This window comes from Alnus glutinosa, chromosome 10 (genome assembly GCF_958979055.1).
Source record: "Alnus glutinosa chromosome 10, dhAlnGlut1.1, whole genome shotgun sequence".
Classification (NCBI taxonomy): Eukaryota; Viridiplantae; Streptophyta; class Magnoliopsida; order Fagales; family Betulaceae; genus Alnus; species Alnus glutinosa.
Genome location: NC_084895.1, coordinates 9,626,239 through 9,757,648, shown reverse-complemented (window position 1 = coordinate 9,757,648; position 131,410 = coordinate 9,626,239). Strand labels below are relative to the sequence as shown.

The 131,410-nt window shown below is 36.1% G+C and overlaps 5 protein-coding genes and 2 long non-coding RNA genes across 7 annotated transcripts; 6 read left to right on the top strand and 1 right to left on the bottom strand.

Moving 5' to 3' along the window:
• Positions 1–11,051: 11,051 nt before the first annotated feature.
• LOC133879821 (uncharacterized) lies at positions 11,052–27,954 on the top strand. Its single transcript, XM_062318596.1, has 8 exons — positions 11,052–11,151; positions 16,383–16,957; positions 20,415–20,912; positions 21,010–21,162; positions 22,780–22,878; positions 24,426–24,473; positions 24,603–25,030; positions 27,153–27,954. The coding sequence occupies exons 2-8, from the start codon at positions 16,390–16,392 to the stop codon at positions 27,762–27,764; spliced, it is 2,406 nt and encodes an 801-aa protein (XP_062174580.1). The 5' UTR covers positions 11,052–11,151; positions 16,383–16,389; the 3' UTR covers positions 27,765–27,954.
• A 13,423-nt stretch (positions 27,955–41,377) lies between these two features.
• On the top strand, positions 41,378–43,910 carry LOC133880259 (uncharacterized). The gene is made up of 5 exons (XM_062319175.1): positions 41,378–41,664; positions 42,008–42,269; positions 42,674–42,886; positions 43,174–43,450; positions 43,540–43,910. Exons 1-5 carry the CDS (start codon positions 41,445–41,447, stop codon positions 43,831–43,833), a joined length of 1,266 nt encoding a protein of 421 aa, XP_062175159.1. The 5' UTR covers positions 41,378–41,444; the 3' UTR covers positions 43,834–43,910.
• An 8,894-nt stretch (positions 43,911–52,804) lies between these two features.
• Positions 52,805–66,731, top strand: LOC133879822 (uncharacterized). The gene is made up of 4 exons (XR_009902156.1): positions 52,805–52,894; positions 54,949–55,009; positions 60,471–60,551; positions 64,308–66,731. It is a non-coding gene; the product is annotated as an uncharacterized LOC133879822 (long non-coding RNA).
• An 8,702-nt stretch (positions 66,732–75,433) lies between these two features.
• Positions 75,434–79,030, top strand: LOC133880360 (uncharacterized). The gene is made up of 2 exons (XM_062319316.1): positions 75,434–75,704; positions 78,412–79,030. The coding sequence occupies exons 1-2, from the start codon at positions 75,447–75,449 to the stop codon at positions 79,015–79,017; spliced, it is 864 nt and encodes a 287-aa protein (XP_062175300.1). The 5' UTR covers positions 75,434–75,446; the 3' UTR covers positions 79,018–79,030.
• Positions 79,031–80,482: 1,452 nt separating this feature from the next.
• On the bottom strand, positions 80,483–92,541 carry LOC133880453 (uncharacterized). Its single transcript, XM_062319400.1, has 9 exons — positions 92,413–92,541; positions 92,196–92,248; positions 82,553–83,330; positions 82,145–82,389; positions 81,809–82,042; positions 81,606–81,698; positions 81,384–81,485; positions 80,839–81,292; positions 80,483–80,733 (listed from the first exon to the last, which is right to left on the bottom strand). The coding sequence occupies exons 3-8, from the start codon at positions 83,322–83,324 to the stop codon at positions 81,158–81,160; spliced, it is 1,581 nt and encodes a 526-aa protein (XP_062175384.1). The 5' UTR covers positions 83,325–83,330; positions 92,196–92,248; positions 92,413–92,541; the 3' UTR covers positions 80,483–80,733; positions 80,839–81,157.
• Positions 92,542–97,051: 4,510 nt separating this feature from the next.
• Positions 97,052–98,357, top strand: LOC133880159 (uncharacterized). Its single transcript, XR_009902201.1, has 3 exons — positions 97,052–97,265; positions 97,399–97,717; positions 97,959–98,357. It is a non-coding gene; the product is annotated as an uncharacterized LOC133880159 (long non-coding RNA).
• Positions 98,358–107,838: 9,481 nt separating this feature from the next.
• Positions 107,839–108,466, top strand: LOC133879003 (ankyrin repeat-containing protein NPR4-like). Its single transcript, XM_062317558.1, has one exon. The coding sequence runs from the start codon at positions 107,839–107,841 to the stop codon at positions 108,454–108,456; it is 618 nt and encodes a 205-aa protein (XP_062173542.1). The 3' UTR covers positions 108,457–108,466.
• The last annotated feature ends 22,944 nt before the right edge of the window (positions 108,467–131,410 follow it).

Genomic DNA, 131,410 nt, shown 5'->3' with positions numbered 1-131,410 from the left:
GAATATAAATGAAACGTAACAACGACTTCTTCAGCTTCATTACCGTGGTGTGTAGTATCCTTCCTTTGATGAATTAGAAGATCAATTCATCAAATGTCTTTTATTATAAAAAATATGATGGGACTTTCCCCTTCTTCAGCTTTGGTTGTGCTCATGCCCTTGTGGGACTTTCTTAAAAAAGAAGAGGCAAGCTAACGTGGACTTTCTTGGTCATTGTTTTATACGAGCTTCCCTTGAATGTTGGGCCCTTTCTGTAATGGGCTGATATGTGCGTTTTGGGCTCTACCTGATTCAATTAGTCAATAATGTCGATTCACTGCTGACTCATATTTTTTATGTTAAATATAAAAAAGCCAAAAAACAAAATCAGTTTTTGTGGCCGATTATCAGATATTAACCGCCTACTCTTACTCGTAAAAGGGAAATGTTAGGTATACGCCCAACTCCCCACACCCACTTACATACATCCTAACATGGCATTACCACATCAGATTTTTTTTATTTTATTTTTTTGAAAAATACAATTTAACCTCCAAAACTATCAATCATTCATCAGATAGCCCCCCAAACTATTAAGGCTTGGACTTTGACCTCCAAACTAACAAAACTTTGAAGAGTGTCATTTTTGGAGAAATAACCCCATAATAACCCTGCTACGTGTCATTTTTCAATTTAAAAAATTTAAAAAATTTAAAAAAGAAATTATAAAAAATAAATAACTAAAATTTATTTCTTATTTTTATTATTATTTAAAAAAAAAAAAAAAAAAAAAAGATGGGTGTTTGGAGTGGCGTTATTTCTCAACCGCGGCCTGATTTTCTCGACACCTTTCCGGTCACCGTCTGTTTGCAACGCCATGATGAACGATTCTATAGTCCGACTCGACAAGTTTCGGTTCATAATTATCAACTCGCTGATCTCGGCCGGGCTCAAGCTATCCCTGCTCTGGAAAATATCCTCTACTGGAGAGAAAACTTGTGATCCTTGAGCCCCCAGGTAGCTATTGGCCAACATTTTGAATGCTAAAAAATCACAAAGAGGAAAATGAATATGAACATCGACGAACAAGCTCACGGCCATTGATTTCTTCGTCAGAAACCGATCGAGTTCTTCCACAATGATGATAGACTTGTTCATCGTTTGTAACAAAACAAAATTCAAATTGGAATCGTTCATAACCTTCGAAAGGTCAATATTATAAACATCGAAGGATAGGAAATTAGTCATGTCCACGTTCAGAAAGACGGGGATGACTTCGCGGAGCTGCAGGCGTGCATCGTGCCCAATGACGATGTTCGAAAGAAGCCGTATGTCCTCCGGTCGATTGCAATATTTTTTTTAAAAACAAAAAAATTAATTTTTCAACTTTTTTTAATTTTTTTTTTTCGATTAGCGACATTCCCTCCCTGGCCAAACTCCTCGCCGCCTAGTCTTGGGTCGCCAATAACATTCTATCATTTCAACCTGGGACCAAAGTCAACCGCATCCCCGTCGGTAGAAAAATCATAACCTAAGTTGGGTAAAGCAACCAGAACCAAGTTGGGTAAAGTACAATCCAATAGAAAAATCCTCTGAAACATCTCCACGGACTACGAACCAGATAATTGCTCTAGAAATCTCTTGAATGCAGACTTGGTTAGTGGGTTTTGCATATTAAACTCGTGTGGTGCCAGATGAATACAGTTTTGTCCATACAAGATGAATGCCGTTCATGATGTTGAAGAAACCAAGGGTGTTTCTGTGCTCTTTAAAGCCAATCTCACAACGGTTTTAGCAACACACCCTAATGGATCACTATTGAAGCACAACTTTCAGATATGGAGCAGGACTCCACGTCACCTCCTCAAGCCAACCTATCTCCAGAAAAATCTCCAAGAAACAGAGTAGCAACTCTGCAGAAGATAGAAAACCTGCGTATCAAACAGTCCTGACTTCAAGGGATTTTCACAGCTTGATTGACATCCTTATTTCAAGGGAAACTCAACAGGAAACATGGGCTTCAGTTTTTCATTGCTCAAGGACTCTCACGTTGTACAGTAGCTAAGTAGGTAGTTTACTTTTAGTAAGTTCTAGATAATGCAATAGCTGTTGTTGTAGTCTTTGGGTTGTCTTCTAACCCCTGTAAATCCTTTATATAAATGATGATCTAAGCACAATGCTAAGTAAGGCAATTAACAATCAAACACTATCCTTTCTTTATCAAAAAATCATTATGGTATCAGAGCTCTCTTCGACTAACGTCGCCATGTCTGACTTCTCCACACAATCCTCTGTTTCACCCTCAACTCTACCAACCATTGCTCCCATGCCCAACTTTTCTTATGTCAAACTTGGACGTGACAACTATCTTACTTGGAAACAACAGCTCCTTCCCTATTTACAGGGACATGCTGTTTATGGCTACATTGATGGTTCCGTCCCACCACCTCCAAAGCTTGTTTCCTCTGCCTCTACTAGCAATGATGGCCTTTCCCCATTGGCTCCTAATCCAGATCACAAACGTTGGTTCCAACAGGACCAGCTTTTACTAAGCACCATTTTGTCATCCTTGACTGAAAATGTGCTTGCCCAGATGATTGGGTACTCTACCTCCAGAGAAGTCTGGATGGCTCTTGAGAGAATGTACACCTCTCAATCTCGAGCCCGAACTCTTCAAATGCGGACTCATCTTGCAACCTTGCGCAAAGGTAATGCATCTATTTCAGAATATTTTCAACGTGTCAAGAGCTTATGTGACACACTTGCAGCTGCCGGACAACCTTTGTCCGATTCAAAATGCGTTTCTCCATGGATTTCTGAATGAAGAGGTATTTATGGCTCAACCACCAGGCTTCTGTCATCCTCAACTGCCTCACCATGTGTGTCATCTCCGTAAGGCTCTTTACGGTCTTAAGCAAGCTCCTCGTGCATGGTTCTCAAGACTTAGCAATCGTCTTTTAGCTCTCGGCTTTACAGGCTCCAAGGCTGATTCCTCTCTTTTTATCTTCCGCCAAGGTTCAGTTGTCATCTATTTTTTAATCTATGTTGATGATATCCTTGTCACGGGTTCTAATCTAGCTGCTGTAAATTCTGTGATTCAACAACTGAATATCGACTTTGCTGTCAAAGACTTGGGACACTTGAGTTTTTTTCTTGGGGTGGAAGCCTTACATGTCTCAGATGGCCTCTTTCTCACTCAAAGAAAATACACTGCTGAACTACTCCATCGAAGCAAAATGTCCCTTGCCAAACCGTGCACCACTCCCATGGCATCCAATTGCTCCCTTTCAGCTCACACAGGGGCACCTTTTGAAGATCCTACTCTCTACCGAAGTGTTGTTGGGAGTTTACAATATTTTATCTTTCACTCGTCCGGATATTGCTTTTTCGGTAAGCCGTGTATGTCAATTCATGCACAACCCACTTATCTCTCATTGGCAAGCCGTTAAACGTATTCTTCGGTACTTGAAGCACACCATCTCCTATGGTCTCTTTCTTACACGGCAATCCTCCATGGCTCTCTCCGCCTACTCTGATTCCGATTGGGCTGGGGATCGTGATGATCGTCGTTCTACAAGTGCTTATTGCATTTTTCTTGGCACCAATCTTATTTCATGGAGTTCGCGAAAGCAATTGACTGTTGCTCGAAGTAGCACTGAGGCAGAGTACAAGTCTTTGGCAAACGCAGCAGCTGAACTACATTGGATTAAACAACTTCTCGGTGAACTTGGCTTTCCTCCATCTCATCCTCCCACTCTTTGGTGTGATAATATTGGTGCCACTTATTTATCTTCCAATCCTGTGTTCCATGCTCGCACCAAGCATATTGAGATTGATTTTCATTTCGTTCGTGATCGTGTTACTTCCAAAGAGCTGATAGTTCGTTTTATTTCAAGCAAAGATCAAAAGGCAGATGTCCTCACTAAACCTTTGTCTTCATTTTTCCATTCTCAGAAACAATCTCTCCGTTCGTGAACTCCCGTTGCGATTGCGGGGGAGTATTGAAGCACAACTTTCAGATATGGAGCAGGACTCCACGTCACCTCCTCAAGCCAACCTATCTCCAGAAAAATCTCCAAGAAACAGAGTAGCAACTCTGCAGAAGATAGAAAACCTGCGTATCAAACAGTCCTGACTTCAAGGGATTTTCACAGCTTGATTGACATCCTTATTTCAAGGGAAACTCAACAGGAAACATGGGCTTCAGTTTTTCATTGCTCAAGGACTCTCACGTTGTACAGTAGCTAAGTAGGTAGTTTACTTTTAGTAAGTTCTAGATAATGCAATAGCTGTTGTTGTAGTCTTTGGGTTGTCTTCTAACCCCTGTAAATCCTTTATATAAATGATGATCTAAACACAATGCTAAGTAAGGCAATTAACAATCAAACACTATCCTTTCTTTATCAAAAAATCATTAATCACACACTAAGATTCCCATTTTCTAACACAACCCAATGCCTTAGCCGCAATAGCACACAAATACTTGCCACGAACAGCCCTGGAAGCTGAGGCCCAATCTCTGCCTTTGTTCCTGGCAAGGGCTCTCTGAGCGGCGTCCACCGCAATCTCCACATACTCTGCAGTAGCCATCGGTATATCCCCTAAAAAACCACATGCCCACAAACCCACATAAGCTAAACAAACTTGCAGAAATCTAAACAAAGCTGAGAAAGAGAGAGAGAGAGAGAGGGACTGATGATCTCTTGGGTGGAGGGGTTGATGATGGGGAAGCGGGAGGCGCCGCCCGTGGTGACGAATACACCGGTGCCAACCATGAGGAGCTTGATGTGTTCGAGTGGAGCTGCGACGGTCTTGGCAGCGGCGCCAAGATCGCGGCGTCCTTGGGCATGCAAGCAGCTATAGCCAGCGGGTGCTTCACTAGCTGAGCCAAAGTTGGCTTACCTCGCCGCGGTTTACCCAGCGATGAAGAAGCTGGGGTACAAGGACATGGACAATGGAAACGGATCTCTCCATTTCAGCGGTTCAGAGCTTGACAATATACACAAGGAGTGCGGCGTGGAGACCTGAATATCAGTAATATTTGCTAATTATATTCCAAGGCTGACTTCATGAAGGCCTTCATGGCCGGCAAAAGATGCCCAATCAGACTCTTGTCCGAAGTGGCGAGGATTTCGTTACCGACGGCGATGCGGTTGAACTTGGTCCCGGGGTGAAATGACAGAATGTTATTGGCGACCCAGGACTGGGCGACAGGGAGTTTGGCCAGGGAGGGAACGTCACCGTTTCCGACGGTGACAGTGACAAAGATGCCGGCGAAAATGACAATAAAAAAAAAAAAAAAAGAGAAGAAAAATCTGACATGGTAGTGCCACGTCAGAGTGTATGTAAGTGGGTACGTAGAGTTGGGTACAAGCCCAAATCAGTCCCTGTGGACAATTAGCAGTTATTAAGAGTAGCCGGTTAGCGGTTATTAACCGTCTATCCCTATCCCTAAAACCATTAACCGTTTCGCCTTAGGTGGTTAGCAGTTATAAGTGTTTAGCAATTACAAAACAATTATAACCATCCTATTTTTACAGACCTAATGCTGCTGAGTGGCAGAAAATGTCAGGGCTCTTCTAGATCTTTCAGCCCAATTAGTGTTAACTTCAATTCTGCTGCTCTGTTCTCCTCATATCATACGCTCAAATAGGGCAGCGATCAGCTGAACTCAGTAGCAATCGTTCAACATGTACCAGCTATGTTCATCGCCAATGCCATGGTGGGACTCCTTTAAATTGGAGTAATGTTATGAATTTTTTATTTTATTTTCTTAAAATTGATGTAGTTTTTAAATTACAATTATATCAAAATTTAATAATAGAACATCTAAAAGTTAATAATAATTTTAAAAGTTATATCTACTTCTAGAAGATAAAAAGAAGACAAAAAAAAAAAAAAAAAAAAGTTCCTACCATTCATTGTGGCCTAACTAGGTTTTTTCTCGGGATGCATGGGATGTGGGTTCACTTCGTTGGGCCTAACAAAGTAGTCCTGACTCCTCAGCAAACCTAGAAACAAATTTTTAAAAGCATCATATTAATTTTATATTTTTCCTTTTTCTTTTTCCCCTTAAATTGCATTGGAATATTGCAATTTCCTTCACTTATTTCATGCGTCGAAATTAAAACCCACTTTTATTTGCATGATTTATTTTGTGGAGAAGATGGCGAGATCTCGTGTCTCGCTTGCAAATTCACAGAGAGAGAGAGAGAGAGAGAGAGAGAGGGGGGTTAATTAATTCATTGACTTCCTCGATTGGTTACTCTACAATAATCATCCGTGATGCCAAACTTGATCTCACCAAATAAATGATAAATCAGATCAAAAGGAAAGAATTATGAAGAATTGGCTATCAAGACACTGTAAATTAAGGCAAAATAAAGAAGATATGCACCTATTTGGTAGACCGCTTTGCCAAAATATTAATTAAGGAAAAAAAAATAAAGAATTGGCTGTCAAAATTGCGAAAGTATGGAAGAATATTTGGTAGATGCATGTACCTGATCGATGCGGTTAAAATACACTTGTGGAAAGCTTGCAATAATTTTCTGCCAAGAAAAGAAAATATCTTCAAGAGATCGAGGTATATATAGTTTGGGATAAATATATTTTAGATCCCCAAATTACTACCTTTTTTTCGGATGGTCTCCCAAACTACCAATACTTAGATTCTGGCCCCCCAAACTACAATTTTCTGATTTTTTGGTCATATCCGTCCATTTATACCGTCAATTCTAAACAGAAATCCGAAAATACCTCTTCTATACTTTGAAATTCTCACAGTTAAGGGAGGGGTATTTTCTGGTTTTTTGCTAATTTATGTTAGAATTGACGGCATAAATAGACGGATGGGGTCAAAAAATCAAAAAGTGGTAGTTTGGGGGGCCATCCAGAGAAATGGTGGTAGTTTAGAGGGTTAAAATATATTTAACCCATATAGTTTCTAATCCTTTATGTCATATATACTTGGATCGAGTTGTTCGTCAACCAGAGATGTATGGTGTGTATTATGTACTAATTAATTAATGACACAGAAAAGCCATTTTGACTAGTAAGAATTCATGTGCATCCTGGATATATGGATGACTTACAAAGTAGACTAGAGTGAGTTAGAACTAATGGCGTTGATGACAATTAAGGAAAATATGGCCGGTTCAAGATGGAGCAGATTTTATTAATCCTTCTCACTTAATGCAAGAGGGCAAGAGGAGCAGGTTCGGGCAGATCGAGGTTCATTGTTAAAAGTATGGGAAGCTCCGATCCACCTTATTACGTTGACAAGAGATTGAGTATTAGCATTATAGTTAGATACTGTAATGGCTAATACAAGCAGCCATGAGTTCTCTTCTAAGCCGGGCCTCTCATTACGGATCTTGTAGTGGCAGTGGCAGTGGTGTTCCGTCGAGAATTGAAGTGGGTCGAAAACCCTCTTTCATTTACATTATTTATTTTTCATGCTGTCTCGCTAGGCAAATAAGTCAACTAAGCCACTTTCAACAAATGCATTCTCTATTGTAAACACCCTGTTTTTGCGGCTCAATATCAGGCTTATAATTTAGATCCTTTCAGCAAATCAATCAATAAATAAATAGATAAAAAAAATAAAATGATGATATATAAAGAATCAGAGAGAAAGCACGTTTAATCTATTTTATTTCTAAGCGATCTTAATCTATTGAATAATTATCAGCAAGCTGCTCTTAGTAATGACAAATTTTAATTTAATTTAATTTTTTCATCAAATGCACCTATCGATCAAGCAACGCCTATTCGTCATCCTCCATACTGTCTATAGTAGTTGCTCCTCCCCTCCAACAGAGGCAGATATAGTTTCCTCCTGTACAAATTGGGATGGATCTTTTATTCTCATTCCCGTTGCCCCACACTTGTAGCCCAAGTGTGATGCAAGGGAATGGGGCCGGGGTTGCTCGAATGGATCTACTGGAATGGAGGCCCAGTTCAAAGCCCTGCGTAAGGCCTAGAACATATATAGTTTACTTGGAGCACACGCTCAAAACAATCATATATAAAAAGCAACGTATAACATAAATTATCGAAAGACAACTAATTAATGGGCGACAGAATTAATAACAAATTGCCTTACGAAGGCAAACAACATAAATGGTACGGTACTTAACTTATAAAAGGGCAGTAGGAGATTAGATCAGGTATGCTCTCATGCACTAATCTCCATCTATTTTCTTATTATTACCTTTATTCTCTTACTGACTTAAGCATTGAAGGTGGTATCGCCGCCCTCCTCCCCCCTTGTCGGTGCACCACTCTGACCTTTAGTTGTATTGCAGGGATCCCGAATCAAGGACTAGGCGTGGGTACATGATCATTGTTAATTTCGACATTAAGACATAATCTTCAATATGCATCCTCTAATACCTGAAATATATGTCGTTGGACTTTTTGATTCCAATATTTCCTTCTACTCTTGCCATCGCTCCCACTTGAACCAAAATCTTTTATACCAATTGTTAGGGAAATATATCCTATTTCCAAGACATGTGGAATGTGAAAAAAAAAAAAAATACAAACAGGCCTGGCATTCACAAAAGAACACAAGATTTACATAGTTCACTACTAAGGGTTGTATATAGAGTTGCAGTATAATTCGCTATGATGGAGAAAAGTAATACGTCAGACTTTTACAATACATAAACATTGATTAAACTATTTAACTCTCAAACTCATAAAACTTTTGAAAAACCTCTATTGAAAACTATAAAGACATCTATGTTTTTCCACTATTTTTCTATACAACCAATATCTACAAACATGTCCTTAAATTGAAAATCGGAGTTATTAGGCGACAGTGTCCGGACTGTCCATTCTTTTTGGGTTACTGGTGTACGTATCGCTATAGTTCTAATACGTTGCATGGGACTAACAAGCGTACGTATTTTTTTTCTTAGAAAAAAAAAAAGCGTCAGTTTTGGAAGATAGTACTTTGTCCAACAACCCTATAACTTTAATTATTTGTTTAATCAAATTTTTATGGTTTTATAAATGTAAACCTTTGCTTGAGGTTAATTTTGTTTTGAAATAATATATGTATGTATGTATGTATGTATGTAATGAAATTGCACCTTAATTTGTTTGTTTTAATGTATTTCTTTTTTAATATATTTTTTAGAGTGTGATGCAATAAGAAATTTGACAAACAAGTATTTTTATATATATGTAGATCAAATTTGTATTAGGATATGATATATAGGAACTAACGAATACTATAATATTGCATTTACTTCAGAAAATTTTGGATTTCTAGATGGTTTCAAACCGTCTAGAAATTGCAAAAAACCGCCTGGAACAAAGTCAGACGGTTTTAGACCGTCCAGGACAATCTGTTACTAATCCAAGTTGTGGACGGCTTGGGCCAAACCGTCCAGAATCATTAATTATTAATTTATTTTTTATATTAATATTCATTTATTAATATCATTTATTTATTTATTAATATTAATATATTAAACCCTAGCGCAGTCCTCCGAAGAATCGAATCTCTAGCCTTCCTCGCCAGCGATCGGCCCCACCTTCGTCACCGACTGCGAAAGGTCCTCTCTCCTCGCCCGGTTGATCATCGTCATTGGCAACAGGAACTTCGTGTTCTCCAGCTTTTTTTGGCGGTCCCCTGGCGACGGAAGCGGCGAGTACTGTGTGAACCTGTCAACGGCGACGATCACCTTAGAGTTTTCGGCAGGCTTCCCCTGTGAGTTCTCCAACGACTCGAAGGGCGAGGTCTCCGGCAGGTTGCCGAGCTCGGATCGCATCGGCGAGTGCGGTGACTCCATGTGAGTTGACGACGCACGAGTCTGAGTTCCTCGATGATTTCGAGTTCCTCAACAATTCTGAGCTCCTCGACAACGCGATTCAAGCTGGTGATATGAGGTCTTCTTGGTTGCTTTGTTGTGTCGGTGTTGGTAGCTAGCTAGCTGGTGGTCTTCTTTTTGATGGGGTGTAGGGAGGGAGGAGATGGAGGGAGGAGGGAAAGGTAGAAAGTTTTGGGGGCAAAATTTTCTTTTTTGAAATTGAATTGAAGCTATATTCGTATAAATGCAAGAATTGAACTTAATTACAATATGTGCAGACGGTTTGTTCCCAAATTGTCCGTAAATTTGCATTAATAGATGGTTTTTTGAAAACTATCTTTAATTCTTATAGACAGTTTGGACCAAACCGTCTGAAAATTTACATTTTCCGACAGCTCGGTTAAAACTATCTGAAATTTAATGGACGGTTTGATTAAACCATCCATAAAATTCCAGACAGTTTGAACAAAACCGTCTGGAAATATAAATTTTTGAACGGTTTTGTCCAAACCGTCCACAAATATATTTTTTACAGACGGTTCTAAAAAAACTGTCTCTAACCGTTTTTTTTATAGACAGTTTTAGAAACTGTCTAGAAAAAAACCGTCAATAATTCTGCTTCTTTTTTTTTTTTTTTTTGTAGTGATTTAACAAATACTATACTAAGTAATTAAGTGGTTGAACCTGAATGCATGGTTGTGTTTTAGATATAGAATTGAAGCACGTGAACTATCAGTTGCATGACTGATTTGTTTAGGAACAATTTGAAAAAAAAAATCCAATAAATTTGCTAAAGGATAAATCCAATTAAACGAGGCTGATCGAACGTAGAATTAAGAAATGACCTTATTTGCTTCGATATCAAAGTCTTCGCGACAATTCCGCTCAAAGTCTTCTCTAAAATAAACGTTTTAGTAGTTGTGGCCAGTAGGTGGCATCTAGTGTTGCTTCCACCAAGGCAGGGCGTTCGAAGAATATATAAAGAATTAGAGAGAAAGCACATTTAATGTATTTTAGTCTATTGAATAACTGCATGTGAGCAAGTTGCTCTTTAAGTAATGACAAAGTAAATTAAATTTGCTACAAAACAAGACTCTCAAGTATCAACTGCTACAACGTGGATTGGTGCATGCCAGCTTGGTCACAACCAAGTCGTCTTAAAGTAGAATTTTTTTTTTGTTGTTGTTGTCTGTGGCATGTGTTGCGTCCACCAAGGCACTGGAGCCGTAGATATAGATCTCACCGGCCATTTCTTTAAATATTGAAGTCTGTCTACTCAAAACCAGTATTGCAAAGTGGGACTGACTTACGAGCTTCGGTTTGGGAAGACAGTCCGTCGTCTAAACCTGTAAGTAACTGCTTTATTTTTGCATCAATTTTCCCCTTTGCATTTTGTATTAAGAGAAATGCTATGTTTTCATGAAAGAGTTCTATAGTTGCATGCCCTGGATGCTGGATCCAATAATATATGTAGTTGTTGTGAGGTTTTCTCATGAAGGATGTGATTGTCTTGTTATATGGTTTGTTAAAATGATCATGTTTTAGTCCAACTGTCTGACTGCTTTAAGAGTGGGAATGTTAAGGTTAAACTTCAATTCCATTTAAATATTACTCAGCCAACAATTACTGGATCCTATGAAAAGATTGTAGTAGTATATACTAAGAAATATTTAAATTAATTAAAACTATTCAAGTATATTATTACAAGTACGATTAAACCATGCATATAATGATATTAGATGTGTTTAGTGTCATTCTCTTACACATCTCTTTTACAAATCAGTCACTAACTCTATTGAACCCACATGTGGTCCCACAAATTCAATAGCAGATTTGCATATTTCTTGTATGGAGATGAACAAAAGAATGAAACTAAATATTTCTCTATCGAGATACTTTGAACACTACCTATTTAATATTGGCGATTATATCTACCCTAGCTTAAATTATATATTAGGCATTTGGACCATTAGTCCTGCTAACTAGCCTAATGCCTCACCGTTTTATGACTGCTGCGATCACCACTTTTGTTCTTATCGAGTTTATTCTTGTATTGCATATGAATTTCAAGAGAATATGATATAATCATATAGGCATAAAAACATTAAAACATAAAAGTAATAAACCACTATGACACTACTCAATAAGTACATCCATATTTACAATTCACATTTATAAAAACTTGGTAAAATATCACAGTAAGTAAGTAAATCCACCCTTACATTTATTAAAACTAGTATCATATCTAAGTAAGTAAACCTATACTTACAATCCTCAGAAAAGATCCTACACATATTTTCTGCAAACAAATAATATTCATGCAATAATACTTAAATTAGTAAATTAAAAATCCTTAAATAATATAACCAAACATCAAAATAGAATATTGTTTAGAGATCCCCATCTCTTTTTAAACATTTACCATTATTTTTTATTTACTTTATTTATTTATTACTAACTCATCTATTTGTCTCTACTCCATTTGTCCATAGTCCGTTCCAGTCCATTAGCTAGCTCATTTTTAGCTTATTAATTTATTTTATCCACTACCTTTAGCCATTCTGAGAGGATAACCTTAAAATTTGAGTTTCTCATTTAGTGATCAGGCTAAGACTAATACCACCAAATATAAACTTTCAGGATAAAATATACCTTATAGATATAAAAGTAAGTACGATCAATATATATACCTTATCTCAGCAACACGATGAACATCAAAACTACTCTCCAAAACTACAACCATAAAAATCTTTCCTATAGCCGTGAATCATTCAGAAAATTCATCAATAATAACACCCACAAGAACCAAACTCCATCCAGCTACTACCCTCATTTGGACATCCCCAGAAAAATCCACCACAAGAACAACCCAGATCAATCTCAACAATCATCTCCAAGCAAGATCAACCGCAACCCAAACAAAACCTAACACAAATCAACCAAAAATCAAGACCCAAAAGTTAAAGAGGAAAATAATCGACCTTGATGGAACCAATTTTTGCTTCAACCGGTTAGCACCCATACCACCGCTCTCTCTCTCTCTCTCTCTCTCTCTCTCTCTCTCTCTCTCTCTCTCTCTCTCTCTCTCTCTCTCTCTCTCTCTCTCTCTCTCTCTCTCTCTCTCTCTCTCTCTGCTTTGTATCTAGAATGAAGTACCGAAGAGAACAAAAAAAAAGAAAAAAAGAAAAAGAAAAAGAGGAATAGAAGAAAAAGGGAAGGCGTGAAAGAATAGAGAAAGGAGAAGAAATGGAAACAGGGGAGAGAGAGAGAGCGGAGAAGTGATACATGCACAACAAAAGTGTGCACAATCTCACATACATGAGTCACACCTATGTGTCTTGTTGTGCACAAGTTAATATATTTAACCTAAAACTTATTAGTAAGTCTACCAAATGCTCACACTAATAAAAACACGCACGGCCACTACTTTCTTTCTTTTTCTTCTTTCTCACTTTCAACCGAAATATTTTTATTAAGGGTTAAATATAAAAAGGGCATATGAACTAATAACTGATTTTAGAATAGCCTTCTAAATTTTTAAGTGTGCTAGAGTGACCAATCAAACTACATTATGTTCTCAAAAGGCCACTTTTTCTCATAATACCCTTATCCTCTAAAAAATAAAATTACAAGGGGTGGATTAATACCAACAAAAAAAAAAAAAAATCGGATAAATGCAAAATCAGTCCCTATAATTAAGCCTAAATCACAAATCACTTCGTGCAGTATATAAAAATTACAGAGGTCATCAAGGTAAGCCAAAATAACAATTTAGTCACTAGAGTCAAAACACTTGACAGATTCCGTTAATGGTCATGTTGGCACCAAAAAAATGATGACATGTGTCACTCTTAATACAAAAAAATAAAGAAAAAAAAAATTAGTTCATGTGGTTTACATGATTTACAATTAACTACTTTTTGTATCAAAATAAATTTAGAGATCCCTATGGTAGGCCCAAAATACAAATCATTTCCGGAATTGTTTGCCAACAAGACATCGTTCACAAAGTTCATCCGGTTGATTAATGAAGGCAACTCATTCACCATCTTCTTGTATGCCAACAATTTTAATCTACCAAAATTTACATGTCCAAACCTCAAATTCCAAAGCCAAGACAAATCTTTCAAACAAGTCTTGAGATATTTAGCTAAATCTGTTTGAATATTTAATAGAAACATTCTATTGCTTGTCATTGGTAACTTTGGCTATCAAATTCTTCTAGTCATCTCTTAGTAAAAGACTACGATTTTTCATATGAATTCATAGTCTTTCTTCTAGAGTTGTCCCAAGCTCAATATTTTACTTTCATAATTGGAACAAAATAAACATTTGTAAGAAATTGATGTTCTTCGTTTTTCAAGCTAATTAAGATTGTACCTTTCTCTTTTATAAGAGCTTTAGACAAGTCTCTAAAAGTAACATTCCCGCTCACCAATTCATTAAGCTCCACAAATTTGTTTTTGTTTCTACACATATGGTTGTTTGCTACGTTGTCAAGATGCCACGAATTATTTTACCGTTCGCCAGACTTGCTTGGAGGTGGTTGCATTTGCTACCTTCTCGAACATAACTTCATTCAAACATTGATAAATAAGGGTTAGAGCTTGTTGATTCTTCTTTCGAAGTTTTTGTAAAGCCTCTCTTTGATTAGGACTCAAAGTAACTTTTTCACTAGGCTCATCATAGCCTTTTTTTACAATCTCCGAAGTATCTCGTGATCCAAGCAATGCCTCCATACGAATGCACCAATTATCAAAATTGTCTTTGAAAATGTGAGGAAATTGAAATGGAAAGTTTGAATTAGTCATTTCTATAAGATCAATAAACTGTGTTCTGATACCAATTTGTTGAAAATTGAAAAAGAAAAAATACAACACCCACTAAGAAAGAGAATGGAAAAGGAAGAGAAACACTAAATTGATAAAAGATTTTGTATTCTCTTATTCAACTTGATTAAAAGTAACTTGCTTACATGGGTATTTATAGGATACAATTGATCCTTCTATCTTTTTTTTCTTGCCTCATTCTACCTTTTTTACATTAACTTTATTCATTTACATCCCATGTAACTCCTATATAAAATAACTCTTGAAAACTCAAAAAACACAACCTCTTCAAGTCACTTAATAACATACGAGAATAATAAAAGACTCAAATAAATGTTATTAAAATTAAATTTATTATTCAACAGATGAATGAAAAAGAAAAAAAAAGTGTAACGCATGGCTTAAATTGCTTTTGAGGAAAAAAACAAAAACAAAAAGTGATGCCAAAATTACCGCTTCAAGTTGGAGGTATAAAAGCATCTTAACATACGCTTTAAATGGTTTTTTCTTTATGAGGTTGTCATGATCTTTAACATATGCATGAAGATAATAATTTAAATGTTTTATCGAATAAGTATTACTTCCTAATTAAGTATGCCTTCAAATTTAATAAATTTTGACACATGTAGTGCATGATTTTAGGAAAATCATTACTAAATTCCTACATCAATAATATTGTTGCCTTCTGCAACACATATATTTCAAAATTATTAATAAAATGAAATAGGAAGACCTAGAGGTGGGTCCGCCTATGCTTAGGGAATTTTCAACATGCATGCATGGCACCACAACACCATGCCACCATAGATTATTTACTGCAACGGGTGTCACTTGGGAAAAAATAAAAATTAAAAAGACTGCAAGGTGCTCGAGGTAACTCAAATTTTTGCAAACCTTAGTTCTTGTTATAGACTAAGAATGTATTTTAGGGTAAGATTTTAAACCAAATCGTAGAAAGTAACCTCTAAACAAATTCTATGAACATTTTTCCAAAATAAGGGAAATCAATATTAGAATTTTCAAAATTATAATTCTTATCTATAAGTATTAATGTTATTTACTACAATTTTATGCACAACTATTTCACAATGATGATGTGGCAGTCTAAACCAACCTTAAGATTTATTTTTTAAAAATAATGTTAGGACTAATTAAGAGTTGGTTAAAACTGTCACGTTAACATTATATGATCAAAATATAATATGTAGCATTATTTTGTACGTATATCCTGAAGTACGTCATTCAAAGATATATAACATAAATTTTTTGCACTATGGAAGAATGATTAAGTTACTTATAGAAAATAATAAGCGTTTTTGGACCTAATAATATTGTTATGGAATCATAACTCCATTGCATCAAACAATTTGAAATGAGAAGAAATAGGACAATGCTACTACTACTCACAAGCAGGACTTCTAATTCTAGTTCGCGTTCTTGTGAATCTTGTGCTCTTCATTTGATTTAGTTACCGAATAGAAAAGCTCTTTATTTATTTGTAAACCCCTTTATTTTGGTCTATACAAATATCTTGAGTAACCGTATATTTCAGTTGTTGGTTTTTCCCAACAAATATTTTATTAATTAGGAAAAAAAATAAGAATTACCAAATGATTAAACGTTTCTTACCAAATGATTAAACGTCAGTTTATGGTATGCAAGAAGAATGGAAAAGTCCATCAAGGAATTCATATTATTACTTTTACTGTCTTTAATTTATGCTCCTAACCATATTTGGATATACTCACAGATTAAACATGGAGATAAAGGGTGGCTTGACTGTAGCTACCCTTCAAGTTCTTGACAAACATAATTATGTGGCTTGGACTGTTCGGGTAAAAACCTATTTGATGGCATACGATCTTTGGGACTTAATTGAAGGAACCACCGGACCTCCAAGCCATGATGAGGCTGCTTTTAAGGCTTGGAGTATGAAGAATTCCACAGCCTTAAATGTAATCCAAATTTCATGCGGACCGGACACATTTTCTAAGATTATTCATATTAGTTCTGCAAAAATCGCTTGGGATACATTGGCAAAAAAGTTTCTTTGTATCCTTGAGGAAGATAATTATTTGGATTGGAGTGTTCAAATAAAAACCTATTTGAAGGCCCATGATCTTTGGGAGATAATTGAAGCAACCACCGAACCTCCCAGGCAAGAAGATGATGAAGTTGCCTTTAAGGCTTGGAGTAAGAAGAATTCCACAGCCTTACATGTAATCAAAATTTCATGCGGAACAAAAACAGATTTTGAGATTATTCTGATTACTTCGGCGAAAACCGCTTGGGATACATTGGCAGAGAAGTATGTCGTGCCTACAGGTGCTGACTCTAATCCCCCCCCCCCCCCCTCTCTCTCTCTCTCTCTCTCTCTCTCTCAAATGCTCAAAATAGCAGACATATTTTCTTGTGATTTCAATTCAATCATCAAATTTTCAATTATGATAATTAAAATTTAAAATTTTACCTTAGTTTCAAAATGTTCATTTGTCAACTTATTTTTGAATTAATTGGCATAGTTCCATGTCAGATAAATAAATTGATGAAAACTTAGTTGAATAAAAAATAAAATAAAATAGTGGTGGTTATGAGCTAACTAGTCCTCTCCTCACATAAATTTAAATAGAATAATTATCTTATTAAAGAAGGTCCTGTCACCTAATGATAGTTCCTTTTATCTTTCAAAGTTTTGGTTCACAATGACTATTACTTATTCTTTTCTACTTCTGTTATTTAATCTAGTTTTTTATTATTATTATTATTTATTTATTTATTTATTTTAATCTTTTCCAAACGGGGGAGAGGGAAAATGAGTTATTTATTCTAGTTCAGTTGGTCGATTTTATTATTTTTGGAAAATCAATAGTTCAATCAAGTCTTATTGGTTTTATTGCAGGGTATAGTAAACTATATAACCAAAATTAGTCTTGTTAGAATAGTTTCTGGTAGGGACGTAAGATGTGAACTGCACGTTTTTTAATGCTCTTCACGCTTTCACGATAATTGCAAAACAACTAAAACTAAGAGACTCTTCTAGGAGTCTCGCTCCGATGCCTGAATTAGCTTTAGAGAGAAAAGTATGCTCAATGCATAAAATAATCAATCTGTCATTTACACTTGGGGTATGGGCCTAATTATAGGCAAAGGGGTAGAATTAAACCTGAATTAGGTTTTCTGTTCACACTTAACTGTGGAATTTGATTTGGCATGGGAGTTCTATTCTCATTCAACTTGAAGTAGGACTGTTGACCAGATTCTTCAATGAGTCCTAATTAAACCCGGATTGTGCTCATACCCCCCAATTCGGCTGGATTAGTGTTCTGATCCCGATTTTAAGTGGGATTTATTCTCAAAAGTTACCCCCTCCCCCCAAAATCCCAAATTCGAGACATACTCGGATAATGGGAATTCTGTGTCTCGAAAACTTCGAGCCTTGACTTCTTCTGAGGCTAGCTTGAATGATCTTTAGCTCATGACCCTTAAAAGTCTCGGGTTCAACTACTCTATTTCCTGGGGATACCGAGCATGTGATCACACTCGTGACATGTCTTTTTATCCTTGTGAATATCGACCTACCCCTCTGATTTCAAATTATGGGGGTAATGCTCCTTAGTAAAATTTGTTGAGAATATCTTTCGAAAATGTGTGATACCTTTGTAGTTTTTGAAAACCTGAAACCTGCAAACTCGAGGGTCAAATCCTACCCCCCATGCCTTCTCGTTTTTTCTTATGGTTTTCACCCTATAACATGAAAACCGAGGGTTACCTAAAAACCGAGGGTTGTCTCCCTTCCTTGTTTTCTCTACAAGGATTTTTTCCTAGATTAGCCTTAGGGCTTTCTCCATATTTTCGAGCTGATTCCTTTGCCTCATTGTTTTTTCCTCTGATTTTCTCCCTAGGTCCTTCCTAAAAGAAGCAACGTCAACGGGTTCCTGGTCTCCATATTCCCAAAATCTAGGGGGAACCTTTTGTCTGATCTTGGCTATAACCTAATGTTGCCTCAGGAGTCAGTTCTTTACACCGTCGATTCCTGCTTCTTCAGTCATCTCTTCTCTCTATATCCTCCCAGGGACCATTCTCCTAATCCCTCTCATCTCATTTAGGAAGGTCTCGTGGATAATAATCCTGATGGATTCTTCCGTGTCCGCAAAGCCAGAAACTCTGTCAAGAATATCTTGCACAACTCCTCAACTTATCAACAGAATTCATGGGTAACTTCCTGAACAAGTCCCGGGCACTCCCAGAGAGACTAAGAGCGAAGGGCCGACACCCCACTTCAATCATCGGGTGTCCCGTGAAGATCGAGATGATCTCAAAAATTCTCCAAGTAATCAAGAGGATCTCTATCTCCAGCATAACTCAAGATCTGAGGGACCTTGAACTTCTCGGGTAGCTGGTAGTTTTCTACCAACCTGGTGAAGGGTGAGCCAGTACCTAATACAATCTTGACCACCACTACAGATTTTCTTTTCCCTTCCTCTCCGTCTCCATGTGCGTGCACCTTCTCTCCAACTCAACAACAATTCTGCTCAAATCTCCTCCATCTTCTTGTTGGTCTCCATGACGCTTGGCCCTTTTGTTCCTTTGTTCCCAGTGATTATCCTCTCGAAAATTATCTTCTTGGTGATCGTCCAATCAACGATCCTCCTCCCAAGGATGGTGGCCGTTGGCATGTCTGTTGTGCTCTTCTTCTTCATACTCATCCCAGTTCACCTAGGGATGGGATTGTCCTGGAATTTTAAGCAATAACTTCACATTTTGCCGTGTTAAGGCTTCAACCCAAGCTTTCAACACTGTTAAGCGGTCCTGATCTCCACCGCCCAAGAGAGGGAAAGGTGGAGGCAGTCAATTGTTCTAATCTTCTCAGGGCGGATTGGGCTGAATGACTGGCTCTAGCTACTATCTTCTCATTGAATGGGCCACGAGAACGTGTCCTCTTTTGCATAGAAATTTTTTTTTTTATGAGAAACGAATAAATGTTCCCAAAGATGGTGTCAAATTATTAGAACAGTTTTCAGTACTGTGTGAACTGCACATTCCTCAGAGCTCTTCACACTCCCACGATCACTGCAAAATAACTTAAACTAACAGACTTTTCCGAGGGTCTTGCTCCAATGCCTAAATTAACTTTAGAGAGAAACGTATGCTTAATGCATAAAATAATCAGTTTGCCATTTATACCTGTGGTATGGGTTTATTTAAAGGCAAAGAGGTGGAGTAAAACCTGAATTAGGTTTTCTACTCCCACTTAACCTTGGAGTTTGATTTGGTTTAGGAGTCCTATCTCCATTGATCTGGTAGTAGGACCATTGACCAAATTCTTTAAAAAATTATAATTGGACCAGGATTGTGGCTCATACCCCCAATTTGACTTGGAGTAAGGTTTTGATCCCAATTTTGAGTGGGATTTATTCCCAACAAGTCTGTACATGATTTTTCAATTTAACCATCATTTAGTGTGATATGATAACTATGTAAAAAAATCCAATACATTGTTGATGGTGCATATATAATATATTTTATACACAAACACACACGAAAGGGAGATATGAATTAATTTAATAAAATTTTGCTTTTGAATAAGATTTTTCCTTCCAAGTTTCCTTTGTTATAAAGAAGTTTTAGGCAGGTGATATATACGCTTTTTGTCGGTATGTACTAATTCTACCGACCTTTACATACTGAGTTCATTCTGAAATTTAAAATCCCAAGAAAAGAAAATCCCATATATAGTGGCCATGTTGATGTTAGAGTGCCTTCAAAAAACTTTAATCTGCAGGCAGTGATGAAAATGGGAACGTTGACTATGTTCAATATGAGGCCTTAAGAGAGGCTCTGAAAAGTGGTGATGGGAATGCTGTAGAGGAGTTCCTTGAGCGCCAGCCCGATGCAAGGAGTGCAAAAATCACGTTTTTAGGCCAAACGGCTCTTCATCTTGCTGTTATTGCTGGACATGAGTGTATAGTGGAGAAATTAGTGGATGTAATGTCGGTGGAAGACTTGGCAATTCTAGATACGGATGGCAACACAGCTCTACCTTATGCAATTAGTGCGGGAAACTACAGGATGACTGCATGCATGATTGGAAAGAACAACAACTTGGTCAGCATTAAATATTCGAAGTCAAGTAATATTCCAGCTAATAGGGCTTTTTACAATGGGCATACAGAGTTGGCTGGATATCTCTATTCTCTCACTCCATTGGAACATCTAACGCAAGAGAATGCCGTCGACGGCGCTACAGTTTGTACCTTTGCTATATATAGCCGACGTTTAGGTAAGAACCAACTCTTTGCCTAAGTCTAACAATCCATTGGTCTTTATTTCTGATGATTTGAAATTGTCTCAAAATAATTCCCTTTTTGATCCAACAGATATTGCTTTGGATTTAATTAGGAAGTGTCCACATTTGGCTCTTGCTCAAGACAATGAGGATCGGTCCCCTTTGTACGCTTTGGCCGATATGCCTAATGCATTCCTTAGTGGAGATGGGCTCGTGTTTTGGAAACGATGGATCTACAACTACTGTTAGTACCAATCTCTTTTATCTTAATGTTAGAACAGCTTTTGGTATAGTGTGAACAGCACTTTTTCCCAATATTCTTCACATTCCCCCGATCACTGAAAAACAAACTAAAATTAATTAAGAGAACTCGCCAAGGTACCGTTGGGGTCTCACTACGATGCCTAAGTAAATCTTAATGCCGACCTATTTTTATTTTTATTTTCAAAATGGATCATCACAGTGGCATAATAATTTTTCATGAACCAACACAACTCAAACGCATCACCTGTCATGTGCATAACATATCAGAGACTAAACACATTGCAGCTGAAACTAATATCATTAACTAATAGTATTAATTAAAACATCAGAGCCATATATATATATATATATATATATATCATGTGGCTCAGGTATAATCATATACAAGCTTTCCAAATCTTCAGAAAATATAAGCATATGAATACATCTAAGCAATAAATAAACGATATCATAACTCAGCTATACCCGTATACAAGCCTTTCAAATCTTCAAGAAATACAAGCATACGTGTACATCTAAGCCTAACATCACATATAAATCATCATATGCAATCTAGCTGTAAAGACATAAATATGTTATGTTCCATTCAAACTTATAAGCATATAGGTATGTCTAGCATAAAATTCTACATAAATTATTCTATGCATTCCAGTTGTTATGATATTTATATATGCTATATTACATTCAAACACATATACATTTTGGTACATCTAGTCATGAAAATCATCATAAAACATGTCACACATCATCATCGTGCTTTGCATGCCTTTCATTCATTTTCCTCACATCTTGGTGCCAATGGTTACGCAATCCAACGGTCTTTTATTTCATAGTGTCCAGGGCTATGCAGCCCAAGGGTCTTGTTTCATTGTGTCAAGGGTTACACAATCCAACAGTCTTTCAATTCATAGTGCCTAGAGGTACGCAGCACAAGGGTCTTATTGAATGGTGCCCATGGGTATGCATCCCAAGAGTCTTTAGTTCAACGTTTTGTTCCATGTACATCCTTGTGCTTTCGTGACATATAATCATTGTGTCCATACTTTGACACACTTATGCATCAATTAACATAATGTACTTCTAATGTCATTTTTAAATATATCATGAAATTCATAAATCTTATCACAATTCTCAGTTTACATAACATACTTTAAAACTCATAAATCATGGATTGTCTATCTCCTATTTGTCACATGGACAGAAACCAAAAGGTTCTCCTCAAAGGGGGCTAGCATATATATCATGAATCCAAAAAAGAAAAAGAAAGAAAAAAAGAAGAAAGAAAAGAAAAGATAGCCTCCAACACTCCAAAATGTATTACTTTGCTTATCTTGTCATAGAAAAATATAAAGAGCATTTATTTAAGTAGGGTCCTGGTCGCATTTGCACCCATATATCCGATGCTACAACACACTATATGATAAAGCCAAATTTCTAAGGTATTGAAGAGTTATTTTGTTTTATTTTTGTAATTTGTATTGAAAAGTTATTTATTTAATCTTTTGTGTTGCTGAAAAGAAAATTGCTCATGTGAGATATGTAGTAATACTATTACCGAACTTCTTACTCGAGATTCATTGGCCTTTTGTGATGAAAGGTATATACATTCAACCGGCTTGGGCCACCAAGGAAATTCGTTTGAACATTCAAGACGTAGAAAAAAGTCGAAGCGATCAAATAAAAATCTTTGGATCAGGTATGTTGTGGCCTAGATTTCTTATCCCTAACATTTGGATTGTAGCAATTAGAAAAATATTTTGGACAACTTCATATTTTCTCTTGTGATAATTACTTAAATGATAAAACCATGACTTGCCTTCATCAGAGAAAACATTAGTAACAATCAACTGAATAAGCACATATCAGCGATAACTTTTGAGTTGCTGCTAATAATGTCAATGTTAATGATGATATTTCTTGGAAATGGGGGAGACCTTGGCAATTTGACATAGATGCTACATATAAGGGGTGAGACAATGTTTATATAATTATATATGAAATGTGTTTGGAAGATTGTGTTATGTACTGTAAAAAGGATGACATACCGAAGAATTCTAAAGTAGATAGATTTTCTCTTACTTAAAAGTCAAGATTTTGTCACATAAACAAAGAGTTAAGAAAGAATGGACAATGATCCTCTTCATTTCAAGTGCAATAAAGTTGTGTCATTTAAGCATGTAAGAAGCATATTCTTTCTTATTAACGCTATTAAAAAAGAAATGAGAATCACATACTATTTAAAAATAAAAAATAAAATAAAAATAAAACATTTACTTCTCACATGCTAAGTGACACAAGTCATATTTTTAGAGATTGGGTTGTAGAAGTTCCTACACAGTTTGTAAGAAATTTCTATACTTAATAAATTATCAATCCTTAACGGATTTTAATTAATAGATGGTTTTTTGCGCTCGCGCCCCACACACACATGCACACAATGATATATGATTACTAGAAATTTACTGACAGCTAGGCTAGCGATAAGCCACCTCCTACATAGAGAAAATGGTTACTAGAGTCCTTCGATCTCATGATTACTAAGGACACTGCGATGCTCAATCTGCATGGTGTTTGGAGAAAATTTTACAAATAATATATATAGATTTTTTAGGAGGAAACCAAATGCCCCCTTTTACGTGGTCGCTTGTGCTACGCTTCCTTTTATATTGTTTTCTACATCTACTATCTGTGAAGATGTCCAACGTTCAATCCTTGTTTTTTTAGGATTTTGCTTCCACTCTGGAATAGTGGACAGTTATCTTCCGCATAATGGGAGTGAAATTATTTTCCATGTATAGTGTGTAGTTATTCCTCATGCAGTGGGTTTGTGCCATTACTTCCATGAACTGGCCGGACAATTATTCCCTATGTATTGGTCTATGTGAGAGAGGTTGCTTGAGTGGGACTGACGATAAATTATATCCCCAACAGTTAGGGTCCGTTTGAGTTCGCGATTTCAAAAAGTGCAATTTTTATTTAAAAATAGCAATTTTAAAATGTGCGATTTGAAAAAATGATTTTTCAAAACCAATTAATTGTTGGTAAAATCGTAGAAAATCACAATTTAACTATCAAAATAGTGTGTTTTTAAAAACATACCCCTTACTTGTAATTTGAAAACACAGTTTTTTCTACATTTTTAAACCATGATATTTTTAACACACATCATTTTATTCATTAATTTTATTTTAGTAATAATTTTATATTTTGTATGAGTAACCGAATTTCATATTTATTTTGCAGTGCTAGCTCTATTGCGCCGGCTAGTTTCGAATCTCCTTAACTTCTTGGGTATAGTACATACGTCAATTCAATTAATATCATACCTCGCTTAATTAATAATTTGTGGAGCCTTTGTACTCTATAATATATATATAGTTTCATCTAGCTAAGTTGACATTGTTTCGATTGTTGATAAAGGAATCAAGGATTTATATGGATCGAAATTAGTTCACGCCGAGTCCCATGAACTTCTGGTTCGCATGTGCAAAGAAGTTTCAAGTTTGAATGAGAAACAAAGGAAGAAAGGTCAACTTTATGATGCCATCTTCCGTTCTATCGAGAAAGGAAATTTTGATTTTATTTTTGGTATGGTCAAAGCAAATCCAGAACTTATATGGAGCCGTAATGGAGACAGCACATCCATATTTTCACTTGCTGTCCTACATCGTCAAGCAAAAATCTTTAGCCTTATATACCAGCTTGCTGACAAGAAAACTATGACAAGTTGGGCTAATAAGAAAAGCAATATCATGTTACATATGGCAGGAATGACAGGAGCTTCGATTCTACTTAATCGAATCCCAGGGGCGGCTTTGCAGATGCAAAAAGAACTACAATGGTTTAAGGTCATCTCTCTCATTTAAAACTTTTCTCATATACTTTCACTGATTAGTACCCTACAAGCCAAATTGAATTTGATTTTTTAAAATAAAATTTATGTTATGACTATTTATTTCCATATCTTGGAATTCTACACATTCATATCACATTTTAGAATTCTTATAACATTCATGTAATACATTGATCTAGCATTTTGATTCATGTTCTACCCTTTCATATTCCTTAACCTTTCACTATGATTCCATATCTATAAAATGGAGTATTGAATAGTATGTAAAACATACAATAATAGAGAAGAATCATACACAGTTCCTGAAGAACTAGCTAGTTTCACATATTGTAATATTTTTATCTTGTCTTGTTATTTTCTTTGATTTTACAACAATTTATTTTATTTTCAATATTCATATTGTTTGGGTAATTGTGATTCAAGAGATTAATTGAATTCCTGTTATATTGTATGTGATTTAGGTGCTTTAAGTGCAATTAATGCATAAAATATCTAAATTACAAGGTCCTTGTAACTTGTAACAAGTAGTAAAATTGAACATTTCATTTGCAATATAATTACAATAACATATTAACTCTTTAACATGTGATGCATTTAGAATGCATTGTGTTGGACTACCATGAAAATGGAATTCTACAAATAGCTATACCTTGAATGCATTTCTTAGATCAACTAATTGCAAAGACTCTTAATTTTAAGAAAATGAGTTCTACAAAGAGTTGTCCCTTGACGAAGGATTTGGGAGACGTGTGGTGGTAAGATGTGAGCTAAAAACAATGATTGAAAGTTGGAGAAGCCTAGATCAGACAGATCTTTTGGTGGGTTTGAGTGGGAGGCTCGAGCACGCTTGATGGCAAGTTTATTAATGAAGCTCTAAACATTTAGAAGGGTTGCTTAGACAACATTTCTGGTGAGCGGCTTGAGAGGTGTTATTTTCCCAACAAATGAAAGGTTGAAGACATAGGCTAGTTCAATTGGGGCGCGCTTATTAGGGATTATATCATTTAAGGAGATATGTAAAATACCCAAATTGCACAAAAAACTTTCTACACGAATGTTAAGAGTACGTATAGATGGCGAATAGGATTCTAGATGCTTTAGTGCTTACAACACAAACAAACAGATAAAATAATAGATAATGTAAATAAAGTTCAAGTTATTGGGATAATGATACTTAACCTTTTATAAGTTTAAGACTTTGGATAATTGATGATTTAATTGATATTCATTCTATCTTGATAATTCAGTACTAATTCCTTTTTTAATTTGTTATATTACGTATTGAGCTTTAATGTTAATATTTATTCTTCCTATCTATAAGGTTAAATTGTCTGTCTTTCTAGTATTGTCATTGACCAATAGGGTATTAAGTTTATATATTAGTAGCTTCTTCTTTTTTCTTTTTTTTCTTTTTTCCTTTCAAGACATACTTATCCCTCTTAAGCATTATACCAAAATTGCAATGTTCTCTCAAATTCTAAAAAGTTGCAATTAGTACACGAAATAAGTATTCAATTAGGAAAATAAATAGTTGTTACTAGGAATGAATGAGTGTGGAGTGAAATAATTATTCATACTCTTTAGTTTGGTGAAAGATATGCCCTAATTGGAATTGAATGTAAATTATCAAACAAACCCCCCCCCCCCCCCCCCCCCCCCCCCATCATGATTGTTTTATTTTTTTCTAAAACTAAAATTTAAAAAAAAAAAAAAAAAAAAAAAAAGCGTTTAATTATAGTGGGTGGACGACCACCCACAGAAGAACCCATGGGTGGCCGCAACACCCTCAGTGCCATTGGGGGTGGTCACGGCCACCCCAATGTGAATTGAGGGTGGCCTGACACGACTCGAAGGTGCCTAGGCCACCCACAAATTCACCGAGGATGCTCGCACCATCCCTGGAGTAGCTAGGGGGTTGTGTAGCCACGCCCAGATTCTACTGTGACTTGGGTGGCTAGACACCCACATCAATTAAACTTTTTAATTTTTTTTTTTTTTTAAAGGGTTGAAGGGTTAAAATAATATAAATAAATTTTTTTTTTTTTTTCCAAAAACATTGTCTATTTCTTAAAGAATAGCAATTCCTCTCATTTATAAGAGTTAAATTGACAATGCAGGAGGTGGAAAGTATTGGCATTCCCAGGTGTAAGGAATATTTGAACAGTGATGATTTGACTCCTAGGGAATTGTTTACGAAGAGCCACATAGACTTGAAGAGAGAAGGAGAAAAATGGATGAAGGGCACAGCAACTTCTTGTACAGTGGTAGGCGCTCTCATTGTTACTATTATGTTTGCTGCAGTCTTTACTGTTCCAGGTGGTAACAATCAAGATACTGGCTTCCCTATATTCTTAGATGAAAGATTGTTCATGCTCTTTATAATATCCGATGCCTTGTCGCTCTTTTCCTCCACAACTTCAGTCGTGATGTTTTTGGGAATCTTAACATCACGCTATGCAGAAGACGATTTCCTTGAATCCTTGCCAAAAAAGATGATCATAGGACTTTCCACTCTTTTCTTTTCCATTGCGGCCATGATGATAGCCTTTTCTACTGCTCTTTTAATTATGCTACAAGGACAATATTCATGGATAATCATTCCTGTCATTTGTTTGGCTAGTGTACCTGTCACCTTATTCATATTGATGCAATTTCCCCTTCTTGTTGACATGTGCATGTCAACTTACGGACCGGGCATCTTTGATAAGAAAATGGAGAGGTGGGTATAACATTCCTCATTTTGCTGTATAATGTAAATGTTTTCCAAGAAGAATTGGCATACTAGCCAAAACTAACGATTTTTTTTGTCTAGGACAGATGACTGATAAACCTTCATTTGGTTTATTTTGCCTATTTTGTGGTTCATCCGGATGGTTTAAGACCAATTATCATTATATCTTTTTATTATTAAATTTTCTATTTTATATTGTTCCAAGTATCATATCTTTGACGCGCGCATAGCAGCACAAGAGCTCATTCAGGTACCGCTGATCCATGGAGGTCCCTCATGCGACTTGACTTGGAGATGCACTACAAAAAATTGAGTTTTTAGTAACTGGTATTTAGTGATGTGTCAGACGGTCTCACACGTCACTAAAAGTTAGTGACATCGCATTAGTGACACTTTTTCAATGTCTCGAAACCCGAAGTCGCTAAATTTCTTTTAGAATCTGACACATCACTAACACGTCACTAAAATTCCTATCTTATTATTATTATTGTTGTTGTTGTTGTTTTAGTGACATGTAAATTGTGATGTGTTAGACATGTTACAAATGTGTGACGCGTCACTAAATTCCCGTGTATATATATATATATATATATATATTACTGTAGTGACTTGTTGACACGTCACCAAAGTGCATATCAAATTTTTTATCCCAAAAAGAACACCCTCTTATCCTTATTTTTACCAGCCTAGCCCATGCACACCAAGCAATGCAATGCACTTCCCCTAGAGTCATCCTTTATATCGACAGTTGAGGTCATGATCTCTGCAGACAGACTAGACAGTGAATGTTATTTTCTATGAGAATAAGAAGTTAACTGTATGCTTAAAATATTACACAAATATACGTACGGAAGACAAAAAAATATTATTCTTCTCAATAGCCAATCCATTATTTTTCAAAATTTCAGCTATGGTAACGACCGAGGCAATAGCTGCAAATATAACAAAATAAACATATTAACAGATGCACTGCTGCAATGAAGTACTAAGATCGATTTGTCGATTCAAAAAAAAAAAAAAAAAGATTGATAACATAAACATGAACTCTGTCAACCAATCTTCACAAAATTACAGGTTTTGTCCACTCCAGAAATGAGGTTTAGCTCGTTTGGAGCAACAGAAGCATGATTGTCAAGAAATGGCATGTTCGATCATGAAGTCAGCCAATTAATAGAAATTGTAGTATACCATACGGCTAAGGTAGAAAAGAAAACCCAGCTACCCATACGGCCAATTACTCATTTCCACCATAGAGACAAGGTAGAAAAGAAAACCCATCTACCCAGAAAATTTACAACATAAAAACTTGTTCCACAACACCATAATCGGTCATCTTAAAAGAGAACACCTAGAAAATCTTACCCATTTTCGAAATTAAACAAAACAACCCACCAATTCTTACTATAATCGGTCAAATAAGAGTACACATCAACATACCAAATTAACTAAATCAACCAATTTCCATTAAAAAAAAAAAGAAAAAGAGAAGCTCAAGATTAACTCACCTTGCTTGATTTCCTTTGATGACCGAAAAATCCCCCTTTGGATTTGCTCTTCCATCTTCTTCGGTCTTCTTCTTCTTCTCTTCTCTTCTTGGTTGAATGATGCCAATCAAAGGAGCGTTGGGCACTTGGGAAGCAGGCTGAGATAGCTCCATGGTATCCTGTCCAGAAACATTAAATCTGTTGTAACCAAACACAAAGAGGAAGACCCATTCGGTCAACACCCACCAAAAATACTAAAACACCATAACTCCACTTCAAAGGAAAAGGAAAAGCATCGGTTGAAGCTCCAATACTCTCAATCGGCCAACACAGAAAATCAAAGGAGAGATCTAAACAAATCCAAGACAAGGGAAAGAGAAATCTCACCGAAGCAAGGCCGGAACCCACTGCCTTAGCTGCTGCCTCCACGCCACGACGGTGACCTAGCCACCACATCTCCAAAAATCGCACCACCCACCGCCAAAAACCCACCTTCCACACACGGGTTCTCTCTCTCTCGGTTCATCAAGTGTTTGTGTGAAGAAGAAAGGAGAAGGGAGAAATGGAGAGGAGGTCGTGCGAGAGAATCAGAGAGAAGAGAGGAAGAAAGAAAAGGAAAAGAGAGAAAAGGGAAGGAGGAGTCGGCTGGTGCAGGTGAAGCGAGAGAAAGAAAAGGGAAGAAGAACAAGAAAGAAGAAAGAATGGGCAGGGGGGAAAGGAAGAGAAAAGAAGAATAAAAAAGAGTGAAAACTTTTGAAGAAAAAAAAGGTGAGTGCGCGGGGGACACGAACCGCTTGCGCTCCCTCGTTTTGGGGAAAAACGACTCCAGTTGGAGTCGTTTTTGCCAAAAAGGCTCCAATTGAATATAAAATTTAAATTCAAAAAAAAAAAAAACTAAAAAATGAAAAACTATATTTTTTTTTTTTACCATATGACAAAAATTCTGTTAATAATTTTTTTAAAAAAAATTACAAAAAGATTGATTTTCGAAAATTATTAAATCTAATATTTCTTTTAAAATGAGTTCATATTTTTATTTCCAGAAAAGATTAAAAATAAAAAAAAGGGTTAAATATATGTTAGGTGTTACGTCAGTGCCAATAAGATGGTAACATGTGTCACTCTTAATAAATAAATACAAATATATTAAACCAACAATATTATTATTTTTTTTTTAAAAAAAATGAAAATAAAAAAGAGGAAAGAGATTGCTACGTACCCCAGCCCATGGGGTTGGCCATGCACCAACCTAGAGGTGGTCGGGGGTTGCTTGCGGCCACCCCTAGCCTAATCTAGGGGTGGCCTGAAGGCTACCCCCACCTTTGTGGATGGTCGTGCGCTTTTTTATTTTTTTAATTAAAAATTTAATTTTTAACGTTTTTAATTTCTTTAACGTTTTAGATTTTTTTTTATTTAAAGTAAAATAGTTTTTTTTTTTTTTAATTTTTGTTTTTGAGAGAATAAGGCCATTATCAGAAAAAAAAAAAAAAAAAAAAAAAAAAAAAAGAAAAGAAAAAGAAGGCATTTTTGGGACACCTTGTTATTTTGATGAGTCACTTTAGCACACTTGAAAATTCATAAGACTATTTTAAAATTAGCTGATTGTTGATATGAGACCTTTTTATATTTAACCCATTTTTAATCATCTTAATCTTTACAATTATTTTCTATTTTTGGACCAACATCTGAGTTCACAATCTTAATCACAATTGTTATACGACGTCATGAACGTACATCATTCTTAATCACAATTGAAATAATAATGATGCTTCTCCTTATTAAGATATATCGTTAAGGTTGACATGTTATAGTTTATATTGATTTCCCAATTCTATTTATCACTTATAAATTATAAGGACCTATGACTATGATCTCATGTATGATAGTCTCATTACTCATACCTTAATTAAATATAATATAACTTATGAATGTTACACATATATCATATAAACATATTCAAACATATTTTAAGACTTTCTATTACACGCAAACAGTACAGCATTTGGCCGTGCATCAAAAGTATATGCCGCCTGTCAATTGTCCGACTTAATCACATATTCAAAATAGTCAACAGCAAGACTGAAAACACAAAGTTAGAAAGAAACAAGATTCATTTGCGCCAAAGGGTTATTGTAACATCCCGGTCCCATATTAAGAAAATAAATAATTCACATAGAGCATATGATTTATAAATATACTCATGAATGTTAAGTCTCACATTACTTACTATGTGAAACTGGGCTTTATAAGTGATTCTAAGGAAACTCCAAACTGACTAGTTCTTTTGGGGTGATAGCGTAAATATGCCAAGAGTTTTCCTTAAATCGTTACTAATGGTATCAGAACCATTTAGTAATCGCATGTGGTATTGTTAGCACCGTATGACGTGGCCCTAATGATGACGTTAAGAATTTAAGAGAGGGACATTGTAACAATCCGGTCTCATATTGGATTACTGGCTAGGCATAAGGTACTATATACTTTACAAAATTTTACAATTTCTACAAAAGTAAAATCAAAATAACTAATATGATTACTGGCTGTGATAGGATGAGACGCCTCAATCCAGCCCCAGGTGCTTTGATTTAAGCGTTTGTTCACCATATGGGTTACAATACTTTTGATAGTGACATAAATCATAGACAACGACAAATAAAGGAACAGCTCCAAACAAGCGGTTGGATGATACAAAGTCTTAAATCATGACATCATCACTCAAGGAACAACATGGCCTGATTAATATTCTTTAGGATTATGGGATCAAATGAAAAGTATATAATGCAATCAAGGCTGGGAATTAAGCAATTTAACTAACACTCATGAAGCTAAAACTGAAATCTTTGTTGTGAAATGTGAATGAGAGGGTTTTATGACTCCTTTAGCAAGTGAAAAAACAAAAATTTGAAAGCACTACATCCAGGCCTTTGTGCTTTCGGAAAAATTTCCAAAATGGTACCATATGAAAATCAACCAATTCATGACTTATCTTTCTTTAATTATACGTGAAAAATTAATCTGAGAAGTTATGTCTTATGTAACTAGTTATAGAACGTAATTTATCTAATAACAATGTGATTTGATGACAAGCTTGATTTTGAATCATTAAATTCTGTAGAACACTAATTTCTAACCTACAAACGGTACTACAAACTCTACTTTGTCAAATTATCATTTATCATTAAATTACATATAAAATCATATATGCATGCTGAAATATTCAATTATAAAGAAACTTTCTTCATCTATAAATCTTTTTATTAATTTTTTTAGTTTTTAGTTTTTATTTTAAGAAAAATTATTTATGGTCAAATAGTAAATCAAACCTGAGGCGTTCCTTCAGAGCGATTCCACTTTTCAACAATGCTGATTATCCTGAAAGATCGATAGTTATGTCACTTATTTTAAATTCAGCATTTTAATGCCGCAGCTCAAGGAAAAATAAATAAAAATTAGGGATAACTTCACAAAAGGGTACCCAACTATACCGCTTTTTCAATTAAGGGTACCAATGTAGCAAAACGTTCAATCGAGTGTATGAAGTTATCAAAACTGTTCAATGTAGGGTATTCCGTCACCCTCCGTTCTAAATCGATGACGGAGGCCAAAACACGTGCGTTTCACGTGATCTTTTAGCCTCGGACTACCACTTTTGCCCCTCATCTAAACGATCAAAAAGACCCGTTATACTCGAACTCAAAACACACTCTTCTTCCCTCCCAACGCAACACAGCAGCCAAACTGGAGAGATCGGGCTCTCAAACATTTTCGTCCAACAACATCGTGAAAAGGTGGGTTTTTATTATTGGCCATTATCCTCCTAAACTTCACTCCTATTTTCGTTCATGAAGGAGACGGGCTTTTATTCTTGGCCATTTGTGCAGTTACGGCGCCGGGGTGAAATAGAGCCTATGTCCGACAGTGAGTCGACAGAGTCCAGATCAAACGGTCCAGTATGCAAATGTGGAAAGACATCATCATCTTGGACGTCGTTCACCCTAAGTAATTTTGGTAGGAGGTTTTTTTCATGTGTAGATTACAAGGTAAGAGATTTTCCCCAAAGTTTTTCCTTTTGGTTTTCCCCAAATTTTTTCCTTTTGGTTTTCCCCAAAGTTTTTCCTTTTGATTTTCTCCAAATTTTTTCCTTTACGGTTCTATCTCTGAGTTACCGTGAAATGGGTTGATTTGATTTTATTTCCGATTATTCAGAAACCAGAGGTGAGATGTGATTATTTTAAATGGCGTGATCCTGAAATCTGTGTCTACGGTCAGAGAGTTGTGTCGAGATTGAGAGATTGGCACGAGAATCTGAAGGCACTGAAGGCCGAACATGAACTGAGTCGAATAAATAGGTTGGATGAAGTTGGAAAATACAAGAATGCAGTTGAGAAATGCAGAGCTGAAGTTGAGAAATGCAGAGCTAAAGTTGAGAAATGCAAGGCTGAAGTTGAGAAATGCAAGGCTGAAGTTGAGAAATACAAGTTCAAACTACAGATACAAAAGGATAAGTCTCGGCCAGTAGAGAGGAAGTACCAAATTGCATTGGTCTGTTCATGGGTGATGTTGATGTGGTTGCTGGTATATCCTTCGTACAGCAAAGAGTTTCTTCCATTAAGAATGATGTTGCAGTGAAACAATTGATCAATTGTACGATGATCAATTGATCAATTTTGTTGTTGATCAGATGCTAATGTTGTAGTTGTAGTATTTTGTAATGCTCTGAACATTTTGTAGTGCAAGATTCTGTAATGTTATTGTTAATATTGATGTTGTTGACATTGTATGGCGCTTGGTATGGTAATTCATTATGCACAATTCAATTATGAGCAATGGTTGCAAGTGGGCAGCAAATGGGCATAAGCAAATATGGTACCAAATTTTGTAGCATCTTTGGCCACAACTTTGGTACCAAATTTGACCACAATCCTCATATGCTTGAGCATTAACATTATGCACTTCTCTTTTCCTTTTGTACCAAATTTTGCAAAGGGGCAGTAAATAGGTACCAAACTTTGTTGCAAATTTGGTACCAAATTTACAAAATAGACAGTAAATCCACCACATTGATAACCTGCACAAATCCACTTGATACCATAACCTGCCTAATCAATTTACAACAATGGTTGCAAGTGGCCAACATAACCAAATTTGGTACCAAGTTATGCAGTAAATACTTGGTACCAAATTTTGTTCCAAATTTTACCACAATCCTGCACAACCAAATACTTCCATACCATAATCTACATAACCAATTACTTTAACATAAATCATCACACTTTAACTTTTCATAAATCATCACACTTTAACTTTCCATAAATCATCACACTTTAACTTTCCATGTTCATCACACTTTAACATAATATAACTAGCAAACTTGTTCATCAAACTTTAACATAACATAACATAACATAACTATCATCACACTTTAACATATGTCAACATAATAATAAACCATGTTCAGACTCTCCACATCTTTTTCTTCCCTTTGTCATTCTTCTTTGCAACTCCTTGTACTTCTGGTTGAGGAATGACAGTGGATGCAGCAACTCCTTGTACTTCTGGTTGAGGAATGACAGTGGATGCAGCAACCAAATTGTGCATGTCGAAATCAGGGGGAGCAACTCTAAAAGTGATACCAGTTGCACTTCTGGGAGGACCCCATGAGCATGCTGGTCCACCCCCTGGAACTTTCGGTGGTCCAGCAGGGTTTCCAGTGAGATCGACAAGGAGTTTTCCTTTGCTCTTGTGCATTCCTGTTTGTAAAACAGAAGTTCTCAACCTGCCAAATATTCTTGTCCTGGTGGCCAACCCGAGATTGCTCTTTTGCCCCCTACCTTGTGCAGTAGCAATGCCTTCACCCTGACTGCTTGCACCCCTTCCTCTTGTGCTCCTTTGACCTCGACCTTGTGCAGTAGTTGTACTGCTTTCACCCCTTCCTCTTGTCGTATTTTGCCCTCTACCTTGTGCAGTTGCAATGCCTTCACCCTGACCTTGTCCTTCCCCTTCATTGCTTGCACCCCTTCCTCTTGTGCTCCTTTGACCTCGACTTTGTGTAGATGCACTGCTTGCACCCCTTCCCTGACCTTGTCCAGACGCACTGCTTGAACCATCTTCTCTTATCCTCTTTTGCCCCCTACTTCCTGTTGGGTGAGTAGGATTATCAACACATGGGGCGCTGGATGTGGCACTGGATGGGGCACTTGGCATTGATGCAGTAGATTGGGCCACAGATGGGGCACTGGATGAACCATCCAACTACAAACAAAATCAAATAAACTAGTTAGTAAACAACATTGAATAACATACAAGTTTGCAATCATAAATATAACACAAGAAACACTTACCCTGTCAAGATTGCAGTCAAGATCTGCTGCATGTTTTCTATAGAAATTCCGCCTACGTTCTTGTCTTTCATCATGTCGCATCCTCGCAGTGCATGTTCTAGTATTGTGACCATATTTTTTGCACATCCTACATTGGTTCTTCGTACCACCCTTTCTAACTGTGTAGGGATTTAAGGTCTCATCAGCCCCTCTGTTCCTCAGTTTTTTAGGTCTTCCCGAAGATGCCCTTGCCTTAGGTGGTTCAATGATGGGTTGATTTGTCCTAGCCCACTGCTCCTCACTGGGTACAGGGTAGATGATGGGTGTGTATGCCTTTAGGTACATCTCCTTGCCAAAGTATGGGCTCAGATAATCCTCAGGGTTGCCTCCACCATGCCATATTGATGAGATGGCATGAGCACATGGGATACCAGAAACATCCCACTTTCTGCACCCACATGTCTTGGCAGGTAAATTCACAGCATACCTTCTACCCCTGCACTCGACCTCAAATAAACCATCACCAGCAAATGTTGGTGTACAATGTCCGGCCTCATCTTCTTCTATCTCCAACTTCTCCTTAATTTTTGGCCCAACATTGCCTTTCATCGCAGCTATAATTTCTCTTTTCCGCTGGTACCTTCTCATCAAACTTCCCCTAATGCCTTCCAACATTACCAGTATGGTCTTATCTCTGAACTTGGTGATCCAAGAATTGAAGCACTCGGCCAAATTGTTGTGTAAGAGGTCACACTTTGCATATGTGTTGAACCATCCCCTACACCAAGTTGCAGGGTCAACCTTCGAAAGGTACTCATAGGCTGGCAGATTAAGGCCCTTAAGCTCTTCCATTACAGCATAGAACTCATTCTGTGTGTAAGATGCAGCAGCTCTCCACAGCAAGTCCTTTAGTAACACCCCCCGGTGACCGTCGTTCCGAAAATTGGCGTACAAGTGCCGCACACATATCCGATGCTCAGCGTTAGGGCACACCTCCATAAGACTTGGTACAAGACCCTACACACATGAAAAGCAAGTCAAACACATAGAAAAATACCACATAATCTGGAATGAAATGTCCAGCATAAAAAGCATAAGTGAAAAGATACCTTTTGTCTATCTGAAATAAAAGTCCATCTACGTACACCACTGGGGCGAAGATCAGCCAATAGTGCCTCAAGAAACCATGACCAGCTATCCTTGGTCTCTACCTCTACAACTGCCATGGATATTGGATACATGTTATTATTGGCATCCCTTCCAATAGCTGCCATTAACTGCCCCTTGTAAACCCCCTTCAAGAAACACGCATCAAGGCCTATCACAGGCCTACACCCATCCTTGAAGCCATTTTTCATTGCTGCCAAGGATATGTACATCCTTTGGAATCTACATGGCATTTCGGGCATAGGTCTCTCAACCATCAAAATAACACAACTCCCCACATTTGTGCTTCTGATTGTCGCGCAATAGTCCCATAGACGATGGTACTGCTCACCCAACTTCCCATAAATCACCTCTTGTGCCCTCTTCCTAGCCCTATATAGGGTACTAGGATGGATTTCAACATTCCATTTCTTCTTCACCTTCTTCTTCAGGACTTCTACAGGCATGTTTGGTTGATCTCTAAAACTGTCCAAGCACCACTCAGCAATCCACTTGGAAGTAATCAAATGATTCTTGTATTTCCGAGCACATGTATGTTTGGGCCTAAGTGAAATCAACATGAATGTGGCCTCACCCTTCAACTGTCTTCCATAAACCCTATATTTACAATTCTTCTCTCTACACACTGCAATTACTTTTGATTTAGAATTCTTTTGGTAAACTAAGTCCTTCCCCTTCAATATATTGGCCTGTTTAATAGCTTTTCTGAAATCATACACACTATCAAAAGTATTACCTTTCTGCAGAGTCGGCTTCTCAAAATCAGATTTTGAAAATGGCACCCTCTTGGTGACACACGGCCTTTTTGAAGAATCCGGCTCATCATCTCCACTAGTATTATCGGGAGTGATCAGTATACCACTCCGAGACACATCGGAAACAGGCTCATCCTCACCCTCAACCACACCCTTACCCTTACCCACACCTTGTGCAAACTCATCTTCAGCTGCAGCTAAAGCTACTGCTACTTCTGCTTCCAAATCTTCTTCTACTACGTGTGATGGTTCTCCTACAAACTCTTGATCTACTCCTACATCTTCTCCTTCGACAGAAGCTCCTGCTTCTCCATACCCCGTATCAGCATTTACTTCTAAGGCGTCCGAGTCATCACTTAGAACCTCATTCCAAAATGGATCTCTCCTATATACAGTATTTCTCTCATATTCTTCTTCATATTCCTCATCAACACTTTCCTCTCCTCCAGTTAAATCTACAGGTACATCATACAAAATAAACCCAACCACATATAACTCTGCTACTCCATGACCAATGTGGTGCCCCACCATTTCAATGACATCATGGTCAGAAGACAGAAGCCGTAGCCCTTCATCTAGACTCTTGTTAGGTATTCTGTAATAAATTAGATCACCGGGACTATACCCATAGCACTTAACTACAGTCTCCACCTCAAAAAAAGACAGCTCATCTTTGTCATACAGGTCAGGGTAATTTGTTACATCCCCACCAACATAGGCTACCCCATTTTCCCTATTAAACCGACCTCCGTGGTGCACCTCAAACATAAGACATTCATTAAACATTATGTGTCCTACAAATTGACCAAAAAAAAACTAAAAATGAACAAGTTTGAAAATTCAATGAGCAGACAAAAAGAAACGAATAAGACACTACAATATTGCAGTCACTAGATAAAGTCATTGGGACCACTTCATCACAGACAAAAACAAACCAGCACATTGCACAGTCATCAAAAAGACCCACGGGACCACAAGAGTAAACAAAATTCAGAGCAGCACATTGCACAGTCTTACCAACCCAGCACCCACAACACACCCCAAACAAGATACTCACAACATGAGGGACCACAAAACGTAAAAAATATACCTTTTTCACTAACATAAAAACACAACCAGATGTTGACAGTAGCGCTAAACATGGTACCCAAACAAAATCAACCAGATGTGAAAACCCCCTCAACTACAAACATGAACATACAAAAATCACATAACTGAATCGGATTTCACTAACCCATTAACAAAATAGTAAACTTTGACAGATTACGGTTACATAAATAAACTAAAATATAAGTTAGGGTTTAGGGTTACCTTTCTCAACCCTTTGTGTATTTCACTTCTGTATACAGCCGAAAGCCGAATCGATTTAGAACGAAATGCACCAGATTAGGGTTCTGAGTCGCAAGAAGGAAGTGGGTGAGTTGTGTTCGAGGGAGTAGTTGCTTTGAGTTGTGAAATTTTTTCGGCCGATTATTCTCAAGTTTAAAAAATCCGAACGTTTAGATGAGGGGCAAAAGTGGTAGTCCGAGGCTAAAAGATCACGTGAAACGCACGTGTTTTGGCCTCCGTCATCGATTTAGAACGGAGGGTGACGGAATACCCTACATTGAACGGTTTTGATAACTTCATACACTCGATTGAACGTTTTGCTACATTGGTACCCTTAATTGAAAAAGCGGTATAGTTGGGTACCCTTTTGTGAAGTTATCCCTAAAAATTATGCTGTAGAGCCAAAAAACGAGAGCAGAAGTCACCTATGGGATATATCATTCATGTAGAAAATTGGGGAAGATTTGTCCAGGCAAACAGCATGAAACTGGTTACTCTCAGCACACGTGATCGAATTGTGCAAAAGATGCAAAATCACGATTTTTTATGGCTCCTTCCATTTGTAGCATGCGTTTTGGTACTATTTGCTGTTGCATTCCAAAAAAGGAAAAGAACAAATACCAAAAGCCAAATACAATTTTAAGAGCAGTTTTGGGTCGACTGTGTTTTGGAGCTACTGTGACCATATATGGAAGCACCATATATGGAAGCAGAGGAATGACCTTTTGCACAATAACACTCCACGCACGGAGGAAGCAATTTTGATTCGTGTTAGGTGGGAAGCTCGAGCGAAGATTGTAGCAAAAGGGAAGATCAGCCATTTCAGGAAGTTTATGAACCTTGTTGCTAAATGGAATCTACATTCTCTGGAGTGATGGGATGTTGTGAGTCCTATGTGTCTTTGAGGATTGATGGGGGTTTGATTTCTCTGTTTTGATCTTGTAGATGGGTGTTTGTTTTTTGGATGCTCGCTTTAGTTGATTGTGTCTACTAATAGCAGGTTCTGGTGGTCTTTGTATTATGCTGTTGCTTACTGTGTTCTTGGAAGTAGTAGGGATGTCGTTGATGTGTTTTTTCTCTCTTGGTTTCCTAGCTAGGGGTTTGTTGTCCCTATGCAGGAGTTGTTTCCAGTTTTCACTGGAGTGTATTCGTTGCTGAGTTGAGCCTTATAAAATCTTTTATTCATCAAAAAAAAAAAAAATAGAAAATGACAAAAATTTCCTACGACCCATATATAAGATTGACATGTGTCCCTTAGCATGTGAGAAACAAATGTTATTTAAATATCATGTGTTTCTTCATGCTTTTTTAATAGCATTAATAAAAAAACATGTGATTTTCACATGTTTAAATGACACATGTCCTTTTTATATGTAGGTTGTAGAAAATTTCCTATAAATTAGTTTATTGGAAATTTCTATCTAATAGAAAATTAAACCTAAAAGACCTTCCCTCTAGCAGAGGAAAGTACGTGAGAATTCACTTTTAAAACAGAAAAAAAAAAAAAAAAAAAAAAAACAAAAAAAAAAAAAAAACAAAACAAAACAAAAAAAAAAACAAAAAAAAACAAAAAAAAAAATCCAAAAAAGACCAGGCAAATTTCAATTTTTTATGAATATATAAAATAATGTACAGTATAATGTAGAAAGTTGACTCCTAAATTGATCGCTCTTGGTTTTAGGGTCTTCTTTACTGCTCACAATTTCGATGTTCATTTGGGTTGTTGGTGATGATTTTCTTTGGGTTGAATTTTTGTGAGTGTTCGTGACTTGGATGAAGAATTCAGGGGTAATGCTTGGGGGAAGCAAAATTTCCGGATGAATTTCAGAAATCTTGCTTCACCGTAGTACTGCTTAGCTCTAAATTCAGTAACAGGGATGAAGAGAACGTGCAAGAGCGAGAGCATTTTTTTAAGAATATAATAATTATTGGCTAGCTACAGTGCTACCCATGGGTTTAGAGAACCTGTAAGAAATCTGATGTGGGTAATTTTTTGTGAGTTTATGAGATTTTTCTTATATATTGAAAAGGAAATGAGCTATAGGGTGTCTGCTACTAATACTCTAATGGGCTAAAATGATTCATCAACTATGTCATATATGTCAATTAGTGATTGGTTTGGTTATAACATGAGTGAATGCACATGTACATCTAATGGTTTCTTAACTTACCACATGGACCATTTTAGAATTGGAATATAGGGCGCATCCAGCCTACAACAAGCGTAACATGTACAACAATATTTGACATGTTATATAAATACAATTCTTACGTATTTTGATGGTCAAATTTATCATTTAATTTATAGATTCACATTGAGTCCCACAAATTTAATGGTAAATTTGAAAATTAATTGTATAGAGATGTGTAGAGAATGTATATGTATCATTTCTTATTTTATTTTTCTCTAAAAAGCACACTTATTTATTATATTTATGTTAAGTTTAAGAGCAACTGGGTAACACCACACCGACACAGCTGATAACAACATCAACCCAAATTCAACTTCATTGAGCTTAGGACAGAGCGTTTAGTCTGCGGGCTGGTTGAGTGGCTTAACCACCCTCCACATACAACGTTTGGATATTTGGATTGAGTGACTGTAATATAACTTCTCAGATGGATGCTCTGTTTTTCTCTATATGCATATAATACAAGCTGTGGGAGTCAACGGAAAGATAATCAGCTGAAAGACAACCAAGAAATCACTTCATTTTCACGAATCCCCGCTTCAAATTTTGCTTTCCTTTCTCTGTCTCTTGTGTTCCCAATTCTGAGGCTGCTTGTTGTGTATGCCTCCATAGATTCTTCCTTTCCTTGCATTGCTAACGTGGGTTTGGAAGGTAAAGATTCAACTCCACTCTCTACTTTATCTTGCTCTTTAATTGTGGTGCATAACGAAAAGCTTATGATTTAAGTAAACACTGTTTCTGTTTCCATTTGAAATCTGTAATCTGTAATCTGAAAATATAATTTTCAAGAAACATAGAGCATCATATAGCTTCCAATTGTTTGTATTAGTGATTATTCTTTTTCTCATATCCTGATTCAATATGATGTTAGTTAGTTACTATTTTCTTTTTTCATTCATCCCAAATGAAAATGTAAACAAAGACCTTATAAAATTTTCTTCAGAATTTCTGTACTGCATTCACAAATGTGTGTGTTTTGGTTTTTCCAATTCAGGGATGTTGATAAGAATTGGGGTGATTCTGTTAATTGGGCTTGTGGCATGGGCATATCAAGCCACCCGCCCTCCACCTCCCAGCATTTGTGGCTCCCCTGGTCGCCCACCTGTTACAGCACCTAGAATAAAGCTCAGGGATGAAAGGCATCTGGCCTACAAGGACCATGGAGTGTCTAAAGAAGCTGCTAACCATAACATTATCTTTATTCATGGCTTCGGCTCTTGTAGACATGATCCAGTGATTACAACAAACCTCCTCAAGTACTGAATTCATCATATATTTGGGTTCCTAGGCTTTGTTTTGTCATACTAAAAGTTTTACTTATTGACTTTGTTAGAAAACTAAGGGAAGACAGAAAACAGAGAAGAACACAGGTAAACTCAAGAGCTACATCTTTATTGATTCTCGATGCATTCTTCAGTTACAAGAGGAATAATATATAGAGATGTAAAGGGAACAATATCCCATAAAACAGGAATGAAATATGCTGGAAATCAGGAGATATTGGAGAGTAAAACAAGGAGAAGATTCTGCAGAAATAAAGGGGAGAAGCTGCCGTGAGAGAGAGCATCAATCTTGGAGAATTTTGTGCCTTGATTTGAGGATCCTTTTGCATGTCTGATTTATCCTCTTAATAGACTTGATGGTGGGAATAATTTTGCAGGAACTTGTTAGAAGAACTAGGACTCTACATTGTGTCGTTTGACAGACCGGGTTATGGCGAAAGTGATCCAGATCCAAAACGATCGGCAAAAAGTTTGGCTTTTGATGTAGAAGAGCTTGCTGATCAGTCGGGACTTGGATCCAAATTTTATGTAATTGGGTTTTCTATGGGCGGTCAGGTGGTTTGGGGCTGCCTCAAGTATATTCCTCATAGGTAACTAGAAAAACATCCTTTGCAATGGAATTTGAATAGAGGTATAATGAATGTAAAACGACAGATTTCAAGTATGTTGAAAACATACATTTGGATCTGTCATCTAAGAAAGCATTGATAACAAATATGGGACTTTTAGTACTAGGAGGGAGCTCTTTCTGCATTGGCTGATCATTATGTTGTTTGAAAAATTTAAGAAACATTATTGTTTTTCTTTAAATTTCTTTTTAGTATGAATATAAGGAGCTCATTATGTTGGCTAAGTCTGTTTCTCTTAATGGCGATAGGTTAGCAGGAGCAACATTAATAGCTCCGGTTGTCAACTACTGGTGGAAAGGATTTCCTGCCAACTTGTCTTCAGACGCCTACTACAAACAACAACCTCAGGACCAGTGGAGCCTACGTGTTGCTCACTATGTATCATGGCTAACCTTCTGGTGGAACATTCAGAAGTGGTTTCCTGCAGCCAGTGTTGTAGCCAATAAGCCTGAAAATATCTTCTCTCGCCAAGATTTTGAAATAATTTCTAAGCTTGCTGGGAGAGAGATGCACGTGCACCACCAGGTACTTTATATTCTTTTCTTATACTCAGCTAAAGGGGTCTCTATGAGTATCAGATCAACATGCATAACCAGAATTTCGTTTCCCCCCAGCAGGCACAGGTGAAGCAGCAAGGAGAGTTTGAGTCCATCCATCGTGACTTGATGGTTGGATTTGGGAGTTGGAAATTCACTCCGCTAGATCTTCAGAACCCTTTTCCAAAGAATGAAGGCTCAGTTCATCTATGGCAAGGCGATGAAGATAAGCTTGTGCCGATTTTGCTGCAACGCTATATTGCCAGAAAACTTTCATGGATTCAATACCATGAGTTACCAGGCGCTGGACACTTATTTCCACTCGCTGTTGGGATGAGCGAAGCTATTACAAAGGCACTTTTACTTGGGTAGAAGTAGCCTTTTTTTGTTTTCCTTATTATTTTCTTTTTTCACCCTCATTGCACATATTCAATGAAAACTCTTTACTTACTACAGTTTGTGGCAGCATTCTCTTTTTACTCAAATTCCGTTGTTCTGGCATTCTTCAGCTTAGATTCTAAATTGAATCAACCTAGCTACCTGGTAAAAAGAACAAGTAAAGTTGATGCATACATTGAAGATGAAAATAAATTATATTAGGGTTATTGGTAGACAATGCAAAATCCATTTGCAAAGTCTTTAACTTCTGTTTTTGAGAGATGCATGAGTTGTGGTGCAAGTCTATGGGTTATTCAGCCTTGGATAACTAAACTCAACTAAACTTCAGTTGTGACATTTTTGTTTCTCTGGTTTTATTTACATATTTTTGCCTATCCATATATCATCAAATGAACCCTTGTATGATGCATTCTTTATAGGCCTAAAATAACTCTATGAATTTAAATGCAAATTAAACCTACATTTAACTCCACATCTTTATCGATCCATATGGATTATTCCTTTCTTCTTCTTCTGTTAATCTTTTTTTTGAGTGGAAAGTTGTTGAAAACAATTTGTGCAACTACATACTCCTTTTAAATAAGAGTTGGAATTAAAAAGTAGTCACATGCAACGCAATTGACTACTTTTCCATATATTTTAACTCCAATTTCAAACAAAGTGTTTAATTTAATAAATGGTAGTAAGGGGGCGGGGTGTCATTTTTTAAAATTTGGAGTAGTAAGTGCAAATGTGATAATAACTGGGGGTTAAAAGTTTATTGTCATAGTGAAAGAATAATTTAACGGAAAAATAAGTTTATGTACCTTCAACTATGATTAATGGATTTAATGCAAAATATTTTCCATTTTTTAGTAGACTAGGCTACTTATGCCCTTTCCATGGGCCAAGTCCATTCTATTTTGGGCCTCACAGTAGAAGCCCAATGATTATTCGCCCCTTTTATAATTTGTTAATGGGACTTTTTATCTTTTTAAGAACCACAGAAGCAATATCCTTTTTGTCATGGCATTATCCATTTCTTCCACTTCCACAACGATATTTTCCAGGTCCCCTCAATTCATGAATCGCTTAAGAGTGGTTAAAACAAAGTGTGAATCAATCGCCTGATCAGACCGGCCGGCTGCAGGCAAAAAGTTCAAAACTTGAATGTTTACACGTTCATGCTGACTTGGCCACATCACACGCTTTCTATTCGCCCTACTCCTTTACACTACGCGACTGATGGTCCGTTCGGTATTTGATTTTTGAAAACATAATTCAATTGTTATTTGGTATGTGGATTTTGAAGTTCAACTTTTTTAAAAAAATTAAATAAAAATATAATTTGTTCAGAAAAAATTAAATAAAATATAATTTGTTTTCTAAAAAGTTAAATAAAATATGATTTGTTTTTTAAAAAAGTAAAATCAAAATCATATTTGGTGCAGAGCCGTGGCTCTACAATTTTTCTTTCTTAATTTTTTCATATAAATTCTTTTTATTTTATATCATATCAATCACTTTTTTAAAACATTAAAAAAAAAATTTATTGTTGGTAATATAAAAATATAAGAAACTTGTAATATTCAGACTCTTTCTCTATAAATCGAGTCTTGTATACAATTGAATGAATCAAGCAAAAATTTAACCAAAAAAAGGGTTTGACGTGTGGATGTAGGTCATAGCCTTTCTAAATTAGGTGATTTTACAAGTCAAAAAGAAAAATGTTAAATTATTGGCTAAGTGAATATGAAAACAAAAACATTTATTTATTTATTTTTCTGAGCATGCTTTGGATTATTGCTCTGAAAATGTTAATTAATCTGTACATCACACAAAAACAAAGTGTGAATCAATTATAGCTATTTTAGTTGGGCATGACTATAATAATAATACATATTTGTAAAGCTGTACAGTAAAGGCCTAGACGATAAGAATTACAAGTGTTCTTTCAAGTTCGACTGAATTATAACTTGACTTAACCTCGTCGACCATCAAGATATTAGTGAAACCCAAGACAACTGATACAAATAATTGGATGTGGATGCCTCTAAAGTTTATGGTCACCATAGAAATTTTCATCCCTTTTCTTCTACGCGATTAATTAAATCCAACATGAAATTTAATTTTTAAAAAAAATCTAGTTGATGGTTTAGAAAATTTATTTTATAGTTTAAATTAAATTTGGTTGCCTCTCTTTCTTTTTCTTTTTTTTTTTTGTTGAAAAAAAATAATCATTACAAATGAACTATAAATCTATAAATAATAAACTAAATCTTTTGTTTTATCTAGTAACGAATCCAAACCCACCATTGATGACCTTTAAAAAACAAGAGTTTGTGAAACTGAAATACTTCTTAGTTCTTTCTTTCCCTTCAGCTTTATTATTGGTATTCTTTGTTTTTCTTTTTCAGTTAATATTCCCCTTCCTTTTGAATGTTTACACGTTCATGCTGACTTGGCCGCATCACACGCTTTCTATTCGCCCTACTCCTTTACACTGCACAACTGATGGTCCCTTTGGTATTTGACATAATTCAATTGTTATTTTGTGCGTGAATTTTGAAGTTTAACTTTAAATAAAAATATAATTTGTTTTAAAAAAATTAAATTATATATGATTTGTTTTTTAAAAAGTTAAATAAAATATGATTTGTTTTTTAAAAAAGCAAAATCAAAATCATATTTGTTTTTGAAAATTCTTTTGTCAAACGCACCATAAAGTAGTAAAGTGATGGTGCAGAGCCGCGGCTCTACAATTTTTCTTTCTTAATTTTTTCATATAAATTCTTTTTATTTTATATTATATCAATCACTTTTTTTAAACATTAAAAAAAAAATCCCCTCATAATTGAAGGACAGAGTTACCAAACGGGCCGTGGACTAGTCTCATAGCTGAGTGGAGGTATTCTAAAAGAACTCAAATTACTTATAGTTGGTTTTGTGATTCTCCTTCACCTCAAACATTGAAAAGTTTCAAAGTCGTATTGAGATAAGTGTTACAAGAATTGAAGATATAAGAGTTACAAAAGTTACAAATAGATATATTAAATTTATTGTTGGTAATATAAAAATATAAGAAACTTGTAATATTCAGACTATTTCTCTATAAATCGAGTCTTGTATACAATTGAATGAATCAAGCAAAAATTTAACCAAAAAAAGGGTTTGACATGTGGATGTAGGTCATAGCCTTTCTAAATTAGGTGATTTTACAAGTCAAAAAGAAAAATGTTAAATTATTGGCTAAGTGAATATGAAAACAAAAACATTTATTTATTTATTTTTCTGAGCATGCTTTGGATTTCTGCTCTGAAATGTTAATTAATCTGTACATCACACAAAAATAATGTTAGTCATAATAGAAGGTTTTTATTTTTATCTATTTTTAAGTGAGTCATATAAGAGAAGTTAAAACGTAAAAGAAAATCAAAATCGTTTACAAAATTTAGGTGCCAAGTGATTCACTTTTAAATTCTTTTGATTTTTCTTCGTTTGAGCTTCAAAAACAAAAAAATATTAGTTCTAAAATTTACCTCCCAAACTATTTTGTTACTTGATTAGCCAATTCAAATACTTAATAACTTTCCAGTTGTTTTGTTTTTTCTGATCAATGAACAAAAGACACAATCCTAGCATATGAACTATCTTACAAAGCTTCGTATAGATATTCCTATTTCATCAAGCGAGTGACACCCGATTTTTTATTGAAGCAGAATGCTTATGTTTAGAAACTCTCAGAAACAACAATTTAAATAGGGAAGTAAAATCATTGAAAAGTGATGACATGTCATCGTACCAATCCTCTGTTTTCTAGACCTCAAAAATTCAGTCTAAAGAAAAATGTTCCTTGGCCCTAAACTAATGGAGCCGAAGGTATTAGGAAAACATTTTTTTTTTTTTAAAAAAAAAAGAAAAAAAAAAAAAAAAAAAGAAAAGAAAGAAGAATGCATTGTAGCAACTATTTAAAAAGCAAATTAAAGTAAAAATACTCCTGCACCAAAAGCAAAGAGTAATAAAAAAAAATATAGAAAAAAAATTAAAAATAAAAGAAAAAAAGAAAAAGAAAAAGAAAGTTTGAAATATCTACAAGTAATTGCATCTTATCCTAATACAAGTTCATGCATTAATTTCTTAGTTTTCTACTTTCAAACTTGTCGGTGGTCCCGACAACAATTACGTACTCCTTATCATGCGTGTTCGTGTTTTGTAGATGAGGCTTAATTAGAACTAGCTCGTTTAATTAGGGGGACCGCGGCTAAGGTTGTGGTGGATGTGGAAGCTAAGAGACACGGCCGGGATATATAGCTGCGAAGCTGAAAGAGGCTGACCAGATGAGCGGCCAGACATTCAACGATCCGGGTCGTATGGATGATCGTTTGGACCGTCAGGGCAAGATGTGATCAACCTACATGCGCGGTACAGGGGGCTGTGGGTGATCCTGTTAGGTGTTTTATTTTCCCGTTTTGTCAGTGTATTTTGCTGCTGTTTATATAGTTTCTTTGTTTGCCTTTTGGCCCCAACGTATTTCTTGATCTACAACTATCCTCTAGTTTTTGAACTCCTCGTAGAATATAAATTTAATTTGTTTTGGGTCCACGTACAAATCACAATGACAAATTTCTAGGCCAGACTTGGATGCCTTCCAGCGGGGTGTGATTGATTTGTTTTGTGTCCCATACTTATCCTTGGGTTTGGCATGATATACAAAGGTCTTCAAATTGGCAACATCAAGGCATTAATTTCTTAGCATTATCTTTTCTAATCATTTATATATACAATATCCCATGGTCAGGGATGGAGCATGAAATTTTTTTGGGCAGGGGCAATGGCCAAAAAAAAAAAAATTTAGTAGGGCAAGTAAACTAACTTTTAATTTTTTTATCTTATATTTTTAATTTTTTTTAGAATTATTTTTTTCCCATCTTATAAATTTTTTTTTTTTAGGAAATGGAGGGGGGCTGGTAGGGGTCCCCCCTCCTCCCTCCGTCCCTACCCATGGTGACGCAAAACAATAACTATCAAAATATAACATGGGTAAAACACTTGCAGATATCAATGAAAACAGTATAAAAAGAGTTCTATCTTTTTTATCAGTAAATTTTAGTAGGATAAGAGTTTTCTCTGATAATCAGATAAAGTAAAGTAAAAATTTTCTCATTATGAATCGATACAATAGGATGAGAGTTTCTCCTCATTAATCAATAGTTTAAGAGTTCTTTGGATTACCAATGAATACGGTTTAAGGGAGTTTCTCAACGGGATCCATATGGTATGTAGTGTATCCTCTTTTTTCAAGTCAAGTCTGGCGTCTCAACACAATCAACACTCAACTTTGATGATAATTTTTCTAAACAACTTGGATGATAATTTCTTAGCCTTCTACCCTGAAACTTCTTGGTCGTCCCATCAATTACTTATCGTTGATTAATTTTGTGGTTCTCCTTCTCCTAATGCGTTGATTAGTCAAAAGAAAAATGTTAAATTATTGGTGAAGGGAATATGGAAACAAAAACTTTTTTCTTTTCTGAGCATGACAAGTGATAACAAATATTCACAAGAGTCTCACGAAGAAGTTGACGCATGTCTTGGATTTCTGCTCTGAAATTTCCTGAAGATGATGTTACGTTGCCAATTTGACCATGCCAAAACTCCAAACATCAAGCAACTTGGGTTTTTATCGAAATTGTCAGTTAGTTGCTCAAGTTGCTACCAAAGTCTTCCAAACTCTATATATGTTAAGCCAAATTATGAAGTAGATATTTTGATTTGCTTCTCAACCGTCTTAGTGATTAAGGGAATATATTGCAATGAGTATTATTTCCATTTGCCTATTTCCATTTGCCTATATCGAAAGATGTTTGGTTTTTTTTTTTTTTTTTTAATGTCTTAAAATATAATTGTAAAAAAAAAAATTAAATAAAAAAAGATTATAGAGAAATTCATTAAATTCAAATAATTGTTGATTTCTGTCATATAATAACAGTTGGGTTGATGGAATTAAACAACAAGAAGAAATATTCATAAAATGCTACTTGTCACAGATTTAGCCACACCAAATTTATTTTATATATTAATTTTTTTTTTTTCAACCTACATTTTATCAGCCATTCTTAGTGAAATTTTTTTCAAACCTACTAAAGGCATATATATAGTCATCCAAGTATGAACACTACAAAAATATGGATTTTTTGTGACCACCTTTTAGTGGCCTTTCAAGATGGCTGAAAAGGTCACTAAACATTAGTGGTTTGCTATCTTTGACCTTTCTAGAAGGTCAGTAATCAATAGGTCAATAAATAGGAGTTAGTGGCTTGTCTCAATGTAACATGCAAGTAATTTGTGACATGTCGTTTATAAATTAGTGGTGTGCCAGAACGACACGCCACTATATATGTAGTGGTATGTCAGAACGGCATGCCACTATATATATAGTGGCATGTCGTTCTAGCACGCAACTAACATGTGGTGTGCCCAAACTGTAACACGCCACTAATTTGTGGCATGTCAACCAGTGACCCGCCACTAATTTAGGCAATTTTATTTAAAAAAAATATATATATATATATATATTGCAATCCATATCCTAATGTTTTTTATTTGATGTTTTAAGATCAATCCATCCAAACCCTAATCTATTACATTTCCATCAATCCATGACCAACACAATCACAACAAATTGCATTTTTATCGATAATCAACAATCACAACTATTAAAAAAACAAAACAAAAGTTTCAACAAACATACAATCAATCTATGTCATAAATAGATACATAACAAATTATACATATTAAAAAAAATAGGAACAAAGGTCATTTCACTCCTTTGCCGTTTGATTTAACCACAAACCTTAATAGAGGGGTGACAATGCAAAAAATTGAAAGTTATATACACTAAATTGGGAGTATTTTAACTTTAGGGGTAATTGCAAATGTCATGAGATTTCATGGGGCCGGGGTTAAATAAAGTTTCCTATAATTTTTTTTTTTTTATAAGTGTTAATCAAATGGCTAATTTTCACTATCACGATACCAAGTTGATAGCAGGTGTATAATAGTCTACTTATTTATACTACATATTATGTACTTATTATTTGTGTAAAAATTGGTGCAGAATTGTGTCAAGAAAGCCCAAGGATTTATGGGCAATTCGGCTTACAAGTGGCACTTATCTCATACGTACATAGATGGGAAATATTTCAAGCCCTTGCAGCTTGATGAATGATTCAGTAAGCTCTATCAATTTGAAGCATTGGAGGACACCATCTTGTCCAAGCATAGGCTCAAGCTGAAAGTAGTAGGCATTAGGAGACCTTGTGTATAATTTTGGGTTTGTTTTATTTCGCCAAGCCTCTCTCTCTCTCTCTTTCTCTCTCTCTCTCTCTCTCTCTCTCTCTCTATATATATATATATATATGAGTAATGCTACACATCATCCCCTTGTTCTCTTTTTGTCCTCCCAAAATTGATATGGCTCTTAAAATCACCATTGGATCAAAATCCAAGAGTGATATATCAAAAATTCAATGGTGATTTTAAGAGCCACATCAATTTTGGGAGGACAAAAGGAGGACAAGGGGATGATGTGTAGCATTACTCATATATATATATATATATAGAGAGAGAGAGAGAGAGAGAGAGAGAAAGAGAGAGAGTTATCTCTTGATCGTGCTTTAGAGGCTCATGGCTGAGCCCTTTGTTTTGCAACAGAGCATCCAATAGGTTTGTAACTCCTTGGTCACAATGCTACAGTAATAGAGCAGATCTAATTAATTAATGCATGTATTACATATCTACATCTCTTAAATTGTTAGCAGAAAAAGAAAAAAGATATCTCCTAATTAATTGGTGTGGTGCATGGGCATTGTGTAAAGACGGTAAAGCCATCATATATATATAATCTTTGTTAGAACGTATACATATATTTCTATATAATTGTGAACCAGTGAATGTATTCAAATTCTAGACAAAATATCTGACTACGCCTACCAACCGTCACTGAACTGCTATTGACCATCTATCGCCTCTGAGAAATGATTATTGTACAACTCTTGACACAACTCTAATAATTTTTTTTTTTTTTTTTAAAAAAAACTAGCTATTGGATCTGCTTTTCTACATGTCTATCATAAATATCCAATAGTTCATCTTAAAAAAGTTGTACGAAAGTTGTAAACGTATCATATCTTTACCGCCTTTCCCAAGTTCCGGACCTCCGGTGGTTAGTTAGTCAGCATAAAAAATTTATACCAAGTCAGTTCGGTTTAGTTAATTGGAATAGTTGTTTTTTTTTCGGTTAACCGAATCGCTACCTAACCAACTAAAACGAACCGAATTAACCACAAAATAAGGTTGTGACTGGCTGTCTACGAGTCTATGAGTTTGTTTGACAAATGGTTATAATTGTGGAATATTTGTTTGAATAGTAGTAAAAAGTGATTGACCAATAAAGTATAAACAAGTTTGGAATTGTTTTATAGAAGAGTGAAAAAGTTTTGTTTTATAGTGGATTTTTTTATTTAGATAATAGTAAAAAATTATTGATGTGATATAAAAAGTTAAAAAAAAAAATGAATATTTTTTATTCGACTTATTTTGGAAAAAGTGAAAAAAATAAAGTGGGAGCGGGAATTGTTTGCCTAATAAGCTCTATGTATTGGGAAGACGTATAGATAAAGTTGTGATTGTTTGTGACCGGCTGTCTAAGAGTTGGAATCGAAGATGAAGGTAGAGATTCAGTAAAAAATAACTAGCTGTGTTGTAATTGGTGAAAAGGTGAGAATAAGATAAAAATAACTAGCTCTGTTGTAATTAGTGAAAAGATGAGAATAAGATAAGGATATATTGCATTAGCGTAATGAGCAGCAGAATTTCGTGGAATTTTGGCTGGCTTTTAAGTCTGCGCCCCTTCCTGAACAACTCCTCAGCCATTAGATGACGAAGTAGTACTTCTCTTATTTCAGAGCTCTTGACCCAATCGTTTCTTCAAGTTCGTCTACAGCAGTAAGCTTTAGGAGCCGCGGTTTCGGAAGGCAATAGCCCGTCTAGCACTGTAAGTAGTTGCCTCATCTTTTACGTTTGCATTTATTTGTTTGCATCGAATCTGGCAGTGAGTGAGATAGCTAGAGACAGCGAAACGGGATACCTGCCGGTCGGATTAAGAATTGCCGTGGTACGTAGCAATAGCTTCAATCCAAGCCGTTCGTTAGAGCCAAACGCCTGGAAGATGATGCGTGTAAAATTTTAAATTTCAAACTTTAACAAAAACAGACCCTTTGCTTCATACAAAAACTATCTATCCCCTCCTCGCGTTTTACGTCTTGTTGTTTTTGCTTGGTATAGGATTTGCAATGGGTTGTGCGCAGTCTCTCGCCTTTGCCCCTCTCTTACAGTACTACACACCACAACCCCTTTGCAATGGGTTGTGGGTTTTATTGATTTCATTCTCTCTGTGATTTGTTTGAGAGATTTTGTTTTGGAATTTGCCTTTGTAGTCTGTTGGCTTGAGTTTTCCAGCTTGAGTGCCGGCGTGTGTAGCAGTTTTTTGGTTGGTTAAAATTTCCATTCATCCACAAAAAAGAGGAAAAAGTAATGTACTCGTCTTTTATACCCTGTTTCTTGCTAGCGTGAACAGAGACACTTCTCACGTCTTGTTCTAACTCCATGCTGAACGAAAACTCTCCTTGCTTTGATAGGCTATTGGCAACTTATCCACTTCCGTCCATTTCCAGGTATTTTAACAGAAATAATAATAAAAATAAAAATAAAAACCAGAGAATTTGTTTCCACCTCAAATAAGCAACTTGAAGGTGTAAGGAAACCAAATAATCAGAAAAAGCCGAAAGGAAGAAGCAAAAATGCAAAATCCAGTTGAGTACTACTGTGTCCGTGGAGGGAGGCTGAAGCCGAAATCCAAAAATGCAAAATCCAGTATTGTCATTTTCGTTGAAAAACTACTATTGTGGCTGAAAGGTTAGTTTTTTGGCTTAATTTTTCAGAAGAAAATGAAGGGAGCTAACGAAAGTTAGTTTTGGTTGAAAGAAGAAGGACATGTCTGGTTCAGAAAAAAGACTCACAGACCGTTCGTTTGATATCCTCAGCGGTTGCTGGGTTTGATGGCGAGACGGTTACTTGTAGTCCTTGCATCTGAGAGTTTGAGACTGGTGGAGGTAGGGACATGGCCTAGAACATGCCACCTACTTTTTAGTAGGTGGTATGGTATCGAGGTTAAAACTTAAAAATAACATAAATATTTTTTTTCAGGTCCTTTCTTCTTCCCTTCTTCATCTTTTTCTAAAAGGTTTTCAACCGACGCTTCTGCACCTGGGGCAGTCGGACTGCAACAATCAAAAACTCATTTTCCTCTAAAATGTTTTCGTCTTCATTTTCTTCAATCCATATAGGTGGGTTTCCTCTCTCTCTCTCTCTCTCTCTTTTTTCCTCTCTGATTTCATTTCGATCTAAAAGTCTCTGCTAGCTACTCTTTGTTTCTCTCGCCCTTCCCGTCTTCTTCTTTTCAAAATTAGATCGAAAGGATGGTTTTGTTGTCAAAAATTAGATAAGAGAAACTGAGGGAGGCCTTAGAAATTTCGGAGAACCAGAGAGACAAGCACGATGAATCTCCTCTGCTCAATTTTATACTCTATTTTGAGAAGCAGAGAAAAAATAAATAAATAAAATTCCTGGGTTCCGAACCAGTGCTCAAAAGCAGTAAAGGGGGCAAGTTTCTTCTTATAAACACTTTCTGCTCAAAACTAAATCTCAAACTAGTAAAGGAAAAAACGTTAGGCTTGTTATTAACTAGAGAAATTTTTAGTCTATTGAATAACTGCATGTGAGCAAGTTGCTAGTAGTAATGAGAAAGTAAAAATTTGCTACAACGTGCATGCCGTGGTTCGCTCAAGTCTGCTCTTAACAAGACTTTCAATTGCTACAACGTGCCTTGGTGCCAGCTTGGTCACGACCAAGTCTTGTTAAAATAGAAATTTTAGTTGTTGTTGTAGTCGTTGGCATGTGTTGTGTCCACCAAGGCGCGGCACTGGCGCCGTGGATATAGATATATCTCACCATTTCTTCAAATATTGAAGTTTGACTATTAAAAACCAGATTGCAAAGTGGAACTTACGAGCTTCAGTTTGGGAAGACAGTCCGCGCGTCGTCTAAACCTGTAAGTAACTGCTTCATTTTTGCATCAATGTTTCCCTTTGCATTTTGTATAAAGAGAAATGCTATGTTTTCATGAAAGAGTTCTGTAGTTGCATGCCCTGGATGCTGGATCCAATAATATATATTTAGTTGTTGTGAGGTTTTCTCATGAAGGATGTGATTGTCTCATTATATGTTTTGTTAAAATGATCATGTTTTAGTCCAATTGGCTGACTGCTTTAAGAGTTGGAATGTCACGGTTAAACTTCAATTCCATTTAAAGATTACTCAACCAACAATTATTGGATCCTATGAAAAGATTGTAGTAGTACATACTACGAAGTATTTAAATTAAAACTATTCAATTAAGTTTATTATTACAAGTATGCTTAAACCTATATCAATATCAAATGTGATTAGTGTCATTTTCTTACACATCTCTTTTATAAATCAGTCACCAACTCTGTTCAACCCATATGTGGTCCCACAAATGGAATATCGAATTTGCATATCTCTTATATGAAGTTGAACAAAAGAATAAAACTAAACATTTTTCTATTGAGATAAAACAAGCAATTTGAATTTTATAAGCAATGAATGATCGAATGAGCAGCTTCGCCGCACGTGCAATGCTAGAGTTGTTTCATCGTTCATACTTTAAATATGTACACATTAGCATCCACTTCCCTTGTTTTTCTTTTCTTTCTTTTTTTGAAAAAAAAAAATAGTTCTTCTTAAAGAATTTTGATAGAATTTAACGAAAAATTCGAAGAAATGAGTAAAATTTTTCGTTAAATTGAAACAAGAAAGGGAGGAAGTTCGAGGTGTGGCTGCATCCACCTTTGTTCAAATGGGGGTGTCAAATTCTTATCGAAGGCTGTAAAAATAGTATTATACAGATGGTCGGGATTGAAGGTTTTCTCTAATTGAAATGCTTTATCTAATAATTCTTACTTCCTAATTAATTATGCCTTGGAATTTACGAAATTTGCAATTTATTAAACGGCTAAAAGGTAAAACGATTATTACCAAATTACTCTAAAATTACAATTATACTCTTTTTTCTTTATTAAGAAACTTGGGAAAATAAATGGGTAGTTTAGGATTTTTTTTTCACCTATTTATTAGGATTTAATACAAAATAAATGGGTAAAAAATTTCCTACAAATATATACTAAACTCCTTTTCTTTTTCTTTTTTTTTTTCTTTTTTTGAGTAAAATAATAAACTCCTTTCTCATATTAAGGGATGGTAACGTAGCGGATTTACAAAGTCACATACATCAAATTAAAAACATGCTAGAGAAAAGGTAGTACTATTTAATCGAATTAATATAGGCAAAATTATAACCTTAAAAATTGACTTTCCTGAATTATGTTGTTTGAACCCAATCTCGTCCTTGGACCCGAAAAAATCCTGCACTTCTACAACCTAGATCTATCTCTCACGTTTTGTAAACTCTCTCCTCAAAAGAGGATTTCCATCACTACAAACCAAGTCATATCATGAATATTCAATATTATCATGTTTTAAACTATATCATGGTGATTTTAGGACCGGTAAGAGAGTTGAGTATTTTTTCTTAATTTTTTATTTTTCACTAACAACCTAGATTTTGGGTTCTAAACGCTATGAGGATTGTGTTCATATCACCCTCTCTTGCAGAGTGGATTCCACCTTGTGAAACCAATGGGTACACAAAAAAAAACAAACAAAAAAAAACTGTAACACACTGGTTACTGATTTAGGGGTTTGAGACTGATTATGTAAGAAATGCAGATGAATTTGTGAAATTGAACGAGAGAATCTGCTTGCATTTATACTGGAATATCTCGGTTACAACATTACAACAACTAGAACTAGATGCTAAGCTAGAGACGCCATTACAGACTAGAATCTTGAGCTAATTGCTAAGCTACCTGTTATCTTTAAGAATACAATTCACTGGATATTTTCTGGATACTAATTACAAGATAGATTGGGCTATTTATAGAATAACCTACTGGGTGCCAGCTAGGCCCAAGTGAACAGCCAACTAGCCTTGACAGCTAGATTCAGCCCATTCAGTTATAACTATCTAATCTAATAAATCTCACGTGACTGAAAACCTATTATTTGCCACATCATCCACTTATGCAGCCATGTGACAAAAACCAATTTCTTCCTCTTATTGTTGTTCCTACTTTTCGAGGAAGCAGTATACATTATTTTCAATTCCACAGCATAAAGCAAGGTACTTCAGAGGATTGAGTGAGGTGAGACAGGGCTGTTTGGCAAACTCCTTCCCTTGGCCTCAATTTTCTCTTAAAAAGTCAATGTCAAAACATTTCATTTTTTTTTTATTTTTTATATTACATCAATTATTTTTTATTACTATAAAGAAAAAAAAAAAAAAAAAAAAAAACTCTACAAAACGTTTTACTTTTTCATACAAAAATTTCAAACCTTATTTGTACTTATATTACGTAAATCACTTCTTCTTACTTAAAAAAACAAAACCACTCAAAAACCTTTACCACATACACTTTCTCTTTTTGGTGATTATCATCTCCCATGACCATACTAGAATGCACAAAGCGAGCTAACTTTACTAGCAAAATCATTCGGACAAAAATTTCATACAATCTGATTTGATACAAACCAATTTCTAATATTGACATGTCTCTTTTGCATGTGAGAAGCAGATATTATTTTAATTGTATGTGCTTCTTACATGCGTTTTTAATAGCTTAAATGACGCATGTCACTTTTAGAGGCTCGTTGTATGAGTTTCCTACAATTTAGAATTTAGGAAATTTGTGTTCAAATCGTTCCGCTTGATTATTTTGACGCAAGCCTACCTTTATTTATGGGATAAATATACTTGCCCCCCTTTAACTAATTGTCATTTTTTATTTACCCCCATGAACTGCATATGTGACACTTAGATACATTAAACTATCATTTTGTTAGAATTAAGCCACTCTATTAGGGTTGATGGTTAGAGTGGAAGGACAAATCATATTTGAACCAAATTCTTCCAAAATTATCCTCATTTTAACCGTTGAAAAAACTAAATTTACTTATATTTTTAATCAATAAAGAAAGCCTTAAAAAAAAAAAAAAAGTAAAAATAGGGGGTTACTGAGGGTCTGAGACACTATAGGGGTGGCTTGCTGGCCACCCCTTTGGCCACCCAAAATAAGGTTCCTTTTTTTTTTAATTTCATTTTTTAATATTTTTTTAATATTTCATTATTTTTGTTTTAATTCGTTTCTTTAATTCTTTTTATTATTTTGTTTTTAAAGAAATGGGGGATATTATAGGAATAATGACAGAAAAGTTGTCACATGTGTGGCATGTGACCACTTTTCCATCCAAACAGACAGCAACCTTTAACAAAGTGGGTTAAATGCAACAAATTAGTAGTTTGATGTATTTAAGTGTTACAGTTGTCAGTTTGTGAGATTTTTTAAAAAAGAAATGTTAGTCAAAGAAGCTAAAGTATATTTAACCCTTTATTTGTTATAGGGAGATAGTGTTTTTCTAGCAAGGAGAATAACCTAAATAGCAAAGCATACTATCAGTAAATTACTAAAGGGTGCAAATTTAATTAAATATCAGAAAGTTTAGTATTAAAATACCAATTCTCTGATGAGCATATTAAAAAATTAAGATAGTAAATAGTAATAGTAGTTATAATTATGGGAGCAAATGGTGGTGGTGGTAATAACCCGGTGATGGTGATGATATGGCATCATAGTAGTGAATGATGATGTTGGAGCTAATGGATAATGATAGAAGATGATGGTGGTGTTAATGCCATGGCGACTTTGTAATGATGGTGGTAGTGATGAGGTGTAGGAGAAGTGTATGAAAGATGTAGAAGAATCATTTCTCTATGCTATATATTACATTTTTATTTTACAATGTAGAGACGTGGCAGTGCAAACCAAGATCGATATAGATTTTTTTTAGAAAAAATACATTCTAGCCCCCAAACTACCATTCATTCCCCAGATAGCCTCCCGAACTACCAAGGCTTGGATTGACCCCCCAACCTGTCAAAACCTTTGAAAAATGCCATTTTTTGGTGAAATATGATCATAATACCCCTGCCATATGTCATTTTTCTATAAAAAATAATTAAAAATTAAAAATTAAAAAACTAAAAGAATCAGATTGCTTCGAGGCTTTGAGGCTTCGTGAATCAGATTGCTTAGACGCTTCTGAATCCAATTTTGAGGAAAAACAAATGAGTCAGGCTAGCTATAAAACCGGTCATTACGATGGTACAAACGGACGATGACCAAAAGGGTGTTGGGAAAATCGGGTATGCTCTCATGCACTAATCTCCATCTATTTTCTCATTATTACCTTTATTCTCTTACTGACTTAAGTATCGAAGGTAGTGTCACCGCCCTCCTCCCCCTTGTTGGTGCACCTAGGGATCCCAAATCGAGGATTAGGCGTGGGTACGTGATTACTGTTAATTTCGACATTAAGACATAATCTTCAATATGCATCCTCTAATACCTTAAATATATGTTGTAGGACTTTTTGATTCTAATATTTCCTTCTTCTCTTGCCATTGCTCCCACTCAAACCAAAAGCTTTTATATCAATTGTTAGGGAAATATACCATATTTCCAAAACTCGTGGAATGCAAAATAAATATAAAAATAAAAAATAAAAATAAAAATACAAATAGGCCGGCAATCACAAAAGAACACAGGATTTACATAGTTCACTACTAAGGGCTGTATATAGAGTTGCAGTATATATAGATCAAATTTGTATTAGGATATATATATATATATGAACTAACAAATATTAATACTATAATATTGCATTTAACGAATACTATACCAAGTAATTAAGTGGTTGAACCTGAATGCATGGTTGTGTTTTAGATATAGAATTGAAGCACGTGAACTATCAGTTGCATGACTGTTTTAATTGTTTAGGAGCAATTTGAAAAAAAATAAAAATCCAAAACTCATTAATAAATTTGCTTAAAGATAAATCCAATATTAAACGAGGCTGGTTGATCGAACGTAGAAAGAAATGACCTTATTTGCTTGGATATCAAAGTCTTCGTGATAATTCCGCTCAAAGTCTTCTCTAAAGTAAAACCTTTAGTTGTTGTCGTAGGTGGCATCTAGCTAGTGTTGCTTCCACCAAGGCAGGGCGTCCGAAGAATATATAAAGAATTAGAGAGAAATTAAGCACATTTAATCTATTTTAGTCTATTGAATAACTGCATGTGAGCAAGTTGCTCTTAGTAATGACAAAGTAAAAATTTTCTACAAAACAAGACTCTCAAGTCTCAACGTACTGCTACAACGTGGATTGGTGCATGCCAGCTTGGTCACAACAAGTCTTCTTAAAGTAGATTTTTTTTTTTTTTTTGGTTATTTTTGTCGTTGGCGTATTTGTTGCGTCCACCAAGGCACTGGGGTCGTGGATATACATATATCTCACCATTTCTTTAAATATTGAAGTTTGTCTACTAAAAACCAGTATTGCAAAGTGGGACTGACTTACAAGCTTCGCTTTGGGAAGACTGTCCATCGTCTAAACCTGTAAGTAACTGCTTCATTTTTGCATCAATTTTCCCCTATGCATTTTGTATAAAGAGAAATGCTATGTTTTCATGAAAGAGTTCTATAGTTGCATGCCCTGAATGCTGGATCCAATAATATATATATAGTTATTGTGAGTTTTTCTCATGAAGGATGTGATTGTCTCATTATATGGTTTGTTAAAATGATCATGTTTTAGTCTAACTGTCTGACTCCTTTAAGAGTGGGAATGTCACGGTCAAACTTCAATTCCATTTAATTAATACTCGGCCCACAATTTTTGGATCCTATGAAAAGATTGTAGATGTATATACTACGAAATATTTAAATTAAAACTATTCAAGTTTATTATTACAAGTATTCCTAAACCATATATCAATATCAATTGTGTTTAGTGTCATTTTCTTACACATCTTTTTTTCAGATCAGCCAATAACTCTTTTGAACTCACATGTGATCCCATAAATCCAATAGTAGATTTGCACATCTCTTGTATGGAGATGAACTAAACAATGAAACTAAATATATATTTCTCTATCGAGATAAAACAAGCAATTTGAATTTTATAAGCGAACAATGATCGAATGAGCAACTTTGTCGCACGTACAATGCTAGAGTTGTTTCATCGTTCATACTTTGAATATGTACACATTAGCATCCACTTCCCTTGTTTTTCTTTTTGAAAAAAAAAAAAAATGTTCTTAAGGAATTTAAAGAGAACTTAACAAAAAATTCAAAGAGAGGGTGAAAATTTTTGTTAAATTGAAACAAGAAAGGGAGGAAGTTTGAGGTGTGGCTCCATCCACCTTTGTCCAAATTGGGGTGTCAAATTCTTATTAAAGGCGGTAAAAATAATGTTTTACAGATCGTCCGAATTGAAGGTTTTCTCTAATTGAAATGCTTTATCTAATAATTCTTACTTCCTAATTAAGTATGCTTTGGAATTTACAAAATTTACAATTTATTAAACGGCTAAAAGGTAAAATGACTATTACCAAATTATGCTTAAATTACAATTATACTCTTTTTTTCTTTAGTAAAAAACTGGGGAAAATAAATGGGTAGTTTAGGATTTTTTTCCCCCTATTTGTTAAGATTTAATACAAAATAAATGGGTAAAAAATTTCCTACAAATATATACTAAACTCCTTTCCTTTGTTTTTTTTGGAGTAAAATAATAAACTCATTTTCTCATATTAAGGCCAGGGACGGCAACGTAGCGGATTTACAAAATCACATACGTCAAATTAAAAGCATTAGAGAGAAAATGTAGTATTTAATCGAATTAATGTAGGCAAAATTACAATCTTAAAGCCTGACTCTCCTGAATTATGATGATGCTGTTGGTGGTAGTTGTGGACCGAATCCATGGTCATAGCTAACTGGTTATTACCATGTATTGGGTTAGCATTACAAAAAATGACCGACGATTTTTTTTTTTTTTTTTTTTTTTTTTTTAGGATTAAAGTTTTACAGACAGTTTTTTTGAAAACCATCCGTAAAAAATAAATCAAGACGGTTTTAATCAAACCATCTAGAACATATTGACGGTTTTAAACAAACGATCTTCAAAATTTCATGTCTGAACAGTTTTAATTAAACCGTCTGAAAAAATATAGACAGTTTGGTTAAAACCGTCTGTATTTTTCCAGATGCTTTGATTAAAACCGTCTGAGGAAATTTCTGGATCTATCAATGCCACGGATTGCTATCCATGTCACTCTCCTCAAAACAATCCTAGTTGTAGATCACTCCACCAATCGATGCTCCAAATCACTCTCACACCCCGTACCAGTGCTTCCACTCCTCACAATCTCTTTCTTTTCCCCCAAATTTTTTCAAAAAACAAACACAGTTTGCTTGCAAGCAGACTGCCCAGAAGTTGACGGGGGAAAGGCTGAGGTGTATGATTCACGAGCAAAATCGATCTCTGCCTTCTTGAACCCACAAAGCCATCTCGGTCCATTGCCTAACCACCCACCGCCACCACATCAGCAGCACCACCACCACCACCACAAAACCGACTCCTCCTCTTCCTCCATGTTTGACCCTTTATCCAACTACTTCGACCCACACTTAGTCCCGCTTGCAAACCCAAATTCTCTTCTAAATCTTGATATGGTGTGGTCCAAAACACAAAGATCCAACCCGAGTGCCGCCAATCTCAGCGGCTTAATGACTCCCTCATCCTCCGCCCAAAACCACCCTTTCTTCACCAATCAATTAGGCGAACAAAGCAGTGAGGGTGCTTTTCCTAACCTACAGATACCTCCAGGCTGGAAAATGCTCTGCGAGCTCGTACCGATCAAGCAGGCAATAACACCACCAATACAGATGTTCTATATCTACTGCCGCCGGCTATGTAAGCATTGGGTTTCCTTTTATGGTTTGGATTTGATTTGGGTGTTGAGATCTAGATCTGTATGTTTTACTAGAAGTAGATAGAGTGGCCGAAGGGTTTGGTTGGAGGATTTGGAAATTGCATTTTGCCGTCCTCTCCGTCGTCGTCCCGGCCAAGCCCGATCTCGTGGACCTCCGGGACGTCAAGAAGAAGCTCAGTAGCACCGTTGACGAAAATGAAAATAATATCATTATATTATTAATGAAAATAATATCAATATATAATTAATGATATATATATATATATATATATATATATAAGAAATAAATCATGACAGAAAAAGAAGAGAAATAAATCCCATGGATAAAAGATAAAAAAAAATAAAAAATAAAAGAAAGAATGAAATTATTAATTCTGGACGGTTTGGGCTAGACCGTCTGGAATCTCGGACAGTTTGGCCCATACCGTCTAGAATTTGAATTCCCGACTAAAAATTCTGGACGATAATTCAAATTCTAGATGGTTATAAACCGTCCAGAATAAACTGTATGGACTTTATTCTAGACGGTTTTTTACCATCTTTCGACTGTTTGAAACTATCTGGAAATGATGAATTTTTTGAAGTGGAGTGAGTCTTCTATATTAAATGGGCTTTAAGTTTGAGTTCTATGATGATTTATTGTACCAACAACCATAACCATATATAAAAGCATATGAATACAATGCTACATTTGACAGACGGTGAGAAAACTAGGTATAAGTAGTGATAGATGAATGGAGAAGAACATATTTTTATTTCTATGTATTTACTTGATTATAATCTGTCTACATGATGGGGTATTTATATATACAAGAAACTTGGGTTACATAGCCATTGTGAATTAATTTCGTGATCTTCTATACATGAAAAACATTTACGTAGAAGAAATATGGACGTTGTTGGCTGAAAATTTTCCTTTCTCAAATTGATTTGGGAGTTGGGACCGTTACTCATATTTCTTTCCTCAACAAGCAGAACATATAATTTCAGAATTACAGTTCTTGTTCTTATGCTTTTCATTTGATTTACTAACCCAATAAAAAATATGTTTATTGATTCGTTTGTATTCTTAGAACTAGTAGTTATTTCAAACTTGATGAAGAATTTTCGTTTTCTTTCTGACAGATATGAACATCTCGAGTAACTGTATATTTCGGTTGTTAGGTTTTCCAAACAATATTTATTAATCAGAAAAAACTAAAAAGGTACCAAATGATTAAAGGTCAATTAATAGTCTGCAAGGGGATTAGGGAACTCCATCCGGGCATTATTATTATTATTATTGGGTTAATAAGGAATTCCTAATATTATTGTAGCCAATCCTCCTTTTATTGTCTTCAATTATGCTCCTAACACCATTGGGATATATTGGCAGCTGATTAAACATGGAAATAAAGGATGGCTTGAGTGCAGCTAGTTTTGAAGCTCTTAGCAAAGATAATTATGTGGCTTGGAGTGTTCGGGTTAAAACCTATTTGATGGCTCAAGATCTGTGGGAAATAGTGGAAGCAACCACTGAACCTCCTAAGCAAGAATATGATGAAGCGGCTTTCAATACTTGGAGCAAGAAGAATTCCATGGCTTTAAATGTGATCCAGGTTTCATGCGGGCCAAACGCATTGTCTATTATTAGGCATATTAGTTCTGCTAAAATTGCATGGAATACTTTAAAAGGTCTCTCTCTCTCTCTCTCTCTCTCTCTCTCTCTCTCTCAAAAATGCATAGCTTCAAACAAAGGTTGCTTCTGAGTGCAGTTGTTCTTCAAGTTCTTGAGAAACATAATTATGTGGATTGGAGTTTTCGGGTAAAAACTTATTTGATGGCTCATGGTCTTTGGGAAATAATTGAAGTAACCACTGAACCTCCAAAGCGAGAAGATGATGAAGTTGCTTTTAAGTCTTGGAGTAAGAAGAACTCCATGGCCTTACATGTAATCCAAATTTCATGCGGACTAGACACATTTTCTGAGATTTATCATATTAGTTTGGCAAAAATCGCTTGGGATACGTTGGCAAAAAAGCATAGCATGCCTAGAGGTACTGACTCAAGTCCCCCTCTCTCTCACACTCAACCGTGCAAATGCTCATAATAGTCGGCATGTTTTCTTGTTAATTCAATTCTGTCATCTTAAATTTTACCATGGTTTTAGAAATGTCCATTTGCCAACTTATTTTTGAATTAATTGGCATAGTGCCATGTCAGATAAATAAATTCATGAAACTTAGTTAAATAAAAAATATAACTAAAAAAAATAAAATAGTGGTGGCTATGAGCTAGTCCTCCTGTCACATAAATTTAAAAAGTATAAATATCTTATTAAAGAAGTTCTTGTCACCTAATGATAGTTCCTTTTATCTTTCAAAGTTTTGGTTCACAATGACTATTACTTATTCTTTTTCAGTTATGTTATTAAATCTAGTAATTTTTTTTTCTTTTCCAAACGGGGGAGAGGGAACATGAGTTATTTATTCTAGTCCAATTGGTCGATTTTATTATTTTTGGAAAATCATTAGTTCAATAAATTCTTATTGGTTTTCTTGCAGGGTATAGTAAACTATGTAACCAAAATTAGTCTTGTTAGAACAGTTTCCGGTACGGTGTGAACTGTATGTTCTTCGATGCTCTTCACGCTCCCACGATCATTGCAAAACAACTAAAACTAAAAGACCCTTCCAGGGGTCTTGCCCCGATGCCTAAATTAGTTTTTGAGAGAAAAGTATGCTCAAAGCATAAAATAATCAGTCTGTCATTTATATTTGGGGTATGGGCCTATTTATAGGCAAAGAGATTAAGTCAAACTTGAATTAGGTTTTCTACTCATACTTAACCATGGAATTTGATTTGGCCTGGAGTCCCATCGCCATTCAATCTGGAGTAAGACAGCTAACCAGATTCTTCAATGAGTCCTAATTGGACTCGGATTGTGAGTCATAACCTCCCAATTCGACTTGGAGTAAGGTTCTGATCCCGATTTTAAGTGGGATTTATTCCCAATAGTTACCCCCAATTCCCTTATCCGAGACATACTCGGATAATGGGAATTCTATGTCTCTAAAAATTGGAGCATTAACTTCTTCCGAGGCTTGAACAATCTTTAGCTCCTGACCCTTAAAAGTCTCGGGTTCAAATTCTACACTTCCTGGGGATACTGGGCGTGTGATCACACCCGAGACATGTCTTTCTATCCTAGTGAAGATCGACCAACCCCACTGCCTTCGGATTCCGGGGGTGACAATCCTTAGTAAATTTTGTTGAGAATATCTTTCGGAAATGTGTGATACCTTTGTAGTTTCTGAAAACCTGAAACCTGCAAACCCGAGGGTTAAATCCAACCCCCATGCCTTCTCATTTTTCTTAGGGTTTTCTCCCTCTAACTTGAAAAACTGAGGGTTATCGGAAAAGCGAGGGTTACGTGAAAACTGAAGGTTGTCTCCCTTCCTTGTTTTCTCTGCAAGGTTTTCTCCCTGGACTTTCCTTACGGTTTTCTCTCGTCCTTGTTTTCTCTACAAGGTCGTCTCCCTTGATTTGCCTTATGGTTTTCCCCTATCTCCAGGGTAGCTCCATGCCTTCTTGTTTTTTCTTAGGGTTTTCTCTCTATCTCCATGGATGACCCTATTCCTCTTGAGAATCGAGGGTCGTCTCCCTTCATCCGAGGTTGGCTCCATGTCTTCTTGTTATTGATAAGGTTGTCTCTTTGCCTTGTTTTCTCTGCAAGGTTGTCTCCCTGGATTTGCCTTAGGCTTTTCTCCCTTTCTTGTTTTCTCTGCAGGGTTGTCTCCTTGGATTTGCCTTAGGCCTTTCTCCCATCATTGTTTTCTCTGCAGGGTTGTCTCCCTGGATTTGCCTTAAGGTTTTCTCCTTTTGTTGTTTTCTTTGGATGGTTTTCTCCATGGATTTGCCTTAGGGTTTTCTCTCATTCGTGTTTTCTTTATAGGGTTTTCTCCCTATTTTTGGGCTTATTTCCTTGCCTCCTTGTTTTTTCCTCGAGTTTTCTCCCTAGCTCCTTCCTGCAAAAGAAACGACGTCAATGAGTTCATGGTCTCCATACTCCCAAAATCTGGGGAACCTTTTGTCTGATCTTGGCTATAACCTCATGTTGCCTCGGTTCTCTATGCTGTGGACTCTTGCTTCTTTGGTCTTCTCTTCTATCTATATGCTCACGGGGATCATTCTCCTAATCCATCTCATCTCGTTTAGGAAGGTCTTGTGGATAATAATTTCGAGGCTGGTGGTCCTAACGATTTTGGGGCCTGTTATCCCTGTTGTTCCCTAATTGATTCCTTTGCTCTCCCAAAAACTGAACCAGCTTGCCATTCTTGATGAGCTTCTCAATTGGCAACCTTAGGGCTATGCACCCCTCAGTGTAATGACCTGGCTGTTAATGGAAATCACAATATTTGCCTTCATTCTTGTAAAGAGGATTACCTGGTATTTTCAGTGGTCGGCGAAACTTCGGATCTCTTTTGATCTCAATGAGGACTTCTAATATCCCGTCATTGAGAGGTGTAAAGTCATAGTCCTTCAACTTCTCTGCTCTTCCCTATCAGCTTTCCTAAAGTCTTTCATTTTATTTTCTACGGCTATCTTCTGGGGTAGCCTCGATATGGCCATAGCCTTCAATGTCTCTTCCTCATTAATGAATTCTTCTACCTTATCCATCAGGCCCTGCAAGGTACTCGGTTGCTTATGGGCCAACATCTTCATCAGAGATTCCTCTGGTGAAATGACCGGATAGAGGGCAGAGAAGACCATATCCTCGATTGGATCTTCAACCGCCATCTTCTCTCAGTTGAACCAAGCCATAAACTCCTTAAGAGTTTCATTGTTGTGCTGATGCAATGTTAACAAGTATCTCGATGGCTTCTTCCGTGGCCGCAAAGCCAGAAACTTCGTCAAGAATATCTTGCACAATTCCTTGAACTAATCAACAGAATTTGGGGGCAACTTCCTAAACAAGTCCCGGGCATTCCCAGAGAGACTAGATGGAAGGCCCGACACCCCACTTGATCAGGTGTCCCTTGAAGATCTAGATAGCTCGAAAACTCTCCATGTGGTCAAGAGGATCTCCGTCTCAAGAGGAACTCAGGATCTAAGGGACCTTGAACTTTTTGGGTAGCTGGTAGTTTTCTACCCGTCTGGTGAGGGGTGAGCCAATACCCAATACAAGCTTGTCCACCACTACATATTTGCTTTTATCTTCTTCTCCATCTCCATGTATGTGCATCTTCTCTTCAACTCAGCAACAATTCTGCTCAAATCTCCTCCATCTTCTTGTCGGTCTCCATGACTGTTGGCCATTCCGTTCCTTTGTTCCCGGTGATTTTCCTCTAAAAAATTGTCTTCTTGGTGATCGTCCACTCGACGATCCTCCTCCCGACGATCGTGACTGTTGGCATGTTTGTTGCGCTCTTCTTCTTCATGCATATCCCAGATCACCTAGGGATGGGATTGTCCCGGAATTTTGAGCAGCAACTCCACATTCTGCCGTGTTAGGACTTCAGTCTGAGCTTCCAACGCTGTTACACGGCCCTGATCTCCACCGTCCGGGGGAGGGAATGGTGGAGGCTATCCATTGTTCTAATCTTCTGGGGGCGAATTAGGCTTAATGACTGGCTTCGGTTGATGTCTTCTCGGTCGGTTGACTCGGCCGCAAGAACGTCCTCTTTTCTGTAACATTTTTTTATGAGAAACGAATAATCGTTCCCACATACGGTGCAAAATTGTTAGAACAGTTTTTGATACGGTGTGAACTGCACGTTCTTCGGTGCTCTTCAAGCTCCCATGATCATTGCAAAATAACTAAAACTAAGAGCCCCTCCCGGAGTTCTTGCTCTGATACCTAAATTAGCTTTTGAAAGAAAAGTACGCTTAATATATAAAATAATCAGTCTGTTGTTTATACCTGTGGTATGGACCTATTTATAGGTCAAGAGGTAGAGCCAAATTTGAATTAAGTTTTTTACTCCCACTTAACCTTGGAGTTTGTTTTTGTTTGGGAGTCCTATCTCCCTTGAACTAGGAGATATGAATTAATTTAATAAAATTTTGCTTTTTAATAAGATTTTTCCTTCCAAGTTTCCTATGTACTGAAGAAGTTTTAGGTAGGTGATACGCTTTTTGTCGGTACTAATTCTACCGACCTTTACATATTGAGTTAATTCTGAAATTTAAAATCCAAAGAAAAGAACGTCCCATATATAGTTGCCATGTTGATGTTAGGGTGCCTTTAAAAAACTTTAATTTGCAGGCAGCGATGAAAATGGGAACGTTGACTATGTTCAGTATGAGGCCTTAAGAGAGGCTCTAAAACGTGGTGATTGGAATGCTACAGAGGAGTTCCTTAAGGGCCAACCGGGTGCAAAAATCACGAATTTAGGCCAAACGGCTCTTCACCTTGCTGCTAAAGCTGGGCATGAGCGTATAGTGGAGAAGTTAGTGGATGTAATGTCGGAGGAAGACTTGGCAGTACCAAATAAGTTTGGCAACACAGCTCTGGTTCATGCAATTAGTGCGGGAAACTACAGGATGACTGCATGCATGCTTGGAAAGAACAACAACTTGATCAGCATTAAAGACTCGAATTCATTTATTCCAGCTACTCAGGCTATTCACATTGGGCATACAGAGTTGGCTCGATATCTCTATTCTCGCACTCCACTGGAAGTACTAACGGAAGAAAAAGCCGTCAACGGCGCTACACTTTGTAGCAGCGCTATATATAACGGAAGTATAGGTAAGAAGCAACTCTTCGCCTAATTAAGTCTAACAATCCATCGGTCGTTATTTCTGATGATTTGAAATTGTCGCAATACAATTAATTCCCTTTTTGATCCAACAGATATTGCTTTGGATTTAATTCGGAAGTGTCCACGTTTGGCTCTTGTTCAAGACAAATGGCATCGGTCCCCTTTGTACGCTTTGGCCAGTACGCCTAATGCATTCCCGAGTGGAGATGGGCTTGTGTTTTGGAAACGATGGATCTACAAATACTGTAAGTACCAATCTCTTTTCTCTTCTCTTATTGCTTCTCATTAATATTTTTCGGGTCGTGCAAACGTACAGCTGGCTAGGTTGGATATAATTTCTATACATAAAGATTAAATATAACATTATCCAATAATGGCATGGATTTGCCGCGCGCATCAGATCTTCTTCTTTTTCTTTTCCAAATGAAGGAGTATGCTACCTAATCCTTTAGCAAGTGATTCCTATCAATTGTAATATGAACATACATGCGTTAAAAAAGAAAAAACTACATAAACCAAATTAACTCACCACTATGAATTCAAATATTCTAATAAAATTTCATATTTTTATACATACAAAAGAAAGTGATACCAAATCTAACACAACACACATAAAAACATAATTATTTGTTATTATTACCCTTAACCTTAATTTCTAGTAAAGAAAAAAAAAAGTTGGTGATTTTTGAATAACTGACTTCAAACGAGTGAATTTCTACTATGCAAACTGTTTGTATAAACTTATTTTAAATTGACGAGGCAGTACTCAATTATTTTAACATAATCTTGAAAGCATAAACAAATGAAAAAACTAAGCTGTTCACATGAGTCATTATATGTGGCCAAGTCATTTTCAATTTTGTTTAACTACACTTAATAGATAAATAGCATAACTACTAACTAGACCAACGTTTTATACCATTACATTATGAAATCTTGACGTACTGTATCCACATGTCGAACCAAAAAAGATAGTGTGATACTGATGCCCACTCCCAAAGCCCCTACTATTTTCAATACATATTTGAACAACCTTAATGTTAGATCAGTTTTCGGTTCAGTGTGAACAACACTATTTCTCAATATTCTTTACGTTTTCACGATCACTGAAAAACAACTAAAATTAAGAGAGAACTTATCGGGGTACCGGTGGGGTCTCACTAGGATGCCTAAGTAAGTCTTTGTGACGACCTTTTTTTTTAAAAAAAAAAAAAAAAAAAAAGAATCATCATAGTGGTATGACAATTTTTCATGAACCAACACAACTCAAACACATCACTGTCATGTGTATAACATATCAGAGAATCAACACATTGTAGTGGAAACTAATATCATTAACTAACAGTAGTAATTACAACATCAAAGCCATTTGACTATCTATGTAATTAAAGCTTAACAATGTATTAATTACATAACAAAAGTATGGTTATACAAAAATGGTATCACATGCAACACATGGCCATATATATATAATATTCACAAAAAGGACTATCCAAGGGTCTGACACAAACAACCAATGTGATAAGCCTCAGTTGTAATATTCCAAATATAAAGCCACAGAGTCCTCATCGACTTCTACGGAATAATGAGTCCACGATCTCAATAGTATAAAACTCACTAAGTTTTCCAATGATCCAACATTTGTTCGTTTTTTTACCATATGTTTACAATAACAGCTACTTATAGTAAACAACTTCCCTTCTTATAACGTTTCGTAGCTGATAAGGTAAACACTGACATCTTATATATAACCAGATAAAATCATATATATATATATATATATATATATCTATGATGATGCATTCTAGCCGTAACGATATACGTATGTTCTGTTTCATTCAAACTTATAGGCATATAAGTACGTCTAGCATAAATTTCTCATAAATCATTTTATGCATTCCAACTGTTATAATATATATATATATATATATATAAACATGTCACACATCATCATCGTGCTATACATGCTTTTTATTCATTTTTCTTCCCATCTTGGTGTCGTGGGGTACGCAGCCCAAAAGTCTTTCGTTTCATAGTGCTTAGGGATACGCATCCCAAGGGTCTTGTTTCTTGGTGCCGAGGGGTACGCAGCCCAACAATCTTTCATTTCATAGTACCCAGGAGTACGCAGTAGAAGGGTCTTGTTGCATGGTGCCCAGGGGTATGCATCCCAAGAGTCTTTAGTTCAGGGTTTTGTTTCATATACATCCTTGTGCTTTCATGACATATAATTAATCATTGTGTCCATACTTTCACACACTTATGCATCAATTAACATCATGTGCTTCTCATGTCATTTTCAAACATATCATGAAATTTATAAATCTTATAACAATCTCAATTTACATAACATACTTTAAAACTCATAAACCACATATTTTCTACCTTCTATTTGCCACATGGACAGAAACCAAAAGGTTCTCCTCAAAGGGGCCTAGCATATATATCATGAATCCCAAAAAAAAGAAAAGAAAAGATAGCCTCCAACACTACAACACACTATAAGATAAAGTCAAATTTCTAAGGTATTGAAGAATTATTTATTTAATCTTTTCTGTTCCTCAAAAGTAAATTGCTCATGTGAGATATGTAGTAATACTATTACCGAACTTCCTACTCGAGATTCATTGGCCTTTTGTGATGAAAGGTATATACATTCAACCGGCTCAAGCCACTGAGGAAATTCGTTTGAACATTCAAGACATAGGAAAAAGTAGAAGCAATCAAATAAAAATCATCGAATCAGGTATGTTGTGGCCTAAACTTTTTTTTCTCTAAGATTTGGCTTGTAACAATTAAAATAATATTTTGGACAACTTTACATTTTCTCTTATGATAATTACTTAGATGATAAAACTATGACTTGCTTCATCAAAGAAAATATTAATAATAGTCCCAACTATCAAAAGTCACCTCTAATAAGTACATATCTGCAATGACTTTTGGGTTACTACTAATAATGTCACTGCTAATGATGATATTTCTTGGAATGGGAGAGACCTTGGCAATTTAACATAGATGCTACATATAGGGGGTGAGACAATGTTTATATAAGGGATAATTGTACCATTGGTCCTTATAGTTGGCCTAAATTACAAATCACTTCCTCTAGTATCAAAATTAATTCAGAGATCCTTATGGTTGACTTAATTTACAAATTGGTCTCTGTAATCAATTCCATCAATAATATTGACAGATTCGTTAGGCCCCACATCAGGGACAGTAAGATGGTAACACGTGTCGATCTGAATAAAAAATATATAAATCTATTAAAAATATAAACAAATAAAAATTAATATTTTTTTTTTTTTTTTAAAAAATGAAGATATAAAAGGGGTGGCTTCCCTTTGATGGTGGCCACATGTCACCTCTAGAGGTGGTCGGGGGTGACGCGCCCATCCTCTAAGCTTGGCGGTGGCCCGAAGGCCACCCCCAGGCCCTGAGGGTGTGCGCTGGCCCTTAGGGGTGGCTGTCGGTTAGGTAGCCACCCCTTTTTTATTTTCATTTTTTAAAAAAAATAAACAAATAAATTTGTATTTATTTATGTTTTCAATAGATTTATAATTTTTTTTATTTAGATTGACATATGTCGCCATCTTATTGGCGTTGACGTGGCAAACTAATGGACTTTGTTAAATTTTGTTGACCAAAATCAACTTCAGGGAGTGATTCATAATTTAGGCCAATCCCAGAGACCAATTGTGCAATTTTATTTTTATATAATTATGAAGTGTGTTTGGAAGATTGTCTTAGCTAGGTACCATGAAAAAGGATGACGTAGAGAGAGTTTTTCTCTTAATTAAAAATCAAGATTTCGTCACATAAACAAAGAGTTTGGAAAGAATGGACAAGGATCCTTTTCATTTCAAGGATCCTATTCCGGAAGGAATGACATAGCTTCTTTAAATCATAACTCGAGGTTGAGTATATTTCAAGAAGGGGCATGGCTCAAAACACAAGGATACGAAGATGGCGCTAAATGGGCACTTGAAAGCCATTTGAATGATGCTCATCCAAAGAGTTCAGCGCATAGACAGAAAGGTGCATTCTAATTAGCAATGTCTGAACAAACATTCCAATGAGAGCCACATAGAAGGATTTGTTCGATGTAGAATTCAAAAAAAAAAAAAATACGTGTTCTTAATTTTCTCCCGCTTCAGTTATGTACGCCATTGATTGACTGTAAAAGCAATTAATAAATTGATCACATAAATTTCTATGAACTGGGTTGTAAGCGTTCTTATAATTAAGCCTTTAAGTCGTGTCCTTTAAGCACGAAAGAAGCACATAATTTTTTATTAACGCTATTAAAAAAGAAATGAGAATCACATACGATTAAAAAAAATATATATGCTTCTCATATGTTATGGGACATAAGTCATTATTTTAGAGGTTGGGTTGTAGAAGTTCCAACAACTTAGTTTGTAAGAAATTTTTATACTATTTAATTAATAGATAGTCTTTTGCACGCACCCCCCACACACATACATATATATATATATATATGTACTTGATAAAATAAAAGCTACTGTTAAACAAAATTTTCTTACAACTAGGCTTACAATAAGCTACCTCCAACATAGTGAAGATGGTTACTAGAGTCCGTTGATCTCAGGATTACTCGGGACACTCCGATGCTCAAGTCAACATGGTGTTTGGAAAATATTTTTGAAATAATACAGATTTTTTAAGAGGAAACCAAATGCCCCTTTTACGTGGTCGCTGGTGCTACATACGCTACCTTTTATACTGTTTTCTACAACTACTATCTGTGTAGATGTCCAACATTGAATCCTTATTTTTTAGGATTTTGCTTCCACTCTATAATAATGGGCAGTTATCCTCTGCATGGTGGGAGCAGAATTATTTTCCATGTAGTGTGTAGTTATTCCTCATGCAGTGGGCTTGTGCCATTATTTCCATGAACTAGCCGAATAGTTATTCCCCATGTACTGGTCCATGTGGGAGAGGTTGCTTGACTGGGACTGATGATAAATTATATCTCCAATGGTTAGAATAATTCTTGTCAAGGTCTGTTTGGATTTGCAGCTTTTTTTCAATCTATTTTTTTTTTTTTTTAAAAAAAAAAAAAGAAAAGAAAAAAAAAAAAGAAAGAGAGAGATTATAAAACGTTTGATTTGAAACGAAAATTTTTAAAAATCAATTAAGTACTTAGTAAAATCGCAGAAAATCACAATTTAACTAGAAAAATAGTGTGTTTTTAAAAACATACCCCTTACTTGCAATTTGACAACAATATTTTTTTTAAAAAAAAAACCATGATATTTTTAAAACACATCATTCTATTTATTAATTTTATTTTAGTAATTACTTATCAAAAAAAAATTATTTTAGTAATAATTTTATAATGTGTATGAGTGACCGAATTTCATTTTTATTTTGCAGTGCTAACTCTATTGCAACAGCTAGTTTCGAATCTCCTTAACTTCTTTGGTATAGTACATACGTCACTTCAATTAATACCATACCTTGCTTAATTAATAATTTGTGGAGCCTTTGTACTCTATTCTTAAAATAAAAAATAAAAAAATTTAGTTTCATCTAGCTAAGTTGGCATTCTTTCAATCATTGACAAAGGAATCAAGGATTTATATGAAATGAAGTTACTCCACGTGCAATCCCAAGAACTTCTCAATTGCATGTGCAAAGAAGTATCAAGTTTGAATAATGACCGAATGAGGAAAGCTCAAGTTGTAGATGCCATCTTCCGTTCTATCGAGAAAGGAATTTTTGAGTTTATTTTTGGTATGGTCCAAGCAAATCCATTTCTTCAGTGGAGCCGTGGTGTAGACAGGACATCCATATTTTCATTCGCTGTCCTACATCGTCAACCAAAGATCTTTAGCCTTATATACGGGCTTCCTATCAAGAAAAGTATGACAACTTGGGTTGATAAGAATGGCAATACGATGTTACATATGGCAGGAATTATAGGAGATTCAAATCAAATTAATCAAATCCCAGGGGCGGCTTTGCAAATGCAAAGAGAACTACAATGGTTTAAGGTCATCTCTCTCATTTTAAACTTTTCTCATATGCTTGCTTTCACTAATTAGCTAGCACGCTTAAAGCCAAATTGAATTTTATTTTTTAAAATAAAATTTATTTTATTTTCAATATTGATATTGTTTGGGTAATTGTGATTCAAGAGATGAATTAAATTCCTGTTATATTGTATGTGATTTAGGTGCTTTAATTGCAATTAATGCACAAAATATCTAAATTACAAGGTCCTTATAACTTGTAACAAGTAGTAAAATTGGGCATTTTATTTGCGATATAATTACAATAGCATATCAAGTCTTTATCATATAATGATTTGTCTTGATCATTGAAGTGGAGACTTGTACTTAACATGTTGATGCATTTAGAATGCATTGGGTTGGACTACCATGAAAATGCATTCTACAAATAGCTATATATCCCTTGAAAGCATTTCTTAGATCAGACATATCTTAATTTTGAGAAAATGAGTTCTACAAAGAGTTGTCACTTGACGAAGGATTTGGGAGACGTGCGGTGGTAAGATGTGAACTAAAAATAGTGGTTGAAAGTTGGAGACACCTAGATCAGACACATCTTTCGATGAGTTTGGTGGGAGGCTCAAGCACGCTTGGTGTATGTTTGAGTGATTCACTCGGGTTTTGCTAAGTGGGTCGAGTGGACTCAACAGTGGACACCTTTGGATTGATTCGGGACTTTGATGATGGGGAAGGGAGTAGGTTGATGGAAGTGTTATTTTGATTCGTTAGTAGTCTACAAGCAAGAGGGATTTCTAGAACTTTTGGGATCACCAAACCCACTAGAAATAGAGCTGGATTTGCCGAAGGAAAGATGACGAAATTCAAATTGTTGAGAAGACTATGATTAATTTGACCTTTAGGTGAGACTCATAGACATAGTTTGTGTGAGTATCTAGAAAGACTGGATAGCCACCCTGTGTGTTCCCCAATCATCAACAAAAACCTAAATGCTGAAGAAGAACGGTTTAGGAGTAAGATCCATTTTGATGGCAAGCTTATTAATGAAGCTCTAAACATTTAGAATGGTTGCTTAGACAACATGTTTGGTGAGCGGCTTGAGAGATGTTATTTTCCCAACAAATGAAAGGTTGAAGACAGAGGCTAGTTGAAGATAGATGGCGAATATATAGGATTCTAAATGCTTAATTTAGTGCTTACAACACAAACAAACAAATAAAATAATAAATAATGTAAATAAAGTTCAAGTTCTTGGTATTATGATACTTAACCTTTTATAAGTTTAAGACTTTGGATAACTGATGATTTAATTGATATTTATTCTATCTTTAATTCACTTCTTTTTTTCAATTTGTTATATTACGCATTGAGCTTTAATGTTAATATTTACTCTCCCTACCTATAAGGTTAAATTATCTGTCTTTATACTATTATTGTTGACCAATAGGGTATTAAGTTTATAAATTAATAGCTTCTTTTTTACTTATCCCTCTCAAGCGTTATATCAAAATTGCAATGTTCTCCCAAATTCTAAAAAGTTGCAATTGGTACATGAAATGAGTATTCAATTACGAAGATAAATAGTTATTATTAAGAATGAAAGAGTGTGGAATGAAATAGTTATTCATATTCCTTAGTTTGGTGACAAAAGATATGCCATAATTGGAATTGAATCAAAATTACTAAAAATCTCCACATGATTATTTTATTTTTTCTAAAACTAAAATAAAAACAAAAAAGTTTATTTGTTGTGTGTGGACGCAACACCCCCGGTGCCATGAGGGGTGATCGCGACCACCCCAACGGGAATCGAGGGTGGTTTGACGCGAATCGGAGGTGCCTAGGCTATCCGCAAATTCACCGAGGACGCTCGCACCACCCCAAGAGTATCTCGGGGGTTGTGTGGCCACCCCTGGATTTTACTGTGACTTAGGTGGCCAGAAACCCACAACAATTCAACATTTTAAAAAAAAAAAAAAAAAAAAAGGGTTGAATGGTTAAAATAATATATAATAAAAAATAGTTTTTTTTTTTTCTTCAGAAAACGTTGTTTATTTCTTAAAGAATAGTGATTCCTCTAATGAGAGGAATGTATATTCCTCTCCCTAAGGGAAATATGTCCCTATCAAATTAAAGAATAGTTATTCCATAGAAATAGTCATTCTAAGAGTGTATTCCGCAAAACCAAATGGGGCCTAGATTCTTCCATTAAAAACGACGAAACGTAAGTAAAATGTCCATTATACCCTTATCATTTCTTTAAAAATACAATTATGTGCTTCAACTAAAAAAAATCACTAGCCATGGATGGAGACCCATAACCTGGCCATGGGTTTTGCTTCATAGTGTTTTTTTAATTTTTTATGTGATGCGGGGGTATTAATTTTTTCGTCAGATTTAATGTAAAGATAAACTTTTTGTTTCCATCTGTTACCCAGCTCTTGTTCATCTCTTTTTAAGAGATTGGCAAATCCACCATTAAATGTGTGGACCCACATGTGGGTCTCACAAATTGAATGACAGATTTATAAAAGAGATTGATGTGTAACATCTCTCTAATAAAAAATCCTAATGGAGGCGACTATGTAAATGGCTAGGTAGTCTGAGGGATCAATTGAAACTCTTCAAAGTTTGGGTGACATTTTAATTTAGGTGTAATTTTGAGGAAGTATAATTTTTTTATTTGTTTTCAAATAACGTGGGACTTATAAGAGTTAAATCAACAATGCAGGAGGTGGAAAGTTTTTCCATTCCCAGGAGTAAGGAATATACGAACTATGATGGTTTGACTGCTAGGGACTTGTTTACGAAGAACCACAAAGACTTGAAGAAAGAAGGAGAAAAATGGATGAAGGGCACAGCAACTTCTTGTACAGTGGCAGGCGCTCTCATTGTTACTATTATGTTTGCTGCAGTCTTTACTGTTCCAGGTGGCAACAAACAAGATACTGGCTTCCCTGTATTCGTAAATGAAAGATTGTTCATGATCTTTATAATATCCGATACCTTGTCGCTCTTTTTCTCCACAACTTCAGTCTTGATGTTTTTGGGAATAACATCACGCTATGCAGAAGACGATTTCCTTACATCCTTGCCAAACCAGTTGATCATGGGACTGTCCACTCTTTTCTTTTCCATTGTAGCCATGATGATAGCCTTTTCTACTGCTCTTTCAATTATGCTACAGCGACAATTACGAATAATCATTCCTGTCATTTCTTTGGCCAGTGTACCTGTCTTCTTAGTCGTATTGACGCAATTTAACGTTCTTGTTGAGATGTGCATATCAACTTACGGACCAGGAATCTTTGATAGGAAAATGAAGAGGTGGGTATAACTTTATTCATTTTGCTGTAATAAGAATTGGCATACTAGCCAAAACTAACGATTTATTTTTTTTCTTGGACGCATGATTGATAAATTTTCAGTTGGTTTATTTTGCATATTTTGTGATTCATCCGGCTGGCTTTAGATCAATTATTATTATATCTTTTTATTTATTTATTTTTCTATTTTATATTGTTTCGAATATGATATCTTTGATGCATGCATAGCAGCACAAGACCTCATTCAGGTATCGCCGATTCATGGCAGGTACCCCATGCAGCTTGACTTGGAGGTACACTACAAAAAATTAAGTTTTTAATGATTGCATTTAGTGATATGTCAGAGGGTTTGACACGTCACTAAAAGTTAGTGACATGGCATTAGTGACGCTTTTTTAACGTCTTGAAACCCGAAGTCATTAAATTTTCTTTAGTGACATGTCAAACACTGACACGTCAGTATTTGGTGGCATGTCAATTTGTAACAGGTCACTAAAATTCTTATATTTAAAACAATGCAATGCACTTCCCCTAGAGTCATCCTTTTTATATCGACAGTTGAGGTCATGATCTCTGCAGACAGTGAATGTTATTTTTTTATGAGAATTAGAAGTTAACTGTATGCTTAAAATATTACACAAATATACGTACGGAAGACAGAAAATATTACTCTTTCTCAATAGCCAATCCATTATTTTTCAAAATTTCTGCTATGGTAAACGACCGTGGCAATAGCTGCAAATATAACAAAATAAACACATTAACAGATGTACTGCTGCAATGAAGTACTAAGATCGATTTGTCAATTCAAAAAAAAAAAAAAAGGATTGATAACATAAACATGAACTCTGTCAACACTACAAAAATCGCATTAAATAGCCACGTGCAGTTTGACACGTGTACAGTGTCGTACACGTGTCAAACATTTCGACACGTGTAGTTTGACACGCGTATTACGCGTGTCAAATGTGCATGTTACAAACTGCACAATTTGACACGTGTATAGTAATACACGTGTCAAATTTGACACGTGTATTTCAATACGCTTGTCAAATTTTTTTTGACACGTGTATAGGAATACACGTGTCAAATTTGACACGCGTATTCCAATACACGTGTCAAAACATTTTGACACGCGTATTGGAATACGCGTGTCAAGTTTGACACGCGTATTCCAATACGCGTGTCAAAATGTTTTGACACGTGTATCTGAATACACGTGTCAAATTTGACACGCGTATTCCAATACGCGTGTCAAAATGTTTTGACACGTGTATTGGAATACGCGTGTCAAATTTGACACGTGTATTCCTATACACGTGTCAAACTGTTTTTAATTGGAAAAAAAAATAATTTATTTATTGTTTTTTAAAATTTATTTGGGTTAATTAAAATTTTTTTTTAATTTTTCAAATTTTGTAATTTTCGACCACAAATAACGCAACATTTATTTTACCCAAAACCAACACGAAATCATACTACACAAACAAATAATTAATAACATATTCGTTAACAAGCAAATATTTACGAACAAAAAATAATTACACAAAATATCTACAAATCTGAAAGGCGTCGCTGCGAATCACGAGGTACCGTCCCAGGCGTGTTCTCGCCCACCGGCGATTGCTGCGCAATGAATGGTGTAGCGGGCGAAGGTGTAGCGACAGTGGAGTGCTGGCTCAGCTGTCGTCCAACAGGCGACAACGTACCAACCGTTGTCGAATTACCTGCAAATAATATAGACAATTAAAGTATATAATATTACTTGCAAAATTAAAGGGGTAATGAAAACAAATTGAAATTAATTGTCCTATACACAATATAAATCATACCTGCAGATGCACTACCAACGGACGACGTACTACCTACGTGTGCAGGAGAAGACTGATTACCAACACATGGTGCAGGTACTCCCATGGAGGACATGAAGACCTCCATCTCTCGCAAGCGCTGCTCTATGCCGTCGAACTGTTGCACGCGCTGCTCCAACCGGTCATTCCTCGCTCGCTCAGCATGTAGCTCCGCTTGCATCTCTTCCATCTTCCGAGACTGTTCGGCCCAATCCCGAGACGTCCCCTGAGATGGTCCCCCCTGTGACCGAGGCCTATATGAAAAACATGTCCCTGGAACAGGTGTGACGTTCGGCCCAACCTACCGAACCCTCCCTGCATACTCAGGCCTCCCAATCGCCTGTTCGTAAGCGTCGTTCGGTGCCCAACGCACCGTGTCTGCGGAGACGCTTTGCGTGGCGGCTGGATCACTGGCTAAACTCTGCGTCATCCTCTCCTGTACGTCGTCAACATGAAAAAGTCATATATTGAATAATGACATATCACACATAATTTAAAAATATTAGTAAACTAAATCAGTAGCATACGCATAAGACCCGTGTACGGTCGTTCAGGAAAGTGCCGTCCTTCCTTGTGTGGGTCTTCACGAACGACGCGGCGCGAGTGGGGGGCGTGCCAGATGTACATGTCTGTCGTCATGCAGTTGACATATATAACAAACAGATAGCGATAAAAATACTTTAAAGAAAAAGAAAAAGAAAAACAATTACCAACAAATATTAAAAACATAAACATATATATTTAATTACCTCCTCGTAATTAAATCTGGCATAACTTTTAGATCCCGCACAATGGGGTAGGTCATTCCGCTCCCGCAACCTCTTCATCCGTTCAGAGGTTGCCTACGCATTGAACATGAAAATAAACATGTAACAATTGACACACTTAAATTAAAAATAAAATTAAATGAACTGTTATTAAAAAATAGTTGACGATTTTTTGGCCTACATACGATTTTATTCTCTCTGCACCAATCTCTCAGCAGGAATTCTACATCTTCTGCATCATACTCCTCAAAAAATTTCTCCGGCATTCTCGCACGGATACTCTCGGGCGTGTCACCGTCTCCAATTTGTAGTTGGGTTTTGAACCTCGACTTCCACGAGCGGTGCTTACGTCCAATATCATTCCACGCCTCCTGTTGTGCCCTGCGCATGTCTACTGATACAGGTAGATAGAACTCCTCCTGCACATTTCAATCAAAGCATTATAGGTTTAAAAACTTCAACCTAAACATTAAGCTCAAGTTTAATTCAAATAAATAATTAAATTATATTCAGAAACATACCATCAGCGCGTTCCACATTGCCTGCTTAATCTGCCTATTTACCCTCGCCCATTCGTCCCGCATGTGTATGTAGGACCCACTCCTGATCATCTTGCCCACTTCCCGCCGAAAACGATTGCAGGCTCGTCCTACAGGTTGTATAGCAGCATTGTACTGCAATACAATCTTCTTCCCCCTCGGGAGCACCCAGTTTCTCGCTGGGTCGTCAATCACCTCATAATAAATGGTCCCGTCTGGGTTGTACCCTAATGAAAAAATATATTCAACATTAATTTAATTGGTTAACACTAAATAACACACACACACATATATAAACAAAATGTAATCAAATAGTTATTTTTTTCCAAACCAAAAAAAATATTTTGGTAACATAATATGAGTTTTAAGGATGTCTACATATGTACTTACCCATCAACCGAATCTGCCCAGTCCCTATGTGCTGCGTCGCTGGGTCGCCTGCAACCTCCTCGCTAACCTCTCCGGCTGGTGGATGATGCTGATCATCATCTGAATCCATACCCTGGGGGCTACCGGGGGCCAACTGATCGGTACCCAACATCGCAACGTCCTCCTCGTGGATAGTCTGGCTCCCCCCCACATCTGGCATCTGACTCTCACCAGAAAGCGGCATCTGACTCTCACCGGAAAGCGGCATCTGCCTCTCTACATGCCCCGGGCCCTGACTCGCCCCCGATGCTGGCATCTGTCTCGGCCCCAAAATCTGGCCCTGCATCGCCGCCTGTGCCGGTATCTGTCCCAACCCCACAGCCGGCATCTGCATCTCCCCGGTCTGTGACAGTGGAAATCTACCATCCTGCGTCTCACTATCAGGGTTACACGTCGACGGTACACTATACGTAAACGGATAGTACGGCGCATAACCCTGTTGACCCATCCCCTCTCGCATCCACCATCGATAGGCGTTACCCGGTTGGGTGAACCCTAACTGAGATAATGTCGGCGGCTCCGACAATGGAGAGCTGCCAACTCCAGCTGTGCTGGTCTGCCCGTGATCTGACGTGGGCACGGCCACCATACCCGGCAACAATGGTCTATAAGCCCCGTCTGGGTGGTGTGGCCATGCCGCAGTATATACTGGCGTCGAATCAGTGGGCGTGGTCATGGGGGGCACGGGTGGGCGAGGTGCCCGATATGCATAAGGATGGCGTCCCTGGTCCATCAATACCTGCGAACAAATGTAGAAAAATTAATTATAATATTTTTTGTAATATATTTTTAATGAATATGCAAATTATACAACGAAATTTATGCAAATAATAGAAACCCTTATTCAGTTCAAGCGAATTGTACAAACAATTTATATATCAGTCAAGTGTGTTGAGTTCAAGCTAATTATACTCACAAGAAATACATCAATCATTGTATCACAGGAGCTTCAATCGGATCAATGTCGGGCTTGTCGTACTCAAATTCATCATTCGTATCGGGTAGGTCATCAGTGGCTAGTACGAGCGGTACGCACTCATGGTAGGTTGTACCATCCTCATTACTCCCATCCCCCTGGCCAACGTCGTACACGTTGCGCGGTTTGGTCCTAACCGCACAAACCCAATTTGGGTTCCTTTCATCTTCTACGTAGAATACTTGATCCACCTGAGATGTAAGCACGTACGGCTCGTCCTGAATCAGTTCTCCCCTGTGGACGAGGTGATTGAAGTTGACAAACACTAGGCCATACTCGTCTATCGTGAATCCTCTGTCTATCATGGGGTCTGCCCAATTGCACTTAAATAAGACGTACGTAGTCCTGTCATAGTACTCGACCTCAAATATATCGGTTAACTGCCCGTAGTACGTTTCGCCTTCAACAGTAGGAACACATACGCCGCTGTTCTGAGTCCTCCTTCCCACATCATGAGCAAGCGTGCGAAATAATTTTCCATTTACCACGTACCTGTTGTACTTCACCGCTGTCTCCTTTAGCCCTCTACAACGCATAACCAACTTGTGGCCCAATTCCTCCCTACGTTGATCGTCCAGGCCATCGACCTATGTTTTAATTACAAATAGTAAACATCACATTGGGTACTTATATTGAACCCGCATAAATTTATCCAATTTCAAATTTACGACTATTTCCTTACATATGCACGGTACCATTCGCAGAACTGCTCATGATGTTGTGCTTCAATAAGAGCCTCCGTAATGCGACCCCTAGTGCATGATCGCCTAAGCGCGTCTTTGTGCATCCTACATTCAGCGTATACAATTATGTAATAATTGTTATTATATATATTTTATTCGAATTCTGCTAAATATAAGGTTAGGACTACTTACGTCCGCAAATTGTGAAACTCTTCAGAGTTGAACACAATATAACGATGAATCTGGTGCATTATCAACCGGTTCATGGTAACACGCGTGCCCGCTCCCTTGGATCCATCAGGATTTCTCTGAGGTCTATTGTGGAATGTTGGTGCGTTATTCAGATACCTTGAACAGAACGTTATCAGCTCGGTCGCTATGTACCCCTCCGCAATGCATCCCTCAGGAGCTGCTTTATTGCGCACATTATTTTTGAAATTCCCCAGACTCCTGGTTTAAACACATACACGATAATTTAATTGTCGTCAATTAGGATTACAATTAAATAAAAATATTTAATTATATATTACGTCGAATTTTACCTCTCTGCCGGGTACATCCATCTATACTGCACGGGTCCGCCTAGTCTACACTCCCGCACAAGATGCACGACCAAGTGGACCATGCTGGTAAAAAACCCTGGAGGGAATATCTGTTCTAGCTTGCACAAAGTGATACAAACGTCACCCTGCAGTCGGTCCATATCTTCTTGTGATAGCTTTGTTGAGCATATGCCTCTAAAAAATGCAGAAATCTCCACAAGAGGTCTAACCACTTTATCAGGCAATGACTTACGCAGTGCAATTGGGAGAAGCTGTTGCATCAGTATATGGCTATCATGGCTCTTCAAGCCGGAAATTGTACGGTCCTTGAGCCGAACACATCGTGAAATGTTCGAAGCGTATCCGTCCGGGACCCTAACATTTCGAAGAACCTTCAGAAAATTTTCTCTGTCCTCTCTAGACATTGTGTGACAGGCAGCGGGAATATACGTTTTACCGTTGGCGGCCGTGAACGGATGCAACTTAGGTCTCAATCCCATTTCCTGCAAGTCCAGCCGAGCTGCCAAGTTGTCCTTTGTTTTCCCTTTTATATCCAAAAGAGTGCCAAGTATATTGTCCATGACATTTTTCTCTATGTGCATAACATCAAGATTGTGCCGAAGCAAATTGTCTTTCCAATACGGCAATCTGAAAAATATACTTTTCTTCTTCCATATAACATCGGAACTCCCTGCACCCTTCTTCCGCTTCTTCCGTTTCTTCTTCTTACCCGCGGTCTCATCCCCAAACGCAACTCCGTCCAACTGTTGGAGAACCTTGTATCCGCATGGCACAATCGGTGCGCTGTCAAATTCTTCGGTTCCGTCAAATGTCCTCCTGTTAAGCCGCCACAGATGTTCAGGCGGCAGATATCTCCTGTGCCCCATATAGCAAAATTTGCACCCGTTCTTTAAGCGTATAGAACGCGTCGATTGCATACAGCAAGGACATGCCTTCGCACCCCTGTTAGGCCAACCTGATAAATCTGCATACGCTGGCAAGTCGTTTATCGTCCACATCAACTGAGATCGCATAATAAAATTTCCCTTCTTTGAAGCATCGAATGTTCGTACCCCTACATTCCACAGTTCCAGCAACTCATCAATCAATGGCTGAAGGTAAACATCAATATCCATACCTGGTGAGCTCGGTCCAGGGATAACCAAGGAAAGGATGAAGGACGACTGTTTCATGCACATCCAAGGTGGCAAATTGTACGGCACAAGCATTACGGGCCATGTGCTGTGGGATGTGCTCATGTTCCCAAATGGATTAAATCCATCTGCTGTCAAACCAAGCCGGACGTTTCTACTCTCTGCCATAAAATCTGGATGTAAAATGTCGAACGATCTCCATGCCTCACCGTCGGCCGGGTGCCTCAATACGCCATCCCTAGTGCGGCCTTCTGCATGCCATCTCATATGGGGCGCAGTATGCTCAGACATGAATAACCTCTGCAACCGTGGGATGAGTGGAAACCACCTCAAGATCTTCACCAGGCGTTTTTTTCTCGCTGATATGATCTCACCATCATCATCTACATGTGTATCAGCCCTCCACTTAGACTCTCCACATACGGTACATGAATCTAATTCTTTATTGTCTTTCCAGAATAACATACAATCATTACGGCACGCCGGAATCTTCTCATACCCCAGACCCATGCCACTTAGGAACTTCTTCGCCTCATACGTGTTATCTGGCAATGCCTCATCGCAAGGAGGCAACAACTGATTGATGAATTCCAGAATGTCTGAAAAAATCTTGTTACTAATACCTCCAACGCACTTCAAGTTGTACATGTGTACAGTAGCACTCAATTTACTGTGCTTTGTACCAGGGTGAAGGGGCTTCTCGGCAGTCTTTAACAGCTCTTGGTACTTCAATGCGTCCCCGCACGAGGTATCTTCATCAACTTGTTGCGGAAGAGTACTGGCGGCTTCAGGAACATCGTGCACGCCGAAGGCGTCACGCAACATGGCGTGCATGTTATCATCCTGTTCCACGGCGACACCCTCCTGTTCTGTGACATGATCACCATGTTCAGTGCTACGGTCAGCGGCCTCTGTGCCACTGTGATAACTCGAACACTGACCAGGAATAGCGGACCCAGTCGTAGTCTCACCGTGCATATACCACAAATGGTATCCCGGATTCATCCCCCGACCTCCAGTCAGGTGGGCAAGAACGTACTCAGGAGTGTGACGCTGGTTATTTCGACAATACTTGCATGGGCAGTAAATTTTTCCATCGCCGGCCGTACAGTTACGAACGGCAAATGTCACAAACGCCCTACACCCGTCGTTATATGATGAGTACCAAATATTGTGTATTTGGACCCCTTAATTTACATTAGTTAAACCTTTAGCTTTGTTATTTTCTAATGCTTTGGTTAGTTTTAGTGTTTTTATATTTTGTAGGACAATAAGAGAGAAATGATACAATTCAAGCAAAATACAAGGAAATTCGGATGCAGCAGACCAGTACATTTAGACTGATCATAACAGGACCAAAAGATATCCTTTTTGGGAGTTTCTTAGGTCTAAATTAAAGTTCAAGATGTCAGCTTTCCAACGCAACAAGTTTCAGCCAATTTGGAGATGTGTGGAAAAAGATATGGCTGTTTTAATTTAAGTCGTCGGATCATCCCGAAAATCCGGAACCATCTCTCTTATTATTTTTCTTTTGCTTCATCCCTTGTCTCCCCAAAGCTAGAGCCAATACACGTTTTTCTCCACATTCTCAGCCACTTAATCACCTTTTTTTCCACTCAACATCATTCCATAAAACACTCACCACTCATTCCATAAAACACTCACCACTCATTCCATAAAACACTCACCACTCATCTCTCCACTCATACACCCACTCACCCATTCCACACAAACCACTTGGCTATAAAAGGAGACCAAGGCTGAAAATCAAGAAGAGGAGGCATGAGCCTCTTTGTACATAACTTCTTGCTTCTCTTCTTCTTGTAGCTTATTTCTTTCCTTTTGCAACTCTTTGATTTTTATGCTTTTAATGTTTTAAGTTGTAGTTATTTTATCATGTGTAGCTAATATTTTCGTTTGGGGTTGAGGATGAAACCTCACCATTGAAGAGAAACCGAGTTTCTTGCTTGTTCATGCTATTTGAGTTTATGGGTTTGATTTCTCATTGTTCTACTTCGATTTTCTTGAAATGATGTTTTGATATCTCTTGTGGTTTCCGGATACAAGTGATGATGTGGAATAAGTTTCATTAAATCGGTTGCTTGGTTTTTCATCTATCAAAACATTGGACATTCATTGTGCGTCGTTTGACTAATACATTGTTTTATCGGTTCGAATGAAGATATCCATTGTGATTGAATGATACATTGGATGTTTGGATTTCAATTGGTACTCTTTGTGATTTGTGCTATGAACGAAATCATTGAATGATCTAAATGATTTTTTGAAGCAATGTAGAGCATACCTAAGATTTGTACGTGACAACCTCGAATAAGTGTGATGAGCATGAGATTAGGTTGATATGATTTGGTGAGTGTGGATTCCAAAACCCTAGACCCCTTTATTTTCATTATTTTTGTTCATGTTTTCTTTTATCAAAAAAACCCCTAAATTTGGAACTAGGTTAAAATAGGATTAGTTTGAATAGAGATTAATTTTCGCAACACAATTCCCTGTGGGATCGACCTCGCACTTGCATAACGCTATATTGCAAAACGATTCGTGCACTTGCGAGTAATTATTTTAAAACACATCATTATACGTTGTCGTACTCCTAGGTGCTGACATCCAAGACTTGTCCATATTCCTCTGTATAGGGTTAAGAGGACAAGACAAATCATACGTCAAACAAATAAACGTGTAAAAAAGTTGAGCATGTCACGCAACATGGGGTGTACGAATTTATTTCCCTTTTAAAGGGTTTATGGTTAGAGTTTAGGGTTTTAGTTTTTTTGTTATAGTTTAGGGTTTATGGTTTATTAGGGTTTAGGGTTAGGGTTTTTTTTTTTTTATTAAAAAAAGTGTAGGGTTTTGTTTTTTTCCTTTTCTAAAGGGTTTAGGGTTAGGGTTTGCAAGGGTTTAGGGTTAGGGTTTGTAAGGGTTTAGGGTTTAGGGTTAGGGTTTGTTAGGGTTTATGGTTAGGCTTTTTTTTTTTTAAAAAAAAAAGTGTAGGATTTTGTTTTTCTCTTTTCTTTTCTTAAGGGTTTAGGGTTAGGGTTTGTTAGGGTTTAGGAGGGTTTAGGTTTTTTTTTTTTTTGTAGGGTTTAGGGTTAGGGTTTGTTAGGGTTTAGGGTTAGGGTTTGTTCGGGTTTATGGTTAGGTTTTTGTTTTTTATAAAAAAAAAAAGCCTAACCAGAATTTTGTTTTTTTCTTTTCTTTTCTTAAGGGTTTAGGGTTAGGGTTTGTAAGGGATTAGGGTTAAGGGTTAGGGTTTGTTAGGGTTTAGGGTTAGGGTTTGTAAGGGATTAGGGTTTAGGGTTAGGGTTTGTTAGGGTTTAGGAGGGTTTAGGTTTTTTTTTTTTTGTGTAGGGTTTAGGGTTAGGGTTTGTTAGGGTTTAGGGTTAGGGTTTGTTCGGGTTTATGGTTAGGTTTTTGTTTTTTATAAAAAAAAAGCCTAACCAGAATTTTGTTTTTTTCTTTTCTTTTCTTAAGGGTTTAGGGTTAGGGTTTGTAAGGGATTAGGGTTAAGGGTTAGGGTTTGTTAGGGTTTAGGAGGGTTTAGGTTTTTTTTTTTTTTTAGGGTTTAGGGTTAGGGTTTGTTAGGGTTTAGGGTTAGGGTTTGTTCGGGTTTATGGTTAGGCTTTTTTTTTTATAAAAAAAAAGTGTAGGATTTTGTTTTTTTCTTTTCTTTTCTTAAGGGTTTAGGGTTAGGGTTTGTAAGGGATTAGGGTTTAGGGTTAGGGTTTGTTAGGGTTTAGGAGGGTTTAGGTTTTTTTTTTTTTAGGGTTTAGGGTTAGGGTTTGTTAGGGTTTAGGGTTAGGGTTTGTTCGGGTTTATGGTTAGGCTTTTTTTTTTATAAAAAAAAAAAGTGTAGGATTTTGTTTTTTTCTTTTCTTTTCTTAAGGGTTTAGGGTTAGGGTTTGTAAGGGATTAGGGTTTAGGGTTAGGGTTTGTTAGGGTTTAGGAGGGTTTAGGATTTTTTTTTTTTAGGGTTTAGGGTTAGGGTTTGTTAGGGTTTAGGGTTAGGGTTTGTTCGGGTTTATGGTTAGGCTTTTTTTTTTATAAAAAAAAAGTGTAGGATTTTGTTTTTTTTCTTTTCTTTTCTTAAGGGTTTAGGGTTAGGGTTTGTAAGGGATTAGGGTTTAGGGTTAGGGTTTGTTAGGGTTTAGGAGGGTTTAGGTTTTTTTTTTTTTAGGGTTTAGGGTTAGGGTTTGTTCGGGTTTATGGTTAGGCTTTTTTTTTTTATAAAAAAAAAGTGTAGGATTTTGTTTTTTTCTTTTCTTTTCTTAAGGGTTTAGGGTTAGGGTTTGTAAGGGATTAGGGTTTAGGGTTAGGGTTTGTTAGGGTTTAGGGTTAGGGTTTGTTCGGGTTTATGGTTAGGCTTTTTTTTTTATAAAAAAAAAAGTGTAGGATTTTGTTTTTTTTCTTTTCTTTTCTTAAGGGTTTAGGGTTAGGGTTTGTAAGGGATTAGGGTTTAGGGTTAGGGTTTGTTAGGGTTTAGGAGGGTTTAGGTTTTTTTTTTTTAGGGTTTAGGGTTAGGGTTTGTTAGGGTTTAGGGTTAGGGTTTGTTCGGGTTTATGGTTAGGCTTTTTTTTTTATAAAAAAAAAGTGTAGGATTTTGTTTTTTTTCTTTTCTTTTCTTAAGGGTTTAGGGTTAGGGTTTGTAAGGGATTAGGGTTTAGGGTTAGGGTTTGTTAGGGTTTAGGAGGGTTTAGGTTTTTTTTTTTTTAGGGTTTAGGGTTAGGGTTTGTTAGGGTTTAGGGTTAGGGTTTGTTAGGGTTTAGGGTTAGGGTTTGTTCGGGTTTATGGTTAGGCTTTTTTTTTTATAAAAAAAAAGTGTAGGATTTTGTTTTTTTTCTTTTCTTTTCTTAAGGGTTTAGGGTTAGGGTTTGTAAGGGATTAGGGTTTAGGGTTAGGATTTTGTTTTTTTTTTTTCTTTTCTTAAGGCTTTTTTTTTTTAAAGAAAAAAAATGTATGATTTTGGTTTTTTTTTCTTTTTCTTAAGGGTTTAGGGTATAGGTTTATGGTTTTATTTGATTTTTTTTTAATACGGGTTTATGCTTTAGGGTTTAGGGTTTAGGGTTTTAGTGTTAGGGTTTCTTTTTTTAGAAAGTGTATGATATTTTTTTTTGTTAGGGTTTAGGATTTAGGGTTCGTTATGGTTTAAGGTTAGGGTTTGGTTATAGAAAATGTAGGAATTTTTTTTTTCTTTTTTTTAGGATCTAGGATTAGGGTTTAGGGTTTTAGTTTCTTAGGGTTTAGGGTTTAAGGTTAGGATTTTTGTTTGTAGTGTTAGGAATTTTTTTTTTAGAAAGTGTAGGAAATTTTCTTTTTAAGGGTTTAGGGTATAGGGTTTAAGGTTAGGATTTTTGTTTTTAGTGTTAGGGTTTCTTTTTTTAGAAAGTGTAGGATATTTTTCTTTTTTAGGGTTTAGGGTTTAGGGTTTAAGGATATGACTTTTGTTTTTAGTGTTAGGGTTTCTTTTTTTAGAAAGTGTAGGATATTTTTTTTTAGGCTTTAGGGTTTAGGGTTTGTTTAGGGTTTAGGGTTTAAGGTTTAGGGTTAGGGTTTTTAGGAAGTGTATAATTGTTATTTTTTTTTGAATTGTGTGTAAAGTGTTTAGGGTTAGGGTTAGGGTTTTTATTTTTAGAACATATATAATTTTTTTTTTTGGGTAAACTGTAACGGTCAATTTTAATTTTTATCTTATTTTATTCGTACCCATTTTATTTGTTTGTCCCATTTATTATTTTCAAAAGTGTCATCGTTGGTTTATAACGCTAAACTAATATCGGATATTGATTGATTTTGTTTGACTAACAAAAAAACATTGTGGTCCATAATAACACATTCAAAAATATCTATATATATAACTTCTCAAATAAAAACTTAGGACAGAAAAAATTAAAAACAAAAAAAAAACAACATGGCAAAAAAGAACATGGCTTTCAAAATACATGCAGTAATAGTGAAAACAAAAACACAAACTATAGCAATTTAAGCTTACACTAATTCAGCAAAATTGAAAAAAAAAAAAAAAAAAAACAAAACAAAAATTTAAGCTTACACTAATTCTGCAAAATTGAAAAAAAAAATTATAACACAGTCCAAAAAACATAACCAATTATCAATCAAGAACAAATGTCCAAATTATTACAATAAAAATTATTACAATATATATATAGTTAGTATTTCATTTACATGTTGAAAAAAAAAATGAAATACAAATTTAAGGGGAAATTTACTCACTGTCGATGGTAGGTATCTCCTATGAATTTAGGACTCCTTCTATATATATATACCTGCATATTCAGATATACATTATGGAGAAAAAAAAAAAAGTTAGCAAATGTATATATATATATAACACTAAATTTATGTGCAAATAATATTAAGAACATATATATAACACTAAATGGTTAACCGGCGACTGAACCGAGAGAGAGAGAGAGAGAGAGCCACTGACCGGACCGGAGGAAAGGGAACCGACGGCCTGCTCGCGCTGCCGGAGGGACGTCCCAGTAGAGAGAGAAAGAGAGAGAAAGAGAGAGAGAGAGAGAGAGAGAGAGAGAGAGCCGGCTGTGAGAGAGGGAGAGCGAGAGAGCCGGCTGTGAGAGAGGGAGAGCGAGAGAGCTAGAGGGAAGGTCGGTGAGCTAGAGAGAGAGACAGTCGGTGAGAGGGAGAGGTGACCACACCGGCCGGAAGAGCTCGCCGGAGAGACAGAGAGAGAGACAGAAGAAATGAGAGAGAGAGAGAGAGAGAGAGCCGGCTGTGAGAGAGGGAGAGCGAGAGAGCTAGAGGGAAGGTCGGTGAGCTAGAGAGAGAGACAGTCGGTGAGAGGGAGAGGTGACCACACCGGCCGGAAGAGCTCGCCGGAGAGACAGAGAGAGAGAGACAGAAGAAATGAGAGAGAGAGAGAGAGCCGATCGAAATGGGTAGCTTCCTCTGGAAGCTACCCATTTAAATTATAATATACATTTAATTTAATATAATATATATTATATTAAATTTATTAAATTATATAAACATTATATAATATATAATGTTTGGCCAGGTGGCGCGCGGGAGAATTCCCGCGCAGCATCTGGCCAAACAGTTGGGCACGTGTACTTAGTACACGTGCCCAATTGGAGACGTGTATATAAATACACGTCTCCAAATGGTATATATATTTAATATAATATATATATATATATATATATATATATATATATATATATATATATATTTATTATATCTATTTTATATAAACCCATGCAACCTAAGTTCATGCAGTGCATGTACTGCATGTACATGCACTGCATGACCTCATGTTGCAAAGTTTTTTTTTTTTTTTTTTTTTGGGTCTACATATATGCTTCACAAAGTTGGTTTAATTATGCATATAGTACAATATGTCAATTTAGGGTTAGGGTTTACGTACTTATAAGTACACCATATATATATATATATATATAACTCATCATATAAACCCTAATTATAAGTGTATGTATTTTGTATAGCAAAAAACCATAACCCTAACTGTATGTACTATATATAGCAAAAAACCCTAACCCTAACTGTATGTACTATATATAGCAAAAAACCCTAACCCTAAAATACACGTCCCCCATAGTAGAAATTGTATTTAATTTAAAAAGTAATAAATATATCTATATATATAATAAATAATAATTTTTTATATATATATATATTATTTAAAAAATAATAATTTAATGGCCCAAAAAATTAAACTCTAACCCTAAGTGTATATACTATATATAGATATAAACTATAACCTTAAGGGATAGTATATATATAGTCATAAACCCTAACTCATAACCCTAAAAAATTAAACTCTAACCCTCAAAGAAATTGTACTTTATATAGTATATATACTATATACTATATATAGTATATACTTTTAGACAGAGAGAGAAAGAGATAGAGAGAGAGAGAGAGGTAGAGAGAGAGAGGAAGAGGGAGATAGAGAGAGAGAGGTAGACAGAAAGAGAAAGAGATAGAGAGGAAGAGAGAGGGAGAGACGGAGCGAGATATTATATATATATATTTAATATATTATATATATTTCATATAAACCCATGCAACCCAGAACGTGTATGCACTGCATGTACTGCATGTACACATTGCTAAACCCTAAGACCTAAAACTAAAACATAAACTATAAATTAAAACTAAATATAAACCCTAAATTTAAATCATGACACTAAGTATAAGTATATATACTATACTACCCTAACCCTAACCCTAAGTATATGTACTATATATTATTTTGAATTTTAAAACGGCGGCGCGCGGGAGACGTGTAATTAAAATACACGTCCCCCATTGTAGAAATTTTATGTAATTAAAAAAAAGTGTAGGATATTTTTGTTTAAGGCCGGGTTTATGGTTTAGGGTTTAAGGTTAGGATTTTTGTTTTTAGTGTTAGGGTTTCTTTTTTTAGAAAGTGTAGGTTTTTTTTTATTTTTATTTATTTTTTTTATTTTTTTTAAGGATCTAGGATTAGGGTTTAGGCTTTAGGGTTTTACTTTCTCAGGGTTTAGGGTTTAGGGTTTAGGGTTTTACATATAGCACATAGTACAATATGTAAATTAGGTTAGGGTAATCTACACCGTATTTTTGGATTAGATTTGTATGATTAATAATGTAAGAGTTTTTTTTTAAATTTTTTTTTTTAAATAATTAATACAACACAGAATTTTTTCTTTTAATATATATTTGGCGAATTAATAAATTCTTGACACGTGTATTAATACACGTGTCCAATTGGACACGCATATGAAATACACGTGTCCAATTGGACACGTGTATTGAAGCACGCGTCCAAAGCTGACACGTGTAATAATACACGTGTCCATTTGGACACGCATATGGAATACACGTGTCCAAATGGACACGTGTATTAGTTACTCGTGTCCAAATGGACACGTGTAATAATACACGTGTCCAGTTGGACACGCATATGAAATACACGTGTCCAAATGGACACGTGTATTAGTTACTCGTGTCCAAATGGACACGTGTATTAGTTACTCGTGTCCAAATGGACACGTGTAATAATACACGTGTCCAGTTGGACACGCATATGAAATACACGTGTCCAAATGGACACGTGTATTAGTTACTCGTGTCCAAATGGACACGTGTATTCAATACACGTGTCCATTTTGGACGGCTCTACAATTTGACACGTGTCTTTAATGACACGTGTCAAATTGGACGCGTGTCTACAGTAACGGGTACTGTAGACACGCGTCAAATTGATAGTATTTTTGTAGTGCAACCAAACTTCACAAAATTGCAGGTTTTGTCCACTCCAGAAATGAGGTTTAGATCCTTTGGAGCAACAGAAGCATGATTGTCAGGAAATGGCATGTTCATGAAGTCAGCCTGCATCATCAAGAACCAATATTAATCCTTTTGTAGTACCATAAAAGGTTTGTTTCCAAGTCTCATTACCAATTAATAGAAATTGTAGTATACCATACGGCTAAGGTAGAAAAGAAAACCCAGCTACCCATACGGCCAATAACTCATTTCCACCTTCGAGAACACCTAGAAAATCTTACCCATTTTCGAAATTAAACAAAACAACCCACCAATTCTTACTACAATCGGTCAAATAAGAGTACCCATCAAGATTTCAAAATATATACCCATTCAGCTATAACAAAATCCACATACCAAATTAACCAATTTTCATATTAAAAAGAAAAAAAAAAAAAAAAAGCTTCAACCGGATGGGTATCTCATAATTATCAAGAGAAGCTCAAGATTAACTCACCTTGCTTGATTTCCTTTGATGGCCGAAAAAACCCCCTTTGGATTTGCTCTTCCATCTTCTTCGGTCTTCTTCTTCTTCTTCTTCTCTTCTCTTCTTGGTTGGATGATGCCAATCAAAGGAGCATTAAACCGGTTGTAACCAAACACAAAGAGGAAGACCCATTCGGTCAACACCCACCAAAAATCACTAAAACACCATAGCTCAACTTCAAACCCAAGGAAAAGCATCGGTTGAAGCTCCAATACTCTCAATCGGCCAACACAGAAAATCGAAGGAGCGAATCTAAACAAATCCAAGACAAGGGAAAGAGAAATCTCACCCCAGCAAGGCCGGAACCCACTGCCCTAGCTGCTGCCTCCACGCCACGAGAGTGACCTAGCCACCACATCTCCAAAAATCGCACCACCCACGGCCAAAAACCCACCTTCCACACACGGGTTCTCTCTCTCTCGGTTCAACAGGTGTGCGTGTGTGTGTGAAGAAGAAAAGAGAAGGGAGAAATGGAGAGGAGATCGTGCAAGAGAATCAGAGAGAAGAGAGGAAGAAACAAAAGGAAAAGAGAAAAAAGGGAAGGAGTCCCAAAAGATTGACAAGACATAGTTTATACATTATGACTTTCATATCTCCCTTTCGGCTTTCGTAAATAATCCCATCAAAATACAATTAACGAATTCTGGGTTTTTCTATAAATTTTCAAATAAGAAAAGTAAAGAAAAAAGCTGTACTGTATCCTACACTCATTCCTCTTTAATTGCTTAAGCGCATATGAATTAATTCTTTAGTCCATAACTTTTTAATGGCTTAAGCTTATAGGAAATTAATTTCTAAATTCATTCATCTCTAAGTTATGAGCCTTCTATGAATCAAATTTCTTTGGCACATGTTTTATCAAATAAAACAATCCAAATAAATTAAAGATAGAAATATTCTACAACCTACATAGAAAAATGATATGTGCCATTTAAACATATGAGAAATGTATATTTTTTTTATTAATACTATTAAAAAAAATGTAAGAAGCACATGTTATTTAAACATGCTATTTAAATAACATGTGTTTCTCACATATCAAAGGACAAATGTCAATTTTATATGTGGGTTGTATGAAATTTCCTATAAACCGGTTTGTAGAAAATTTATGTTCATAAATTAATACATGGGTAATGCTACGGAGTAGCATTATATGCGCACACTATGCGCATTTTCAGTGGTTAACCCAACTCGGGTTAACCACCTTTTATTAAAAAAATAAAAAAATAAATAAAATAAAAATAAAAACAAACAAAAGACGACGCCCAGTGGCCCACTGCATTTTCATTTTCCCTCTTTCACTCACCCCCGGACGCTTGTTGTCGGTGGCTTCTCCATTTGAGAGAAGCTCCCGATTCTCTTTTCTCCTGTTTTGAGAGGGGTTCCTGTTTTTGTAGCTTCCTGTTTTTGTTCCCCTTGGTTTCTTGTTCCGGTGGAGGTGGTTATTTCATCTAGCTTGTGAGCTATGATGAGTTGATGTTTCATCTAGTCTTTGGGCTATGGTGAGTTGTTTTTGTTTTTTCTTTGGCTCAGGCAGTTGGTTCTACGCGTCTGGTATGGTTGGGAGAGTGGCTGGATTTGTGTCGTCGGAGGAGTGTTGGTTTGGCCGGTTTATTATTTTTTTTTTTTTTGCAGATGTTTGATGCCAGATCTACGCTTGCTCGGTGCTTTCCGCTTGACACGCGCCTTTTGGCCGGAATGTCCGTCGCTGTCCGCTCCTGCTGCCGGTCGCACAGGTCACGCCGGTTGCCGGAGCTCGGAGCGTGGCCTGCACGCGCCAGAGGGGTTTCTGCCGTTCGGCGCGCGTGACGGCCACGTTTCGCCATTTTCTGGTCTTGCACGGTGGGGAGGGGGCTTCCGGGGGTGTCTCTTCGGCTGGGTGGTACCGGGCCGGTGCGTGTTTTCACGCGCCGCCGGTATTGGCGAAATCCGCCTTCCTTCTGCCGGCTCTGGGGTGTAGCCTCTGTTTGTGGCTGGTTTTGTTTTTTTTTTTTTGGGTTCACTGATCTGGGTTTTGCTTAGATTTGTTGGTTTTGGTGCTTGATTTTGGTTGTGTATTCAATCGGCCTTTTTTTTGGATACCCATAAGATCTATAGCACCCTTTAGCATACCCATTGAAATTTTTGATTAATTTTTGTTTTCTGTACTCTTGAATTTTTATCCCTTTCTGATAGGTTGTTATCATATGCTGCAGATAGGGATTGGACAATTTTTGCTCCAGCAACTCAGTGGTATCAATGGTGTTTCTATCAATTTTTGCTCAAGTTCTTCACTGGCAACGTGCAAGTTCTCCAATGATGTGATTTAAACAAGATCAAGAAGCCAAGAGATATAGTTGGGACAAACAATTTTTTTGATTGGTTTAGTTGCTACCAGTTTCCACATTTTAGAGTAATGCTGATAGCTTGATATTTTTGGTGTAACTGATAGATTTAGTTGTTGTTGATTAGTTTGGTTGTTTGCTGGTTTTGTCCAGTTGGTTGTTGGTTTTTGTTTCGGTTTTGAGCTAGATTGCTCATTAGTTTTGTTGGTTTGAACAATTTTGTACAATTGCTTTGATTTCAATATACAATGTTGCCTTATTTCAAGCTTATGGGCTTTTGGTATATATTTTTTTTTTTTCCACTTTTAGTCTCACTTCCTGTACATGAAGATAAAGAAGACTTGGTGCATTCCTATTTATACTCTGCAGGGATTGGGAAACACGTTCTTGGAATCTAATGCTTATCCATGCTTGTCATGTGGTCAATTTAACGTGACAGTAACATTTTCACCAACTTCCATTTGCTAAGCATTCATTTTGGCCAAAAAATTCTCACTTTTGTATACTGTATATTGTATGGCATGGACAATGTTCAAAAATGCCATTGAAACCTAAAATACAAGTACAAGAACTCCAAAGTTGGAACATTTGGCAACTTAATAGATAATATTCTTCATATCCTATTACAATATTCAACATCCCAACAAAGTACATGGGGATAAACTTGTTCAAGTAGTTGCAACACCTTGAAAATCTACTATTGCAACAACAAAAAGGGACAAGCTACATATTCACTTGTCTATACAACACAAAAAAATTCCAAAACAACAAAATATATTGTAACTTTCATTCCTTCTATTCCACTTGTTCCATCTACCCTTTTAATAGCTCACGTGGCCATATATCCTGCAAAATTGTGAGCAAGATTTTAGATAATACAAGCCAACTTTTAAATCTCATTATGATTTTATTTTTATTTTTCTTTTTAAATACCTTTGTAGTTGTACTATCCTGAGTTTCAAAAACATCACCATCAATGGATTCACAACTTAAACCACTTAATTCTGAAGTTAACATATTAATATGTCTCTGCACTTTTCTATAATGATCAACATTTCCATCATCATCTATGAGCTTCCACTCACATTGGTCCTCATTGTCGTCCGACTCGGCATCACTTACAATTTCATTTTCATCTGTAACAAAAAAAAAAAAAAAAAACATTGTTGAGCCACCGTGAATAATAAAATTTAGCAAAACAACATTCAACAAATGTTGTACTAATGAGAGAGGAAGAGCCTAACAAACCATTTTGAGGAACAACTTGGGGACGCGGATCATCATCAACCATAATATGTGGAAGCAAATTATCATCATCGTACTCATTCTCCAAGTCCATCTAAGAGTTATTACAAGAAAAATTTAAAATTAGATGCTAACCTAAACAAAACCACAAGATGAAACAAAAGTGTATTATGCACAACCAAAATATGGTGAACAAAAGCAGCATTAGGAATGCAAAGCAACTGACTGAATAATAAACAATAAATCCAAGGCAAAATTAGAATACTTTAATCAACCCAAATGAAAAATAAAAAATCATGATAAACAATAAATCCAAGGTAAAATGGTTGATTAGATACACAATTAGAATAAACACATCTGATTCATTTAAATACGAATACAAAAATGAACCAAATACAAAATCCAATTCTAGAAATTCAGTAGATGGAAAACAAATACAAAATATAGCCCAACAAATATGGTTTCAATTTTTTTACTTCTGACTAAAGAAAAAATAATGCTACTACCGAACCCACACAATGGATTTAGAGAGTACCAAAAAATTAATAATAATTATCCAAAACCGTAGATCACAAAACGCACCAGTCCTCTTAATTTCGTACTACAAAATATCAATTTAACAAGAAGCAAGGAACAAAAATAAAGGCATTCCAAAACAAATAGATCTATGGAGTAGCATTCTCTCTGTAAAAAAAAAGAACCAGAAAGAAAAATAGATCTAAGTAATCAGAGGCTCTTACAGCAACATATAGCAGAAAGAAAAAAGGATAAAAAAACAAAACAAATATAAGAAACCAGAGGCTCTTACAGGGGAAAAATAGCAGGAAAAAAAAAACAGATCTAAAAGACAAACAAGGAGATTTACCAGATGGTGGGCGTTGGGTGGGCGTCGGCACTGCTTCGTGGTGGCCGGAGCTGAACAGTGGTGGTGGGAGAAAGTGGAGGGAAAAAAATTTGGGGGAAAAAAAATTTGGGGGGAGAGTGAAAGAGGGAAAATGAAAATGCAGTGGGCGTCGTCTTTTGTTTGTTTTTTTTTTATTATTTTATTTATTTTTTTATTTTTTTAATAAAAGGTGGTTAACCCGAGTTGGGTTAACCACTGAAAATGCGCATAGTGTGCGCATATAATGCTACTCCGTAGCATTACCCTTAATACATAACCAAGGCACATAGGATGTGGTTAATTTATATCAGCTCAAAGAGGGACACCTAAAGGGAAAAATACAATTAACTTTAAATAGGTTTGTGACAATATCGCACGACCCTATTTAATCACAATTGATTCTACTAAACAAATGTAACTATACTTTAATATGTATTTTCAAATTAATGAATCAATCTCCGCAACGTACTTATTTATTACATATTACCTATTCATTGAATCATTCCGTATTTGAACGAAAGTCAATACACCATTACTGTTCCAGCTCAAATTGCTTGTACTAGCCATAAGTTTTCTTCAACGTATCCTCTGCTTTCTCTTCAAATTTTTGCCCAAAAACTCTTCTTTGAACCAAGCTTTGATACAAAATCTGTTGGCTGGTTGTTTCCAGCAGAACACACTTCAAACGGCAGTAGATTATGCAATGAAAACACAAGATAATAAGGGAAGAGTTGTTACAGAATTCTGCACAAAAGTGAACAAACCAGGGGAGAAAAGCAGAGCAAAAAACAGGGGAGAGGAAGATACTTTTTGAACTTATCACTTGTTCTTCTCGGTTCTTCGTTTCTTTTTCTTCTTTTTTTCACACACATTCAAGCAGGGTCTACATACATAACAAAAGAGCCTTTTACATACAACTTTCTAGAAGGCTACGTGGATACACAACACATACATTTTCACCTACTACAAACTAAGGTTTAACAAAATACAACCAAGGTAAAGATTAACTAGTCAAAGCACATTAATCGGTAACATCACTGCTAATGACGATATTTCTTGAAACGGGAGAGACCTTGGCAATTTGATATAGATGCTACATACATATATGGGGTGAGACAATGTTTATATAAATACAAAGTGTGTTTGGAAGATTGTGTTAGCTAGGTACCATGAAAAGGTCAAGGTACCCAATAATTCTAAAGGAGAGAGAGTTTTTCTCTTAATTAAGGGTCCGTTTGGGATTGCGATTTCGTAGACAATAAGTGCGATTTTAAACCAAATCGCAGAACATACATCGTTTGGGAACTGCGTTTTTAAAAATTGCGATTTGAAAACGCAGAAAATCTGCTTTTTCAAATCGCAGATAAGATGGTGCTTTTTTGAAAACGCAGAATTTTAAAGGTAAATTCGCGATTTTAAAGGCTAAACTGCGATTTTGTCAAACGCTTAACTGCGTTTTTAAAAATCACTTTTTTCAAATCGCACATTTTAAAATCGTTATTTTAAATCGCACTTTTTGAAATCGCAAACCCAAACGGACCCTAAAAGTCAAGATTTCGTCACATAAACAAAGAGTTAGGAAAGAATGGACAAAGATTCTCTACATTTCAAGTGAAATAAAGATGAGCTATTTCATAGTAAAAATTTTATTTTATTTCATGTAATGGTAAACATGATGCTACATCATTTAAAAAAATTCAATGATGAGAAACATATTCACTATATGGTGTCATATACACAATTAGATTTATGAAATAAGATCTTAATCCTGAAACGAGTTCTCTCCATGTCAAGTCTCTCAATTTCACTTGAAATGGAGATGATCCTATTCAGAAAGGAATGACATAGCTTCTTTAAATCATAACTCAAGGTTGAGTATATTTCAAGAAAGGGCATGGCTGAAAACGCAAGGATACGAAGGTTGAGGTAAATGGGCACTTGAAAGCCATTTGAATGGTGCTCATCCAAGGAGTTCAGATCGTAGACGACAAAAAGGTGCATTCTAATTAGCAATGTCTGAACAAACATTCCAATGAGAGCCACATAGAAGGATGTGTTGATGCAGAATTCAAACAAGATAAAAAAAATTAAAAAATTAAAAAAAATTAAAAAAAAAATTAAAAAAAAAAAAAAAGGAAGAAGAAGATATGTTCTTAATTTTCTCCCGCTTCAGTTATGTACACCATTGATTAACTGTTCAATCAATTAATAAATTGATCACATAAATTTTTTAGGAAATGGGGTTGTAAGAGTTCTTAAAATTGAGCCTCTAAGTTGTGTCCTTTACGCATTTGAGAAGCATATACTTTCTTATTAACGCTATTAAAAAAGAAATGAGGATCACATGATACTATTAAGAATAAAAAAAATGTACTTCTCGCATGCTAGAGGATACGAGTCCTATTTTTAGAGGTTAGGTTGTATGAAGTTCCTACAACCCAATTTATAAGAAATTTCTATACTTAATATATTATCAATCCTTAACAGATTTTAATTAGTAAATGGTCTTTTGTGCGCGTGCCCTGCACACACGTACATACATATATATGGTACATGATAAAATAAAAGCTACTGTTGAAGAAAAATTTCTGACAGCTAGGCTAGGGATAAGCCACCTCCAACATAGAGAAAATTGTTATTAGAGTCCTTTGATCTCAGAATTACTGGAGACACTCTGATGCTCAACTCAGCATGGTGTTTGGAGAATACTTTTGAAATAATACAGATTTTTTAGGGGGAACCAAATGTCCCCCTTTATGTGGTCGTTGGTGCTACGTACTCTACCTTTTATACTGTTTTCTACAAACTACTATATATATGTGTATATGTCCAACGTTGAATCCTTACTTTTTAGGATTTTGCTTCCACTTTGGAATAATGGGCAGTTATCTTCCGCATAATGGGAGTGAAATTATTTTCCATGTAGTGTAGTCATTCCTCATGCAGTGGGCTTGTGCCATTATTTCCATGAATTGGACAGTTATTCCCCATGTACTGGTCTATGTGAGAGAGGTTGCTTGGGTGGGAATGGTGACAAATTATATCCCCAACAGTAAAATTAATTTTTGTTAGGGTCTGTTTGAATTTGCAGTTTTAAAAAAAAAAAAATGAGATTAAAAAATAGCGATTTTAAAAACCAATTAAGTGCTTATTAAAATCACAGAAAATCACAATTTAACTATCAAATAGTGTGTTTTTGAAAAATAGTGTGTTTTTATTTTGAAAACACATTTTTTCTACGTTTTTTAAACCGTGATATTTTTAAAACATCTCATTCTATTTATTAATTTTATTTTAGTAATAATTTTCTAATGTGTATGAGTGACCGAATTTCATTTTTATTTTGCAATGCTAGCTCTATTGCGCCAGCTATTTTCGAATCTCCTTATCTTCTTGGGTATAGTACATACGTCAATTCAATTAATACCATACCTCGCTTAATTAATAATTTGTGGAGCCTTTGTACTCTATTTTTTTTTATTATTATTATTATAGTTTCATCTAGCTAAGTTGGCATTGTTTCGATTGTTGATAAAGGAATCAAGGATTTATATGGATCGAAATTAGTCTATGCCAAGTCACATGAACTTCTGGTTCACATGTGCAAAGAAGTATCAATAATTTCAAATATAGAGGAAAGGACGAATGGTGGAGTTCATGCTGCCATCTTCCGTTCTATCGAGACTGGAAATTTTGATTTTATTTTTGGTATCGTCAAAGCAAATCCAGATCTTGTATGGTGCAATAATGAAGACAAGGCATCCATATTTTCACTTGCTGTCCTAAATCGTCAAGCAAATATCTTTAACCTTATATATGGGCTTGCTGTCAAGACATTTTTCACAACTCGTACGGATATAAAACACAATGCCATGTTACATATGGCAGGAATGACAAGAGCTTTGATTCAACTTATGCTCCGTTTGTTTCGGCGTAAAATGATTTCCGGAAAATGATTTCGGTATTTTAAGATGTTTGGTAGGAGCGAAAATAACGGTCAACGAAAACCATTTTCAGTTTGACCGTAAAACCTTCTTTAATTTTTGGAAAACGATTTACGGTTTTAAAAACCGTAAATCGTTTTTCAAAATTATATTCTTCGTCTTTACACGCACGTTTGATATCTGACTGGTCGAATCCGGCAATAGTCGGTCGTTCGAAAATAGGCAGCACCGGAATCTGGCATCATCAAGTCACTGGAATAATGCCGGCGTCGGAATCCGACCACCGGAATACTGCCGGAATCCGGCCGTCGGAAAACCGCTGGCCGCCGAAATCCGGCGATATCCGGCAATTGCGCCGAATGCCGGCCGAATCTGGTCATGGACAAAAACCGGCCGGAATCCAGCCTGATTTGACCGGATCCGGACACTGATCCGGCCGGATCTGGCCAAAATGGCCGGAATCTGGCCTGATCTGACCGGATTCGAACATTGATCCGGCCGGATCTGGCCAAAATGGCCGGGATCCGGACACTGATCCGGCCGGATCTGGCCAAAATGACCGAAATCCGGCCGGATTTGACCGGATCCGGCCGAATCTGGCCAAAATGGCCGGAATCCGGCCTGATCTGACCTGATCCGGCCACTGATCCTGCCGAGATCCGGCCGAATCTGACCCGGCCCGGAGGTGTCCTGCCGGAATCCGGCAATTTTGGCTGGATCCGGCCAAACATGCTCGCCGGATTCCAGCGACGGCGACCGGTTGTCGCCGGATTCCGGCGATATTTGCATTTTCACTTTTCGTAATTTTTTCGTGCGAACCAAACGCCGAAAAATATTTTCGAGAAAATAATTTCTTTTGAAATTGATTTCGTCGAAAATATTTTACGACTAAACAATTTTACGTCGAAACAAACGGAGCATTAATCGAATCCCAGGGGCGGCTTTGCAGATGCAAAGAGAACCACAATGGTTTAAGGTCATCTCTCTCATTTAAAACTTTTCTTATATACTTTCACAGCTGATTAGTACCCTAAAAGCCAAAATGAATTTGACTTTATAAAATAAAATTTATTTTATTTTCAATATTCATATTGTTTGGGTAATTGTGATTTAAGAGATGAATTGAATTCCCGTTATATTGCATGTGATTTAGGTGCCTTAAGTGCAATTAATAAACAAAATATCTAAATTACAAGGTCCTTATATCTTGTAACAAGTAGTAAAATTGGGCATTTTATTTGCAATATAATTACAATAACATATTAACTCTTCATCATATAATGATTTGTCTTGATCATTGAAGTGGCCGGAGACTTGTACTTAACATGTTCATGCATTTAGAATGCATTGAGTTGGACTACCATGAAAATCCATTCTACAAATAGCTATCCCTTGAAGTGTTGCTTAGACAACATGTCTGGTGAGCGGCTTGAGAGATGTTATTTTCCCAACAAACGAAAGGTTGAAGACAGAGGCTAGTTGATCAATTGGGTCTTATTGGGGATTATATCATTTAAGGAGATATGTAAAGTACCCAAACTGCAAAGAAGTGTTTCTGCACGAATGTTAAGAGAATAGATGGCGAATAGGATTCTAGATGCTTTAGTGCTTACAACACAAACAAAGAAATAAAATAATAAATAATGTAATAAAGTTCAACTTCTTGGGATAATGATACTTAACCTTTTATAAATTTACAACTTTGGATAACTAATGATTTAATTGATATTCATTCTATCTTGATAATTCACATTTTTTTTTCTTTAATTTGTTATAGTACGTATTGAGCTTTAATGTTAATTTTACTCTTACTATTACTACCTATAAGGTTAAATTATCTGTCTTTATACTATTGTCGTTGACCAATAGGGTATTAAGTTTATATATTAATAGCTTAATTTTTTTTTTTTTTCCTTTGAAGACATATTTATCCCTCTCAAGCGACGTTATACCACAATTGTAATGTTCTCCCAAATTCTAAAAAGTTGCAATTGGTACACGAAATGAGTATTCATTTAGGAAAATAAATAGTTATTACCAGAAATAAATAAGTGTGGAATGCTAGAATGGAATAGTTATTTACATTCCTTAGTTTGGTGACAAAAGATATGTCATAATTGGAATTGAATCAAAATTACTAAAAACTGCAACATGATTGTTTTATTTTTTTTAAAACTAAAATAAAAAAATAAAAAAGTTTAATTGCTGTGGGTGGACGACCACCCACAGAAGAACCCGAGGGTGGCCGCAACACTCCGAGTGCCATTAGGGGTGGCCGCGGCCAACCCAACTCGAATTGAGGGTGGCCTGATGCGAATCGGAGGTGCCTATGCCACCCGCAAATTCACCGAGGATGCTCGCACCACCCCTGAAGTACCTCGGGGGTTGTGTAGCGACCTCGAGTTCTACTATAACTTGGGTGGCCAGACACCCACAACAATTCAACGTTTTAATATCTTTTTTAAATGGTTTAAGGGTTAAAATAAAATAAAAAAAAAATCTATATTTTTTTAAAAAAATTTAATATTTTTTTAATATATTTTTTATTTTATTTTATTTTTTCAGAAAACGTTGTCTATTTCTTAATGAATAGCTATGTATTCCTCTTCCTAAGGGGAATAGGTCTATACCAAATTAAAGAATAGTTATTCCATAAAATTAGTCATTCTAAGAGTCTATTCCGCAAAACTAAACGGGCCCTAAATTCTTCCATTAAATACGACGGAAAGTAAGGCCCTGTTTGTTATCGCCCTTCCCCCTTCCCCCCATTTCCCCACGTGCGCACTAACAGGACAGGCTTTTGTGAGAAGGGTTGAAAAAATTCAGCCATTTTTCAAGATAGGATAGGCTTTTTTTTCCTATTTTTTCCATGGCATGGAAAAACATTGTGCATCATAAACGGACGTATATAGGGGTAAAATGGAAAGAAAAAAAAAATTCTTTTTTTTTCCCATTTTACCCCTAGCAGGAAAAAAAACTGTGCAGCGTAAACGGTTGTATATAGGGATAAAACAGGAAAAAAAAAAAAAAAAAAAAAAAAAAAAAAAAAAAACTTGTCTTATCTTGAAAAATGGGCTGATTTTTTTCAAGCCTCCAGACAAAAGCCTATCCTGTTAGTGCGGAAGTGGGGAAATGGGAGAAGGGGGAAGGGGGAAGGGGAAGGGCGATAACAAACGGGGCCTAAGTAAAATGTCCATAATACCCCTATCATTTCTTTAAAAATAAGATTATATGCTTTGACTAAAAAAATTCACTAACCATGGATGGAGACCAACGACCTGGCCATGGTTTTGCTTCATAGTGTTTTTTTTTTAAAAAAAAAAAAATTTATGTGATGCAGGGGTATAAATTTTTTCATTAGATTTAATGGAAAGAGAAACTTTTTGTTTCCATCTATTACCCATCTCTGTATAAGAGATTGGCGAATCCACTATTAAATATGTGGACCCACATGTGGGTCTCACAAATTGAATGACAGATTTACAAAAGAGATTGATGTGTAACATCTTTCTAATAAAAAATCCTAAAGAGGCAACTATGTAACTGGCTAGGTAGTTTGAGGGATCAATTGAAATTCTTCAAAGTTTGGTAGACATTTTAATTTAGGTGTAATTATGAGGAAGTATAATTTTTTTATTTGTTTTCAAATATCGTGGGACTTATAAAGGTTAAATCAACAATGCAGGAGGTGGAAAGTATTTCCGTTCCCAGGTGTAAGGAATATTTGAACGCTGATGGTTTGACTGCTAGGGAATTGTTTACAAATAACCACATAGACCTAAAGAACGGAGGAGAAAAATGGATGAAGGGCACAGCAACTTCTTGCACAGTGGTAGGCGCTCTCATTGTTACTATTATGTTTGCTGCAGCCTTTACTGTTCCAGGTGGTAACAATCAAGATTCTGGCTTCCCTATCTTCTTAGATGAAAGATTGTTCATGCTCTTTATAATATCCGATGCCTTGTCGCTATTTTCCTCTACAACTTCAGTCGTGATGTTTTTGGGAATCCTAACATCACGCTATGCAGAAGACGATTTCCTTGAATCCTTGCCAAGAAAGATGATCATAGGACTTTCCACACTTTTCTTTTCCATTGCAACCATGATGATAGTATTTTCTACTGCTCTTTTAATTATGCTACAAGGACAATATTCATGGATAATCATTCCTGTCATTTGTTTGGCTATTGTACCTGTCGCCTTATTTGTATTGATGCAATTTCCCCTTCTTGTTGACATGTTCAAGTCAACTTACGGACGAGGCATCTTTGATAAGAAAATGGAGAGGTGGGTATAACTTTATTCATTTTGCTATATAATGTAAATGTTTTTCAAGAAGAATTGGCATACTAGCCAAAACTAATGATTTTTTTATTATTATTATTATTTTTTTTTTTTGTGTCTTGGACGAATGAATGATAAATCTTCAATTGATTTATTTTGCCTATTTTGTGATACATCCGGCTGGTTTTAGACCAATTATCATTTAATCTTTTTATTATTTATTTTTCTATTTTATTTTGTTCCAAATATAATATATTTGACACACGCATAGTAGCACAAGAGCTCATTCAAGTACCGACGATTCATGGCAGTCCCCCGCGGCTTGACTTGGAGGTACACTACAAAAAATAGAGTTTCTTGGCATTTAGTAATGTGTAACGTGCTAAAAGTTAGTGCATGACGTCATGTTAGTGACGCTCTTTCAATGTCTCGAAACCTGAAGTCAATAAATTTTAGGGAAGTGTCACAAATTCACATGTCACTAAATAGTGACGTGCTAATTTTGACACAGCACTAACATGTCACTAAAATTCCCCTCTTATTATTATTATTATTATTATTATTATTGCTTTAGTGCTGTGTTGACACGTTACTAAATTGTGATGTGTCAATTTGTGACACGTCACTAAATTACCATATATATATATTAATTATTAATGTAGTGACTTGTTGACACGTCACCAAAGTACATATGAAATTAAAAAAAAAAATTTCCCCAAAAAAACACCCTCATATCCTTATTTTCACCAGCCTAGCCCCTGCACACCAAGCAATGCAATGCACTTCCCCCAGAGTCATCCTTTATATCGACAGTTGAGGTCATGATCGATCTCTGCAGACAGTGAATGTTATTTTCTATGAGAATTAGAAGTTAACTGTATGCTTAAAATATTACACAAATATACGTACGGAAGACAGAAAATATTACTCTTCTCAATAGCCAATCCATTATTTTTTCAAAATTTCTTCTATGGTAACGTCCGTGGCAATAGCTGCAAATATAACAAAATAAACACATTAACAGATGCACTGCTGCAATGAAGTACTCAGATCGATTTGTCAATTCAAAAAAAAAAAAAAAAAAGGATTGATAACATAAACATGAACTCTGTCAACCAACCTTCACAAAATTGCAGGTTTTGTCCACTCCAGAAATGAGGTTTAGTTCCTGTGGAGCAACAGAAGCATGATTGTCAGGAAATGGCATTTTCATGAAGTCATCCTGCATCATCAAGAACCAATATTAATCCTTTTGTAGTATCATAAAAGGTTTGTTTCCAAGTCTCATTACCAATTAATAGAAATTGTAGTATACCATACGGCTAAGGTAGAAAAGAAAACCCAGCTACCCATACGGCCAATAACCCATTTCCACCAGAGACAAGGCAGAAAAGAAAACCCATCTACCCAAAAAATTTACAACATAAAAACTTGTTCCACAACACCATAATCGGTCATCTTAAAAGAGAACACCTAGAAAATCTTACCCATTTTCGAAATTAAACAAAACAACCCACCAATTCTTACTATAATCGGTCAAATAAGAGTACCCATCAAGATTTCAAAATATATACCCATTCAGCTATAACAACATCAACATACCAAATTAACCAAATCAACCAATTTCCATAAAGAAAGAAAAAAAAAAAAAAAAAAAAAAAAAAAAAAAAAAAAGCTTCAACCGGATGGGTATCTCATAATTCTCAAGAGAAGCTCAAGATTAACTCACCTTGCTTGATTTCCTTTGAGGACCGAAAAAACCCCTTTTGGATTTGCTCTTCCATCTTCATTCTTCTTCTTATTCTCTTCTCTTCTTGGTTGGATGATGCCAATCAAAGGAGCGTTGGGCATTTGGGAAGCAGGTTGAGATAGCTCCATGGTATCCTGTCCAGAAACATTAAACCAGTTGTAATCAAACACAAAGAGGAAGACCCATTCGGTCAACACCCACCAAAAATCACTAAAACACCATAACTCAACTTCAAACCCAGTGAAAAGCATCGGTCGAAGCTCCAATACTCTCAATCGGCCAACACAGAAAATCAGAGAGATCTAAACAAATCCAAGACAAGGGAAAGAGAAATCTCACCGAAGCAAGGCCGGAACCCACTGCCTTAGCTGCTGCCTCCACGCCACAACGGTGACCTAGCCACCACATCTCCACAAAATCGCACCACCCACGGCCAAAAACCCACCTTTCACACGCGGGTTCTCTCTCTCTCGGTTCATCAAGTGTGAAGAAGAAAGGAGAAGGGAGAAATGGAGAGGAGGTCGTGCGAGAGAATCAGAGAGAAGAGAGGAAGAAAGAAAAGGAAAAGAGAGAAAAGGGAAGGAGGAGTCGGCTGGGGCAGGTGAAGCCGAGAGAAAGAAAAGGGAAGAAGAACAAGAAAGAAAAAAGAAAGGGCAGGGGAGAAAGGAAGAGAAAAAGAAGAATAAAAAAGAATAAAAAAGAGTTTGAAAATTTTTGAAAAAGAACAAGGGAAGTATTTTTTCTGACAAGGTGCGTGCGCGGGGGACACGAACCGCTCGCGCTTTTTTTTAAAAAAAATACAAAAAGATTGATTTTCTAAAATTATTAAAACTATTTTTTTTTAAATGAGTTCATATTTTTATTTCGAAAAAAGATTTTAAAAAAAAAAGTAAAATAAAATTTTAATCACACTACAAAAAAAATTGTTTTTGGCCACTTACAGTTAGCCACGTGTACGGTCACTGTACACGTGGCGAACTGTTGGCCACGTGCAAGTGGCCACGTAAATACACGTGGTGGATCTGAGTGACACTAACTGCACAGTTGGCCGCGTGTATTTTAATACACGTGGGCAAGTGGCCGCGTGTATTAAAATACACGTGGCTAACAATTAAAAATACACGCGGCCACTTGGCCACGTGTATTAAAATACACGTGGCTAACAATTGGCCGCGTGTAAAATGGCCGCGTGGATTAAAATACACGCGGCTAAATGTATTTTTTTTTTTAAAAAAAAAAAAAAATTATATTTTTTGGGTTAGCCGCATGTATTTTAATACACGCGACCATTTGGCCACGTGTATTAAAATACACGCGGCTAAATGTATTTTTTTTTTTTAAAAAAAAAAAAATTATATTTTTTGGGTTAGCCGCATGTATTTTAATACACGCGACCATTTGGCCACGTGTATTAAAATACACGCGGCTAAATGTATTTTTTTTTTAAAAAAAAAAAATTATATTTTTTGGGTTAGCCGCATGTATTTTAATACACGCGACCATTTGGCCACGTGTATTAAAATACACGCGGCTAAATGTATTTTTTTTTTTTAAAAAAAAAAAAAATTATATTTTTTGGGTTAGCCACGTGTATTTTAATACACGCGGCCATTTGGCCACGTATACTTAATATTCTGGAGTATACTTAATATTTTTTTTTTTTTGTTTTTTTCCTTCCTAATATTCTGGAGAGTGAGAGAGATACAGAGAGTGAGAGAGAGATATAGAGAGTGAGACAGAGAGTGAGAGAGACAGAGAGAGAGAGGTATTAGAGACAAACAGAGAGACGTTGACGTCGGGAAGGCCGGCGACACGGTGGTCGGGGAGCTGGCCGGTGGTGCGCGCCTGACGGAGAGTTGGCCTGTGTTGCGCGTCTGACGGAGAGAGAGAGAGAGAGAGAGCAATACAGAGAGAGAGAGAGAGAGAGAGAGCGAGTGAGAGGGAGAGAGAGAGAGAACACTGAGAGCGAGAGCGAGAGGGAGAGAGAGAGAACACTGAGAGAGAGAGAGAGAGAGAGAGCGAGAGAGAGCGAGCAAGAGGGATAGAGAGAGAGAGAACACTGCGAGAGAGAGCGACGAGAGAGCGAGAGAGAGCGAGCGAGAGGGAGAGAGAGAGAGAGAGAGAGAGAGAGAGAGAGAGAGAGAGAGAGAGAGAGAGAGAGAGAGAGAACAGTGACGGAAAGAGAGAGAGAACACTGAGAGAGAGAATTGAGATGGTGAGAATATATATATATATATATATATATATATATATGATATATTTCAAAATTGCTGCAAGTAGGCGCGCAGGACAACTCCCGCGCACCCACCTGCACCAATTTTGGCCACGTGGCCAAATTCTTTTTATTTACAATATATTTTTATTTTTATTTTATATATATATTTTATATTTATATTTTAAATATATTTTCAAAAACAGTTGGCCACGTGTATTTAATACACGTGGCCAATTGCAAATATAAATATAAAAAATTAAAAAAAATATAAATATTTTAGCCACGCGTATTTATTACACGTGGCCAAGTAGCCACGTGTATTAATTACACGTGGCCAATTAGCCACGTGTAATAAATACACGTGGCTACTTGGCCACGCATATTAATACGCGTGGCCAATTATAAATATAAATAAAAAAAATATAAATATTTTAGCCACGCGTATTAATTACACGTGGCCAATTAGCCACGTGTAATTAATACACGTGGCTAACTGTCATCTAGCCACGTGTATTTATTACACGTGGCTAATTGGCCACGTGTAATTAATACACGTGGCTAATTACATGTTTTTTTGTAGTGTCAACTGAGATTATTCTCAATTTAAAAAATAAAATTTAAGTTTTTTTTAATAAAATAAAATCTAATTTTGTTTCGAGTAAATATTATTCTTTTTTTTTTTTTTTTTTTTTTTCTAGTTAGTTCATATTTTTGTTTGGAGTCGTTTTTTATTTTCCTATGATCCTATCATGATCGATCACATTCACTGTGTCAATTTTAATTGATCAAACATTCGTATCACAATAGATTAGACCGATGCACTACAATGTATTAGATATTCAATCAAAACTTCAATTGTGTCAAGTTTAATTGATCATTTGATTGTATCACGGTCAATTAGACTAATGCACTAGCTATAGGATCGATTTGAGTAATACACCAGGATCAATTGGATGATTCTATCGACTCTATGATCCTATCATGATTGATCGCACGCTAGATCAAACATTCACTGTGTCAAGTTTGATTGATCGAACATTCGTATCACAATAGATCGGACCGATGCACTACGATAAATAAGATATTCGATCAAACTTTCAATTGTGTCAAGTTTGATCAATCATCGATTAGACTAATGCACTAGGAAGGATGTTAATCAAGGCAAAAGCCACACGAGAGGATGAATGTTTTGTCTGATGTATGTGTCATTAATTAACTTTAGAATGATGTTATTCCTATATATATATTGTCAATTTTCTCATGTTGAGTTTGTAGTACTTGTATTATGTCGTTGAAGTCTTTGAAAACCGATAATTATGATTTTGAGTCGATACTTTTTTTTTTTTTTAACAGAAATCTCAACATCTCATGAATCAATACTAAAAAAAAATTGATTCCAAAATAAGGATCTAGAGACAATTTTGTTCCCTAGTTACAATATTCAAAATATTCAAAGGATATTCTTCGGTCCAATTCTGCTCTATCTTATTTCGAGTTGCCTCCTTAGCTAGTGTATGTGCCACCTCATATATATATATATATATATATATATATATATATATATATATATATATATATATATATATAGTATAAACATTGTGCTTATTATAATCACAAATTAAGTGAAATGCCACTTAGAAGTGACTTTATGATTATTTTGTTAATCATCGTGGTATAGAATTGCGTTATTCTGGAGATTTTCAATTAATAACATGTCAGGAAGCCAAAACGCCCAACTTATTTAACTCTTAGAGCATATGATCATAGGCATAATGTTAAATCAGACGAACATATATATTATCTAAATTTTGATTATAATTCTTAGATCATATAATCTAATGATTAGTTAATAGTGATATAACATGTTAATAATTGTACTAATACATAACATATTATTATTTTTTGTTATATAATACATAACAGATTAAGTAATTAACATGCTAAGTGCATATGTTCCATTTACAATATAACGTACACATCAATTTAATATATATATATATATATGTGTGTGTGTGTGTGTGTGTGTGTGTGTGTGTGTGTGTGTGTGTGTGTGCGCGCGCACATAATCTTAACCCTATATATATATACAGTGCACTAAACCAAAATAAAAGTCGTTATATTTAGTATATACTATTTATATGTATAACCCTAACTTATCTAAAATAGTAATGTGTTAAATTTCGTCAAAAATCAAACCGAAATGTATATATATAAAATTAGGACGTCAATAATTTAGTGACGTGTGAAATTGACACGTCACTATTTAGGGACGTGCGAAAATAAAATGTCACTAGATAGTGACGTGGGAAAATTACACACCACTACATTGGTGACGTCTTAAATTGACATGTCATGCACTAAATAGTGGCTTGTCAATTTAAAATGTCACTAAATAGTGATGTGTCAATTTAACATTTAGTGACGTGTGATTTTGACACATCACTGATGTAGTGACGTGTCAAATTGACACGACACTAAATTAGTGACGTGTTAAATTGACACGTCACTATTTAGTGGCAAAACGTCACTACTTAGTGACGTATTGGTTTGACATGTCACTATTTAGTATAGGTGTACACCCAGAGCCGATTCTCGGTTATTACACTACAAAAAATAGGACATTTAATGGCGTGTCTGCAGTAATTTATTTTTTGACACCTCACTAATTAGTGGCGTGTTGAATTAAAACACCTCACTAAAATTATTAGTGGCGTATTTGACTCAATTTTGTGACGTGTCGGTCAGACACGCCAGTAAAATAGTGGCGTGTCATTTATGACACGCCACTAAGTTTCCTAGAACCGCGCGGGACTGCGCGGTTCTTCCCGAAATTTCTCCTTTGCTTCCCTCTCTCACTGTACTCTCTCTCTCTCTCTCCTGTGTCCCTCTCTCTCTACTCTCTCTGTGTGTCTCCGTCTCTCTATCGCCGGACGCCGGCCACTTCAGCTCCGACCACGGTATGCATCTCCTTCTCTCTCTCTATAGCTCTCTCTTTAGCTCTCTCTCTCTCTCTCTAGCTCTCTCTCAAGCTCTCTCTCTCATCTGTAGCTCTCCGGCCAACTCAGATGTCGGCCACCAGCAACCCCTGCCGCCCCCGACCTCCGACGCCAGCCACCAGCAACCCGCCAGCCCCCGACCTCCGACGCCGTGTAAGGTAAAATCATTTTCAAAATAATTAGTTATTTTTTGTTTTTTGTACGTAATCTTGAAAATGTTTTGAAAACTTTTTGTCACATTAGCTCATACGAAAAGTTACGAAATAATTCTTTTAGTTTTCCGGCATTCTTGAGACAAAAAAAATAGTTGTCCCTTGAAATAGTGTGTGGCTGGAAAATTGTAAAACGAGGAAAAACTTTTAGAACGAAATGGGGTTTTCAGTTTTCACATTACAATATATAGGATCTACGATCTATCTATTAGCAGCCTGATTTTTGTATGAACTATTTAGATTAATTATATAATTCCTTTAATTTGCACGGGTGAAGGCTGATGGATGGATATTAAGCAGAATTCTTTCAAAAATTGTATATTCTGATGTAGTTGTACATATATTTACTGAAATTTGGGTTAGAAAAAGATGAAGAGGGAAGAAAAGTGGGGGTTTGGGGAATAGAGCAAGAGGATGATTTTAGATCCTCCGGCAATGTTTACACGACAATTAAACTTAGTTAAAACATTTACAAATCTTTGGGTTTCAGAAGTATATATAACGTGTTACACATCATAATTCAGTTTTATATGTTACACAATATATTCCACTTCAAATAGTTTAGCTTTAATTAATCTAAAAATAGTTAAAAGTAAATATGAATGAATTATCACAGCTTTGTAAGTAACTAATCCGTCGTCTTTTGTTACACCATGGGTGGAGGGAAGGGGGGTCAAGAGGTGGCAAATGATGCCCCAACCCCGTGTTAAAAGTTATAATTTTATTAAAATTTAAGAATCATTATTTTTATAACTGTATGACTCATAAACATTAACAAGTATTTTTTAAAATCATTCTTAACTAATCCGTCGTCTTTTGTTGCACCATGGGTGGAGGGAAGTGGGGTCGAGAGTTGGCAAATGATACCCCAACCCCCATGTGAAAAGTTATAATTTTATTAAAATTTAAGAATCATTATTGTTATAGCTATATGACTCATAAACATTAACAAGTATTTTTTAAAATCATTCTTAACTAATCCGCCGTCTTTTGTTACATCATGGGTGGAGGGAAGGGGGGTCGAGAGGTGGCAAATGGTACCCCGACCCCGTGTGAAAAGTTATAATTTATATAGGAAAATGGGAAAGTTTGTTTTGTTGTTGGGCTTTCTTGTAGCTTAGTAGCTGGATTGTTTTGTTGGTTTCTTGTGGTGCTTATTTATTGCACTTGTTGATTTCTGTCATGTTCTGCTGGCTGTTGGTGCTTTTGTTCTAAAATGCTTGCAAAATATCACTCTTTCATGGAGTTAGTTTCAACCAACTAAAACCAATAAAAAAAAAAAAAAAATAGTTAAAGAGCTTGATATTTGGACAAATATTTGGTGCTTGTGAAAAGTAGTTAGATATAATAACAAAAACAAATTTTTTATTTGGGGTAATTACCTTTTCCCCCCATGAACTACCAGCTTTTGCGCAAAGCCCCCACAAACTATCAACTCGACCAAAATAGAGCATTCAACTACCAAAGACAACCATTTTCCCCCCTTCCGTCAGTCAAAGGAGTTAAAACAAACGGTCAACGGGTCACGTGACCGTCACACGCCGTTTTACCCTCATTTTCTTCCTCTTTTCCCCCCATGAACTACCACCATCTTCCTCTTTTCCCCCCATGAACTACCACCATCTTCCAACATGCCCCCATGTAAAACGGCACATGACCCGTTGACTGTTTCTTTTAACCCCTCTAACTGACGGAAGGGGAGAAAATGGTTGTCTTTGGTAGTTGAATGCTCTATTTTGGTCGAGTTGGTAGTTCATGGGGGCATCGCGCATTTTTTGGTAGTTCATGGGGGGAAAAGGTAATTACCCCTTTTTATTTAAAATTGCAGAGTGCAATAGTGCGACCTCTTAAATAGAAATTCACATTTTAGTGGGTAAATAATTTCTATTTTAAATAGCTTTTTTGTTGAAATTTTTATTCTTATCAAAATTTATATGTAAAATTTTAGAAAAGTTAATTATAATCTTCAAAATTACCATTTGAAAATTTATATGTTGTTTACTTTATTTTGTTACTATTTTGTATTGTACGTAGAGAAGAAGATGGACAAGACTTGGATGACAAAGTCTAGGGGTACGAGAGAATATAGAGATGGGTGTAGATTGTTTGTTAACTTCGCAGTTAGTAACTGTAGAATCCCCAGTGGAAATATACACTGCCCTTGTAAGTCGTGTCGAAATAACCAGTGTCACCAGCCCGATGTCGTACTTGCCCACTTGACAGGGGGTAAGGGAATAATGACTACATACACTACATGGTTTTGGCACGGTGAGAAGCATGTTCGGGGTACTGTTGCAGGTTCTTACTTGAATCGCTCAGCCGCAGATGTGGCTAGTGGAAGCACAGAACAGGGTGGCGACATGCACTCAATGTTGCGTGATGCATTCGGCATGCACGAAGTTAGAGAAGAAAATTGTGAGCCTGAGGTCGTGGCTCAGGGAGGTGAAGAAATTGGGTGGAATTGAGAATCAGCTGAAGGGAACGCTCAGAAGTACTACGACATGCTCAAAAAGTCGGAGAAACCACTTCATGGGGGTACTAAACATAGCAAGCTGAGTGCTACTGTACATTTGTACAACTTGAAATGCGTTGGTGCACTTAGCAACAAGATTTTCTCAGATTTCCTTGAGTTCATCATCCAATTGCTGCCTGCATGTGATGACACTTTGCCAGCTAATACATATGAGGCGAAAAAAATTTCTTAGTGACATAGGGCTTGGTTATGAGAAGATTCCTGCATGTCGTAATGATTGTATGTTATTCTGGAAGAACAATCAAGAATTAGAATCATGCATCGTTTGTGGAGAATCTAAGTGGAAGGATGAAATTCATTTGGACGAGGATGGTCAACCCATATCGTCGAGAAAGAAACGTCCGGTGAAAGTATTGCGGTGGTTTCCACTCATCCCCCGGCTACAGCGGCTTTTTGTGTCGGAACATACAGCGCCCCACATGAGATGGCATGTAGAAGGCCGCACTAAAGATGGCGTGCTGAGGCATCCGGCTGACGGTGAAGCATGGAAATCATTCGATCTCTTACATCCAGAATTTTTAGCCGACAGCAGGAACATCAGACTTGGTCTAACCTCAGATGGATTTAATCCATTTGGGAACATGAGCACTTCCCATAGCACTTGGCCAGTACTGCTTGTTCCATACAACTTGCCTCCTTGGATGTGCATGAAACAAACATCATTCATATTATCTCTGATTATCCTGGGCCCAAGTTCACCTGGAATGGATATAGATGTCTACCTTCAGCCATTGATTGAGGAGTTACAAGAACTATGGAATGTAGGGGTACGCACATTTGATGTCTCGAAGAAAAATAATTTTGTGATGCAAGCGCAGTTGATGTGGACAATAAATGACTTCCCGGCGTACGCAGATTTGTCCGGATGGCCTAACAAGGGTGAGTATGCATGTCCTTGCTGTATGCATTCAATACGGTCTAAACGGTTAAAACACGGTAAAAAACATTGTTATATGGGACATAGACGATATTTGCCCATGGATCATCCGTGGAGGCAAAACAAAAAAACATTTGACGGAACCCAAGAATTAGAATGTGCCCCCCATGTGCAAAGTGGAGAAGAAATTCTGGGACAATTAGAGGGTATGGTATTTGGGGATGAGAGCGCGGGCATGGCAAACAAGGATAAAAAGAAAAAAAGGAATAAGCGGAAGAAGGGAGAAACATCGACTGAAAATGTAATTTGGAAGAAGAAAAGTATTTTTTTTAGGTTGCCGTATTGGAAAGATAATTTATTGCGGCACAACCTTGATGTTATGCACATAGAGAAAAATGTGATGGACAATATACTTGGCACAATACTTGGCATCCCAGGTAAGACAAATGATGACCTCGCAGCCCGCACAGACTTGATGGAAATGGGTTTGAGACATAAACTTCATCCGTTCACGGCCGATAATGGTAGAACCTATATGCCCGCAGCATGCCACACGATGTCCAGAGATGATAAAACTCATTTTTTGAAAGTGATTCGAAATGTGAGGGTGCCCGACGGATATGCTTCTAACGTTTCTCATTGTGTAAAACTTAAAGAATGTACAATATCGGGCTTAAAGAGTCATGACAGCCATATATTGATGCAACAACTTCTCCCTATTGCATTGCGCGGATCATTGCCAAATAACGTAGTTAGACCTCTTATTGAGATGTCTGCATTCTTCAGGGGGATATGCTTTACAAACTTAACACAAGAGGATATGGACCAACTAGAGGGTGACGTCTGTGTCACTTTGTGCAAGCTGAAACAGATATTCCCCCCCGATTTTTTTACTAGCATGGTTCACGTGGTCGTGCATCTTGTCCGTGAATGTCGACTTGGGGGACCTGTACAGTATAGGTGGATGTATCCAGCAGAGAGGCAATATTTGTGCATGCTTAATAATTATTTTAATTTTTACGATATTAGAATACAATTGCTAACTAGCACTACTTGAATGGTGTTCCTATGTAGGAGCCTTGGGGGGTTTAAATTTAGTGTACGCAATAAAGCAGCTCCTGAGGGTTGCATTGCGGAAGGCTATATAGCAACCGAGTTGATGACGTTTTGCTCGAGGTATCTAGATAACGTACCAACATTTCACAACAAAATCCAAAGAAATCCTGATGGTTCAAAGGGGGCGGGAACACGAGTCATCCTCGACCGTATCACATTGACACAGATTCATCGATATATTACGAAGAACTCTGACGAGTTCCTTCAGCTCCGAGCGTAAGTTGTGTTACATAAATATGTATGTTCAATTATGTTATAGCCTTAGGGTGAATAATAATGCGACTAATTTCCAATTGTAGGATGCACATGGATACGCTTAGGCGATCACATAATAGGGGGCGAACTACGGATGATCAATTAGAAGCTCAACATCATGAATAGTTCTGTGATTGGTACCGTGAATATGTACGAATTATCATCATGTTTAATTATTAAATGTTGAACTTATACATCATATAAACTAACCAAACTAACTTTGTGCGTTTTACATTGTACATAATATACTCGTAGGTCGATCGATTGGACGATCGAGGTAGGAAGGAAATAGGTGACAAATTGGTGATGCATTGTAGAGGGCCGAAAGAGACAGCTATAATTTATAATTGATATGTTGTAAATGGCAAACTGTTTCGCACTCGAGCACATGATGCGGGAAAGAGGACTCAGAATAGCGGTGTGTGTGTGCCGACCGTTGATGGCGAAATGTACTACGGGAAGTTAACAGAAATAATTGAGGTCGAGTACTACGATAGGACCAAGTACGTTTTGTTCAAATGTGATTGGACGGACACCACGAGGGACATAGGGTACAAGGTGAATGAGTATGGGCTAGTGCTTGTCAATTTCAAAAAACTTGTACACACGGGAAAGTTGATCACCGATGAGCCGTACGTGCTAACTACACAAGTTGACCAAGTTTTTTACGTTGAAGATGAACGGGACCCAGGTTGGGCTTGCGCTGTAAGAACTAAACCTAGGAACGTATACGATGTTGGTGATGAAGGGCATGATGATGCATGTGCTAACTACCACGAGTGCGAGCCGCTCCTATTGACCAGTAATAATGATCATGATCTACGAGATGACTTCGATCACATCCGACCCGACTTAGATCCGGTCCTAGTGTATGTGTAAAAAAAAAAAAAAAAAATCTATTTGATATTTTAAAATATTTATTTCTACATTGATTGATTGTTAAATATGTGACTCATTTAAATACTGTGGTGCATATAGTTGATATATAATGTATAAATACATGATTTATTTTGCAGAGTACAATGAGTTATAGAATCCCAAGTGTTATGAAGCGGAATAAGGGCCAAAGATCGAGATCTAGTGAGCCTACGCATACAGAGAGCGACCCTACGCATACAGAGGCAGGGTATAGACCAGTATTCGCAGATGATCACTCAGGATACCAATACAACATCGAAGATAATACATTTGGTCATCTACCTCAAATGCAACAGACAGTGAGCCAATAAGACGTGTTCCCCTGGTCACGTGGCGCGGCTGTTCGACTACAGCATGTCGGGTTCTCATGATACCGAGACACATCTTTCAGACTATAATGAGACACAAGCTCCGGAGGGCCTACATGATGCACAGTCCGCGGAGGGCCTACATGATGCACAGCCTGAGGATGAGCTTGTTACACAAGTGCTGAACGTGAATCAGATCCGGACGATAAGTAAGTACATATTTTTATAAATTTAAAGGATATATACGTATTTATTGTTTTGCATTTTATATTCATTTCGAAATAATTAACATCAATATCTATAAATGTTATAGGTACTAATCCGGATGGCAGCACTTGTTTTGAAGTTATGACCATTATGGACCTGCACAAGGCATGGGAGATCCCCACGGGAAAGAGGGTCGTGATGGATTATAATCCAGGCTGGCAACCCGTAGGATTTAGCGCCAATAAATTTAGACGGCAAACCAGGAAGCTAATAAGGAGCGGAAACTATGCGCATTTACGGGACGATTGGGCGCATGTACCGGCTCGTACAAAGGAGGATATATGGGAAGCCCTGATGGTAAGTGGACTTTTACGTACCGTCAAACTTTTTTTAAAAAAATTTTTTATTTATCATCTTCCAACTTGTGTAGGTGGACTTTTACATCCCACCAAATTATGATTTACAAAAAGTAAAACGAGATGCGTTTCGGGATATGGGTGTAAAGCTCAAGAATTGGAGACACAGCACAAAAGTTAAATTAGGCATTCAACGGGGCGATACTCCTGAGACGGTACGAGCAAGAGTAGGGGCAAGAAGACTCTCCAACTACCGCCCCGAGGATGTGGATGCGTTGTTGAATAAATGGTGTGACGAAGAGTATCAGGTTAGTCATGAATTATATTACTATTTGGTGTAGTTTCATTAATTTCATTTAGTTGTGTTAGTGTTTACATAATAAGAACTTTAATTGTGTAGGAGTATGCTGACCATATGAAGCAATTACGAGCATTGCAAACTACTCCTCATTGTACGGGGACCAAAAGCTATGCGAGGTTGTTACACGAAGAAGTATGTGCACCAATTTATTCCATACATATAAATGTAAACATTTTATATATATAAACATGTGTTATAATGTTTTATTCTTTTGGCAGACTGTCAAGGATGGCACTCCTCCTACGCGAGCACAAGCGTACATAAAAACTCATACGAAGAAGGATGGAAGCTATCCAAATGATATAGTAAAAGAGAGATGTGTATGTTATTCATCTTTCATATATTGTTTTACTTATATGTGTAATTATTTATTTACGATGCACATTAGTTTGACGCACCAACATTTAATACTACATGCAGGAAAGGATGGTGATGCTAATGCCAACCGACTCTGCCGAATCGTCAAGCGTAACACAAGGAACGGTACGTTGGAGACATGACGATGCGTATGCCCAGGCGCTTGGCAACAAGCCGGAGTACGCCGGCAGAGTTAGGCAGGTTGGACCAAATATTTGGCCTGTGCGAGGGTCCATACGCTCTTACCATACACCATCACAGCCGCATTCACAAAATCAAGGGCAAGCCGTCTTTTCCCAAGAAATGTTTGTTTCTGAGATGGAGAGAGCACTCGAGGTTGAGAGGGCACGACACACTTCTGAGATGGAGAGAGAAAGCACTCGAGGCTGAGCGGGCAAGACAAGCTTCTGAGATCGAGAGAGTACTTGAGGGTGAGCAGGCACGACACAAGTTACAAATGGATGAGGTGTTGGCAGCACAATCTCAGATTATGTCCCGTTTTAGCCAAATGGAGTCATTGTGGCGCCAATCAGTATCCGTGCCTGGAGTCTCTCATGATAATATAGTGCCAGACAAAAATTCTGCACATCGTATGAATGTGTCATTTGTTGATAGCAGATCAGGTAATAATTAATGGGTTTTTTTTTTTTTTTCGTGGTATGATTACGTCTGTTTAAATTCACACTTTGTTAAATGCTTAGGACTTTATATAATTTGAAATATTGTTTGCTAATATACTATATTTGTTTTATCATTCACAGATCCTACGGAAAATGCTATGCAGTTACCCGATCATGAAAATCTTGCTAACGATCGATATTGGGTAACATTTAGGTTTATTTTAGTTGGCAAATATGTACTTGCCTTTTTTTTGTTCCGGTTTTGTTATCAATCTATGACAAAGATTGATTATATATTTTGTTTATTGAAACCTTTGGAATGACTTTTTGGTATTAATTTAGGACAAAGATTGATAATATTGTATATTTTGTTTGTTGTAAGTTTTAGTTTGAGTATTATGAACCTATGTTATATATATATATGTTTAGTGAAACTTTTGGAATATTTTTTTTTTTAGTTGTGATTGTTGATAAAAATTCAAATTGTTGCAATTGTGTTGATTATGGATTGCTAGAATTGTTGTAAGCCAATACCAAATTTCGGATTACAGGTTTTTTGGATTATAGGATTTTATGTTTTTTTTTAAAAAAAAAATACCACAATTAGTGGCGTGTCTGAGGGACACGCCACTAATTTGTGGCGTGTCCCTCTGACACGCCACAAAGTCAGAAATACTGACTGACTCATTTGTGGCCTTCTAAAAAGACCACTAACCATATGTCACTAATGTTTAGTGGCCTTTCAGGGTGCCTGAAAGGCCACCAAACATTGGTCACAAATTGCTTAAATTTTTGTAGTGTTACCCAATAACAAGGAACCTGCTACGGGGTCCCTGGTTATTGAATTTCAATAACTGGCTTTGGAACCGGGTAACCCGGTTAACCAGAGACCCCAGTTAACCAGTTTTTAGCCGGTTACTCAGGTGAAAACCGATTATCTGGACCAGGTAGTATTTTAAAAAAAAAAATTATAATGTATAAGGTTCTCATCCAATTCATTCCCATTTCAGATATCTGATCTGCTAAATCTTCAGTTTATTAAACTTGTTCAGCATTCTCAACGCAGCAACAAAACCTTTTCATATATTAAATTTTTGCAAAACTTTTATCCACTACAAATAACATCTCTCAATAAGTATTACATAGATATCTGATGCCTTCTATCTTCTAAATACTTTAGGATCTAGCTTCTCTTTGTAATCCTCCTGCCATATCTCTATAAAATTTGTTGCCTTCTCTCTTCTTGATACTTCTGCAAGGTGAGTACATATAGAGATAATAATTGTAGTTACATGATAGAACAATCTATTTTAAAGATCTCTCCTTATAAAGTACACTCGGTCAACTCAAAAATGAAAAAAATACCAACTAAAACTTATTTACAAATAAATACAATTAGAAATCGATAGATTCCATAATCCTTTTCAATTCAATTCAGCCAAAAGTCAAAGGCAAAGTTCATATAAATTCATTTTCTTCTTATTGCGCCTGGAATCTGGATTTATTTGTTTTTGTTCTCGTCCTCCTCAATGATAGGAACTTTATGAATGATGTTAAACTATTCATAAAAAAAAAAAAAAAAAATGTTAACCCACTTGTATTAAGGTTCTTATCCTATTCACTTCCATTTCAGATATCTGATCAGCTAAATCTGATAATTCCATAGAACAGGACAGTTATTGGCACCGAAAATGCACCAGAAAAAAACAGAATCAAGCCAAGGAGGCTTCATACAAGTTGTAGAAATCAAATAATCAAACACAACCCATTGATCCTTCCCTCAGTTTCACCAAAACCCACTTCTCAGAACCCCCCCTCCAAAAAAAAAAAAAAACCTAGCATCCCAAAGGAAAGCTAAAAAAGTACCAAAAGTCAAATCAGTTCATAACAAAAATTAAAGAAGAACAACACACCTAACCGTGACTTGCTCCTTCAGTTTCAAAAATCACCAAATCTGTAGAGAAACAGAAAAAGACGAAGTCAGTACTCAGTAAGGGTGAGAAAAGAATTGAAAGATCAAAGATCACCATACAAAAATAAAAAATCGTAGAGAAGAAGAAGAAGAAGAAGAAGATTGGTTATCTGGTAGGCGACGACTGGCAATTGGCGAAGGAGAAGAGTGAAGGAATATTTAGGGCAAAGAGTTACTGAAGAGCGGAGGAGAAGAATTCTTAAGGAATAAGGGGCGTGAAGAGTGAAGGCAAGCGGCGGCAAGTCTAAGAGAAATAGAAATCAGGATTTAAGGTAAAAGTGTGAAAAAGACAGAAAGGTCCCCTGTGTTAGGTCATGTAGCATTAGGGTAAAAGGGTCGGGGGGGTAATTTTATTTTTAAATTAATTAATAGAGCTAGAGCCCGTTACCCAGTTATAATCAGGGTTTTTAAAAACTAATACTCGGCTTTGGCTCCGAGTATCCGGTTACCAGGTTATAAATAATCGGGTACCAACCCGATTTCTTGGTTTTTCGGTTTCCTGGAGCCGGTTTTCCAACCGATTATAACCGGTCCGAATGTACACCCCCTACTATTTAGTGACATGTCTCTGTCACACGTCACTAATAATTTAAAATTTAATATATTTTTAAAAAAATTATATTCGCAGAAAATATAGTGATGTGTAAAATTTCACACACACCAAATATTTTAGTGACATGTCAGATAGTTACACGTCACTAATTAGTGACGTGAGAGAAAGTGATTTACTATTCACACGTCACTAATTGCTCAATTTTAATTTAATTAATTTATTTATTTTTGTTGAAGTGGTAGTCTTGTACAGCCCATAATGGCTCCACACTACTGTTCCTTATCATCAATCATTTTGAAGTGAAGCAAAAATAACATCAAATTATGAAAATTTAGGATGATTCCTTTTAGTTCTCTTATATATAATTACTAATCATGAAAGAAACATGTTAATTTTAAAGATGAAATATCCATGAATTGGTTTCTCAAGGCGGATATAAAAAAAATGCACATATTGTTAATGTACTATATTGTTTAGTTGGTATTAATATTATATACAATAAGTGGCCATATATATCACTACAAAAATAGCTGCAGTTTGACACGTGTCTACAGTACCCGTTACTGTAGACACGCGTCAAATTTGACACGTGTCACTAGTGACACGTGTCAAATTGTGGAAGCGTCAAAAATGGACACGCGTATGAAATACACGTGTCCAATTGGACACGTGTATTTTATACGCGTGTGCAAGTGGACACGAGTATAAAATACTCGTGTCAAACTGGACACGTGTCTTATTACACGTGTGCAAGTGGACACGAGTATAAAATACTCGTGTCGAACTGGACACGTGTAATAAGACACGTGTCCAGTTTGACACGAGTATTTTATACTCGTGTCCACTTGCACACGTGTATTAAGACACGTGTCCAGTTTGACACGAGTATTTTATACTCGTGTCCACTTGCACACGTGTATTTTTACACGTGGCAAATTGGTATTTTTTGCCAAAATAAACATTAAAAAAAAAATCAGTGTTGTATTAATTTTTTAAAATTAAAAAAAAAAATTAAACTCATTATCTTATTAATCATACAAATCTTTGAAAATACGGTGTACATAACTTATACACATAAAATTAAGTTTGAAAAGTATATGCTATATGTAAATTTTATATTTGAAATTTATACTTTTTAGGTTCTTTATTTATATGTATATAGTATACTATATTGTACTATATACATAATTAACCAAATTTGGTGCTATATATCTAATTAAACCAAATAGTTCAAATTAGGGTTCAGTTTTGTACACCATCTACGTTTAGAAACAAAAAAAAAAAATTTAAACATAACAAAGTTAAAAAACCTATAATTAATACTATATATATAGATATGCATGCATGTAAACGGTTTAGAAATTATATACAGTAACCTTTTTATTTATGGCTATATATAGTAATTGCAATTATTTTTAGAATTCTGCGCTACATAATGAATTAAATACTTATAGTTTAGTCCCTCATATAGTACATATATACATTTAGGGTTTATGGCTATATATAGTACATACCCTTAGGGTTAGGGTTTATAGCTATATATAGTATATACACTTAGGGCTAGGGTTTATACCTATATATAGTATATATACTTAGGATTATGGTTTATCGATATATATAGTATATACACTTACGGTTTGGGTTTTAGGGTTTATAGGTATATATAATATATACACTTAGGGCTATGAATTATAATTTAATTGATTTTACGTTTAATGAATAATAATGTCAATATATTTTTCACGTTTCATTATTGTACACTTTTAAATATATATATATATATATATTAAATCATGAGCAGTTCAAAATTAAATAAAACCGATATATATAGTATATACACTTAAACTTATGATTTATAGCTATATATAGTATACATACTTAGGGTTAGGGTTTATCGCTATATATATTATATACACTTAGGGTTAGGGTTTATAGCTATATATAGTATATACTTAGGGTTAAGGTTTATCGCTATATATAGTATATACACTTAGGGTTAGGGTTTTATGTTGTATAGGTATATATAATATATACACTTAAAGCTATGGGTTATGATTTAATTGATTTTACATTTTATGAATAATAATGTCAATATATTTTTCATGTGTTATTATTGTATACTTTTAAATATATATTTTAAATCACGAGGATTAGGGTTAGGGTTTATGACTATATACAATACGTACCATTAATTAGGATTGTAGTTTATAGCTATATATAGTCTATGCACTTAGGGTTAGAGTTTAATTTTATGGTTAGGTTTTAGTTTTTATTTTTTATTTAGCTATATGTACGGTATATACATTTCAGGCTGCATGGGTTTATATTTTTTTTTTATGTGGTTAAATTATATATATATATATATATATATATATATATATATATATATATATTTTTTATGCATGCAAATACATTTCGGGACGTGTATTTAAATACAAAATAATATATAGTACATATACTTAGGGTTATGGTAGTATAGTATATATACTTATACTTAGTGTCATGATTTAAATTTAGGGTTTATATTTAGTTTTAATTTATAGTTTATGTTTTAGTTTTAGGTCTTAGGGTTTAGCAATGTGTACATGCAGTACATGCAGTGCATACACGTTATGGGTTGCATGGGTTTATATAAAATATATATAATATATTAAATATATATATATAATATATTAAAAAAAAATAAAAAAAATGACATTTGGAGACGTGTATTTACATACACGTCCCCAATTGGGCACGTGTACTACGTACACGTGTCCAATTGATTGGCCAGGTACTGCGCGGGAGTTCTCCCGCGCGCCACCTGGCCAATCTTAGGATATAAATTATATTTAAATTATATATTATTCAAATTATATACTTTTTAAATATATTTTAAATTCAAAATTTTATATTTAATTTATATAAAAGAAATGGGTAGCTTCCAGAGGAAGCTACCCATTTCTTACGTAATTCTCTCTCTCTCTCTCACTCTATCTCTCTCTCTCTCTCTCTCTCTCTCTCTCTCTCTCTCTCTCCGTCGAGCTCTGGCCGGCGACGACAGCCCATTCCGGCGACCCTCCCTCTCTCTCGCTCTCCCTAGCTCTCTCACCTCCCGTTCCGGCCGGCCAGTACTGTCCAGTACCGGCCCTCTCTCTCTCTCTCTCTCTCTCTCTCTCTCTAGCTCTCTCTCTCTCTCAGCTCTCGCCACTGTCCCCCGCCACTGCACAGCCCTCGCGTCCGTTCAAGGTATTCCCTCCACTTCCGGCCTCTCACTCTCACTCATCTTCTCAATCTCTCTCTCTCTCTCTCTCTCTGTCTCTCTCGGTTTACAGTGCATATCTAACATTTTGAGCTTTAATTTTTTTTTTTTTTTTTTTTTTTTTTTTTTCTGTCAAAAATTCCAGGTACACGTACAAGCTTGCACTACAAAAATCACTGTGAGTTATTTTTATTTTTGTTTTCAATTTTTTGCTATAAGTTTGTATATTTTATTAATTTTTTTTGTGATATTTGTATAATTTTTTTCATTGTCTAGTTTGTGCAAATATGGAATATATACTTGCAGATTTTTTATTACTGATTTTTTTATTACTGAATCATTGTCTAGTTGGTGGAAATATGGAAAATATGGAATATGGAAATATGGAATTTATTGGTGATTATATTTAATTTTTTTTTAAAAAAAACTCTTGATGTGAGGATATTTGAGATATATTTTAGTGTGCTACTATGGATTTAATGTGCTATTGTGAATTTTGGTATTTTTATGAAGTGGCAAAAAGAAAAAATATCCGCTATCATCTTAATTTTATAAAAATATGATCGTGAGCAATAATGGCAAAGTAAAATTAAAATACAAAATTATAATCAACATATTGTGCTATGAATATATATAAATTGTGGGGAAAATAAATTGTGCTACTAATATATATAAATTGTGGTATTTTCGGGAAAAAAAAAACAAAAAAACAAATATTCCACTGTCCACCATTTACAATCATATTCGTAAAAAAAACCTTAAAACAAACGTCATAAATCATCAATTGCGACGAATTTGTTTTTTATCTTCCATTTTTAACGTTAACTATTCATGTGAAGAGACTACATATTTATAAGAAGAATTTGGTATCTTCGGATAAAAAAACTCAAAAAAAAAATACTAAAATTTCTCTCATATGCATATATAAACTTTATATCCTAAAATCATAACCATAAAACCAACACAATAATAAACCCTTAAATAAACTTTGAATCCTATACGTTCTAAAAAAAAACCCTTACCCTAAACCCTAAACCCTAAGCCCTACAAAAAAATCCTACACTTTCTAAAAAAAACCTAAACTGCTAAACCCTAAACCCTAACAAACCCTAAACTCTTATAAAAAGAATAAAATAAAACCCTAAACCCTTTAAAAAAAATAAAAACTTACTACACTTTCGAAAAAAACAACGAAAACCCTAAACCCTAATCCTAAATCCTTACAAAAAAAGATTCCTACACTTTCTTAAAAAAAACTCTTAACCCTAAACCCTAAACCGTAACAAACCCTAAAACCCTAAACCCTAAACCCTAATCGCTTTAAACCAAAATAAAACCCTAAATCGTAAACCCTAAACCCTTAAAAAAAAAAAATTTACCTAAAACCCTAAACCCTAAACCCTTAAAAAATAAAAACCTAAAACCCTAAACCCTAACCCTAGACCCTAGACCCTAACAAACCCTAAACCCTAAAAAAAAAAAAAACCTAAAACCCTAAACCCTAGACCCTAACAAACCCTAAACCCTAAACCATAAACCCTAAAACCCTAAACCCTAAACCCTAATCGCTTAAAAAAAAAAACCCTAAATCCTAAACCCTAAACCCTTGAAATTTTTTTTTTTACCTACAACCCTAAACCCTAATCGCTTAAAAAAAAAAAAACCTAAAACCCTAAACCCTAACCCTAGACCCTAGACCCTAACAAACCCTAACCGTAAACTCTAAACCCTAAACCCTAAACCCTAAACCCTAACAAACCCTAAATCCTAAACCCTAAACCGTAACAAACCCTAAACCCTAAAACCCTAAACCCTAAACCCTAATCGCTTTAAACCAAAATAAAACCCTAAATCGTAAACCCTAAACCCTTAAAAAAAAAAAAATTTACCTAAAACCCTAAACCCTAAACCCTTAAAAAATAAAAACCTAAAACCCTAAACCCTAGACCCTAACAAACCCTAAACCCTAAACCATAAACCCTAAAACCCTAAACCCTAAACCCTAATCGCTTAAAAAAAAAAACCCTAAATCCTAAACCCTAAACCCTTGAAATTTTTTTTTTTACCTACAACCCTAAACCCTAATCGCTTAAAAAAAAAAAAACCTAAAACCCTAAACC

Bases quoted from the DNA above. Each gene is read 5' to 3' on its own strand.
- LOC133880360 (XM_062319316.1), top strand. From the start codon at position 75,447: ATGGTCCAAGCAAATCCATTTCTTCAGTGGAGCCGTGGTGTAGACAGG. The intron at 75,705-78,411 runs GTCATCTCTCTC...TCAACAATGCAG, and splicing joins GAGAACTACAATGGTTTAAG to GAGGTGGAAAGTTTTTCCAT.
- LOC133879003 (XM_062317558.1), top strand. From the start codon at position 107,839: ATGCAGGAGGTGGAAAGTATTTCCGTTCCCAGGTGTAAGGAATATTTG.
- LOC133880259 (XM_062319175.1), top strand. From the start codon at position 41,445: ATGCTCTGTTTTTCTCTATATGCATATAATACAAGCTGTGGGAGTCAA. The intron at 42,270-42,673 runs GTACTGAATTCA...ATAATTTTGCAG, and splicing joins ATTACAACAAACCTCCTCAA to GAACTTGTTAGAAGAACTAG. The intron at 43,451-43,539 runs GTACTTTATATT...GTTTCCCCCCAG, and splicing joins AGATGCACGTGCACCACCAG to CAGGCACAGGTGAAGCAGCA.
- LOC133880453 (XM_062319400.1), bottom strand. From the start codon at position 83,324: ATGGACCAGGGACGCCATCCTTATGCATATCGGGCACCTCGCCCACCC. The intron at 82,390-82,552 runs GTAAGTACATAT...TTTTTTCATTAG, and splicing joins TGGGCAGATTCGGTTGATGG to GGTACAACCCAGACGGGACC. The intron at 81,486-81,605 runs GTAATTAAATAT...GCATGACGACAG, and splicing joins CCAGATTTAATTACGAGGAG to ACATGTACATCTGGCACGCC.
- LOC133879821 (XM_062318596.1), top strand. From the start codon at position 16,390: ATGGAGATAAAGGGTGGCTTGACTGTAGCTACCCTTCAAGTTCTTGAC. The intron at 24,474-24,602 runs GTATAGTACATA...TTGTTGATAAAG, and splicing joins GAATCTCCTTAACTTCTTGG to GAATCAAGGATTTATATGGA. The intron at 25,031-27,152 runs GTCATCTCTCTC...TTGACAATGCAG, and splicing joins AAGAACTACAATGGTTTAAG to GAGGTGGAAAGTATTGGCAT.